Source organism: Rousettus aegyptiacus, unplaced genomic scaffold (genome assembly GCF_014176215.1).
Source record: "Rousettus aegyptiacus isolate mRouAeg1 unplaced genomic scaffold, mRouAeg1.p scaffold_m13_p_11, whole genome shotgun sequence".
Taxonomy (NCBI): Eukaryota; Metazoa; Chordata; class Mammalia; order Chiroptera; family Pteropodidae; genus Rousettus; species Rousettus aegyptiacus.
The window spans coordinates 15,782,436-15,904,331 of record NW_023416286.1 but is presented as its reverse complement, the minus strand read 5'-3'; the positions used below and the strand labels follow the sequence as shown (position 1 = coordinate 15,904,331).

Here is a 121,896-nt window from a genome sequence, read left to right as displayed (position 1 = left end):
AGCCCTCCATGGAACTAAGGCCCTGTTGGGTTGCCACTCAGCAGAAAGCCTCTCTATCTTAAAAAGGACCCCTCTGACTATCTTAAAAATAGGAACCTCAGACCCTGTAAATATGCTCGCAATGCCAGGGGCTAACTGCACCTGCAAACACTATTATATAATTATCTCAGCTGACCCTTAGGACAGGTGGGCATTATCATTCCCATTATTCAGATAAGGAAATTGCCTAGAGGGATAAGGTGCTCTTCTCACCACTTCCCATTGCTGTGTTTTGGGATGGTGAAGGAAAGGGTAGGAAGTATCTGATCTACTAACTGAAGAAGCCCCATGAATTATTGGTTGAGAACAAACGCGCTAGACAAGACTGCCTGTGTTGGTATCCCAGCTCCCACACTTGCTAATTAAGGGACTCAACCACCCTGTGCCTTCATTTCCTCATTTGTAAAAGAGTACCTCTCCTATCCAGTTTTGTGAAAATGAAATGAGTTTATATAGTAACAGTGCTTAAAACCATCACCAACACATAGTAAGTACTAGATATATGTCTTCCTCTAGTAAAGACCATTCTGCTTGTTCATAAACCATGCATGAGCAGATGGATTTGGTTGAGACTTTGGCTCTCAAATTAGTGCTTTATTTGCTTAACTGCTTTTCTGAGTTACGGGCCTTTAGTTCCTCAATGGAATGTTAAAAATCTAACCTAAACTTTGAAAAAACATAACTGATCATTTAGTCAGTGGATTAGTTTGCCAGGGCCGCCATAACAAAATACCACAGACTAGATGGCTTAAACAATAGAAATTAATTTTATCGCAGTTGTGGATGCTAGGAATCCAAGATCAAAGTGTTGGCAAAACTGTTTTTTTTCTGAGACCCCTCTTCTTCGTTGGCAGATGGCCACCTTCTCACTGTGTCTTCACACCATCTTTCTTCTGTATGTTTACTGTCACCCCTGGAATCTCTGTGTCCAAATACCTTCTTCTTATAAGGACACAAGTCAGACTGGATTAAAGCCCACCCTTACAAACAGTTTTAACTTATTCACATCTTTAAAGACCTCTTTTCCAAATACAATTACATTCTCAAGTTCTGGGGGCTTCAATATATGAATTTGGTGGGTGGTGGTGGTGGGGAAACAATTTAGTCCATAAAAGTCAGTTCCCTCAAATACAAAAAAATCTAGGTGCACTCATGTCAATGAAAGAACACAATAGGTATCATTTAAACTTTAAGTTTTCAAGGGAGAAGCCGAGAGCTTGGGAACAGTCTAACCTAAAGTGGATACTAGTGGGAGTGTCATCAGATGACCACAAGTATGTGTGGGCACCAAAGAACGCTCAAGATTTTAAGTTGAGTAGGACATTATGATTTTAAAAGTTCCCTGGTTTCTCTCTCTTGCTGTTCTCTGCTGGCTGAGAGAAGAGGGAAAGTGGTACACGGGCAGTGGAACAAAGGGAGTGTGGGCTGAGGAGAGCTATTTCAGGAACATGGATGTCTCCCAACCTGGGACCAACTCAGGAAAGGCCTGTGAATACCTCTGGGAAACAAGAGAAAGTACTTGAGCCATTATAATCGCTTTAATAATTTTTCCATCATGACCCATTTAAAAATAATATTTCCATTATGACCAGTTTAAGAATTTATCAGCAAAGATAGCTAAGATGGCCCTTGTTAACAGAAAAAACCTTTCACACCTTTAAATGTTTTTTGGTAACAGTTACATTACAAATTCTTACCTTGACTGTGTAATTTTAGCAACTTCTTTTCTTTTCTTTCTTTCTTTTTTTTAATTTTAGGTCCTCCTGATTTCTAATTTAAGAGGTTTCCATGGTTCTCATCATTTTCTGTTTATTAATGTCTAAGTTGTTGTGCATTTTAATTGGGCTGTGAAAATAAGGTGAATTTACGATCTTTTAATAGATTCCTGGTGTGTATGCATAGCAACATGAGGGCATGCGCACGTGAAAACACACACACACACACACACACACACAGACACATAGTTTTACAGTACAACTGCCAAGAATAACTAATCTAGGAATAACTGTAGAATCTGATAATACAGGTGGTGTTTCTTGTTAGAAATAATTTATCTACATGAACAGACATGAATCTTTTTAAATTTTAACAGTGAACATTAAAATTAAGCTACTGCCTCCTTCCGAAACAAGTATTTAATGTTTTTTTTTTTTTTTTTTTAAATCAAACCTAGATAAAAAGATCCAGTACTTAGAAGTCATTATATTCTAATTCCCTTTAAGGAGAATACTTAAGTTTGCTATTATTGTTCTGTATTTTTTTTTTTCTTAAGAGGGTTAATTTTGTAGGACTTTTTGTTTTCTCTTCATGAGAAAGTCACTTGTCTCCAGTTTCTATGTTTCTTCGAGGCAATATCTAATGCTTACAAAACCTGTTGGGGGGTTTGGTTTTTAAGAATTTCACCCCGAGAGAACCACAGAAACCCAAAGACTACATAGCAACAATTCTCTTGTGCAATTATTTTAGAGAAATTTGCTCTATTGTTAAAATTTTGAGCTGCTTTCCATGATAACATTATCTGTTAAGCTGAAGCTGAAGCTGCCAGTACCATCATCAGCTAAACTCCCCAAATGAGTCAGCTAACTTTATTTTTAACTGCTTTTTAATTGCCTGCTTAGACTATCAAGAATAACATAAAAGCATTTTTAAAGTCTTCGTATCAAGGTTTTTGTATATTAGACTACATCAAAAGGTGGATCAAATGTTCAGAATCCTCAAGTCATTTCTCTGTGTTTTTCTTTTAAAACTCAGCTGTAGAACATGGATAGACAGTAAAAATCCCTGAGATTTGAGACTTTTCCTAAATTCTCACTATGACATTCCATGCATATTATACACATTTCTCTGACTTTACAAAGACTCATCTGAATTTTGAAAACCAGTGTTCATAATACTCGAACAGGAAGGAGCCATAGTAGGATTTTGAACAAATATCAGTGATTTAGAAATCAGGTGTTTACCTAAGTTAAAATAATTCATATAGTAACAAAATCTACCCACAAGGTTGTACCAATGTCAGAGAACAAACATTTTATCCTGTTTCAAAGTACTTTAAGACATTATTTTAATCCTTATAATATCCGTTTGAGGTATGTAGGTGGCAAGTCATACCAAGATAAAATTCAAAATGCAGAATAAATTGAACACTACTTAGGGAATAAAAGAGCTTCTAGATGATCATACTTTGTTGATTTTCTGCTTTTCTTGTAAGATCCATTGGTGATTTTGCTTTATCATATTTTGCAGGTAGGGCCCACATCATGGGATACTTATTAAAACGGCTGCCGTGATCTGTAAGAGAGCCACTGTGTTTCCACTGCTTTGTATTCATGTAAGTCTTGGCTGGAGATGACTGAGGGACCAAATGGGTGTGCTTTCATATCCAGGTGGAGGCATTCTGCTCCTTTTCCCACCCCACCCCTTACCACTAGGCCTTGTTAGGCTTCTAATGTGACTGTGTCCACAATGAAAAGTGAAAAATCAAATTAAGCATCAACTATGTAGCTATTAGAGAAAGAACATATTTGGATGATTAACTGATTTTACTTGGTTATCATACTAAAGTTGGCATTAATCTTCAACATCTGCTGATTCATATCAGTTGGACATATTGGCTACTGGTCATTAAAACTAGGACATCTCAGGATCTTCAAAGTACAGTAGATAACAAGTCAATGTTTGCATAACATTCATATATACTCTACATAAATGTTAATTTATAGATAATAAAACAGAAAAATTCTTTTATAACTTTAGAGACAAGTGATAAAAGACTATGGTTTCATTTTCCACATTTCTGTTTAAAGAAATATTATTGCATTAGACGAAATTATCTAATAAAGTTGCAGAGAAAAAAATACAAAAAACAAAAAACTAGGCTATCTCCTGGAAATGGGAAAACTCCAAGGAATGATTTTCCTTTTGTGATTCACTGACAATTTAAACTGTTCCTGGCTGAAAGGAAGATAGGCACAGATAAGTTCTTCTGACGAATACTGGCCTCTAGTCTGTGGTTTGTAGAGGCTGCCTATACTTCTCTGGTTGTGTGAAGCTGAAGACAGGAGAACACAGCCTAAACTCTTAGCTGAAGAATGTTTTATTCATGCTTTTCATAAAACTGGGGGCATTGAGATATGATCTTACCCTATCCCCACAGTAAATTTTTCTAAAGGTGCTTTAAAAATATTTCTGATATTTTATGCTTACGTGGTGGTAAAGGGGGGCGGGGTGGGGGGGCACTTTCCACTTTGAAGTCATCTTCAAAATGGAGACGAACCCATGAGTTTTGTTTGTTTGGCTTTTAATTTTGTTTATTAATAGCTTCCACCAATCCCCAGTAGATTTGGCAACAGAGCTAGATTAAAAGTATTGGAATAAAGCCCTTCGGGTGAACTGTAAAATCGATTTATTTGTTCTAATCTAACTTCGAGCTTCCGAAAGGTGAAGAAAGGCTTTTTTAGATAAAAATCCAATGCTAATCACTTTCTTTGGTGGGGCTAGAGCTCAATATAGCTGTTGAACTTGCTTGGATGTGCCTTTATTCAGGATAAGGAGAGTTTTAGAAAGAGTTCCAGATAAGCAGACCAATCTGGAAGGTAGGTTACTCTTATTGTATTCAGTCTGAGCCTGTTCAAATAAACAAGAAATGCTAATGACTTGAGATCCCCAACATCATTTGTGTGATAGAAATGCAAACATCAGCATTATTATTGTTATTTATATTCTATCTCTAGGCTTCTTTGATTAACCTAAACTGAACTGGTTTCTGGCGGAGCCGATTACTGACAATGATCCAACACCCCACCCCCAAAAAGCCCAAATATTAATCTTCTGGAAAAAAAGTGAATCATCAAATTACATCTGGTTAATTTCTAGTTCTTTAGAAACATCCCCAACATTTTACAGAGGCAGAAAGTATAATATTAAACATGAGATGAGCTCTGGATTTTGATAATAGTAGGTTCATGATGATTATACTTAGATAAGCTTCTAAGATAAGACCTTAGGTAAGTTTCTTAGCTCTTTGTACCTCAGTTTCAATTTCTGTTAAAACGTGAATCATAGTAACTCCTACATTTTTGGGGTGGTTTTGAGGACTGATTTAGGTAATAGCTATAAGTGCTTAGCTTATAGTTACTGCTTAAAAGACATTCTTTTTCTTAACACTGGGGCATAAGGAAAATAACTTTTATGTGAATATTCTGATTCTGGGTAAAAACATATTTATGGGTTAGAACTGAAAACATTTTAAAACAAGAGATATATACTTATATTTACCAATTTATATATTATCTTGTTTCATATGATAGATAAATATGGAAAACAGGAGAAAGGGATCTCACCAAGCCTAGTCTTGGAAGCCAGGCTGGAATCTTCTGGAGTGCAGGCATGCAATATAGTTGTCGTGTGTTCTGTTTTCAGTTTATGTTCAAACACAAGTTGTTTAAAAGTATGAGAAAAATCAATTTTTCCTCCAGCATGATATCAGACATCATCAGCTAATTAGAAAGTCCATTTTTAAATGTTAAATCTTAAACTATAGGCTATTTCAGTGTGTTTCAAAGGCTGTATTTACCACAAAATGGAAACCTGATATCCTGGAGAAATACTCCCTATTTCTCTATGTTTACTCTCTGGCACTGCAGACTTTGCATATGGGTGGGCCCTGTGAGTCAGCCAAATCTGAAATTTGATAAACTCTTACCTCTTGTTTTCATACCATAACTGACACAGTCAGTGACTATCCCTACCATATTAAAGACACATGTATTGTAACTACACAGTCATTACATCTTGTTATTGATTTTTATCAATAAATGACAAGCAACTTGGTTACTATAAAGTGCTAACAGTTTTTTCACTCTTACATTACTGTCATGGACTCACTTAGTGGTTTGTTTACAATCACGTTTGACTCCTTTTCCTTATGTTATGGAAATACGGTAATTTGATTAGAAAAAAACTGATTATTGTAAAACAGCAATTAATTCTTACTGCTTAACTTGAACATTCATACATATTAGTTTTCTAAGTAAATAAGTAAAACGCCTTGTTAAACTTCCTTTCTGCCAAAAAATGTACTACCATCTGTGTTCTACATGGCAGCATTTTCTTATTTAATACATATGTCTCCCCTCCCCCTTCCTTTTTGGAAGCATGTTAGGAACTTTAATATGACACGAAACAGAAATAAAATAGTGAAAACACATTGTGTTTCAAGTGAGCATGAATGCAAAATTCAGATTTGTGACATTCAAAGAATTTGGAATTTCATGTTTTCATCCATTAATTTTGTGGCAATTCTATGAGTACTTAATGTTAGAAAATTTTTTAATTGTAATGTGTATACATTTGGAGTTTGAGAGTTGTTTTATTATATCAAAGAAAGTTAAAACCTAGTGTTTAAAATAGGTTGAATTTCATCAAATAGTCCGAAAACTTCCAGTTAGAAGAGGTAATGTGAAAAGCAATGCAATAGAAAGCAAAAAGTTTTGGCCTGAATGCTAGGAGGCCCAAATTCTGGTCCCAGCACTTCACTAACTGTACAGCCTTGGGCACATTATTTAACTTCTCCGTGTCTCTGCTTTCTTACCTGTACTATGAGGGGTTTGTGTTAGACCAATGACTATTACCTTTAAATCCATCACTCAGATACAGCAACTGCTATCACTCTTAGCTGACAGTAATGCCTTACAACCTTTTAAATAGTGCATCATCAGCACTGTTGCAATGTCATTACAAATTCTTTGTCCACTTTATTTTAAATGACTACATACATTCTACCTTACAAATATGCCGTTATTTATTTAACCATTCTCTATTGTTGGTCATTTAGATTCTTTATAAATATAGTTTAGAATTCTTGTAGAGACCCACAAGTAGTCTCTCACTAACACTCAAAGTGAAGGAAGAGTTTTTCAAAGCTGAGAAACATTGGCTCTTCATAACAGAACTGAAAATATTGAACATCTGGTTCATGACTTGCCCAATGCTTCTCCCCAGTTACAGACTAGTAAGCATCATTTTTATCTGTGAAAGAAAAAAAATAACAAAACCTGATGTAGACTGTATCTTTTTTTCCATTTGGAGCAAGATTATCTAAACACCAAGGCTTTGTGGCCAGAGTTCATACTCCAAATGCCTGTGGATGGTTCATTTATTTAGTTTTTCTACCTCATTTTATTATTTTTCTTCCAAATGCTGCTGACGATATTTCAATTTAGCAGTCCTTGTATCCATTAAATACTTCTTTTATGTGTAATTTCTCTAAAATATTATCAATACACATTGCCAATTATTTAAGAGTAACAAAGTCTTAATTCTGACATCAAATGTCATATAAAGGGAAATAAAATTAACCACTTATAATCTCAAGGAATTTGCCATCAAAACAATGTACTCCAAGATGTATAGCACCTGGCTTACACAGTCTATAAATATTTGTTGAGTGAACAACAAAATCCAAAGGAAATTATCCCTTTAGAAAAATGATTATGTCTAATTACTATAATACCATTTAATATGCCAGCTTTCAGGACATTGGTTTAAGAACCCAAAGCTGTGTTTTTTTCAAATTATTATTTTCTATATGCAAAATGAAGAAAGGCTGTTTTGACAGCAGTACCTCTTAATAAATTTGGACAAAATATTGGAAATGGGCAGTTATGGGTTATTTTAGACTTAAATTACCTATTTTGATTAGTAAGAATTTAAGCCAGAGATCGGTGTGTTGATGGTGAGAAGTAATTGCAGAAGTTTCTGCCCGAGAATTGATCAAAAGAAACCATCCTTCACTTTTCCTGTCAAGGATGATGGCCATATTACTCCAAAAAACAGGCAGAGAAAAGAATGCCACACTAGTTTGTGAGATGCGCTCTGTGAGAAAAAATTTCCTTTTTTATTTTAATTATCATTAAATATGTGCCATTAGAAAAAGCCTTCAAAGCAAACAGCTACCACAAAAAATACTAACAGGGAAATGAACTTTTTCATTTTTTATTTTAAGCAGAACTAGTGCCAACCTAAATACTTTGGCATCCTTCAAAGAGAAAAGGTTTATATTTTTGACTAAAAAACACCACTTTATTGTAATCTTTTAAAAAATCTTTTTTCTTTCATTATCTTATCACCATCGCCTTTTTGTGTCTGCTTTTTAAACCTTTTAAATTAAAACTTCATTCATTTGAGTCCATCTAACTAAAATTACTAAAATCTGTGGGATCGACTGGAGAACACACTACAAAATTTTATAGTGGTTATCTCTATATTGGGATTACAGAGTATTTATAATTTTCCAACTATGCATTGAAATTCTTGATGGGAAAGCAATAGATTGGAGTTCTAGCCCTGGTTTTGGGCCATAGGGCTTTGGGAAAATCAGTCTCTAAGTGCCTCAATTTCCCTATCTATAAATCAGAAGGGGACACCAAGGTGATCTCAAAGTTTATTTTCAACTGTAACATTCTGTGGGGCTAGCTGAAAAGAAAGTTTAACTTGCTACAACCCTTATGAAGGGCAATTTTGGCAGCATGTCTCAAAATTACAAATGCATTTAACTGCTGACCCAGTGATCTCTTTTCCAGAAATTCCTCCTATAGATATACTTGGTACAGATGCAAACTGAGTTATATATGATTATTCATTACAGAATAGTAAGCCAAATGTTTACCAGCACTCTATGCTTTAGTAAATTGACAGTTTAGTAAACTGATGCAATGACATGGTAGGCAGCTATAAGTACCTTTGAACATACATTTTTAATTTTTTTGAGCTATGTGTCAGGGACACTAGCCCTGTAGGTAATTTTCCTGCTTCAAGTCAAATTTTTACAAAAGAGCAAAATAAAGCAAATTATGACATTCAAACAATTAGGCAGGATAGCCCATATTTCAAGGATCTGGGCAAAATCTGTTACAAAATCCCCTTAACTAAATACTCTCCTCTGTTTGAGGCCCTGAAAAACCAGAATTGAAATGAAGGTAAGGCCAAATTTGCAGCTTGCTTCCTTTGCCAAGAATGATCCACTAGGGCACCGCCTATTTATAGGGTGTGACCATCTGGATTGGGGGGTGCCTCTGCATAGTGTAATTGGAAAGGCTGAAGGTAGCAACAAATCGACTTTATGGCCTTCCTTGGAGCTCATCATCTGGGTTACTGAGGTCCCTAGCATCTGGCAAAAGGGGCCAGAATTGTCCAAATTTGATAATAAACACAAGAGACCACACCAGAAGGGGTGGGGGAACTAACCCTATCCTCAATCCACCAAAGCTCCTAACCCGCACCCCACCCACCCCCCGGTATCAGTAGAAAGCTGTTGTGGTAAGTACATTATGAAGAAATTGGGGTCTGGACTAGGAAGATGAGAGTGAGAATGTAAAAGAAAAAATAAATCTCTAAGTCTTCTAACTTTTGTAAAAGAGGCCTACTTTTCTAAAAAATGCCATTTTCCCCCCAGTTGAATAAGTACCTGAAAGAGAGGGTTTTTGTTTGTTTTGTTTTGTTTTTAGAATTGGGAGCTGTCATTTTAGACGAGATATTTAAAACCCTGTCAATCTTCCATCCAAAGTGATCCCATCCCTCTGAAAGGAAATGCCTTCCATATTCCTCCTAAAAAAGCAAAGCAAAGCAAAACAAAACAAAACTTGAAAACTGTTTCTTCTGCTCCCTGAGACACAAGGACCATTGTCTTCCTACCTTTGGTCCCACTGATCTCCACAGGACGTCCTGGATAGGGAGCCCAGATGGAGAAAGGTGGGCCGGGGTGGGTGGGTTGACTGACGCACGCGGCAAGCAGCCTGAAGGAACCTGGAACTGGGGCAGAGTAGTGCCCCAAGGCTCTTGAGTTTTTACTCAGCACCTCATAACTTCCATTCAAAATAGCAAATAAATTACGAGCAGTTGAACTTCATTAGGGATAAGAAATAAAGTGACAAGTGCCTCACTAAATGCTTTCCTCAGACCACTTCCCCGCCGTCTCAGGATTGTCTTGGTAGACAATATGAGGATCTCGCTCAGAAGAGGTTCCCACGGAAGGCATGAGGTTTAGGATGCTTTTGGAACTGTGTGTGCATGTGAAATAGGACTATATTCACCATGCCAAGCCCTTTCCCCTCTTTACTAGTCTTTTGGGTCAAGAATGGAGTGAGTAAACCCGGATGGTGGCTGTACAACTGGCCCTGGGCTAGACCGAACCGCAGAGGCTCAGTTAAGGGGTACAGACAGGTGGGTTCCTGGCGCGTAGGCGGCGGGAGGGTGCTCCACGCGCGGACTTGACCGCAAGGGCCGCTGCGCGCTGGGGAGTGTGTGCGGCCTGCGCGGGGGCCGGGGACTTGACAGATCGCAAAAAAAGAAAACACCAAAACAAAACCCAGTGACTGCTCCACGTTTCTTTGCAAAGAACTCGTGGGTGGAGTCCAGAGCCGGGCGACTGAGTAAAATTCTGTGAGGCCGCCTCCGCCCGCCCACCTAGCGCCCCCAGCACTCTGCGAATCCCCCAGCCTCCTCCTTGCTTCACCCCACTTTGGGCCCGAAGCAGAGGTCGAGGCGAAGCGAGGGACTTGTTCCACTGGTGCTTCCCGAGTACGAGGGTTTGCTCCTCAGTAGTAAACAAAGTGTCGCTGCCGCCTCCACGCTGGTTTGCCTCCTAGCAATCAAACACTGAAAGGGCGAGAGACTCACAAAAACATCGAGAATTACCAGAAAATAATAACAGAGCTCCAAAATAAAAATAAAAAGAGAGCGTGTGAAAGAGAAAAACACCCACTACCCCCACCACCAACCCACTGCCACCTCCCCGTGGAAAATCGGTCCCGGCCCAGGCTGGCGTCCACTGGCTGCCTGGGCGGCGGTGCCGCGCGCTCATTGGCCGCGCGGGCTGTCAGTCAGGGGCGGGCCGGCGCGCGCGCCGCTGCGGGCGGGGGGTGGTGGCAGATCCCGTAAGTCCGGAGGCCGCGTAGTAGCTACAGCCTCCGCCGCCGCCGCCACATTCAACAGGCAGCAGCGCCGCGGCCGCGCCGCCCGTGAGAGCGAGGGGCTCGCGGCGTCCGTCCGTCCTCCAGTCCGCGGGCCCTGTCAGCAGGAGCGCGGCGCCGGCGCCGTCTGGGCCCGGCGACCCTGGCCTGCCGTCCCGTCGGTGCAGTGGACCCGGAGGAACCTGGATGTTGATGGACTCGAGAAGTTAAGTTCTGGGCTCGCGCTTGCACTCCGCCGCGCCTTACTCCCGGTTTCCGTCTGCTGGCAGCAGCGACCTCGCCGCCCCACCCCCCGCCCCAATCTCGGACCGGCTCTTCGCGCCCCCTCTCCCTTGCCCCCCGGTGCTGCGATCTACCCTTTCTTGGCTCTCCTGCGGCTGGGGGAGGGGCAGGGGTCACCATGGCCGAAGCGCCCCAGGTGGTGGAGATCGACCCGGACTTCGAGCCGCTGCCACGGCCGCGGTCATGCACCTGGCCGCTGCCCAGGCCGGAGTTTAGCCAGTCCAACTCGGCCACCTCCAGCCCGGCGCCGTCGGGCGGCGCGGCGGTGAATCCCGACGCCGCCGCGGGCCTGCCTTCGACCTCGGCTGCCGCTGTCAACGCCGACTTCATGAGCAACCTGAGCCTGCTGGAGGAGAGCGGGGACTTCCAGCAGGCGCCCGGCTCTGTGGCGGCGGCTGCGGCGGCAGCTGCGGTGGCGGCGGCAGCGGCCGCGGCAGCTGCCGCTACCGGGGGGCTGTGCAGTGACTTCCAGGGCCCAGAGGCAGGCTGCCTGCACCCGGCGCCACCGCAGCCCCCGCCGCCCGGGTCGCTGTCGCAGCACCCACCCGTGCCCCCAGCGGCCGCGGGGCCGCTCGCAGGTCAGCCGCGCAAGAGCAGTTCATCCCGCCGCAACGCGTGGGGCAACCTGTCCTACGCCGACCTCATCACCAAAGCCATCGAGAGTTCGGCTGAAAAGCGGCTCACGCTGTCGCAGATCTACGAGTGGATGGTCAAGAGCGTGCCCTACTTCAAGGATAAAGGCGATAGCAACAGCTCGGCCGGCTGGAAGGTAAGTGGCCTCGGGGCGGACCAGGAGTTGGGGCGCGGGGACTTTTACCTGACCCTGAAGTCGCACTGGGGCAGTTGAGGGGGCGGCAGTGCAAGTTTGCTTGTCCTGAAAGTGCGGGGCACGCTGGCAGCGCGTGCAGGGAGCAGGAGAGAAGTGGCGGATGTGGGTGGTGGGCTTGTCTGGAAGCGGCTGGGAGACGCGAATAAGTGCGCGCGCTCAAATGAGTAAGAGTGGGACGGGGTACAGGCTCGTTCGGAAACTTAGGCGAGTGAAAAAAGTTCGCCAAGAAGTGGACATTAAAAGCAGACAAAAAATTTCGCCAGTGTAAGGAGGAGATTCACTGGGAACTGCTCCCCACGGCCCAAACGGATACTTGCTGCTGCTCCTTTCCCTGAAGGACTTTGCGGGTGAGGGCGGCCCCTTTCCGCCCCCCGCGGCGCGCGTCCCCTTATCCTTGGGCAGAGCGGGGTAGCAGTTTCCGCTGCGCTTGGCCGGAGTGGTCGCGGCCTGGGCCATCCGAGCTCTGCTAGCTGGGGACGGAGCTGCAGGTGGAGGGGACAGGCAGGGCGTGAGCCAAACTATGGGGATTGGCCGAGACTTTAGGAGGCCGGTGTGCGTTTTGATTTTATCCGAAGTGGTCTTGGGTGCAGGGGACTGACTGGGCGCGCCGAGCCCGAGGTAGCGCATCCGACACGTGCAAAGCGGTAGCCACCGTCTGCAGAGCCGCGGCGCCTGGCGGTGCGGGGCGAGTTAAAGTTCAAGTGTGACCCTCGGCGGAGCGGAGGCGGGAGCTGGCGGCGGTGAGGGAGGGGCCGAGGGTGCAGGAAGCGAGCGCCTTTAAAGGGCCAGCACGTCCTGGCCACGCGCAGCATACGGCTCCGCCGCTTCGTAGCGCGGCTGTCACTTCTCTAAGCTTGGAAGTGCCTCCAAAGTTGGCCAAGCCTGTGGTCCGAGGTCTTTAATTAGGCATGGAGAGGCCCTCCTGGGTGACTGGGGTTTGGATTTGTGTATCTTCTTTCTTGCTTTGCCACCTAGGGTTACCGAAAAAGGAGGTGTACAGATCCGAGGGCCAAAGCCGGGGGCTTTGCGACAAGTGTTTTAGGGGTGTCGGAGTGGAGGTGCGCATCAAGGGGAACCAGCAGGGACCTCCTGCCTTGGTGCAGGACTGCAGAGGAGGTGCTTCTGGTCCTTTTTGACTTTCAGAGAGACCCGGAGAGACTCACGGTGGGGGCAGGTGAAGGGCCAGGGGCACTCAAGACAATGGGGAGGCTTGCCGGGGATCCATCTGCCTTTTGGCCCCCCCCTCCCCCGAAACTGACAATGTCTCACTGTCACAGGTGGAAGAATCAATGCTAACTAAGATTCTCTGGTTGAGCCAAGCTCCTTCCTCACCCCTCATTCTGATTGTATGGCCTAATAAGGATAATCATAGCCTGTATGTATAGCATAGACTTTGCTGCACAGTTGTTACACCATGGTGGTTTTACATACAGTGTCTTCCTTGTGGTTATTGTGTGTCAAAAAGGTTAAGTTATTCACATCTAATTGAATTGAAGTTCCTGGAGAAGGAGCCAGGATTTCATTTTTTCCAAAGTGTGTTTTAGAGTAAAGTTATAACTTATAATCTCATTGCTAGGCATATGTGCAATTTTACGAAGTGTATTTTAGAAAGATAAGTTGGGATTGTCTGCCAAATCCTGTTCTACTTAACATTTGAGTTTAAGTACTTATTTGCTCATCTATTGATCCTACTTGAGCTATGGTAAAGCATTTACCATTAAAAAATTTTTTTGGGGGGGGGGACAAGTGAAAGTACCGGGTGTACTTACACCATTCTTTTATGTCCTTGGAAATGAATACAACCTATTTAAGATTGCTGGAGTGCCTTTCTTTAAAGATAGAGAAAGGCAAAGTTTTGGGGTTATTTTTAGTTTTGCCTCAGATGGTCTTAAATCAGGGTATTCTTAAACTAGGAATATAACTTAACCTTTGAAGATTTAGTGCTTTTTAGAAAGATAGATTCTGAGATCAAGTTATCCCCCCAACCATTTTTATTAAGTTCTTTTTCTTATTTTTTTCCCAAGTGAAATTATAATTTTATTTTTTGGAATTTACTTACTAGAACTAGCAGATTTATTAAGTGTCAGTAAGGATTATGTCCAGACTTGGAGGCTTAGTGGCAGTTCCCAGTAGAAACCAAATGGGGCTATGGGAGGGAGCAGGCTGCCATTCTCAAGTGAGTAAATGTTTCAGGTGTAATCAGAGTCAGTTGGTGCAAGTCAGATTACAGCAAGTGCATTTTCACTTTGAGTAAAAGGGTATTTTAAGAAGAAAAGAAACAAGGTGAAGTGTTCTAACTCATAACTAGTCTTCTGGTTAGAGTTTTCATAAAAATGAGTTACTTGTTAAAACCAAGTTTCACTCAGATCTGTTCTAAAGACTCATAAAAAGTAGAAATTTTACTATGACTTTGAGCTTAAAAAAATATTCAGTTCTAAAAGGCAGATCAACTAAAACTTAACTGTTTTAGGACTGAGGAGAGGCTGCTTTGGAACTAAGTATTTCCTGTTATTTACTACTGGGAATTAGACTAAATCTTTAAGTATAGTTTCTTTTGCTTTATTTCCTGGGGCCTGCCTGAGAATTTGAAAGGTATTTACATAGGACAGAATAATTGAAAATCTATTAAAGAGCTCAAAAGGTCTAATTCCTTAAATGCTGGTTATATTTTTGGCACATGCATTTTGTGTTTGTAGGGATGGTACCTTAAATCTACTTTACACTCATTTTAGTTTTTGCCAAAACTGTCATGAGATTATACGCAAAGTGGAGGCTAAGACTTTTGGAAAACCCGGGATCTTTTAAACCATGTACAGTATTTATAAATAGTGAAACTTCATTTCCATGACCAGTCCTCCTCCCCCCTATCCCCACCTCCCCCCACCACACACAAAGCTTTCTAGAGCTTGGAAAGTAGTATTGTAATCTCTGCTTTTTTTTTTTTAATGGCAGTTTTGAGTTGACTCTTGTTTTTTGTTTTGATATTATTTGAAACACTTAATTTAGGTTAAAAAGAATGCTTCAGCAATGAGGTTCCGTATGTTAAAGAAAAATTTTAATTGTTTTACTGTGTGATAGCTCAGATATTCTTTATTTTGAAATGAAGTTTTTTAAATTTGGTTTGTGAACTGAGAGTGCCTTTTCTATTTTAAAATTCGTATCTGTTTTGTAATTTGGGTTTTTAATATGTAGGTGAGTAATTTAGCTACAGAGATTCCACGGCAGGAAGATGGCTGCTTTCTTACTGCACAGTCACATTTGACTAAAAGAATACCGGTGAGCCTTACTTTACAAGGCTGAAAATTGTGTGGAACTGATGTGGACATGTGTTATGATGAGATATTTTGTTAAGAAATTTTAAAGTAGCTGTCAAAGATGAATATCTTGATTGAAACTCATAAGTTTAATTTTGTTTTACCTATGTTTTTGTGGTACATTCTTGAAAAGATGTGTCAGCAGGGGTGGCTTCTACTTTTGAATGATACTCAGCTTTTTAAAATGAGTGGAAAACTCTTGAAAATTAGAAAGGTTTCAAAATTCTCATGTAAACTTAAAGGCTAAAGTTTGTCGAGACCTTCCCGAAATTACTGAAAGTCTATTACGTACGTTGATTATGTATGTTGGCAGTGGACACAAGAATCGGTCGATATCATGTGCTGCACAGGGAATCCCGGCAGACATTTGAAATGATGATGAGGGTTAGGAATACTCAGTGGTTCATTAGAATCCGTAATAGGCAGGAAGTGGTTCGCCTGTCCTTGTGCTCTAACCTCTTCGTACAAGATCCTAAGCTGTAACTGTGTGACTTTCTTAAGAAAGCAGCTGTCTGTATTTGCCTGGAATTTCTTTGGGAATCCTGAACTGTTTGTATTTTTCTGGAACACTCTGCCCCTTGGAAATTACCCAGTACCCTGGCATCATGGGAATTTACTCGGCCATTTTTTTTTTTTTTTTTTTAATTTTTGGTCTGTGTGTGCTATAACTGAAGCTTCCTAGAATCCTCTTGGAAAGCAGTATAAACCCTATGGTGATTGGAGAGAGCTTTGAAAAGAGTTTACAATTGTGTGGATTATCAGTGAGCACAGAGTGAATTCAGTTGGTTCTCTGCAGTTCAAGATTTGCTTTGGCCTTCATAGGAACAACTTGCAGAGACTTGCTCCAACCCCCTGGGATCTCCACTGGGTCAGATAACCACCTTTTTTCAATGCACACAACAGTCTGAAGTTGGTGTGGTTGTTCTCAATTGTGAAAGAGAGGACCAGATGAACTTGAAAATGTTTATTTTGGTCTCTAAGGGATGCAGGTTTGCATTCCAATGGTTATACTATATACAGTTGTACTAAAGTGTGGAAGAATTCTCCTTTTTGCTAATTCCTGACAAGGATTAACAAAACTCAAGTTAGTGGCACAGAAATTCTTTGCAGAGAATACTCTTTGTTATTTGTCATCTAAGGTATATATGAAACATGTTAGTGTATTTTTGTATGTTGGTAATTTCATGTGGTTCAACCTTTTAAAAATATACTTTTTTCCCACGGGCGTTCCAGTTTATTCTGCTCAGCCTACCTATGGTTTGTCAACTTGTGGATTAAGCACTCTAAAAACTGAGTTGAGTTTTTCTTGCCACATGGAAGGCATTTGGGCCAGCTTCCTTTTTTATTTTTTCAATTTAATTTTTTCGGCTTCCTTTTTTAAGCTCCTTTTTCATCCATCTTCATATAGCTTTGATATATAAGCTAAAGAAAAAAAGAGTAGTTTTGATGTTAAGCCAAATAAAATTATAATGCTAAATCTGCAGCATCTTTGCAGTTTATTAGTGAATTTTCACCTTAATAAATTACTTAAGGGCATAAACCCAACACATATCCTTTACTTAAGGCCATAATCATTACAGAAAAAAAAAAAAAATACAGTGAAACAGGGCTGCTGTGGCCCCCAAATTTGAGTTTTGATGATTGCCAAAGTTGCACTCTTTATGGTCAGCAAATCACTAAGGCTGGAGGTGAGGAGTGTCCAAGTCTTCCCCTTTCCATTTGTCCTTGACACACCCCCTTCTGTAGAAATATTTTCTTATCTTGGACTCTCTTAAATTTTACTATCCTGATCCTCACTCCCATTCTAACTTCTCCAGTCAGTTTACTCGTTATTTTTCCTTCTGTGCTCAGACATGAGCGTACCTTGGGATCAGTAGTGGACTTTTTCTCTGATTCTTTTCTAGATGACACCCCTCTATTGTCCTCTGTCTCCAGTTACCTAAAGGCTGTAAATGTCCCACTTTCCACTCAAATTCATCGTGCCTAAACTCAAAGCATGTTTTATTTCCTTTTCCTCTCAGATGAGGTTCCTGTCTTGAGTTCCCTGATTTGGTTAATAGTCTACTTAGCCCTTTCCTTATTTTGTTTTTAAACCTGGATGTCCTCTTCAGGACTCTTCTTATGGTGTTCGGTGTCTTCAAGTCTGTTAACTCTTTATCAGTGTTTCTTGAGACTTTCACTTCTCAGTCTAAATCTTCCCCTAGGTTAGCTTTTATTTTAGGCCTAGATCATCCTGTTCCCAAGGACTTGGATCATCTTGTGCGTCTACTGGAAATTACACAGGTTTTGCTTAGTCTTAGAGACTCAAGGTAGTTAACTAAGTTCCATTCTTGGCTGGTCCCTGGAGGCATTTTTGCCTTTTCTTGAGTGAATGCCTGGTAATAGCTTAATTCATGCTGCTATGTATTATAATTTAACTTTAATGTCTACATGTTTTAGTGGTTAAGTTATATTGTAAATATATGGTTGGGGGAAAATTTTTCTTGAAACATGGGCCTTTTATATTTCAGCTTCCTGTGTGTTCAACATGATCACAGTCTTATGCGAGAATAATTTTAGTAATAGTATAACCAAAGAACAGTGGTTGTTATTTTTAAGAGATGGTCAGTGTTTTTTTTTTTTCCCCATTTGTTGAATGATTATTGTATAAAATGTACTAAATGCATTTGAATGATAGAAAAATGATTCCTGTAGGGAGATTACATGTGACATATAAAGAACTAGGGTACATGCTAAGAGCTTTTGAGAAAAATGGAGTTCTATGTTGGCCATTGAGGTGGGTCTTAAAAATGAAATGTTATTCTCCTAAGATTTCATTATAATTTTTTTTTAAATGTTTAAGCAGGAATTTCCATATTTATATGCTTGTTTATACACACACACACATATTTATATATTATGGTGACATTGGTTAATGAAATCCACTATAAGTTTTAAGTATACAGTAAGACAGTAAGTCATATTTATGTTCACCGCCCAGTTAGAGTTCTGTCACCACATATATGACCCCTTTTACTCCATTTGCCCTCCTGCCTCATTATAAAAATTTTTACATGTTCAGCAAAGCTGAAAGGGTTCTACATGGAATACCCGTGTACCTACCACCTAATTTTACTACCATTTTGTTATACTTGCCTTATATTTCCATTTTTTTTATTCATCAATCCATCTTATTTTTAAAATTTATTTTGGAATGATGGACTGGTATTTCTAAGGGCATGAAAATAGGGGAAGTGTCAGTTTCTCTGAGTGATGGATGTATGAAATAACAAAACTTGAAAAGTATAGGTGGAGAGCCTTGTCAGACTGAATGCGGACTTCATTATAAAAGTAATATTGTGTTGTAAGACCAAATTTTTTAATGAAATTGTCTTTTTATAAGAGCTTATGAAAATAGGATTATACTTTTAGTATTTTAAGTGTAGCTTCTTAGAAACATGCTCATGTGTAAATATAGAGACCCATGGGATACAGTTTAAAGCCAGTAATGTACTGCATTTGATTTAAAACTGACATAGAATTTTGTAATGCATGTAACAAATTACGTAATTGACTTAATATGAATAGTAGACATTTATTAAATATTTAGCTTTTTGATTGGTCTTTTCTTTAAAATTAACTTTCATACCCAATGTCATGGGAGCAGTGATTCAAAGAAAGATCGTGATTGAACATAATTCTTGTTATTTTGAAAAATGAGAAATTCTGAGGTTGAAGTTAGCAACCTCAAAATATACTTAGGGCATTTGTTACAGAAAGTTATGTTGGCTTAAAAAGATTCTTTAAAATTTAAATATCAGTTTTAAAACAGCATTAGCTAAATATTAGATATCCTTGATAGCTTTTCCATTGTAATCTTTATCCACTAACCCAAGTACAGTGATAAAGAAGGTTATAATGGGTTGCTTCAGTGGATCCTGAGGAGGTCAAATTTAGATACCCTTAACCCCAAATTGATTCCAAGCAGACATATGTAACTGAGCGTATTCAGAGTATTTGGAATGAGTCTGATTAGCTTACAGTGAACTAAAAGGTTTATGCAACAGAAACTATTGTGGTGTATGAAAAGGCAGAAATACAGATTTATTAAACTTCTTAGCCATTTTAGAAATAACAAGTGTTGAAGAAATAAAGAAAGCTATTTTAGTAGTATGTTTATATCTATAGCAGCAGACAGCATTTTATTTAAAAGATACATAGGGAATAGTGAAACAAAAGTAGACTTTAAGTAGCTCACTACTGTGAGGTTTTATTAAATGTGTAAGTTATCTTCCACATGGACAAAATAGTTTTCAAAGCGCACTGGTGTGATTGCCAGTGATGTCAGGGTAAACTATTCAGACTAGGTAGGAAACAATATGGAATTGGTCAATTTAATTTTTTCTATTAATATTTGTAGAACAAACAAAGTTCAGAATTATAGCTCATCTTTGCTCTTTCATTTGAAAAGTAGAGAGATGTAAAGCATTTTCATCCTTAACTTGTGTCTCATCTTCATTCTAATATTGAAGGGGAGAAGTATAGGGTCTTATCTCCTTTTGGGAGGGAGAGGCAAGTCAGTTTATACCTCTGTGGGAGGACAGGTTATTTCTACCAAGGTAGCCTGTCCCTACTGATACCAAGTCACGAGTTCTTTCTTAGGGACAGTAGATGGCACATCTGTCTTCACAAAGAGAATGCCACCTCTAAAGCCTGTGGCTCATTGGCCTGTACTGTGGCATCTGTGACCTGGGATGTGCTGTTACTGCAAACCCTGTTTCTCTTACATACCCTGCCACATACATGGAAATCCCAAGGTTGCCACCTTTTTGAATGTGCCTTGGTTTCAGCATCTCTCTGGATCTTTGAGACTGAAAATTTTTTTTGTGCTATGATTAATTCCACCCTCCCCCATGACATTTGTCTTACAGTGTCTACCTTGTTCTAGGTTATGTTACAGAACTGATCTTAATACTAAACCCTATAATCTTATCAGCTATGAAGATGTTGCCCAGCTCATCTGATTAAAGAAAACCTGTGATGAGAAAGAGGGAAGAGAGAATGGCCTGTTTCCACTTGTTTTCTTTTATTTGATTCAATACATTTCTTGAATAAACAGATTTTTCTCAATTGCCATTCCTCACAAGTCTGGAAAATGGGTCATGGATTTCTGAATCACCACTTTTATTATATTAGATTTGATAAGCATCAGAGTTGAGAAAAAATGTTTTTCTGTTTACAACCATGATCCTGGAATTGTTACAGAGCTGCATTTGCACTGCTGGTGAGGGGCCTCCCTTAGGTTTGCTGACTTAAAACATTTCAAAGTAGCTAAACGAACCTGGCATCAGGAAAGGGGAGGGGACCTCAGTTGATTGCATTTTGTAACTGAAGTAGAAAAGTCTCAAAGAGCATGATGAACCCTCTAAGTCTTATTTGGACTCTAGCCAGGAGAAGCCTAATGAAGGAGGAAGAAGAGAACCAGTTTGGATTATGTGGGAAGATAATGAAGATCTTGTCAGTAGCTTGGTGTCTCCAAAAGTTATCTCTGAGTCCTGGAGGTGATTAGCTTTGCCCCTTGATCCCCACCCCTTTCATGATCAGTTTTCCTTTTAAAATCTGGAAAATAAGGTTTTTTCCTCCTCCAGTACCGTGGCCCAGAAGCCCAAGTGAGGTAACTTGAGGGATGACCCATCTTGTCCAAGAAAGAAATTCCTGCAGACAGAATAGGAGGGTGTCTATCTTTGCAGTAGTGGTGAGGGGAAGAGTGTTAGGCTGACTCTTCATTTTGCATCTGAAAAGAAATGCATTTGGATTTCAAATTCAATTTGAAGAGATAAATTATAACTGGATTACATAATTCCTATACTTGTAAATATTGTGTATCCTTCAAAGCTTGTAAACAAAATAATCACAAATATTTGGGAATGGTCTATGCTAGTAAATATCAAATATCTCAGGCTTGTTTGGTTGCTTGGAAGCACGGTTAAAGAAAATGATTTGCATATGGTTTAGCTAGAGGCTCTTATTTGGGCAGATTCTTGAGGTAGTGACGGCCAAATGTGGATTTTATTGTAATATTTTGACATGAAAGAATTTTTTTTTCAGCTATTCTCATATAACCTTAAGTGTAGGGTTGCATCAAGTTAAATATATCAAGATAGGTACATTCAGTCACCACAATTTTGTATCAGATGATGTAGCTTTTTTGCCCTGTGATGCTTAATTTGTAGAATCATCAATTTGTCACACCAGTGAGTGTTCACTGTCAGGTTTCGGCCATTAAAGTATGATTTGAAGAGCGGAGAAACCCAGCTACCTTAAGGCAAGTATTATTACATTACCTGTCTGCAGCAGGGGACCTCCCTCTCTGCAGGGCCAGCTCTGAAGGGGGCAGGAGGGAGGGAGAGGTAGCAGAATGTAACTTGCAGAACTTGTAACTATCAACTGAGGTTGTTTGTGTCCTCAGTACTAGCTGGGTATATTTCTCTAAACTTTCAAACCTTTTCTCTGGGTGTGTAGATAGGCATGCCAACATGAAATTTGCATACAGTGAATGTGAAAGCTGCCATTGGACCATCTTACTGAGAATTTTATGTAATCTATGTGACTGAATTGGTTTTTCTCCTTCAGTCTTTGATAATTCAACTTTTTTTTAGTGGCCCATTATTACATTTGCATACATTTTGTTTTTTAATTTTATTTTTTATTATGGTGACATTGGTTAACAATCCAGTACATTTGTACGATCTTGCAGTAAGGCATACATACATATTGCATTCACTGCAACATTTGCATATTGTGTTCACTGCAACATTTGCATATATTGAATGTGAAAAATTCCTATACTCTTATTCTCTTGTTACCTGTGTGCCCACAGTGGTTTCTTGAATCCTTTAGAATTCATTTCTATTTTGTATATAAAGTATGTATTACATATTTGTATTAACATTCAGGCTTTGAGATTGCGATACTGACACTGATTTTAAATATAGTATTTGATGGCTTTACATTTTAGAAGAGGCCACCAAAATTATTTTTATTGCTATTTTTGTTTGAAGTTTTTGGGATAATTAAAAACTTAATGCTAAGAAAATTTATTGTAATTAGGCGTGTTTTGATGCTATTTACATTCTTTTTTTTTTGGTCCTGCAATGGATACTTCCCCAGCTGTGACCATGCTGCTCTGTGGTAGTCCTGTAACATAGTCCAGTATTCCTAGGATGTTTAAGGTGTTTTATATTTCTTGTAATGACATTTTAACATCTTTGATAATTGCTGAAAACATACTAAAGGAAATAAAAGGAAAACAGAATTTGGATTATTAAAAATTTTGAAGCATGTTTGTCATAACCTTCAAGAATTACCTTGCCGACACTTAAGTGTTTGAGGACTAGGCCCTCACTATCTGTCACCACCCTTTCAGACTGCCCTTCTTTCTGATCTGAATTTCTCATTGTGGTGCCTAACTCAAAAGTAAATATTTTTAAAGAAGCTGTTTAGTTTAGTTGAATTTCAAGCCATTTGATAAGTAGTTTGAATATTAAAATTGTACCATTTCATTCCTTAGTGTGATTGCTTTATTTTAAGCGGAAGGTGAAGAATGTGTCAGATAAAGAATTAAATGGAGAGAATATTGCATTGATGCACAGATGTCTCCCATCTTTATGGCTGAGTGTTTTTTCTCCACACACTATGGGGTAGTGCTTGTTTGAAGTCAATTTCAGAATTCATTATTATTTGATTGCATGTCTTATAAATTGTATTTCTAAGAAAAAATTTAAAAATGATTATTGTGCCATGTGATCCCATTGAACAACGTAAGTGGTCTTGGGTTATATCAGATGTTGAATGTATTCAGAAAGACCCAACTTAATTTCTTTTGTGATGAAATTGTGGAGACATTTTAACCAAAGACAGGCTGTTAATGGCTATGGCTCTTAGACTAACCCTGACTTCCACCTGTGTTTATATAAAAGGCAAGAACAGAAAAAGGAAAACACATTTGGTCACGGAAGTCATGAGCTGAGATCTATTCTACTTCGATTAACAACCTAGGGCCTCCAATTAAGCCTCATTTACACTCCTCACCCCCATTTGTGTTTCAAATAACCTTCAAAGAGGATTGGAAGGAAGAAGTGATGAAATTAGGTTAAAATGAACACTTAAAACATTTCGGATTCTAAGGTAATTAATACATCTGACATTCCTTTCATGACTAAATTTTTTTGTGATCCTTAACTGTGAATACAGCCCTGGGATTTGAAATGGAGTTTTCCTAACTCCCTTTAGTTTTACGCCTTATTAAGCTTGTTTCTGGGTGGCCTGCTGAGACTGTTTTAGGGACTCACTTAAAAAAATGACGTTGAATTTTAGTAAGCATACTTTCAAGTCCCTGTATGACCTACCTTTTGCACAAAAGCTCACCACTCTTGGTGAGATGTCTTTGGTCCTTCAGGCTGCTTATCTTGTTACTCTGTCCTGAAACAGATTAGTAGCCTCCTTCCTGAAGGACCTGCATGGGGCACATCACATCATGATTTCACTGATAAGAGCATAATGACTTGTTAGACCACATTTATTGTGCAAATGAACTTGAATGTCTCTAGGACAGCAAGTATATGTGCATAGGCTTAAAAACTTTTGAATTTAATGCCTCATCCATCTTTTCATGAGGTTGAAGCTTTTGGATTTATAGTTATTTAGTCTGACTATAAATATATTAATAGTTTTTTTGTTTGGCTAAATACGGGGCATAACCTTTGACATTCTGTTTGGGTATACCTGGGAATTTGATATCCTTCAATTTAAATGGAATTCCTTTCTTCGGTGAGGAATATACATTTGACTTTCAACCAGAGGTGGAAGAAGACAGGAAAAAAGTAAAATTGGAATGCATGAAAAGGGTATTAATTATTTTTGCTGGGTGTGGTTTAATTGACATGCCTTTTATAGGAGTCAGCCTACAAAAGTAGTACAGAATACTAAGAAAAAGTTATAGTGTTTAGTTTTATTTTCTTTGATTTGGACTTAGTTTTTGACCTGCTTGACATTTTAGGGTCTTTGAACTGTTCTGCGTTTAAGTACACTTAGAAAGAACTAAACAGCCTGTCCTGTCTTTTTGTGATACCTTTACCAGTCCTAAGTATGCCATCAGCAACAGAGAAAGCTGCAAAAGGGACATTTATAATTCTCCCATGAGGGAGGGGAGGGTTTTGCTGCTACTGACCAAATGTTTACAAGGGTGATTCTGTTTCCCGAATGCAGTCAGAAGCACTATCAAAAATTATCCCCTTTGAATTGTCATGAAATTCAAATATGTAAAATTTGATGAACATAGAAATCGTTAAGCCAGAGCTTTACAATATTTCCTTTTTATAAGTCACAAAAGTCTACTCTTTTAACTGCTTTGAACAGAAAATCATGCCCTACCTCATAACATTAATAGATTTGCTTTTTTGTTCATTAGTTTTCTCATGTCTTATCTAAGGCTAATATCCAGGTTAGATTAGTTAAAAATGTAGATTGTAGTCTCTGTTCTGTTCTCTATTATCCACTAAATGAAGAATGCCACATGCAGCTTTCTGAGCGTTTGAGGGTACACATTTAAATGGCTTATATTAAAAGGACACTTATTTTTGATCATCTCTTATGTCCCCCCCCCCCAATTTTTCATCTCTTCCTTTGCTTTTTCCTTCTCATTTTCAGCCCCCTCATTTAAAATGTTTGATTTGCATAAATTTCTCCAGCCTATTAATGTAAATTAGGTGAAAAGTTCCTTTAAAGGTCATTGCTGGTTATCGATATGTTCTACTTCATCACAACAGCCCTGTTGTATTTACTGCTGCTGTTGGGAATGGTCACTGAATTACTAGTAGGTCTAATCCCATTCAGAAGTATTTACAAGTAGAAGATTTACTGTCTGACAAGTTATCTATAGGAGTTATCTTTAAGAGGTGGCAGATCCCCTTTATTTCCTAGTTCCTGTGTTTTGGCCCAAGGGCTGTTTATTGACTTTGTGTAACAGAAGGTATGAGTCTTAGTTTGAATAAATATTAAAAGTACCAGTTGATACAGGAGGCTCTGCATGGCTATTTGGAGGTTTTGAGAATCTTCTACTCCCACTGCTAAGTTTTGTTTCCGTTTTGAGCCTGTGTGTTCACCTGTAATTCCTTCCCTCCCACACTCCCAACTTGCTTCTAGTTCTGGGAGCTACATTGAATTAGCTTAATTTATTTCCCCTTCAGGTACATGAACCCAGTTCCCATCATTATTCTTTTCCAAGATCACCAGTCTTAACTCTTCAGAGCCCTTCAGAAGACTTAGATTTCTGTACATTGTCAAAACTCAGAACCCCAGATCAAGTATTCTGCTGTAGATGGGGGTGAGGGTCGGGAGGGGGCAATAGCCAGTGAAATACGCAGCTAATTGGTGGTGTGGCCTCTTCTAGGGGCACCATGATGCTGTGTATTCTGGGCTTTTAAGCTAAAAATCTGTAAGTATCTGTCTTGAAAGATATTTTTACTAACTTCAGTTTATATATTGGTAAATAGGCAGGAAGGAAATAGTTTTTCCAGTGTCAGGTTGTCTGGATATATAGATGTAAATTTCCATTGAATCTGTACTCCAAAATCGATCCCATTTGTGATGTGCAGTTAACTTATATTTGACTTTATGGGGAGGAGAGAACCACACCAAGGTGCAAGATGAGTAATCATAGCCAGATCAGCATTATTGTAGGAGCATGTTGTCATCAGCTGTTTGCATTGAGCTAAAAAATTAGTGTGTTCGTGCTTTTCAGTAGTGAATCTTGAATTGTCTTTAGCCATAGTTTAGTTTAGCAAATTGTGTAGCCTTCCTTCTCTATCTGTGTGAAATGCAGAAATTATTAACTTTGAGATGGGTGATGTTGGCTAACTTCATGTTTCAAAGTTTTAAATTTTAATTTCTGCCCTAGAGAGTGTGATACCATTGATTGGAGATGTCTCCACATTAGTAAAAGGAGGTAAAAGTGAAGAGTTGTATGGTTTTTGTACTTTAACAGAGATGAGAGAGAATGCTGCCCCATAGATGAATATTGGGTGAATAATTCCCATAGATGTTTTATCTGTTGATTACATAGATTTGAACCAGTCAAACCAGGCTTTATGGAATTGAGATCTCCCATATTAAGGGCTATAAGTTTCTATAAACCTCTTGGGAAATGCCTAGGCCAACGCCGAATGTGTAAGCTGGCACATCCCTCTGGACGCTTGTGAGGATCTTATATCATGAGCATTTCTCCCGTTCCATTGGTTTTGGCTCTGACCCTATGTCTGGTTTCTAATTGGTCGTCCTTTTATCTTCCCATCTCATCCCCCTCCCAGAAACTTTTGTCTTCCTGTTGGAGGCAGTAAAGTCTCCATTCTCCTTGTCATTTCACATGGAAGCTTTATCTACTTAGTTTTGCATGGAGTAGGCTGAGGTGGGAGAGGAAGACTAGTTTGTGTTAATCACAAATTGTTGGGGATGTATGTTTCAATTTCCTTCTGTCTCAGTTTCTCCACCTGTAATTTTGGATAGTGATAGTTGGCCAGCCAGTGCCAGTGTCTATAAAACATGCCTGGAGATCCTTGGTTAAATGTATGTTCTCTTTTAAGTGGATGCCCTTAGATAACTAGGATGTTCCAGAACTGAAGTTGGGGTCTTTTCAGAACTAGCAGACTTCCCTCTAATATCTATAATTTTGCAGAGAGATGATTATCTTTGGAATCTGGGAGAAAACAGTAGGACTTTAAGCTGGAAATACAAAGGTAAAATAAAATCAACAAACATATAATCAATTAATTAATAGAATCTAAATAATGTACATACCCACAATCCTAAGACAGAAGTTTTGCTGACTTGTCCAGCTGGTTAACTAGACTCTTAGAGATGAAAAACTATGATGGTGAGCCTTTGGGTTAGTAAATTTTCTTGTCCTCTGAGGAGTACATTTGTGATGATGATTAATGAGCAGTTGGGAGAAGCTGACCAAATGACCTAGTTATGGCTGACAGTGTGGCAAAAGGGAGTTGCCCCATGTTTTCCTCACCAGGTAAATGGGTGGCTCTAGTCTGTTTCACTCTGGGCTATGTCACCCCTCCACATACTGCATAGGAGGAGGAAAAGTGCTTGCTTTCACAGGTAGATGGCCTGTTGATGCTCTAGGGGTTGACAAGTAGAACAGATAACTGGCCCCATTTGGACAGAAAGGATTTTGTTCTTGGGGTGAGATTAAGCTTCAAGAAGGCTACTGAGCCCTCATTTAAGGGACAGGGATCACCTCATTTAAGGTGAAGTTCTTAAGCTGTCATCCAAACTTTACGAAGTGCTGGTCAGTCTTTACCCTTTGGAAGTATCTCCACTGCATGGATAGGAAACTGAGGCAGAGGGAGACCGTGCGGCTTGCTCTCGACTGCCCTCCTGGAATCTATGGGAGTTGTGGGGTGCCAAAGTTGCCTTTCTTGCTAGACCATCACTTGGCCTGTGTAACTACCAGGATTCTGCTTGCTAAGAGAAAGGCTTTGGTTTTGCTTTGAAAAAAGCCTGAAAAGAGTAGTGTGATTCAGAGGCAGTGATAGCCTGGGCTTCAGAGGCAGGTATTGCTTGACTTTGGATCTTGCTTGCAACTTTCGTTCATTTTCCCTGCCTTCTCATGTAGCCCTTAAAAATTCATGTCATTCTACAGTGGGATTATTTCAGCTGCTTTTGCATATGTTTCTTGTATGAAGTGGTGGCATGTTAGATTTTTTTCTGAACAAGTAGTTGCTAATGGAGAGGATTTGTGCCATTTGAGCATAGGATTATGTAGAGGGTTATCAATATTTGTTTTCTTGAAGTAATGGACTTTTTTCATTTACTTAAGAGGGCTCCTTGGGACATTAGTGGTTAGAACCTTGAGTATTGTTACCAAATGCATTCAAGCTGTTGAGTTCAGCAGAAGTTTCGACAAGTTAACACTGAGTATAGGTTTCATCATCTGTAAAAAGAAAACAATCCTTCTGGAATGGTTGTGGGACCAAGAGATTGGGGGGCCAAGAGATTGGGGTTGCCACAAAAGAAGACAAAACTGTCTCCCCTGTCCTGGGTCTGTTTTATCTGCAGAAATTTTTTTCAGATAGATGGGGAAAAGAAAAAAATTCTAAGTATTTCTCCATTTTTCCTGTATAAAAGACTAGGCTGCTGATTTTCAACTGAGGACGAGTCCCCCCCCCCCCCCCGCCCCGCTCCCGGGCTTTTGACAATTTTGGAAACATTTTTAAGTGTCAAAATTTGGGGGAATTGCTACTGGTATTTTGAGAGGAAAGACCAGGATTACTGTTAAACATCCTGCAATGCTCAAAAATAGATGTGCCCCCCACTCCGCAAAAAAAACAAAAACAAAAACAAAAACAAAAAAAACCCCTGGCCTCAAATGTCAGAATTACTGAGGTTGAGAAACCCTGCTCTATGTAAAGTTACCCTATATTTTTTTCTTTAAAATGAAAATAATTTAGATTTAATAAACATTAAAATCCCTTTAAGTTTTACTAAGTGATTTAAAAAAACTTCCAGAACTTTCTTAGGCTCTCTGGCCTCAGCATAGCATGAATGTAAAGTTTGCTTCAGTTCTTCTCATCATTGTCAGGAGGGCATGAGTTTTCTTAGGACAGCTGCTGCCTTCTGAAACCCTGAGCTCCTGGGGTGTGTGTTAGCAAAATGCTCAGCCCATGCATGGCCAGGTCTGGTCCTCACAGCTTCATCCATGGGCGTTGGTCCCGCCCCATTCCTGCGATGCTTCCTTCCTCCTCTCTAGACCTCTTTTGCCACCTCCTTTATGAAACTTTCTTGATTTCCTCCCAGATCAATGAGATCTCTGCCTTTCTTCTGATCCTCACAAAAGTTGAGCTTTCTCCTGGTTTTGTTTCTCACTTTGTCTCTCCTCGGACTGCAAGCTTTTCAGGGCATGATTCTTCTCTTTCCTGGTCTCTGGAAACACCTGAGTGTGGTTCCTCATGCATAATAACATTTAGAAAATAACTTGTGACATTTTTCTTGATGAGGACGCAAAATCTATTCTTTCGTGTTGTCTTCCTTACATCACTTTTAATAATTCTCTGTAAATGGTGGTGATGGTGAAGTTTTCTTTTGGCTTGATAGGGTTTTTTAGAGCAACCTTTTAAATTACCAGGTCCTTAAATAATCTAGTTCACTTTTACCATTGTACTAACCTAATCTAAACCAATCTATGATGTTACAATTTAGAAAGGAAGAGCATCCTCCACAGTATTCTACTCTGCTCTATTACTAAACTATGCTGGCAGAAAAACAAATTTTAAGAATGAAAAAGAAGAAAAGTGGGCAGACCTAACACTGTAAAGTAATGGCCTTGGTAAAAATGTGTTATTGCAACTTGGAAATGTCCCTAATGTGTGGTGCTGCAAAAATTTGACTCTCATTTATAGTTAATTGACAGGTAAACATAAAAGTTTTCTGAAATTCTGTAGTTTAGGTTATCTGAGCCATAGATTTGATAGTCTCATACAGTTAATAGTGGCTGAGGAAGTCAGTATCCTAGAGTAGGTTAAGAGCTTGGGTTTTGCTAGTCAACACTGTGTGGGTCGAATTCTCCCTTAGCAGCTTTGTCACTTGAGTGATTGACCTCACTATGCTGTACTTTTTCTCATCTAGAAAATATAGATAGCAACTCTCTTATAAGCTATGAGAATTTAGTAAAATATGAGATGTTGTAGTGCAGTATTTGGCATGTAGGAAGTGTTTTATAAATGGTAGCTATAATCATTACTGTAGCATGGAACAGAGTATATAAAAAGCAGAAAATAGGAGACTGGCACTTTTAGAGTTGGTTAAAATTTGACAGATAGGAAGACTTAGGTCAAAGAGTGAAATCCCAACTTGGAACTGTTGTGAGATTGTATGCTAGGACCAATAGCTACTGCCTACTGCCTCTACTACTAGAAGTGCTGCTACCTGTCCAGTTGGGAATCTGTCTGATTTTTGAATGTAGACTTTCACTTGTGAGTGAAATTCTTAATCTCTACCTCAGTTTCCTTGTCTATAGATTGGGGCAATAATGATTGAAGGTTGCTGTGAGAAATGTACGAGTTAATATACGTAAAGTGCTTAAAGAACAGTGTCTGGCATGTAGTCAATGTTGAAGAAGTGTCATTGTTTATAATTACTATCACTTATTCAGCTCATACTTGGGTGCCAGGTACTATGCAAGGCGTACTGTAGATTTTGTTTCATTCTCGCAGCAACTTTTTAAAGTAAGTATTATCAGGAGATCCAGAGTTAGAAGAACTTGCCCAGGAATGTACAGCTTGTTGTGACACTTCTAAGTGGCAGAGGTTTAACTGACCCCACTGCATTTTCCAAGGATGTTTGCTACAGTGGGCCTGTGAGATGCAAACACACACTACATTTTGTTTATTCATTCATCAGTGGAGACTTGAGTTGCTTCCAGATTTTGGCTACTGTGACTACTGCTGCTATGAACATGGTTGTAGAAATGGTGGTGGTATTCTTTGAAATACAAAAGTTTTTCATTTTGATGAGGTCCAACCTACCTATTGTTTCCTTTTGTTGCATGTGCTTTTGTTATCATGTCTAGGAAACCATTTCCTAATCTAAGGTCATGATTTACACTTAACTTTTCTTTTAAGAGTCTACTAGTATTAGTTCTTACATTTAGGTCTTTGATCCTTTTGAGTTAATTTTGACACATAGTGTGAGGCCACATTCCTATTTTTGAAATAGTGGCTCTAACCTTATCTTCTAGTTCTTAGGTCTCCTTTGTTAGGCTGCTTTGTTACGCTGTGAAGTTTGAGCATAAGACCTTTTTGGCGGTGAGCTCTTCCCCAGCACAGCGCTGCCACTCCCACCTTCTGAAGGACCCCAAGCCCGGCCTCCTTCAGCCTCACAGGATTGCGAACTCTGGAGCGAAGACTGGCAATAATTTTTTGTATCCTCTTCATTTTTCTTTATTAATCATAATGGCTTATTCTTTTTTTTACTTAATTACCCCCTCAACATAATTTATGTAAGGCAGAAATTTTCCCTGTACCTCAGTAAGCTTCTTTGGGATGGGAAGTTAATACCTGTGTGGCGCGTTGCCCTTTTCTGTTCTCATTCTGAACCACATTCCAGCAGAGTGGTGCCAGGAGGGCATCTTGGTGCTGTTACCTCAAGGCAACTTTTCTCCCCTTTCAGAAATTTAAAAGATTTAAAGAAAGAAAATGGCGGTGTTGTTGCCAAAGCCGTAGCCTTCACAGTACTTTAAAGGGAGTTGGGAGAAGGGAAATAGATAGTTTTTAGTCCTTTTTCTTGTTTACCAGACCAATCATTAAATGGCAAGCCTTTCCTGGTTTTCCCAGTATTGTCAGATATTTTTCTGCTCTTTTAGCAGGAACTAAAACAAAAACAGCTTAGACTGTTTCAAAGGATTCCCCCAGCATGCATGTGTTTAAACTACACACAGGTTTTCTATATAATCAGAGATTTTGGGGGTTTCAGTTCCCCTTGCTGTTTAACAGTAGTTGAATTCTTAGAACAAAATGCCTAGCATTTTGGCAGCTCTGGGGTTACTGGTTTAGCTAATTACATTTTAAACCTCCTTTCCTTGTTTTTTAGAGGTAGAAAGGTAGAAGATACTCTTTTTTAAAAAGCAGTGAGCATTATTTAGTATGTTAAAAATACTAAATGTGATGTAACAAAGTTCTTATCACACCATATGTCGATGGGCTTGAGTGCTGAGCCTGAGAAAAGCTCACACTCAGCTACTTGTTCTTTCCGGAGCCTTCTTGACTGCCAGTTCCCATCTGTCTTCTAGGTCCTCTGGTTTCAGAATGATGTACACTAACTCCCCTAGCACTCACACTGAATCCTATCTGTAGCTTCCTCTTAGAGAACCCAGTGCGCCAGAAGGGCTGCTTGGAGCCAAAAGCCTCACAGGGAAACTCGGTCTCCCAGTGGTTTCCTCCCAGGTTTTAGCTAAGGCCCACAACCAAGTTTGTGAAAGGAGGGCCTTTATATATTCACAAGTTGTGAATGAAGTTATAGGCTGTTCAGAACATATTGTTACAACTTCTTGTTGCTACTTAACTGGCTGGGCCTGTTTAACGATTGGGGTCTAATTGTAATTCAATACACATTTGAATTCAAATATTGAGCTTTTACATATGTGCAAGCTGGCACATAAAGATGAGGCTGTTACACTTGGGGACATAGCGAAACATAGGTGATTTTATTCACAAGGTAGACTTGTGCTGAACATGGTTGACCGGAGGTGGACTCACAAAGAAATAGTACTGTGGAATTCAGGGGAGAGGCGAGTCTATTTTAGAGAAGGTGCTATTTCAGAGAAGGTTCCTGGGGGAAAACTTTGGGAATAAGGCTGAAACTAAAGGGCTCTTTAGACGTATAGAGGTAATGACACTCAACACTGTTTTGTAGTCTTTTGGTTTACAAAGTACTCTCACACTTTCCACCTCAGTTAACTTGGATCTCAGTCACCTGCCAGTTCCCATGAACATCTTTTCAGTAGGTGGCCGAAATCCCCATTTCACAGATGAGGAACTGGGCTTCCAACTGAGCAGTGACTAGACACAGCTGAAATTTGAGTCTAAATTCCATTTATCACTTTTCCAGGATGTAGTAGAATGAACAAAACAGAAGAAAGACAAGCTCGGATAGTACAGTGAGTTCTTTAGGATTATGGGAGGGGCGGGTGAAGAGTGTAGAACAGGGATGAGAAGGCCAGAGGGTTACAAGGTGTGTTGAGAAAGGTTGTGGGAGAGCCCGCGAAGACTGAAATTCTCATAAGAACTTTGAATTTTATATATATATATATATATGGAATGCTTCACGAATTTTCATGTCATCCTTGCACAGGAGCCATGTTAATCTTCTCTGTATCATTCCAATTTTAGTATGTGATGCTGAAGTGAGATCTGAATGTGTTTTTTTAAAGAAATTGCTTTATTGAGATATAACTGATATACATAAATGGTGCATATCTAAAGTGTATAATTTGATATGTTTTGACATATGTATGCACTCGTGAGACATTACTATAATGAAAATGATTAACATATCACCATGAAAAGTTTACTTGTACCCCTCAAAGGGTTTTAAAAATTATTTTGAAATAGTTTCAAAAAATAAACTTAAAGAATAATATGAAGAACTTCTCTACACTCTTTACCCAGATTCACCAGTTTTTTAAAATTCATTTATCTATTTATGTGGGTGACACTGGTTAATGATATATAAATTTCAAGTGAACAATATTATACATTATCTGTATATTGCATTGTGTGCTCATCAAAGTCTGTCACCATGTATTTGATCCCCTTTACCCTCTTTGGGCTTACTTCCACCCCCCTCAGATTCACCAGTTTTTAACAATGCCATATTTGCTAGCATTCTTATGTAAATATGTATGCTTGTGTAAATTTATATGGACATAAAATTAATACACACATATTTTCCTCCAACCCATTCAAGAGTAGCTGATATAAGTGGTGTTGCTTTATTCTTTAATGTTTCAGTGTATATTTCCAAAGAACGAAAGTCATCTCTTATGTATCCATAGTACAGCTATCACATTCAGGAAATTTATCATTCATATAGCATTTTTCATCCCATTTTTTTTTTTTATTCCATGTTACAATCTTGTCAGCTTCTCAACAAATGTCCTTAAGGGCAACTTTCTTTTTTTCCTGGTACAGGATCCAGTGCAGGGTCACACAGTGCTTTTAAGCTTTACCTTTTTTAGTCATCTTTGAACAGTTCAAGTTTTCATCTTTTATGCAATTGACAATTTGGAAGAATACACACAAGCTATTTTATAGAATATTAAAGGTTTTTCAGCAGGTGAGTGAATATGATCCATCTGGGCTTGGGGAAAATGGATGGAGGTGGTAGGGAGAGTTGGGGGCATTGACCTTGTTGCTCAGATTACAAGAAGGCCTAGGTTTGGGAAGGAAATTCTGACAAAATTGCTTGACTGTGGATGGAACTGGAGAAGAGCAGAGGTGATTGCAGGGTTCTGATGCTCATGATCTAGGAAATTAACAAAAGAGGGAGGAGTAAAGAAAAATTGGCAAAAGGAAGTTTTATGTCCCCAAGTCATATATATACATTTCTTAATTCTTACTGGACATCATAACACCTCTGGTACTAGCTGTTTAGAAAGAAGTTGTGAAATTTTAGGAGTTTTGGGCCCTGAGGCCAGATTGAAGTTTGTTGCACAAAGGGCAGTTGCTAGTGTCATCACCCTTGGGATCAAGTGAATAGCTGGGGCCTTCAGCATTAGGGGGAGTGAAGTTTGTATTCTGGCTTTAAGGAATCAAGGCTGATGTCAGCTTGGGCAGTCTGGTGTACCTAGTTTTAGGGAAGTTCAGCAATCATTGTCTGCAAGTGAAACTAGGCATCTTTCCCCAAGTGAGAGCACACGGAGAGCTTCACACTGAGGTTGGGTTTTGAAGGGGGAGAGGCACAAGTAGAGTTTCCTACGTTGTTAATAACCCAGTTATCATTTCTGTGGGTGTTTAACAGTTCACTAGTGCACAGAGTTACCTCTGGATCTTCTATCTAGTAGTTTCAAGAAAATTGGGAATCTTAACTGACCTGGAATTAACCCTCCTGACACAGAGACCATTGCAAGGTGTGGGACAAGAGATCTCTCATTGATAGTACAGCTTCAGAAAACAGTGTTAGGTTTTCAGTTTTGTGAAATGTTTATCACTTACGTTAAACCATTGTAATGGCTTAGGATCTTACTTGGTTCTTTTGTCAGGAAACTTGGGGATTTTATAATGTTTTAAGTGGTGGAGTTAGTTAAAAATATATGTCCCATTACCAAAATGTCTGCTAGCTAGGATTTTTTTAAAAATCCTATCTCAATAATATGTATCATAGAACAGAGACTTTCTGAAATAGTCTTAAGCTTTAAAATTAAGAGTAGTAAAGCTGAAAAAGATTTTCACCATCTCTGGTCTCTGGTTGGGTGTGTTATTAACCTCTCTTGTTTCAGTTTCAGCATCTGTAAAATAGAGATGATAATCTCTATTGTCCTCCTGTATTGCTTTTGACATGTGCACATGCTAAGGCGTGTCTTCAAATGGTAATAGGAAGGTAGTTGTTTCTATAATGTACCTAATACAAGCCTTGTTTTCCTTTAATTTGCACCTAAAATATCTTAAAGAGGCAGTTGCCTTAATATAGAATTACCACAAGGTCATATAACCACTTTCTCCCTCTTTGTGAAAAATTAGACTGTTTTTAATTGAGTTTAAGCTAATGGAAATTTAAGTATTATAAACTCTGAAATTTTCTATTGGGCCACCTGTGGATTTTTTGCTCTTCTTCAGTGTTCATGGTGGGAAATTATGGACACTTACTGAACAGTATTCAGAATTTGCTGTATTTGTTGGAAAAGTAATCTGTTAATTAACTTTGGGGATGACAAGTAGTATAAGTTGTTGATACCATATTTTATTTACTGAGGAGATCCTGTAAGAGTTTTTAGACACTCTGTTTAATACTTAATCATTAGTATGTTCGTACCATGTCAAATTAGTTTTAGGTCATAATAAACAGTTTTATCAAATGCCACTTGTATGGTAGTCATAGTAATGCTTTTATTCCCTTTTTTTGGCTTGAATCTAGATTAATTTACTATATTTTACATTTCAATTCTGTGTGGTAATGCATTGCATTAAAGTTTTAAGCAGCTTTGTCTTTAATAATCCACTTATAAATAGTACTTTCATGATCTTACTCGAATTTATCCAATTAAAACTTTACATAGCACTAGACTTTTTGTTACTTTTCAATAACATTTGAAACTATTTTATAATTGGTTGGCAAAGACCTTTTGAAAATGCACACAAATCTTTAATGCGGAAATGTATATTGTTTTTAAGTATATAAAAAACTATAATTCTCTATGAGATAGTTATTTTAATTAGTGAAATAATCTCATTAGAAGTTATAAACATGTTCGTTCATATGTTTACAAAAAAGATAATAGATTGAGAAAGTGGATAATTACATATACTTGGAAAATTTCCAAAAAATAATTCAGAATGGAGCTGATAAACTTTAAAAGTATTAAACTCATATACGGTGTTGCCCTGCAATTCCTCTAGATAACCACCATTTAATTTATGGTGAGATGGTTACTCTGGCCTATGATTCCCACCCCCATTCTTTAATTGGCATTACCTTTCTTACTACACAATATGTACTAGAATTTTATAAGTGGTAGGATAAGAGTGGGCAATACCTGGTAAATGATATTGGGTTATTGTTCTTTTATGGTACAACTTTTAGATGTGCTAAAGCAAAGCATTTTTGTGGGTTCTGGTAAATTTTTATGAAAACTCCTGTAGTACAGTATTTCTGTATCATCTTAGGAAGTTCATGAGTGACATTTTTGCAGTAATGTTAGTCACTGACAGCTTTGATCACACTACTGACCTGTTTTCTGTGAATGGCACTACCATGCTATGACAAGAACATAATCTTAAGGTGCATAAAATTTAGAATTGAGACTAGGTCATATCTTCTTTCAGCATTTCTTGCAGAGGGTTACCTAGTCCCTGTTTATCTCCGCAGATAGGGAACTTCTTTGACTAGTTTGCAGAACTGGCCTCTATTCTCTTTATGAGATGCACTGTCTTTTATCAGTGTCCTTCTTAAAGTATGCTACTAAAAAGCTCAGCTATTTCTTTAGCTATGATGTGGCTATAATTTCCTGCGATCTAGAAATTATACTTTGGTTAATGCAGGCTAGGACCCTAACAGTTTGATCAGTGTCTGTGTCACTCTGATGGTTCATGTAAAGCTTGCGGTCAGCAAACATTTTTGTGATTACCTTCAAACATATTTCCCTCAGTTTTTCATATTTTTAAAAAATTACTGTCGAACTTGGAATTTTATCTCGATTTTTTTTTTTTTAACCGAGCATTCTAACTTGTCAGTGTAATTTAATTCTGTCGTTGATTTTCTTGCTTTTCTCATTTTGCTTTTTGTCATTGGAAGGTTTGCTGGTCGGACTTTTGGGTATTCTTGGGATACACAGATATACATACAGAGAAAAAAAAGGTTTATTAATAACAGTTAGCAACTATCACTTAAAAAAGCCTGTGTACATGGCGTAGCCTACCAATGAATGGATTAATGTCTTGTGGTCACATTTTTGATAGTTGGAGGAATGTATTTCAATATAATGGTTGTGTTATTTTTCAGAAACTAGTTCTCTTTTACCTGTATTTTATTTTTTAACTTTTCCTTTAGATGGTAAGAGGAAAGATGAATAAATTGAAATTACATTATTTTATTTTGATTTAGCAATACTCTTGATAAAAGATTATTCTTTCAGCTGAGGATTTAACTGTATAACTGTTAACCGTTAGCATACCTAAAACCATGTAAAATGACTGGCATAGGCTTAAATCTTTGATTTTAACCTTAGAAGCAGATAATGCCCTGGGGAGTCTTCTCCTATCTGGAGAAGTTGTTTCTCCTCCATGCTTGCTTATAGCTCTAGTAAATTGTTGGGGAATGGGCAAAATTGGAGGAAACTGGAAAATAAGTTTGAAAGGATTGAAATTTATCAGTAACGATAGTAACAAAGAGCTAACTTTTTGTTTTCTATCACTTTGTATGCTTGACATAGAGCTATATACTTTTTGTGTATTGTCTTTTCACCATCACAACAATCCTGAAATAACTACCTGCTAAGCCCAGTTTTACAGTTGTGGAAGTGGGCTCAGGAAATAGAGGAATTGACAAAAGGCATGGCTACTTTTGTTTAGATATCTTTGACTTGGGAAAGGCAGATTTGTCTTTGCCAGAAAAGAAAGAAGCTGCCTGAGTGAGCTGGCACTGGGGCAATGATATCTCAGAGTGTCATGTGGAGACTCCACCAGTTTAATCATATATATATATATATATATATATTTTAAATAAACACCTCTTCTGTACTTCTAGCTCTTTCCACAGTTATGAAATTTGAGATTTTTTATTTTAGAATGAAGGATAAGTCTTTAACAGAATATAAGGAAACTGTCAAACTCATTACTTAGGTGAGATTGTACAGATCTGATGTAATACTGCATACAAATAATTATGTAATGCCAAAGAATAACAATCCATCAGATAATCTTCCGAGCAGCCTCAAACATTTGTAGACAACCACTAGTTCACAGGTTTTTTTGAGAGGTAGGAACAGCCATATTTTTATACTGCTTTTTACTACTAGAATGCCAGTGGAAATAAAAATTGAGACAAGCTTATGAGATAACTACCTTTTATTGAGTACTTATTTTGTGCTGTATGGTAAGGGCATAGCTAGTTCTAATTCTTATTCCATCCATATGAAGTAGATAATGTTCCTGTTCCCTTTCTTCGAAGTAGAAATCAGGACTTAGATATTTTAGGTAGATAACGTAGTTAAAAATATCAACCTGGAATCAAATTCATGTCTATTTGTCTTTCAGGCTCTTAGATTTAACTATTCTGCCTTCAATTAAATGACATTTACTCTTCTTCCTGCCTTCATCACCAAAACGTAATCCTATAATGTGGAACAGAGGTCTTAGGAGTTTGGAAGAATGAGGAGTGTTTATTTTATTTTATTATGAATTAGTGTTTTTATATGTGCATTTAAAGTTCTTACATCTTAAACTACTCTGGAAAGAATACTTAAAAATGCAGATGCTGTAATTTTGACAGGTGTGTCACATGTTGGTTTCTGTTTTGCAAATGAAAAAATGAGTCTGAAGTGGTTATTATTTGTTCAGTGGCCTAAAGTGTGTGTGAGAACTAGACCTCTTCATTTCTTGTTCATTGTAATCTTAGGCTTACACTCTAGAGCTTTTCATTCTCTCTAGAGAATTTCACATATAATAAATCTCATTTGTTGTGCCTGTGTATGGCATAGAATGCCCATGCTTTAATAGCTTAGGAACTCTGAAATTAATTAAATACTGTTAATGTTTTTGCTTTCCTCTTATTCTTCAGCATTGTTACTTGACCTTTTTTCTCCAGTTTTCAGACCCCGATCTCCCTCCACCCTCCCAACTCATTTGTTATTCTTTTTATTTTTCCTTTACTCGGATAGATACCTTAGGACAGCAGTGGTGTTGGCCTATTGAGGCCTGTGTACTGTGGCTCTGCTCCATTGACTGGGACTGAATTCCCCATCAGGCCCCTGGATACCAGGCATGTTATCGGTCTTCCCCTTTTCTGTCAAAAGAATCTGAGCTCTGCAGAGATAAGCCACCTTTCTCTTTTCAGTGGCAAATGTTCTTGATAACCATTTACCTTTTTTATTTCCTTATTCATTAGAGATAAATTGTGCCCTAAAATATTATTTTTCTTCCTCTCATTCCATTTGGATTCCATGTAGAGATTAATACTTTTGTTGTACATTTTAAAGGTCTGTTTAGTTATTTATTTTTAAAGTGGCTTGAATTCAGGAAGGTGGGTGGGGACTTTGTATATGCTTACATGCTAAAGTAGGAGGTCTGGAGCAGAAAGGATTTCATTTCAAAAGAGAACACCTGAAAAACTCAGAATTTGTTAGTATTTCCTCTAAGACTCTACAACCACTACCTATGAATTGCATATGGCACTTGAAGTTAGTTGCTACTTATCTCCCCCTGTCCCTGGCCCCTCTTTCCGTTGAGACTACCTTGTAGTGCCAGTTCATTGTTTTTCATTCCTTGGGAATCCTTTAAGTCTTATTTTAATTGTGTTTCTTTCCCCTTGCATCTACCCCAACTCAGCACAGAAACAAAGCTTCATCTTCCCTCTGTATGTCAGTCTGGTTCTGTCTCTGTCTAGCTTCTAACATTTACCTCCTGTAATACATAACATTCCTCTTCATAGCCTTTTTGTGCAGCCAAGTGACTCCCCATTATGAAATCCCTTTCTGCCGCTCCTATCTGTGATTTTATTGATAGACTTCTTGTCCTTCCCTGTGTGCATTTTGCCCTTTGCTGAATAAGCCTCTTCATCTGAAATCTTTTCCCCCAAACACTTCATGAGATCTACATTGTCTCATCCTCAAGACTCATTTCCTCTGCAGAACTTTGTAGAGGTGCCTGTTTTGTTTCTTGTCTTTTTATCAATATTTCCGTCTCTCTTTTTCATATTTCTTGAAACATTAGCCCCTCTGTAGAGATCCTTAACTTTGGTTGTGTGTGCAATATTCTTTTCTCAGAATGTTCTACTAAGATATTTGTGTTCCATTTAAGTAAATAGTACAAATAACTTTAAGACACTTGAATTCAGAAAGGCCTTTTTTCTTCCTTTCCCACCCAACATACAATTTAATCAGAAAATTCTGTCATCTCTATCTTCAAAAATAGCCCAATTTCCTTCCACTTCTCACCTCTTCTGCTGATGCCCCCTGTCCAAGCCATATAATTTCTCACTCTTTTTTTTTTTTTTTTTGCCACACCTCCTACCTGGTTTCCTGCTTGGGCCTTCACTTCCCTTCAGCCTGCTGCCTGTAGGGCCAGAGCAAGTCTCTCTCTGCTAGAAACCCTCCCCTGCTGCCTGGCTCCCTCCATGTAAAAGTTGAGGTTCCTCCAACAGCCTGTGAGGCTTCTCTGGCCTAATTTCCTAGTCATTTCTCCGACCTTTTCCCCCTCCTTTTCATACCTTCTGGTCCCATTGACCTTCTCGCAGGCCAGGCATCCTTCTTCCTCAAGGCTTTGGCACCATCCTTTGCCCCTGACCGCTTTTCTTCAGGTATCTGAATGGCTGACTTCCTTGATGTCGCCTCCCTTACTCAGATGTTACCTTTTCTACGTGCCGTTCTCTGACAGCTCTGTTGATAATAGTAGCCTCCCCCATCGCTAGTACATCCCTTCTACTCCCCTCTCTGCTTAATTTTTTTTCATAGCATTTATCGCCACCTGACCCTACCACATGAGTTCTGCCTGTCAGTCTCCTCTCTAGAGCATGGGCTACACAAGGACAAACATTTTCTGTCTGTTTTCTTCATTCCTTTGAACCCAGGACATAGTAGATGCCCAGCAAGTGCTTGTTCCACAAATGTACCTTCTAGTTCACCATATGCTTTCTACCTTACTAGGGCGACTGGGGGTGGGCACTGGGAGCATCCCCTTTTCTGGCTCCTCATGCCTTCTAGAGGTATTGAAATATCTCTTCTGAACTATATTTTGATTGGTCTCCTAGCTACTTAAAAATGGTCTCCAAACTAGGAGGGCCTCTCAGGAGGCCTGTATAATGGAGTGTATGTTAAATAAGCGACCTTATTTTATATAAATCCAGCAGGCTCTGGATGAGGGTCTAAGACTGGGCATGGGGAGGGTGTGCTCTGTGCCCTATGGATCTGCACTCTACTTTCATCACTTTCTTTCTGCTCTTTCTGGTTCTTGTTTGTTCAAATAGTCTTTTCTGAACAGCGGAGGTTGAAAGGCTGGCCGCCAGGTGAGAGGGGTATTGCTACACGTGTACGTTTTCTCTGGAGGGCCCAGGGCCTTGGCCTTCCACCGACTGTGCAGCACTGAAATTTTTCATTATTTAGCATCATTCTCAGTGACAAAACCCTTTATAAGAAAACTTGTCCCTCTGTTCCTTAGCTTTTCTTTTTGCGAAATGAGATGGACTGACTATATTTTCAGGTCTTTTATCATTTCAGTGACATTGAGTCATGTAGGCTACTTTCTGGGTAGCATTTTCAGATGAATTAAATGTGATGCCATCATATCGCAGGATTGTACTTTGAAAGAGAGGGTCACATTCTCAGCGGTGCTCTTGCTTGTCTAAAGTGGATCCAGCTCCTGGTCAGCACATCTCTTGATGGTTGTAGGGATCTAGCCTCAAAAATTTCAGGCACAGGAGGAGATGGGATAGTGGGGACCAAGCAGGCAGCAGACAGTTTGGCTTTTAGAAGCACGGCTGGTGAACTTGCACATAACCACTGACGCCAAGTTAGTTCCTTGGGACTTTTCCAACATCTGTCTCTATTGAATTTTGTTCTTATTCCTGAAATAGAGTGGCCACTGAAACTAGGAACTAGAACTGCTGGAAAATACCTTTGGAAACCACTATGGTAGAGAAAAGGTAACCGCCACTAGTTGAAATGCTGAGTTGGATGCTAGTTTATTTCTCTGTTTTTTTTTTTTTTTCTCTTTAGGGGAGGGGCTTGATTTACTTTCTCTGTCTGTTAAAGCTCTTCACGGGCTCTTAGAAAAATGAGCCATTTCATGGTACGAGCCGTGAGTGTCCAACTTTAAATTTTGTAAGAGTTGTCCTGACAGTCCTGGTTCCAGGATCCTGATTGAAGACTATAAAACCGAATAAACGGGGCTGCCAGGCAATCAGTCAGATGATTCCGTTGAGGCCCGAGTTCATGTTTGTTCAAGTGACCTTAATGTGCTTCCTCTTTGGGGACCTGTTTTAAATGCAGATGATAACGCCCCACTAAACTCAACCAAGTTAGGAAATTCAAATTCATAGTGCCTGTGACTTGGTCACACTGCCCCCACACACATCAAGCAGGGTCTTAAATCAGAGAGACTACCTTACACAGTAACACTCAAATTGCATATGGGAGCCAAGTTGCTGTTGCCGTGGAACTGTAACTTTGAAGTTCTAGACTTTGATGTGATTAAAGTCTCAGACTTAAAGACCCTCTGTGTGTGGTAACTTTTTTTAAAACACCAAACTGAAAATAAAGATTGATTTAGATTGGGGAAGGGTTGGAGAAACAGATCAAGAGAGGAGGCCTCTTGTAAACCACATGTAACTGTGTCACATCCTTCTGTGCCTAAGGAAGAGAGAGATGACAGGCTACTGACCTTTCTTTTCACTCTCTTCCTACTTGTAGCTTTTCTTCACACACACACCCTGCCTCTAGCACACATACCACCTTTCAAAAGAGGATACTTTGACTTTGCTGTGTTTCATTGACTTAGTGATAATCCTTATGGAGAAATAAGAGTTTATGTGTGTTAGTTATTCTTTTTAACCAAGATCTCAAGGTTCAAATACTTAGGAGCATCTAACAGATATCTTAAAATTGTGGCAGGTAAAAGTTTAGTTCTTTTCCTGCATATTGCTCATCAAAAAAGTATGGAAAAAGGGAAAATAAAATTTGTGAATCACTTCCTCTTTTTAAAAGTTGACATTAAAATTTGAGATCAATTGATAAACCACCAGTGAAATTGACTTAAAAAAAACCAAGAAATTTTGTTCCTAGGACTTTAAAATTTCTGAGCCATAGAAATTGTAGGGTCAGCTTACCTTTTTAAAGAAATCTTAGGTATAATTGCAGTTTTGTATGTATATGTATTTGTGTGTGTATATATGTGTGTGTGTGTGTGTAACACACATCATAACACACATCAAGAATCCTTTCTGTTTTTTTCCTAAGTTTGAAAACCTGAGGTGTCATCCTGATACTTAATTTTACAGATTCATGGAGACCGTATAATTTCCCCCTCACCCCCATACTCTATCCCATTTCAGCTTGATAGAACCTGATGGGAAAGGTGGTAAAGCCCAGATTTTTTGTCCACGAGACTTTAGGTCTCCATGGTGCGACAACTAATAAATGGAAAATAGAGAACTGGAACTTCCAAGTACAGCGACTTCTCTGACAGGTCTCTAAGAGCCTACTGACCCTGTTCTTGGTGATTTCTGCAGAAGGCAGGGCAAAGCCATGCCCACTAGCTCTTAGGTTTTTTGTTTGTTTGTTATTTTAACTGTCAATAATGCTGTATCTGTGATGGCAGGAGAGAGAAAATGGCTCGAGAGTGTAGAGTTTAAAATTCGTTAATACTGGAAAATAAGAACACCACTACACTGAAATACAGTTTCTTCTGTTTGCCTTTATATGTGTCCTTTCCCTATTTCCCCATTTGTGTTTAGGGGGCATGAGAAGAGTCAGGTGAGAAGGGAATGGGCAGATAAGTCAGTGGGAACTCCTAGCAACTTGTGTTACCGCCCAGCACTATGTCATGGAGATGGGATGGAATGATTGCTTCACTCTCTCAATGTAATAAATTGGCAGAGCTATGGATTCTTTTGTCTTCAGATGTATTATTCACTGAGAAGCTTATATATAATTCTAAACTAATAGGTCATACCCTGAAATATGTACTATACTTACCTGATATTGGCTACAGTGATTATGTCTTGTTAGAAAAGGTTTTCTTTTTTTTAATGTACTGAACCCACTTTAGCACAATTTTGGTAATAAACAAGATTATATTCTAAAGTGGTGTCATCAGTGGTCTTCAGAACCCGTAAGGTCATGTAGAATATGTTTAAATAGCAGAACAAAACAAACTCATTGTTCTCAGGATATGCTGCTTGCTCATTCTAGTAATTTTATCTGCAGACATGATGGATTTTACAGTCTATATGCAGTATAGATGTCATTGAATAGGCATCCATTTGTGTTGAAGATGTCACGTTCCCCTTAACTTTTAACTGAGAGCTTGTAATAACTAAGACTTGGGGTACTGAAATGTATGTATATGTTTGTGTATAAATAAATGTAGTTTTATAAAATCTGGCAACCTTAAATGGTGGTGAAAGAGTTTGGCTGTCATTAACAACATTATCATGTGGTTAGCAGTTTCAATAAGCAGCACTTTTTTATCTTGATGAAATGCATGCATTTAATTGGTTATCTTGTCCCACCAGGTATTTGTTGGTCAAAAACTTAATTTTCTTACTGTTTATATTATTTTTCCTTCTAGGTATTTATGAAGTATTTCTTTCATAGCTTATATTGAAAACATGCCTTTTTAAAGTGAATTATAGTATAGAGCTTTGTTTATAAAAAAAATTAAAATGCTAAGGCGGGATGACTTATTTATTTTTATATTTTCCTGTAAAAACAGCCTCAGTTAAGTGAGCCACAATGAGCCATGATGTATTTCCTCCATCAGGATGGAAAATAAGCCATTTATTATTTCAGGTCTGACTCACAGTGAACCTGCTGACACTGGGATGTTTTAAAATCATAATCATAGGAACAGGTTAGGGCAGAAACTTGGACGTTGGATTGCCTGCTTATTAGAATGTTTTACAACTTGGATGCTTTAGGTTTCCTGGCACAGTGTCCTAAACCTCACACACTAAACACTCCTTGTTGTACAATTATTTCTTGCTGGTTTTAGATGGTGCCAAATAGACAGATGCCTCATCATAATCACCATTTTTTAATTTCACTGTTACAGACATATATGTTGTTCTCTCTTCTCTCCTTTTCCGCTGTGCTCGTCTTCCTCCCTGCTCTGGGCATCCTTAGTTATGAACAGCACGTAGGGTTGCGAAGAAAACCAGTGACAATGAATACAGTTATCAGAATGGTCATATGATAACAGATGTGCTTCTTTATCACTACATTAAAATAACAGGATTTAGTGGCCAGTCACCGTAATTTTGAGGTAATTACTCATCAAAAGTAAATAATATTTTGAATTTTTGTCAGCAACTATAATATAAAAGTATCAAAGTTCCATTGGTGTCAAAGTCACAGGTACTGCTAATACATTGTCGGTTTTCATAAAGGAAAGAAATGCTATGTTTCAGCGAAAGGTTAGAAAAAATAAAAATGTGTGTTTTTTCTACCTTGTTACCTAAGTTTCCTAAATCCTTTGAATTCTATCCATAGGCTCCATGTTAAGAACCTTTGGCCTTGAGGGATTTTCTTTTCCCCCTGTAGAATATTTTCGGACACCAATTTGAACATATGCAAACCCAGTCTTTCTTAAAGACAGTGCTATTCTACTGTTCTTAGTTTAAAAACCAGGAGGAATGTTTCACTTTGTTTTCCTGGTCAAATGCTGGTTAACTATCTATAGTGTACAATGGACAAATTGGTTTTTATTTTTCTAAGAAGATCACCAGCTGTTTTGACATCAAAAGATAGGCTCCTTCAAACTTGTATTTTCCGTGTCATTGCATAAATGGACTCACACTAACAGGTATTCATGCATAATTCTTTACATACACCAGGCATATAATACTGTGTATACTGATACATAAAACATGGAAATTACATCCTTTCAAAAGGAAGTACAAATTAACCTTGGCATGGCAAGTAGAAGGAGAAATAAGCAGTAGGCTCCCGGTGTTGTATTCTATCCTCCAGATGACTTTATTGCATGTGTTTTATTATCTAAATGTAATTTTATTTCAAGTCTACTGAGCTTCAAAAATTATAAACAATAAAGATAATTAAGTTGGAATAGTTTTAATAACATCGACCTATGTTCTGGAATAAGAAAGTGGCTAAATCGAAGGACATTTACATTGAGTGTTATTGTTTAATGTTGCCCCTATTTGGGAACCTTTAAAGCTATAAAAAATTAGTGTATTTTAATATTTATTTCAGCTGAGGGTTTTAAAGCAATTTTTGAAAAATCTTTAGTACCTGAACTGTAAGATACATGTATTCCTTTCCCACCTGTCTGTAGGATCCATCGTCTAAGATGAAAATTATCTTTTAATAAGAACTATGATCGTGACAAATCTTACTGCTTTGAAGGGAGGAGGCATTTCATGAGGTGATACTGAAAGGATACATTTTTTCCCCCTTACATAATAACCTACCGTCAGAATCAGTAAAGCACTTGGATGACATTTTAATTTGGAGACATGTTCTTCTCTGAAGATAATTCAAATAAAAGATGGCCTCAAGAATTTAGTAAAATGGAGATAAAAAAAATGAGGTGGTTGCTATTTTGTTTAACAAGGCACTTATATATACTCTGAGGGGATACAATGGTGATAATGAGAAGTATGCATTTTTGACTTGAAGTGTAAGACATTTTATCAGCCAGCTTTTGCTGCATAATAACCTCAAAATCTCAGTGGCTTATCCACCAATAAGCATATATTTTTTGCTCACGTGTATGAAGTTGCCTGGGGCAGCTTACTCTGTTTCTCACTTTGAGGCCCAGGCTGGAAGGTAAGTGACATTCTGTAATGATGATGTCTGATGCTCAAGTTGCTTTTAAGCCTCTATTTGTATCAGTTTCATTAACATCTCATTGGCCAAAATAAGTAACATGGCCAAGCCTGAATTTAAGGAGTAAGTAGGGAAATGCACTCCATCTTGCCAGGGGCCATGGAAATAACTACATGGGGAACAATTGGGACCAACAATTTTATTTACCACAAATGCTATAAGTGTTAGCAGCTGAAGGAAGCATTTGGTTATAAGATTATATGCTGTACTACGTTGCTGCCTTTGGCTTTTTTCATTTCCTCTTCCCCAAGAAACACCAGTTCAGCTTTTCATATGACTTTGGACTGATTTGAACATATCACAGGGGGACACAGGTTAGGGGCAAGAGAATGGAGCTGAGATATAGAAGATCTGGATTTTAAATCTGGTTCAGCTGGAGACCTGTTGGCAGACCCCAGGCAGTTCGTGTAATTTGCCTCTGTCTTGGGCCACTTGTTCTATAAAATAAAAATATTGGGCTAGTCTATCACCATCGTTCTTCTACCACTAGAATTGAGATTTTATTCCCTATCTGTATATGCAGGTTTTATTTATTGGCACCTCCAGTCCACCTTTATGTTGCCAGGTATCAGAACGGGTGTAAAACTTGGGGAACACCGAAGGGCAAAAGAAATGACTTCAGTGGCCAAAGGAAGTCAAATAGTGGATGAGAATAAAAAAGCATTGAATGTATAGGGTCTTACTATCTAATTGTATTGTATTAAGTAATGTGGAATAATGACTACTGAATGCTGTATTTAGGGTTATAGGCTCTTCCAGTAGGCTCTGAATTCCCTGAGAGCATAGACAGTACCTAACTTTATCTTTTCCCTCTTCCTCTAGCTCACTCATGGGAAATTAGCGAGAGTACACAGCTAGAAGTGTCTCCAAGAAGAATGTGGGTTTTCTGGAGCTCATACTTAGTGACCGTGATGGATAGTTGCCTCTGGGGATTTGGAATGTTACTGTAGTCCAAGGATTGCAACTTTTATGTCGACATTACATACTCTCTTTGCTATGTCTCCAGTATTTTGTTAGGCTTTCAGTGCAGTACAAGGAAATAATGGTCATTGTCCTCCAGTTTTCCAGTTCTTGCAGTTGTAGCTCCATGTGTCTCCTGTCACTGAAGCCTGGACAAGGAACACAGGAGACATGCAGGAGGCAACAGTGCTCTCTAGCTGGGAGGGACAGGGGACCCTTGTAAGAAATTTGAGGGTTTTAGGGAGCCTCTGGGAGCACAAAATGGCACAGTATGTTTTGGGAGCCTGAATACAAAGTCTGAAGGGAGAGGGAGGGTGAGGCAAGGCTTTAGAGGCAGGCATGTTGGATCTGAGAGCCTTGGCATAATGTTTACCTGAAGGAAAAAGGAAGCCACCAAGGAGTTTTAAGCAGGGTCGGGATGTGATCAGATGTGCTTTTTTAGAAAATGGGTAACAGGAATGGCAATGAGGAAGTTGGATGGGTGAGGATGCAGTGCCCTAAGATGGAAGTATGGCTTGGGAAGGATAGAAAGATAGGGGGACAGTGGCAAGTAGAGTGTAGCATAGACACCCACTTCCACAGCCCTCTTCAGTCCCTCTTGTCACCTTGCCTCTCTCTCACCCTTCCAGAAAATAGAGAACGTGATGTGTGGTCATTTGAAACTCCCTTTTCATAAGTGATATCACTTTTGAAATGTTGCTAGTGTTTGAAAGTGTGTTTTTAGGCTAGATAGCTTCAGGTAACAGGATGGGTGTGGTATAGTTTTGGTGTTGAAAGATGATGTAACCTCAGTTTGGTAGTCAACTTGGTATGCTTGAAACCACCTTGATCACTAAAGTAATGGATGTTATTTTGATCTTCAGTTTTTATAGTTGCTTCATTTTGCTATCTAACGTTTGGAAAAATTGTCTTTACAGTGTTTTGGTTGAGTAGACCAGGACTTTGAGTAAATTCCACTGCATTATTATGTCAGGATATCTTTCCTGTTGTCTTTGGTTTGTTAATACTTTTATTATCGCATAGCCCAAGTACATCTTCTAGATGATTAGGTTCACAGTTTCTAGCTTTACACACTTGTCAGCTGATATTAGTGGTTAGTGTTGGCAGCACTTTTGGTGCATTTGTGGCATTCTTTTACACACTAGTTGCTTGTTTTTGCTGGCCCTGCATCTCCAGGGATTACCCGTGATACCGTTCCTTCATTTTGTGCAGTCGATGATGACACAACGCAGCCTCCGCTTTAAGAGGCTAACAAGTGAACTTAAGTATAATGGGCAAGTGAGTAGAGAAATGTAAAAGGGTTTCTAGGAGCTAGAAAGGTCACATTGGGTTGAAAGCACCAGGAAAAATATGGCCCGCAGTTACAATGAGTGCTGAAATGTGAGGAGAATTACAATGGGCTGAGGCTGTGTTTTGGGCTGGAAGGGAAGAGATACAGGGTGATAGGGGCAGTCTGAACAAAGGGATGGTCCTGGGAGGGGGCGGCATGTAGAGGGAATTGAGAAGTGTGGTTAGAGTTGGATTACTGGCAGGGAAAGTATGGGCCCATCATTTCTTCTTGAGAGTTGGGAGCTATTGAGCAGAGAATTTCTCATGTGTATGCTTCTAACAGTAATACTGTTAAAGTTTTAAGCACCAATTATGACACTCTGGACTGCTTACAGAATTGTAACAGCATCTGCAAACAGATTGAACTCATCCTCAAAATATCCTGGAAATATCCACTTGTTCCTTGATCAGGGAATAAAATGATAGCATCAAGTAATACATTTTGAGTTATTTTTCTGTGTAGTTATCTATTCTTGTTGACATGTACTACTAACTGACTTTTAGTGTTGACTTTTTTCTACAGTTTGTGGTTTTGCTGGCTAAAAATAAGGATTTGATGATAAATATGTAATATGTAATATGCATATATTATATATATAGATAATTGGAAAATTTGAATAATCAATTTTGTCTACCTAAAGCATGTTAAAAGGAATTATAACTTTACTGAGACTAGAACCTTTTCCTGGGGAATCCTGTTCCTTTATTATTACAGACTCAGAGTGTTCACGTGAGGGTTTTAAAAAATGTTAAATCATGTTTTTGTGAATAAAATAACATTACTACCCAGTTTTATTTATTTGATTTTTAGTAATTCTAGAACTATGGACCAGCTTTTAACTTCTGTGAACAGATTTCAGGTTTCTATGGCATTTAACAAATGTGATTATTCATAGTAAAATCTGCATTCCTTGAAGCAGTTTCAGAACCAGAGAAAAGAGTTTGTATCAAACAGAAACCAGTTGGATTTTAGGAGGAAGTTAACATACAGCTGTGTTGCTCGGTGTAATGTTAAATAAATACACTTTTGGTTTCTGTCTGGAAAAAGATAACACCTTAACCTAGTGGGTTGTGCTCTGTTCTACATAAAGATGTTTTTAGGGATGACAGTAATATTTACAAATATGTGAGCAAATGGAGAGCTGTCTGGTGTAGAGTAAGTATTGCCTGTTAGGACATTTCAAAGAGGAAATCTTCCAGCACAGAAAGCCTTGTGGTGATTAAGTAGTGTAACCTTTTTAGTCATCTGTAGTATGGATTGTGTATCTGTCTGCCTTTTCATCAATACTGGGCTGAAGGCATCAATTCTAATGTAGGTGTAAAGAACGAAAAGTAAGATAAACGTGCTAAGAGAACTACATACAGACTATATGATGTATTCCAAAGTCTAGGAGAATTTTTTTAAAAATCTAGTATCAAGCCAAGTATTTGAGAGTTACGTGAGGTTGATATGTGCACCTTATAATTAGCTTGTAAATACATGCATACATATACAATATCACTGTACAGATTTTCCAGAAGATGGGCTTGTAGGAACAAGTAACATTCAAGTCTTACACATTTAAAGTGTTAATATAGTGCTTCTTGGGTAGAACGTCATTATTTTTTAATTTTTTAGTGGAAGTTGAAACCATTCAGGTTTATTTTATCACACATTCAACATAAATCAGACATTTGTAAAAAACCGTCCTGGGTGTAGTCTTCCCTGTCTTTACCCCTATTTGGCATACAGATGTTTAGTTCAGTGTAGTCTTGGTAGTAACTCTAGCATTTACTATAGCAGCTGTCTCAGCCCAGTCATACATTATCCCTTGCTTCTCCATTCCCACATTAAACAGCCTTCTGGTTGAATGTGGCACTCTGACTGCCTGAGCTACGCGCCAGTACACCAGTTCAATTGTGTTTCTCTTGGAACTCAGCTATGCATTTTCAGACCTGTTTGTGCAGTCTTACTTGTTTTCCCAATTAATAAAAAATCATTAAATATTAAATGCATCCATTAAATCCGAATGAAATAATTGTCTTTAGGAAAACTAAATCAAACACTTTGGAAAGACTTAAATCATTGATAAATTAGGTGTGGTCGGACCCTATACAAGATTGGGATAAAGCGTGAAAGATTTTGTGGTTGGATTGCTATGCACTGGGTACGGAGATTCCTCTCCTCCACTCTAAAATCACAGTTGTAAATCTTCAGTGACAATGCATTGTGGGTTTATAAGAAAGACCAGAAATTCAGCCAGAGGACCTTGCCTCAAAGGACATTTACATGTAAATTTTTAAGGTAAATGTTTAAGGCTTGCATATTATTTATAAATATTCTGCCCTTTTAACTCCTCCCTTTTTTGATGACTTGACCAGTTAGGGTTTTAGTCTGGTCTGGTCTGGATTGCATTGAATAGCAGACATGTTTTGACCTAATGGTGATTAAGAATGTCGATTGCCAAAAGGCACATCTTAATCTACTTTATTTATGATATAGTTTTTCTTCATTACCTTGTATTGAAATAATAGATTTATCTTAAAAGTGTGCTGGGAGAAGTCTAAAATGAAAATAAAGGCATGGGCCTAGTAAGTTGAAAGAGATTTGAAGGTTTATTGCCAGTGCCTTCAATTAAAAACCAAGGAAATGTCCTAAGAGTGGCATAGCTGTTGAATGACTGAGGAGGCAGTGAGTGGATGAGCTGAGTGAGTGAGTGAGTGAGTGAGTGAGTGAGTGAGAGTGTGTGTTTTTGTGTGTTTTCACATTTGTTTCTTAACCATCCCACACAAAGTTACCTCTAGATTGGGGCCTTGAACTCTGAACCAATTTTATGCTAGTGTGAATAACATACAGAAACTTTTGTTTATCAAGTAGCTTCATAGTTTGGCATTTTTGTTTATTTTGCATTTGGGACCATCTTTACATGTGTCAACTTAAAAAGGATATGTTGTTAATCTACTCTCAAATGTCTGGCACAAATCCTGGAAAATAAAGCCTTAAAATGATTGGCATTCAGTGGCCAAGGTGGCATGTTAGGGGCTGTGTAAATCATCTCTGCTGATAGAATGTTATGTTAGGATGAAATTAAAACTTTTTAAAAAACTAAATGATTTTATAGAGAAAAACATGAGCACTAAAAAAAGCTGTATTAGCAATTGAAGATAAGTATCTCTCCATGGGTGTTTGAAATAATCTTTTATATTGTTTATATGATTTTCATTGTCTTTTACATTGTGCATTTCCCCCCATCCTCCACAGTTAATCCTCAAGGGATCAGTATTAATGAGTTTCATGCTTTGAACTTAAATTTTTTCTTGTTCTCAAAAATGAGACCAAAGAGAGAAAAGGAAAGCTTTTCAAATTTCCTTTGAAAGCTTTTATCTCCTATACCTATTTGTTTTGAAATTTTCTCTATACAGCAGGCTTAGTTTTTTTGCAAATGACTAAATTCCAGAGAATATGTTCAAATTCAATGTTCCTTGGTGGTTCACATCTCTGTTTCTTTGCTCAGATTCACCTTTAGAGAGTTAGGGAGAGGAAGCATAACCTACTTACAGTTAAGGTGTAGATTGGTTATTTAAATTGTAGTTAGCAAAAACAGTTTTAAAATTTTTATTTCAGTTGTTCCTACCATGATGGAACTGAAAATAAAATGAAAACTAGAATGCTTGTCTTTTTGCTAAGGTTTTTGAGAAGTTTTCTGTATGTGATTTCAGCCAACGCCTCTTGGCTCCAAAAGCTGTGGATATATAATTCAGTGATATATGTACCTCCATAGAGTTCCAGTTATCTTATTTTTTAATCCGTAATATTTGAAAATGTAGATGGATCTTCTGGTATTTTTTTAGATAACAGGTTTGAACTGAGGATCTTTGGTGATATTTCCATTTCAAATGAAGATGTTAATTATAAAATTATGCTTGTATAAAGATATGCCTAATTATTGCGCCTTTTCAAAAGAATAGCAAAGTAACATCTTTGAAAACAAGTGCCAAAAAGTGCATTCTGACCAAATAGCCATTTAAGCAGTGAGAATTTTAATAGGAATTCCAAAATCATATTATACTGAAGTATTGGTGCTTAGTGCATTGGGCAGTTCGGAAGATTCGTTTGTTCAGATTTGAAAAATAGGGGAAAAAGTCAATTATTTTTTCTTTTTAGTTTTATTGAGAAATAACTGACATCACTGTATAAGTTTAAGATGCACAACATGATGGTTTGATTTACACATATTATGAAATGGCTACCACAGGAGGTTCAGCCAACATCCATCTTTTCAGCCATCTTTCTTTAATGAAACAGAACTCAATGTTTTTGCAATGCTTCTGTTTTCTTTTCAATGCATCATCTTTTAAAAATCACCACTTAATGCAATGTATAGAACTTGACAACTTGCTTTTTCTTAAGAGTAAGTTTAATCAGGGAATAATGTAAATTGGAATAATGATCAGACGGCATAACTGGAAGTGACTAGAACCAATAAAAGTTAGCTTCAAGTCAAAAAAAGCTAAATTCTTTTCATATTTTCATCATCATTTTGAGAAAACAAACATACTTCATCTTAAGGATTCTCATTTAATATCTCCGAAAGACTGGGTTTTAACAGATTTATCAGTTGTCATGTGGTGAAAGTTATAGTCTGGTGAAAGGGGAAAATGAATGCAACGAAGGAAGGTAAACAAAGGGGGATTGAGTTATAATCTCAGCCTTTGGGATAATTTTATGCACAGACTGGACCCACCTCAGGCTCATGTTTCCAAACACCGTTATTGTGTAGGCTTTGATTTCACATTTTCTGATTTTCTGTCTCTTTTCAGCTTTTTTATTTGTAAAAACTTCTTGAAGAAGAACTACTGTTGATGGGTTGTTAATTATCTAGAATTTCTGATGATTAGAAGTCTAAGTAAAAATCTATTAGATCCAATTTGGACAGAAATTTGAATGCCCAGTTTAGTGGATTACCTTTAAATCATCATTGATGATAGGCAAATTGAGTTAGAGTCTTGAATATGGAAAGCACTTTAAGAGTAAATTACAGACAGTTTGGAAAGCTACGTTAACTCTTTCAGACTACTAGGCTACTCTATAGTCTACCCAAACAATAATTTACTAAGTGTAGACTACCCAGACAGGAATTTGAACTTAAAAAAGATGATATCAGAAAGAGTTAATGAAGCTTCTGAAGTACCTTGTATTTTCTTAGAGAATCTAATTTACAATAGTTGTACCTGAGAAAAAGTGTCTTTAAATTGAATGCCTGTTGCAGGAGTTGTTGCTACATTTATGCTAACATCTTTTGGTTTCTATCCTACTCTTATTCTAGTCCTATTTCTTTCTTTTCTTTTTTTTTGCATACTCCTTTTTCTTATTTTATGTGAGCAATCATCAAAGTTCATTCCTGTACTTTATGCTTTTTCCTGATGGTCTCACTGGTTTCAGCTAGTTGCCTGGATACAAACACATGGTTTCTGGAATCTCATTTAGTTCTTGCTGTTTTCACCTCTTGAGCAAGGCATTCCCTTTCTACACTGATCCCATATCTACAAGTCTACATCTTTTCTCCTGAGCTTTAGTCTAATTTGTCGACTAGCTGGTAACCAAGCAACTGCCTCACTGTTGCCTTAAATGTATCTTCCACCTTACAACTGGTCTTCCCTCCTGACTTCGTTATTTTTTGAATAGCATTGCCACCATTTTTTCAGTAGTCTCATCCTGGAGCTTTGGAAAACATTCCGTTCCTCAACTCCAGCTTCCACAGGGGAGCATCAAGTTGAGGATCCCTCAGAGTCTTGGCTCTCCTCACTTCCCTATGACCCTTACCATCTCACACCTGGATCACTACCCGAGTTTACGTCCAGTTTCCTTCTTCATTCTACTCTGGGAAAGCTGTGATGTCAAATTCCTTGACATACCACTTTATATCATTCATCTCCTCAAAACACCTTCAGACATTCTCTACTGGCATTCAAGGCCACCCATCATCTCAAAGGCCTATCTTTCCAGCTTCCTTTCCTGCAACATCCTCTACCAGTCCACTTCCATACTTTAGGGCATTCTCCTCCCTCCTCCCTCCTTGCTATTTTACTCATCCTGTTCCCCTAGCAAAGTATTCCCCTGCTACACCAATCCTTCTAAAACTGAGAGAAGCCAGACGCAGATAGGTACATTCTACACAATTTCATTTGTACAAATTTCAGTAAACAAGCCAAACTAGTGTATGTGCTAGAAGTCAATAGTGGTTACCTGTGAGGAAGAGGCTGCTGACTGGGTAGGACCTCTTGCTGGGGTACTGGAAATGACCTGGGTGATATTTATGTGCGGGTATACAGATGTGATGAATCATCGAGCTGTCCACAGCAGATTTCAGTAATATGTAAGTTAAACTTCAGTTGGATGTGTGTGTGTGTGTCAATCAAGTTGAACTTCAGTAAAATGTAGACTAAAACTGTCCACCTATAGGTTTGTGGTAAGGCTTAAATGTGATAACATTTAAAATGCTGAGCATATGTGGGGGGAAATCCCATTTATTTCAGTTAGACAAAAGTAGTCATTCTCACTTTGAATTGTATATGTTTCCCACCAAGAGTAATATTTTGCAAATAATTTGGCCTCAGACTTTTTTTTTAACACCTACAAGCATCTGGTTTTCCTAGGTGGTCTCCCATCCAAGTACTAACCAGGCCCGACCCTGCTTAGTTTCCAAGATCAGATGAACAGGGATTGGGCACGTTCAGGGTGACATGGCTGTAGACCAGAGACATTTTTTGTATTATAGTTTTCACTTGTTTCATGCTGTGTTTATTGCTCAGTTGCTAATGTTGACTTAATATGGGTATCTGCTTTTATTTTTCTTTGTAGCATATATTTTTGATTATCAGTAGAAATAGCGGCAGTGTGGAGGGTCATGGAAAGCTTGTAATGGATTTAAAGATTTCCCCCCTTCTCCAAACATGGCACACATCAAAAAAAAAAAAAAAAAGAACTTTGAGTTTATTTTAAAAGTATTTTCACAACAAGCTTAAGGTTGAAGTTATTTCTATGAATATTCTAATTACCAGAGAAGCATCCATAAATGGGACCTAGGGATGGCACATCACAACTCAGTAAAAGGAAGGCTTCCTTAGAAGAGCTTGCTGTTAAAATGGGCTTAAATGATTTCTAAATAATAAAACATCTTAAAAGATGGTGGTTAGCAGACTTTAATGTATATATGAATCACCTAGGGATCTTGTACCAAATATAAGTTCTAACTCAGTAGGCCTGGAGTGTATCCTGAGGTTCTGCATTTGTAAGCAGACCCCAGGTGGTAGTGCTGGTCCCTGAACTTTGAGTAGCACAGAGTTAAGGGTATATTCAGGTTTAGAGATGTGACATTATGAAGGGTGAAACAAGAACAGCTTAGGCTACAAAATCCACTCCACAAATTTGGGTGGATAGTGACCATGTGAGCCACATTTGCTTAAATATTCCTGAAGAATCCATTCAAGAGAGAATGAACTCTTTAAGTGTTGGAGTTGTGTGATTTATTTTGTATGCTTGTGAGCAAGCCTAGTTGATATCATTAGTTAATATATTGGTGGAAATGGTCCTGAGTTCAATCAGAAATTTCAGAGAAAGAACTTTAGGAATAATCATTTGTGAGTGCCCCTCCTAAAAACAAATAGACCATCGAAAGTGAAAAACACCACCAGCAAGATACCACTGTTCCTTATTTGTCACTGTATTCCGTGAACAAAACAATATAACCACTACTGTTCTTTGTGTCATTTGAAGAGCTAATTTCACTACTCCTGTTCTCTCACTGAGGCTAGATTTCCATTCCCCTTCTCTGAACTGCAACTTTTTATTCTGTTCTTCCTTTTGCTTGTCACGTCCTGGACTTGGTAGGATGATTTTATACCCTGTCGATCTTTAACCTCTGTCAGCCTATGATTTGAAACTGAGAAAAATCCAAGTTACAAATTGAAGACCGTTTGATGTTGAGAAAGCAGTGCTGTCAGAGAAAGGACTTACCCTGAGCAGAGCCCGCCAGCTTGCCTGCCTCACAGGTAACAGGAAGATGGGGCTCTGCCTGCTGGCTCCCCAGAGCATTCCTTTCTGTTTGGGTTTGGAGTTCCAGATGCACACATTATTAAATTACTTAATGAAGATTTTGTAGCTCACCTCTAATCCCTTTGAAAAGACCCATTCAGCCCGAGAAGGGTGTGTGGGCAGAGAGAGAGGAGCCATCACAAGGGTGAACAGGGGCCTCAGCTACTCCTCGGGATGCGTGCTCCAAGGCTGGCTGCTTCTAGTCTGCCCTGAATTGACAGGAGAGATGTAAGCAAACTCAAGGGAAGGGTCTTCACAGGGAAAGAGCCTTCATGTGGGAAAATGTAGGGTTTCAGCTTCAGCCTTGACTCAGTGTTGCCATTTACATTCTGACACAGGAGACCTTTTTAAAGCTATGATTAAGGGTCTCAGATGGTGGGCTGTGGTTTACAGATCCTAGTAACTTAGATGGATGCAGCTCAGACTGACAAAAATGGGCTCTAGTGATCTCTGTCAGAAACATGTGTGTAGTGGAATTGCGTAAATGGTTCCAGTGACAAACATGTTCTCACATCCTTATCACCCTCTCACTGGGGAGATCTTTGCCTTAGAGAATAAGTGCAAAGGCTGGGTGGCCATGATTTTTTTTTTTTTAATTTTATTTTTTAGGCAAGACAACCCTTGTCAGTTTATAATCCCTTATTTAAAATTTTTTCTTTTTTTTACTCTTGCAGCACTTGGTCTTTTTAGGTGGTCTCCCATCCAAGTACTAACCAAGCCCGACCCTGTGTAGCTTCCTAGATCAGATGGGCTTGTTCAGGGTAGCATGGCCATAGACCATGAATTTTTATATCAAACTTTGAGACTGCCTGGAATGATAATAAGAATAGGAGTCCTAAATACTTCACAGGGTTATTGTTGGTATTGATTATAAGATAAGATAATATATGTGGAAAGCCTATGGACTTTAAAGCATTAATCACATGTACTTATTTGTAAATAATGGTCTTCCTTCCCTGTGTGATCAGTGCTAACTGGCAGAAGGGCAGTCCAAATTGCTGTTGGCTTAGGAAGGGCACATAGTGGGGAGGTGGAACGAGGGGATAGGCTCTCTTCCTACTCATTGGGGTACTGTGCTGTCTTTAGGCAGAATGAGGGTGAGAACATGTGGCGGGAAGGCAGGGGACGATTGATGACTGTGAGATGGTTAACCAATCCCAGTTTGCATGGCACTAAATGCACACGTGTAGGCTCTGTTCTCAGCGAGCTTATGTTGCAAGCTAGCTACACATGCAAGTCACAGCCACTTTTTAAACATCACTGATAATTCTCGATTTCTACATACTTGTCTACACATTGTGGTATTCAGGAAAGAAAGGCTGTAATATGTACAACTATTCACTGGGAGATTGTAGAAGATGGTTGATATAACCCTGCCCTTGAGCCTCACTGGGCCAGCACTGAGCTGCTGGGCACTTGAAGTATGTGACCTCACCTGAACCTCACTAGGTGGCTGTCGTCCTCATTTTATAGTCGAGAGAACAGAAAGCTTAAGTAATTTGCCCAGTCACATAACTGGTTAATGGCAGGGATTTGAGTCAAAATCTTCAAAGCCTCATCACTTCTTAAGGCGGGTTTTTCAAATTTTATAGAATAGCCCATGAAGACTGTAAGGCAGTGTTCAGAAGGCAAATTTTTGCTGAGGCACATGGGACCCCAAGAAGAAATGGTGTCAGATATTACTAACAACAACGTGTCTGGATTAGAGCGACCCTGCTCTATGGATTTGGCCCAGGCTTTCCTGTGGGCTATCAGGAAAAAAGCCTTGGGACTCCTGGAAAACAATACAGTGCCCATTTGAGAGCAAGTTTCCTTTTTGTGTAAAGAAAAATTAACTTTCATGCAAATGCACACTTGGTTCTTTTGGCCATGTGAGGACTTAAATCAGGTTCTGTAACTCTACCAGCCTTTACTGTCCCTTTGTTGTAATGACAAATACATTGGCTGCAATTTTCCTCCCTAAGCCCAGAGCAAATTCAGTTGTATTAAATAACTACCCTGCCATGCACTGACTGCTTTCTACTTTTTTATTGGACTCGACACCCTTCCCCCTCCACAAAAGAAATTATGTTGATATTTCTCCAGAGTCTGTCACTCACCAAAGGAAAGAGACTCACATGTCACTGTTTTGTAGCCAGCAGTCCCAAGTTGTGAAATAAACATACCTTGAAATGTGGCTTTCATACACATGCCTTTTTTATGGCCTCACAACTTAAAAGGCATAGTCCATGGCCCGGGCTGGAGGCATCAGCATGTCCAGAGAGCTGGTTAGAATCTCAGGCCTGCCCCCAGAAACTGCATTTGGACAAGATTCTGGGTGATTTCTGTGCACGTTTAAGTACTGGTTTTTATGGTACTGGTCCCCATCCAAGTTAAAAGGTTAAGCTTACTGAGTGGAGGCTTTTTTCTCCTCTGCAAAACTTGTTTCAAGGATAAAATCTTACATTTTTAGAGCTAGGCCCTGAAGAACAGAAGTCTCAAGTGTAGCTGTTTCGCATCTAGGGGCATTTTGCCATTTCTAGTAAAGTGTGACTTATTAAACCCTTAATTATTTCATCTCAATTTTCTATTTGTACTCTATTTGTAATGCAAAGCTATCTGGCCTCTTAATGAAAATGCAAAAATATAACCAAATTCCAAATATGTACCGTCTCAAGTCGATACCATTGAAGATAGATGCTCATTAACCAGCTGTACTATCCAGAGGGCTCCTCCTGCTTGCACCTTTTCTCCTGCCCTGATCTTGTGCTCTTAGAGGGGGGAGTATGAGGTGAACACATAGAAAGGTGACCACACCACAGCAGTTTGAACCTCTTCATTTATTGACTGTGTGTCCTGCCCTCTCAGCAGCTGGATTTAGGAAACCTGGGCCTGACTCCTGTCACTTACTGGCTTTGTGACCATGGCCTCAGTTTCCTCACTTCCAAAATGAAGGAGTTGGATCTCAGCACTCCAGAGATCCTCACCACCCTGTCCAGCCAGCTTTTCCTGACCCATGGCCACCTCTGCCTGCACTTCCGACACTCCAGCTGCCCTGCCTTCTGCTGGGCTCCTCCTGCATCACGAACCCCTTTACACTCCGGAAGAGCATGGAAGTGATCAATGTGGGTTTTTTTTTGGTGTGCTATCCATTAACGGTTCAAGGAGGAGAGGGAGTCCATGTTCAAGGGACTCAGAGATGAACTTGTGAATTTATTTGAATTTATATTACTGTTCACTTGATGATTGTCCAGTTCTCTTGGAGGTGCTTTAAGAGAAGACAACCTTTTATGAAATATTACCTTTCTTTCCCCCATTTTTAAGGAGGAAGTGTCATTAAATCCTTTTCAAATTCAGAGAAATGGGGAAATCTTGGATCATTTTAGTATTAACTAATTGTGTGTGTGTTTTGGTTTTGTCAAGTTGGCCTGTGTCTAAGGGGATCTCATTAGTCAGCACTCTATAATGGTGACAGGGCAGCTATTTATGTAAATTATCTCAGAGCTTCACTTGAAAGCCAATCTAATTAAGGAGCAGAGGGGAATCCAGAGTCCTGATTTTCTGTTATATGAGGGTAGATTTTATTGGAAGCCAGAGGATTCTGTATATAATAAAGATTTGAAAAAATAGGAAACAACAAAATAAAATTTCCCTATTCTTTTCCTGTGCTATAAATAGAACCAGCACCTAGGTTGGGATGTCCAGTAGTTTGTATTACTTATTACCAGGGTTCAAATTTGAACTTGCAATACTTTCTAAGCACACTATACAGCAGTAATAGTGTTCCTTTGCATGTGTAATTATATTGCTAAGCTTTTAAAACATTACTTAAGTAGAAAACCAGTAGCTTCTTGGAATGACTGTAAACTGCTGCTTGAGACCCTGTGGGTATACTGTGTTCTAATTACTGTATTATATGTGACCCAGGGTTCAGTACAGTCCTCTTTGAGTCTTAGATTTTCAAATAGTCTCGTTCAAAATATTTCCTTCTATTCTTGAGACATAGTTGATATTTTAGCAGTGTCGTTTTATAGATCCAATTGTTAATTAGGCTGTGAAAAGATTGCTTATTAGATTGATAATATAATGTTCCTTTTTATTATATTTAATAATGTGAGACCTAGAAATGCTTTCATATACTCCTTTAATATTTCATGGCAAGACAGTGGGGACCAGCCATCACTGTTAAAGCAGTAAGGTTATTTAAGGGATTGGAAAATGGGAATTAGGATGATTGAGATTCAAACAAGGGGGAGTAATTTAGATTCTTTTCAGCTTTAAAAGTCTGATTTCCCAACTATGTTAAGTATTGCAGAGAGACAAACGAGGGTAAGACAGATTTAGCCCTTCAGGAGCTTTTTCCAAGGCTGGGGTCACTTGATGTTACAGTTCTGGTTGTAGAATTGGAACTATTCAGAAAATTTTCCTGAGGAATGTAGTAATCAGGGCACCCTCTGGTTTAGTGTTTCTTCGTCCCTGCTTTCACTGCTATGCTAAAAGTAAATGTTCTTTGTTCTGTCGATCTTTGAAATTGATCTGTTGCTTTTAAAAATTTAAGGCAATTCCTTAAGATACTGTAGGCCCAGTTCACCAAACAAATTGTGCAGTGTGCAGGAAGCAGCTTTCTCTATGTCCTCAGTTTTTTGTTTTTTTGTTTTTTTAATGGAAGGCAGGTCCACAAATTAGTTTGTTTGGAGTTGGGAGTTAAATGTGATAGGGATTGCAAGCTCTGGTATATCCCAACTTGGAAAAGTGAACATATGTAGTGTTGAGGGATGAGGATGTTAGTTTGAGAATTCAGGAGGCCTAAGGATCTATTTCATTTAATCTACTTGCAAAGCTTTAATTTGAGCTATAGCAATCAAAAATTTCCACTAGTCTTTGCCATAGTGTTCAGTTGTGTGCTATCTCTGGGAGATAACATGCAACCAGCAGCTCATGAGAACGATGTGAGGGGTTAGAGAAGTTAACACCAGCGGATACCACCGCGGTGTGCACAGCCTTCTGTTAATTGAAATTCAAAGATTTTTTTCCAAAGATTTGGTTAAACAATAAATTGATTGGGAAGATGATATGGTCACACTTTGAAATATCTGTAAAATTGCATTGGAACCTCTTATCAGAAGTAGAATTTCACAAATGCCACTGAATGAAAAGGCCTTCTGTCACCTGTTTTCATCTGATGTGCACCAGGGCTTGGTTAAGTGTTTTTGTAGAAAAATCTTTGTGACATTTACAATCCTGGCAGGAGGGAGGGAGAAGTAGCAATTAGATAGTATAATGTGAAGTGTGTCACATTGATAAGTGCTTAGGAAAAAGTTAAGCAAAGAAATGGGGGCATCCTAAGTCTAGGGCGTCCTTATTGGGGTAACGTTTATGCAAATACCTGAAGTGGTGAGTTGCCTTTTAAATCTTTTAAATTTTGTACCATCTACATATATTTCCTCATTAAAAAATAAATATTAAGGAAAAGAACTTATGGTACCAACTCTTGACAGTGCTAACATCACTCTCTTCATCCTGGGTCCTAATGAAGTCTTTAACCCCAAAGATGGAGAAGTAGCTGAATATTGAGTTGGGTGGCGTTGTATTAAGGAAATACAAGTTTCAGTTGTTTAAGTTTTTATACTGAAGGCTTTAATTAAGTGGGTTATTTTTGTTATCAATTGCCGAATGAGAAAGTCTTGTAAACCTTGGTGGTGTGAAATAATACACAATTCGTTCTTATTTCACAGTTTCTGTGCATCAGGAATCCTGGGTCCAGCTTACTTCAGTGGCCAGAGGGGAGGAGAGGACACAGGGCCTGAGTGTCAGGAGGTGATCCTTGGGGGCACCTTAGAGGCTCTCTGCTGTACAGAGTCTTCAGTGACTTAATACCTTTTCGGACTGGCTTTGAGACTGGAAGACCAAAACTACATTTCTTCCCTCTAAGGAAGGAGAAGAAACTGTTTGCAATTAGATATTTAACACTGTCCCAGGAAACGAGGACTGGCAATAACAAAACAAGAATAAGATTACAAAGTGATTGGCCTTTATTAATTTTTTAATTTTTTTATTTAATTAAAAATTTTTGTGCATGACTGGCTTTAATGGTTTTATGCTTTCTCAGTGTGTAGGCCCCGTTGGGTGTTTCTTGTCAGCCTCCACTCTTCTCTGTTTTTCCTAGCGGTCTTGAGTGCTCTGTTTGGCCTACTGGGTAAGGACAGCACTCAGATCCCTGTATGGTGCCTCTGGCTACCTTGCTCCAACCTCCTAATCACCCCCTATACTCCTGGAGATCTCTGGGGGCTTCAGTTGCTCAAAATTTTAGTTTCCCTTTATCGAGTTAGCAGTTCGGCCCAGTTTGACTGAAGTGCACTGTGTTTCTTTTTGGGATGCTTGTTGGCTCTGTCGGGACCATGTCTGGACAGTCGTAGTACCATGTGTTCGGAAGGTGGGAGCCACTAGGAAACTGTTTACATCGCAGCCATCCTTCAGTAGCAAGCTACCAACTTGCCCTCTTCCAAAGTGTATGTTCCCCCTTCCTCCTTTTTACTTGTGGGCACTAAGGCCTCTTTGTTTCTCAGTTGATTTGCAGAGCAGAAATGATGGACTGTTTATGAACTCCTTGAGTGATCGATCATCTCTCTGCTTGAGACTGCCAATCCTGTCCTCTTCACCTTACTAATTTAATTCTACATCCATCAGTCCTGTTCCATCCCTCCAGAGGTCTTCCAGAAGCTATGCACTGTGTTTTTTTTTTTTTTTTTTTTTTTTGTGGTAGCTAATACCTTAAAAACTAGAAGGGATTAAAAGGAAGAGGAGAGTAGTCATTAGTAGAGGAGAATTTTGCTGGTTAACTTAAGAAGTGGAATATTAAATGAAAAATTGTCATGTGGCAAATGAAATGTTTAGTTAAGGCACCCAAAATTTTTTAAGAAAATCAAACAACTTGATTTTCTTAAAAAAGAAAGATGCACAGAAGGCATTACTGCTGTTCTTGGTACGTTCTTGCTATTTAAACTGTAATGGATTTTAGCGTATCTCCACATCCTCATCGCGCTTCTACTCAGAACAAATCTGAGCCAACATAATGTGTTCTGCGCTTTGAGATGGCTGGGATGACCTGTGCTGTGGAGAGAGAAGACTAAAGTTAATCTGTGGGATTTTGGGGGGGGGGGGGTGCTTTTGTTGTTTTTGGTTTATCTTTAGATTTCCCTAGTTCTGGTTTTATGTTTCCACATTTTAGTTCTTACTCAGGTACCACTTGGAATAGTATGTATCCTGAAGAGTATTCTTAGGTCCCTCTGTTTTTTCAAACTTGGTTGGATAACTAAAATGGGATCTTGTTTTCTTAGACTCACAAACTTTTACATGCGTTGAGGGGTCTTTGAAAGCCATCAGTTTACTAGAGGAGTCTGAGTAACAAAGAGGTTAAGACTGTGTCTGAGGTCACCAGGCTGATAAGGGACACCAAGAAGAGCAGTGTTTCTTGGCTGCCTACTGGCACCCTTTTCTACACACGGTGCCTCTAACCAGCTGTGCTGCCTTCAGAGCAAACTGAAGGCAATCTGGCTTCATTCTGCACTTTGACAGATGAATGTTTCTCTCAAACTTGAGTTACTTTAACTGTGGAAGGGGTGGGCATTTGGGTATTGGTCATTTTGGAAAGAAAACTATTTTAGGGACAGTAAGTGCCAGGAGTCATTATGGAAGAAGGGACCCAAGAGCCTCAGCCAGGAGAGGGTTTCCTTGTTTGTGGTTTTTAGGCCACATGGTGTTTTGTTTGCATCATATGGCTTAGATGTTATTAGATGTTACTAGTCTAATCCAATTCCTTGTTTTGTGAAAATAGGTTTTTTTGTTTATCCAAGTGGGCTTCTCTTTGTTACTGTGTTGGAATAGTCATTTTTGGACTGAAATAATAGCTTTCGAATTTCTCTACATTTTCAGACTTGCTGTAGAGGTTGTAAAATAATACTGTTGTTACTGGGAAGAATGGGGTAGGGGCCATAAGCAGAAGGGAGAGAGAAGAGAGAGGCTGTCACAGGGAAAAACTGCAGACTTTTGGTAAAACTTATTTCTTGATTGCCAGTCATGGCATGAGAGTAAGACCATTGCAACTCTTCAAGTTACTAGTATCTGTGTCTTCACGTTGTTGTTTCCAAGCACCCCTCAAACATCGGCCTCAGGTCCTATCCAGTTATGCTGTGGTTACCCACTCCAGAAATCTCACAGCTCTTCCTGACTTGACTCCTGCCAATTCAGAACAGCTGAGCTCCTGCACGCGGGAACAGTGGGACTCCTGAAAACTGTCTACGATTGACATACAGAAGCGCATTTCCTCTTTCTTCCAGACAGAGTTACCGTGATGGCTTTGAGATTTGTTCTGAAATGAAATAAATTCAGAAGATTCTGTTAATCTATTCTGATTTATTTAGGAGGCAACAGCATTCATCATTTGACTTATGTTAGTGGTTAATTAACCAAATTAGACCATATTTCCTTTTTACAAATTGAATGCTGAGAGTGTAACAAAGACCAAATATTTTACAACACAAATCCTTGAGTTTGTGTCTGAAACTACTGCGTTTTATTTTGCAGCGACTTCCGGTTTTAGTGACACTTAAATACTGTTTCTATTATTAGCAAGTTTTGAATTTTAAGTAAATTAAAATGGAAATGAAAGTTGTTTCTAAAGATAATACTGACTGTGTGCTCATGTGAAATTTTTTTAAAAATTCTCTGTCATTGTTGGTGAGAAAGGCCTTGCTTGGTGAGAAAATGTATATTTCATGCCAGTCTCTTGTTTGGATTGAAACGCTTATGAGAATATGGGAGTGCTTGAGGTTTTTGTTTTTGTTTTTGTTTAAGTGTAGAATCCTCTTGCAGTCATTTGTTGATGATCTACCTTGAGTCTGCCCTATGAGCAGTTTGCAATCAGTGACACTGCTAATTACTGTCTTGTCGTCTCAGTTTATGTTGATTTTGTGAGGGACTTGCCCTTCATTCTGCCGCACAAGGTTCTCTTGTTGCATATTCTGAACTCTCTAGAGATTTGGTCGACAACTGCTCTGATGAGTCTGATACCTTCTTAGCAATGTGGGTTGAGAAGATTAGGTGGATAACTGGGAAAAAACCATATTGCTTCCCAGCCCATTTTTAAGTGAGGTTTTCTTAAGATGACTTTTTGGCTTGGAGTAAATTTCCTCCAAATCTTATACACTCTTCAAATATAAAGATGAAGATGCATTCCAAATTCAAATATAAAGATGACGATGCATTCCAAAGCTTAAAAATATTTTTTTCAAGACTTTGGGATTGCTTCTATTAGTGGTGATTGTGGAGAGCTTAAAACCCTCATTTTCACCAGTCTTTTAGCTAACTCAGTGGGAAATGAAAAGGTAGAAGGGAATTTTATTTCACTTATGACATCATTTGGCTTATTCAGATCCAGGTATACTGTGGTGTGGTAATGAAAGTCAAGGTCTGTTTTTCACATACACCTGACCTTCCTGAGAAGTATAGTTCAGGGAATTTTAATCAGCCTGTCCTAGGAACATATTAATCATTTGAAGAGGAAGGGTAGGAGATTAGTCCTCCTGTAGTCCTCCACTATTGGTTTCTTTAAGATAAAATTAACATTTATTTAAATGTAGGATTCTATTTGCCTGAACCCCTAACCTTTTGTTGATTGCCTCTGGTATCATAGGAGATCTGGGGATATGGAGCATAATGCAGTATTTTGTACCTTGCATTATGTAATTTGAAGGTTATTTGAAAAGGACTAGTGTATCCTGAAAAAGTTGGTATGTTGATTCTCTTTTGTGTGGAAGACCCGCATGGTTTACTTAGAGGTCAGTCTAGGTAGGTAGCACAGAGGGAGAGACCCATTTCTACGACCACATCCTGGCCATTTCAGCGGCAGGGAAAGGATATTGTGAATGTTGAAGACAGTACTTTAATTAGATGGGTTTCATAATTAATGTCTCCCTAAGTGAAGGCTTCTGTTTAATTTGCCGTTCTAGAGCATTTGGTAGAAATCAGAGGAGAACAGAGGAAGAACAGCATATCTTGATTGGCAGTCAGTAAAATCAGATGTGGAAGTTCCCGCTCCTGTGTGTAAGGGTAGCTGTTTCCTTCAGGCACTTGAGGGAAATTTGGTTTCTGTCTGGTGAGCTGCGCCATGGGTGCGGGACTGCCCCTGGAACCATTGTAGTCATTATTGCACTTAGTACCATTTCTCCCTCCATTCTTGCGTCTTTTAACAAAAATGGCGTTTTATTTGACCAAGGTACTCACCCTTTGAGAGGAGATAAAATTTGGATAAATCTTTATTATTATCTTTTAATGTGAAGGGGGAGATTAAAACTTTATGTAAATAACGGGCTTACCCATTGATTTTTGTGTTCCTGCCTCTTGTGGATAACTGCCCATTCACTACCTGTCAATGCTTGGGGAACTTCCCACTCCGGTCTGCTCTCCCTCTCTTTTTCTTCTTTATTCTGAGCCTATCTCAGGCAGAGGAGGTCAGGCAGGTACACGTGCTGCTTTGGGGGAAGTGGTGGAAAAATATGGAATAACGAGCCCTTCTGACTTTGGATTAAGCAGTGTAGTGTTGGGGGAGTAGGCGGAGTTATTCTTAGAGCCCCAGTTAGAAGAGTGCTCTGCAGAAACCCATCTGTGCTGCTGGGTGCCAACATTTCTGGTACAAATATTGTCATTTGCTCTTGAGGCAATCTGCTATTTCAGTCCTAGATGCAGTTTTGTAATATGCTGGGCAAAATAGTAGAGAAAAAATATCTTAAGTGGTGGTATAATCTTCAGTTTAAAAACACTTTAGCAATGTTTCTAGTAGAGGCTTGTTCAACGTGTCTCCTTTCCTTGGCTGTCAACATAATCTAAATTCGTTTTTTCTTACTTGCCCGAGCCATGGTTTCCTTGGGCTGACTCTGTACCCACCCAAAGGAAAGACGGAGGGAAAATTGTTAGAAGGTTCAAGTAATAATATTTCTTTAAAATTGCATCCTGTGAAGGTTTAGCACACTAGGCTCCATCTTCTCATAAGAAAGTAACTTGCACTTGGTTAAAAAAAGTTGTCAAACATGGTGCTGCACAGAGCTCTCTCATCCGGCATCTTTCCCTGACCCAGGTGGCGAGAGTCACCTCTGCCATGTAGGGCACTGAGAAGAAGGCGCCTGTGTTGCCTGTGTAGAGTGGGAGCTCCCCGAAAGCTATGAGGTACCTCCAGAAACCCAGGGGACGCAGCTGTGCCACTGTTCTGTTGGGCTTTGTCATGAAGCCTTTCCTAGAGAGGGAATGCTTGTCCTCTAGGAAGTAGTACATTTCTTTCTGTTTCTGCAGCTTTCTCATTTTTTCCCAGCCCGATGCAGAGTAAGAAATCCATTTTACAATATGACTCACTGTACATGTGCACACATGATACAAGAGTTTTACAAAATGGTACTGTACTTTTATGTGAGACATGCTCTATTTTATTTTTTAAAAAGCTGGTCTCAACTCTCTAGACTGACTCACTACTTTATGGATTGTGATCCAGAATTTTTGGCCTGCGGGCTTTCCCACATTTATTCTTGTTAGACCTTGGCGTCATAGTAACAGCCTTGGAGTTAGGAGAGGAGAGGTGGGTGCATCCATGTATGGAAGACAGGCCCACAGGCATGAAAGAAAGTAGTCCACAGTTCACCTGGACACACACACTGAAGCATTTGGGCTTAACTAAGAATGAGAAGGAGCCCCTCTTTGGATTGGTCTCCAACATGGAAATAGTTAAAAGCTGTGTACTAAATTAAACATCTCCAAAAGATGTTGGATGTGATGTGAGCACAAAGTGATAGACTAGCCAGGATAGTTTTGCACTTATTGAGGCATCTTTGTCATTTAAATTTTGCTTTCAACCCCTTAAAACTGGCAGCTGCTTGCCTCCACTTGGCTGGATGTGGCTTCATGCTCCCTTCCTTCTGCATTAACCTGAATTGTGCTCACCTGATCGCCTTCGTTCAGCTGTCTGCAGAACCTTTGATCCCATGAAAGTACATTCCACTATTCATTTCCAGAGCAACTGTGAAGTCCACCTGGAGTCAGATGGGTTGTCAGAAATGTAAAGAAACTTGAAGTCCTACCAGTGTTTGAAATTGTTACCCTTTCTCTGCAAAGCAGGAGCAGCTGCAGCACTTGTCATCGGGCTGCAGTAGTGTTCCTCCCACTTAGTCCCTGACTGGCCTATTGGTATCTGGAGCAGTGATCTTGTAAAGGGTCCATTGTGAAGTTGGCTGTGTGTGTGTCCAAAGGAAATACTACATACTAAAGGGGAAAGCGGGGGAGGAAAATTCCAGGAAATTGAAATGTGAGGTTGACACGTCCTCATTCATTAACGATGCTTTTGTTTTTCTTTCTGAAAAACAATGATGATTTAAAAATTAATCTCAGAATGAACTGGCTTTTCTCCATAAGCTTCTATTTGAAACATTCTTTCTTAACCATTTATTAAATAACATCATACTAATAAGTTGCCTTTTATTATATGGTGTCAGTGACCCAGAGTACCGCTAACACAGCATTTCTCAAACTTGCCTGTCATTTGAGATACTTGTTAGACTATTATGGGACTTCACCCTCCTGTTGAAACAGAAGCTATATGGAATAACAGTGTTGAGATATTTCCTTAGAATATTAGAACAGAAGGGAATGTTGGACATGAAGCTATTCCAGGTGTTCTCAGATACAGTGACTGTTTTGTACAGATACATGGGCCCCACTCCACAGATACCTGGGCCCCACGTGTTGACTCTGACCTCTGAGCCAAGGGCTTTAGTGTTTGTTTTCAACAAGCTCCCTAGAAGATTCATTAGTCTAGACTAGTAACCATTCATCTATTCAAACTCCTTCAGGAAATAAAGTTGATTTAATGTGCTTGATTATTTAGCTGGGTAACAGCAGATCAAGAAGTCCTCTTCTGATAGGTATTGATTCATTCAGATAATATTTATGTCTTGGGTACTGACTAGGTAAGTGAGCGTGGGCAGTTTCGAGATGAGTGAACAGGGTCACTGCCCTTGAGGAGCATGAATTGTTACTCAGCCTTTCTCAAAGGATGAGTTTGAGGGGTTGGCATGAGAATCATTTGGGGAGCTTTTTAAAGTTATATACCAGTGCTGCCCTAGCTATCAGATGGGCATGTGCCTGTGTTGTGGATCAGAAAGTACAGGATACCAGCTCTCCTTCCCTGTTGGCTGCTGGCTGTCCTTCTTTTGTTTTTCTTTTACAATTTTATGAAATATTCCAAACACCTAGAAAAGCACAGAGGCGATTTTAATTAGCACCCACATGCCACCGCCCAGTTTTAACAAGTATTACCCAGCTTGCTGTAATCCAGGAGTAGTTACTAATTCCAGAGTTTGTGTGTAGGAGGGGTCCTTTCCTGCGAGAAGTCTGGCCCCTGGCTGGGCTGAGGTGTGTGGGAAAGTAAACCCTACATAGTAACTCCTCCCTTTAAAAATTTACATAAATGTTGTCAATTAATGTAGGTATCGTTCTGCAATGTCTTTTTAAGTCAGCATTATGTTTTTCAGATTTACCCATTGTTGTTACATGACCTGATACGGCCCCATATTTTAACAGTTAAATCAGGAAATTGAAGCCAGACAGCTTGAAAACCTTAATGGAAAAAATGCAAGAAGATGTGGGTGGGAGAGAGTTTCTGTTGAATTTTTAATATAGAACATTGTCATTTATGGGAAAAATAACTGATTTGAATTAGGCATTATTTTGACTAGCCCAATATCAGCTTAATGAGAATTAATTGCATGTTGAATGAAAAGTTAATTGTTTTTATTTACTATGGGTATAGTTATTGCAGTTTGGTTCAAACAGGTGAAAGTTAAGATTCGTGGCATAAAACAGGAAGCAGATGGGGGCTAATTAAAGTTCTGTTGATGATAAAAGGATGACTGATCAAGGAGCAGCTGGTTTCCCAATTTAAACACAATTTATACTATTGTATGAGGGCAGCCTTGTGCAGGTTTTCATGATTATCTTTGAAAGATGAAGCAATGTGTTTCAGCAACAAGTGTGAAGGCTGTTGTGCTCTATTGTTTGTTCACCTTTTTGTCTTCAAGCGGTGTCTTTTCAAGATTCATCCAAGATGAGGGAAGGCGTCACAGACCCAACTAAGATTTTCAGTGGTGCTCCATCCACTGGAAAAGCCTAAGTCTCTTTCTGTATTCTCCAGGAAATTGCCCAAGCCTTTGATTTTAGTTGTATTTTTTCTTAGTTCTCCCAAAACCCTCTCCTGATGGATTTTAAAATGTTGGTGCTCAGGCCATAACCCAAGAAGACCCATGACCAAAGTGCTAGGAGGTGTTTTGGAAACTGCCCTGAACTGAATGAAGTGTTTTTGAGCTTCTGGCTGGACTTCATTTGCTTGATTGTGCCCTGGATGACTTTCACCTTCAAATGACAGCATCATTTGTTGCTACTGCTAATAATGGTTGGACAAACATTAAGACCAAGTGCCCTGGATGTGTTTTTCCTAAAGGACATACCATGGGTTCTGTTCGAATTTGTGTGGGGAAGTATAACATGAGGTTTGCCTTGCCTGCAGTCAGAGGCGAGACATTTGCTTGACATTTTATGTTTTAAGGGCTTTGTGTGATTATCTCATTTTATCTTTGTAAAAGCTCTTTGAGGTGGCAACTATTACTCCTATTTTGCAGATGAAGCAATTGAGGCTTGGGGAAATTAAGTGACTCAGGCAGTGTCCCACATTTGCGTAATGTTAGGACTGAGTTAGAATCCAGGTTTGTCTGACAATAACCCCATTTTCCTGGGTCGCTATACTCTACTCATTTGTGTAAAACTATTATAAAACTATTGTTTTTTCCACTTCCTGCTTAAGGAAAGAGCTGTCGTTTCCTGGAAAAACAAAAATCTTAGGATATAGTTTGTGAACTTCATCTTATTTGATTATGTAAATATTTATATGTGTGTCTGTGTGTATAAATGTGTGTATGTATATCATGTGGTACAGGTCCTGGCACTTAGAAAATGAATTTTGTTATTATCTTTAATGAATGCAAGAGGAACAGGCATAGGTTTTTTGTTTGTTCCCCCCAAAGGAAGTACTTTATTCTGATTATAAAAGTTATATATGCTTTTTCTTTTAACAACAGCAAAAAAGACAGCATGCAAAGGTGAACCAGAAAGTGAAAATCCCCACAACCTTCGCCACCCAGAGACAACATCATTATATTCATTAGCATTGTCTTGTAAAAGAAATAACTGACCATATGCACCTCGTGTAACTAGTAATAAAGGACACCAATCATGTGAGGAACAAATAGTATGCACTAGAGGTTTCAGGGACATCATAACTGACGTTCATTGTCAGATATTGTATAGAAACTTGCCAATCCTAGATGCTGTTTTTGCTTAATCTTTTTCTGCACTAGTTCTGCTACTCATTCTGCTAATGGGGAGAAATGTGTGCAGGTCCCTATCTCCCAGGCTCTATTTCCACGACCCTGGAACCTGTCCCCCTACTCGCATTGTGGTTCTTAACAGTGTCTGGAGTGGTGTCACAGCCAAAACTCGAGTGTTTTTCTGACCTAGGAGAAGTCTCAGGATTCGTTGTCATTTTCTGTTCTGTCTTCTAAACAGATCAACCTACTGCACTCTTCTCCTGTCTTCTATTCTCCTTCCTGTACCTTGCTTGTCTTCCTTCCTCTCAGAAACATTTAGGGTAGTGGTAGGGATTTGGAGATGAAATTAGAGTAGGTGTATTCTTTTACCCTGACAGCTCTGCATTTTCGAAGATATCGGTCTTGACTTGTGATGTTTGGGATGGGGCCTGAGTATGACCTGCTTCATACTAAGCAGTCTGACCTGGTTTGGACAGTCTGCATCTCCTTCGTCCTTCAGAGAATAAGCAGCATAGTTCACAGACCACCTGGGCTTTTCAGGGTACCTGGAACAGGTGTGTTTTTTGGTAGGAAGCTTGGGGGCAACTCTAGAGCTTTCAGGTTCCACCACATTCTACCCTGGGCATAATCATAAAATCTCACAAATGCATAGTACTTTATTTATGCTTTTCTAAGCAGTCGTATTCATTACAGTTTCTGTGAGGCATATAGGCATTTTTCCCCCTTTATAGACAAGAAAACAGACATACAGGATGTAAAATTTGCCCAAAGGCATACATACAAAGTTAGAGCCACAGTTAGTTCTTTTCCCTCTTGACCATCGTCTCGCCCAATAGGCCGGCCTTTTCCAAAGTGTGTGCCACTAAATATTGGTTTCATAGTAGAGTCTGTCAAGAAATGTCAGAAAACTGTGGGAGGGTGCATGTGATCATATTACCAAAACAAAATGTTTAAGTTAATGGAAGGTGTTTTGTTTTGCTTTGTGTATTAACGTGAAGTTAGTATGTGTATAAAGGCTCTAAAAATTCTGTGGTCAGGAATCCTGTTTAAGTCAGTGTGACCACATTGTCCCAATTGTATTTCCTCAGTGAACTCTCACCCTAAGAGGGACCATTATTCCGTGGAGTACACGTTGAAAGGTGCTTTACTAGGTGATAAAATGCAGCTTTGTTCTGGATTTACTTTGGAGGTGCTCCAGGAACCGCAGTGGTTAGGGGAAAATCTAGTTTTTGAAAGCCTGGAGGGAGAGTCCAGGGGATTCTGTTCCATGAGCAGTGATTGGAGATATTTTAGGAATAAGGACTACCCCTCGGGGTGGGGTGGGAGGCTGTCCATGGGGAATCCTTGTCTTCATGTCATTGTTAGTAATTCAACAGGCACTTTATGGGGTAAGATTTTTATCTAGAAAACAAGGTTCTCAATTGATAGAATCAGCATTCTAGGACCAATTGTCAGTGTTGTTAGTAGCTAAAGATCCATGAACAGTTCTGCTTGTGTGACAGCTGCACTGTTTGGCAAGAGCGAGCTTAAGAAATTTGGACCCAAAAGAGCATGCTGTTGCATCTTTGCAGGCCTTTGACAAGGCACATTCCTTGAGTGAGGCTGTCTGTATCAACACCCCTCCCACCCAGTTTTTCTTTAATAGTCAGCTTCGCTGCATTTTTTGCTCTTATTAGATTGGCTGATAAAGGGAGTAGGGTGGGGAGATGGTGGTAAAGAAAGGCTCAATTGGCAGATTCTAAATTCATCGCATTAAACAGTTTTCCTATTTACTTTTAGCAGAAACAGAACTTACTAACAAAACTCTTATTTTGAAGTAAATGGTTACACCCAGGCAGAAACGATAGATTATTTTGCATTGAAATCTCAAACTAGAGAAGCAGGTTCAACTTAAAACTGATATTGTTTGTTACACCAGATGATTTTTCTTTTTTCTTCCTTTTCCTTTTCCCTCCCTCCATCCCTCCCTTCTTTCTGCAAAGGACCTACCTGCTTTCATACTTACCTAAACTAAGCTGTTCCAAGAGTTGAATGTAGGTCTAAAGTTCACGTACTGTACTTTAAAATCCAGAAGATAGAAACTGAGTTAATGGAAGTGCTTTGTTTGAATTTGTGTGTTTTGGTGAGGAGAATAGAATGATCCTAGTAAGAGGAATGGATTTGGAGAAATTCCATGAAATAGACAGGAAAGTTAATGACCTAAGGCGTGATTCCTCTCGGCAGGTGTTCCTTAGCTGTCCTCCAGAAAAGTGATCCAAGTATTAGACTGTGTGGCCTACCTTTTATAAAATGTTTGAACTATCTGGTTTTGTTTCTTTATTTGTGTGTAACTTTCTGAATTTTAAACTTGGTTGTAATTCTCATGGCACTAACTTATTTTGGGACAGAATGCAAAGAAGGTAGATAGAGGTCAGGGCATCTGTGGAAGAAGAAAGGTTGAGGGTAGGGTTTATACCCAACAATCATTTGCTTTTTTATGCTCAAATTCTGATGGGATAATCACCCATGAAATATTAAGTTCCCAAGATTTAGACCTCTTTTCTTTGTGTATATGTGTGGTGCCTTTCACAACAATGTGTGTGTGTGTGCGCGCGCGCACTCACCCGCACACGTGCATGTGGGTGGGTGTGGCAGGGGATGTTGTATGTGAGATTGTGGGGGAACCACAGAAGGTCCAGGGCCTTCTTGGCTGGGGGGTTGGGAGAGCCAAATGCCATCTCAGTTTAGCCTCACGCCAGTGCAGTCCAGCCATGGGTCAGTCTTGGCCCTGGATCTCATAAGCATCTAGCAGGGTACTGACTAACTGGTGAGTAATTTGTTGTAGCTTTGTTCTTGTTTATGTTGAGCAGTGCACAGTGAACGGCATTGCAGGGCATTTATTTCCTTTAATAACCCTTTAGCTGTTTTAAAAAATAACCCGAAAGATGTTATGGTTGAGCCTAGACAATGACCTCAAGAAACAAAAACAAACATTTCAAAAAAGTAAGAACTGAATTTGTATGCCAAATGTTGTGAATGATGGATAAAGTAGGAAAAAACACTAGGCTTCATGAAGAGAGTTTTAAAATTTGTTTTTGAAACAAATGGTCCCTGCTTCAGTATCCTTCCCTCCTCTAACTATGAAAAAGTCAGAGATTATGCCATGAGTTTCAAAACAACCAAGTAGCAGTCAAGTCACAAGACAAAAGCAAACAGCTACTAGAAACCCCCATGATATTCAGAGGTAGATAGACTTGTTTCTTGAGGCCACCCTCTCTACATCAAGCTTTTCACAAAAGCTGCAGTGTCATCCTGTTGAGGAGATGGGACCAAGGACTCCTTTCAAGGTGGGAAGAACCAAAAGATGGCACCTCCCTCCGATACTAAAGCTTATCAACAAAAATCCATCTGCACAAAAATACAGAAGCCCACACATTTAAATTTCTGAATAATCAAAAATATCCGCTTCCTAAGCAGAGCACAACTCTCCTTCTCACTCACTGTCTCGTGGGAAGACAGATTGGCACTTTCCCCTGGGTTCCATGTTCTAACTTTATTCTGATCTTTCAATTGCTCTCCTGTGCATTGCATGTGGGATAAAATGCAAGCTTTCCTAGCTTATTTTTTTCAAGTCCCCTCCCACCTTCTTTCCTCCTCTTTATATGTCTGAACTCAAATACAGCCACATTCACCCCTTCTTTCTTCTCCAGACATATCCTGTTAGTGCTTTTAAATTCCATTTTTCTCCTCAAAAATCCTAATGGCTAATCTTTATTGGCACTTTTTACACACTGAGAATTTAGTACAGTGATTCAATAAGATAAATATTCTAAAATTGGATGCTACTCCAGCTTAATTTATAGCTACTTTGAGGACTAAAATGATTATCCAGTATATCTAATATATTGTCTTTATGAATCGTTTGATGGAAATATATCATGGACTTTAAAAATGGTTAAAATATAAAACATCTTATCTTTTTGGAGTAGGATTCCACGAGAAGTGATTGTTTCAAACTTTATTCAACTACTAACAATTCTAAACTCATTACAATCTTTTACAGGTTGTCAATTCAACTAAATTACTTTTCTCAATAATAAAAAAATAAAGTAAATTAAAACCAAAGAGACTAGGAGAGAAAAAGTGATCTTTGAGGAGAGTCGAAATGCTGAAGTGGTGGAATAGATGAATCTCACTGCTCATAGTCGTTTAAGTATCTTCAATAATGAGGCTAACAACTTCTAGATAACTTTGCTTTTGTTCTAAAATATCAAGAATTTCTAGAAGAATTCTCTACTATTCTTGAAATTGTTATCATCTTTTACATTTTTAATATGCTGTGCATCTTCCAAACCTGTCCTCACTTAGTCTTCACAGTACTCCTTGGGTTACACAGTAGTGAGGCCCCAGGGCACCATCCAGCTCACTCACATGTGGAATAAATGACCTAGCTTGGACAGAATACAAGTCCTTGACTTCTGGGAAGACCTTTAATACTGAGCCATATTGGCAAATGTGTAATTTTAAGAAAGTAGAGAAAAGTCACCCCTGAATATACTAATGCACATATTATGGTAGAAATTGTAGCTGTGGGTCAGAGTATCCTTGAATGCAAGAGCTTGGTAGGGATAGAAAACATTTGTACTATGTGCAAGAATCCAGCCACAGTGGTTGCTAGTCACAGTTCCCTTTTGGAGGAAATTCAGAGTGATAACACTGAAAACAGCACGGAAGTTCCAAAGGAATTTAACATGAACCACCAGTAACTTGTGGGCTTGCGTGAGAAGCTGTAACTTTCCATTGGTTTGAATCATCCTAAGAAATGATTCCTTTAATTTATTCATTTTTCCTTTACTAGTTCCCTCTAAATATTTAAGATAGAACTAACTGTACACAATTTTCTTTGTTTTCTCAACCCAATACATGTGGATTGTATGCAGCCAGTACATTTTAAAATTATATTACTATCACAAATATCTGTGAAGTTATTTTCTTTGGAGATATATAAGCATAATCTTGTATTTTTAATTCTTGGCCATAATATTGTCAATGTTTCCAGAGAGGACATGAGTTCAAACAATAGCATTAGAGTTTTAAAGTTTAATACAAGGAAAACTTTCCAGATGGCAAGGTTTGCTTAAACGCTCAAGTGAGGATCCTTTTTGTCCTTACTTCTGTCTCTTCTCACTGGAATATGTACTAGCCTAGCCCTGGGGCTGAGCATAAAAAGAATGGAACCCAAAGGATTCCGTTGTAGTAAGATGTCTCCAGGTCATCTAAGTCTGGTTCCAGGGCCAACACTACTTGTAGCCTTTCAGCATCTTCTGGGCCCAGGAACAATCTTGGTGTGAACCACACTCTCCCATGGTGGCCTTAGTCTTGACCGGAGTCCTGGTGTAAGCTGCCATGTCCTGTGGACGTCACTAACATAAATGTGCTCACCCCCAGTAGGTTGTCAGTGACAGCGCGCCAGTGAGTGGGCCGCTGCTCAGGCTTCTTTTCTATTTGGTTGATGCAGTCTTCAAACAGGTAAAAGTGCTGCTCAGAGCATAGACACTTACATTGGGGAGGAAAATTGGTCTTATTGTCATGAGAGTCCATGGACAGATGCCTGCTACTTGTAAGGAGGTGTGGTTTCAGGGTGGACACGTTGTGGAAGGCCTTGAGGGTCATGATGTTTATAGACTTTTAGGTAACTTAATTAAAGCTACATTGTGAAATATTTGTTTGAGGTTCTTTTGGAGTCCCTGAACTGGTGTCTCCAGGTCATCTAAGTCTGGTTCCAGGGCCAACACTGGTGGTGCTGAAGGAGCCTTAGTTTGGAAGGAAGATGTGGTTACTAGGGCTCTTGAAGGCATACCCCATTTCGTTGTACTTTGTTTTACTGCGTTTTGCAGGTATTGTGTTTTTTTATAGATTGAAGGTTTGTGCTAACCCTGAATTGAGCAAGTCTTGTGGTGCCATTTTTTCCAACAGGCTCAGATGATGGTTATCATTTTTTAGTAAGAAAGTATTTTAAATTATAGTATGTACATTTTTTAAAAAACATAATGCTATTGCCCACTTGACAGACTATAGTATAGTGTAAACACAACTTTTATATACATTGGTAAACCAAAAACTTGGTGTGCCTCACTTTATTGTGATATTTGCTTTATTTTGGTGGTCTGGAACCAAACCCACAATGTCTCTGAGATATGTCTTACACAGCAGACCTACTTTATCTGAGCTCTGTTCACTGGGGTAGGTCCCTGATGTATGCAGGATGTTTGGGAACAGCTCTGGCTTGGGCCCAGGTATTACATGGTGAGTGGGGTGGTAGCAGATTTTGCTTTATTATAAAGTAAATGCGCCCAAATGGTCTTGTTAGAATTGGATCAGCTAGTGAATTTTTATAGCTATTTGACAGGGGACAAGCTCTTAGAATTTTTAGGAGGTAGCCCCCAAACAAGGCATAGTTAACCGTCACAAATCATTATTGCATTAGGCTCCTTAGCTAGAATAATGGGGCAAGCAAACCGATGTCAAGATTCTGTATAGTAAAGAAAACTCTACATTGCAAGTAATATGTAGTTTATTGCAATTTGCTGTTGTTTTTGTAATCTGGATTTATTGTATTTGAGTTCCAAAATAGGAAAAATAAAACACATAATCCTAGATTTCGTACTTTATAACTCTATTTACTAAGAGTAGCAGTTCTTGGTAAACAGATAATGCATTCAGTGGATTTATTTTTCCCTAGATTTTCCAGACAGCATGTTTACGATAAAAAAAACAATTTTAGATAGGATATCCTATGCGCAGAATATTATCTTGGAGGTTTTAATCTGTCAGAGTTTCAGTATTTTTGACTTTTGAATTTATATTAATGAAAACTTTTCATTGGCTCTTTTAAATAGTTTGGGCATACATCTTGAGTAAACAACTAACATGAACAGGTTTCATGGGCTTATCACTAACCCTGAGAACATACTTTAAAATTCACATTAGAAGACTAATAACTTTACAATTAGTCCTGTAATAACTTTACAGTTGATCAAACTATTGATAAGCCGTGTTTCATTTTATGCCTAATGTAAGTTTTTCATCATAAGAGAATAAATCTTAATGTGTTTGTTGTTTTTGGCTTTTATTTTGTTTTGGCGCATTCTTCTGATAGCCAAATACATAATGTAGTAGATTGTATTGTAAAGCAGTGTATTTATAGAGCCATTGATGACCAGAGATGTGGTATGGCCTGGAAAATAGACCAAGATTTCCATTAGGAAATTGCTTCAGCAACAAATGGGTTTCCTCTTAACAGTCTGCTTTCGTGGGGCCCTGTGTGTCTGAGACTGTCTCATTAGGCAAGCACAGCAAAAAAGAGTCCGTATTTTGGACAGTTAATAAAATAGGAGTTTAAAGGATCAACTCCTTTAGGTCACAGTGGGCAGGGCAGGGAGTTGTGGCTTTCTGCTATGGACTTGATAGTGCCTGGTCTCTGCACATCCCTGAGGAAGGAGGTGAGGAGGGCGGGCGGTGTTAAAGGGTTGCCAGGGATGCCTGCATGTCACACTAAAGCTAAATTAATCCCAGGAGAAGCAAGCTCCACTTTGAAATCCTTAGTGGCCTACACTACCCTTGAAAAAAAAAAAAAAAGACATTTAAAAGAATTTTAGCTAAATGAAATTTTGTCTCTGTATCCACCACTGGGACCTTATTAGCCAGGGTTGACAGTGCTCATTTGACAGTTGGTCTTGTTGGCTTGTATGGCAATATCAGGCCTAAGTATATGACAGTGTGAGGTAGTTCCTGTTTTCTAGACTTAAGCAGGGGTCCATCTGCATTAGCAACACTTACAGAGGTTATAGAAGGAAAAAGGTTAAGATCAATGCCTCATGATCTGGAACAGAAGGGAAGATGCTTATATCTAAGATTTCAGCCTCAGCTGGATTGTTGTGGGGTTTTGTCTTTTTGGGGTTCCAAGTTTCTGATAGTATGTAAAGTACATGGCATTAAATGGTAAAGGAAAAACTTCCATTTTCACATTCTGAAAATCGAGGGCTTTGCTCTTCCTTTCCATAAAATGGTGGCTTTCTTTGATGTGGGATTTTCCAGTGGGACACAGTAAGGGAAAGCACTGTGCTTCTTTTTAGTTATGGCCTTCTGAGAAGCAGAAGCTTGAGATAGTTTGGATATCATTAAGTAAATTTTCTCTTCTATCTCTGGAGATTTTTTCTTCAATCCTAAGTGTATGAGGTTAACAGCTGAAATGTTTCTCTGAAGTATTTAGACTGTGGGCTAATATGAGGGCTTACCAAAGAAGAGTCAGCCATGGAGCATTGTCTGCCTTCTCTGTCGTGTGGTTTCCTCCTTACCCCTTCTGGACTGGGCTGCCTCTGTCCCCTCTGTTCCCAGATAGCTCTTACTTGTAACTTCTCGTTAACGAACATTTGTCCTACACTATGTTCTTGACATTCCCCACCTCTTGGGGTTTGTTCTTTGTGAAGTAAATGGTGGTGGGTAACTAGCATGTGAGAAGAAATGAAAGAGAACATTGTTCCAATACTTGCCATCCCAGATGTAACCTGTCATCAGTCAGTCGGTGTGCCTCTCTCTCCCTGAATAACTTACTAGACACACACATGGGTCACCCAAAAAGTTAATAGGACATACTAGTTAAATGATCAAATTTTTTAATTTAGAATCTTCTTAAGGAGAAAACAATTTTTATGTAAAAGAAGGATTGCAGCTCAGTTGTGAGGAAATGGAAATAAGCCTGAGGAAGGTTTGGCTGTCTTTTAAACAGGAAGTTTGTGATGAATGGTTTTTAATCAAGTTGTAACCATTCACGATGGCTTAAAAATTCCTGTTTCTATGTCCCTTTATTTCCAATCGCAGAATGACCAATCTTTATTTCCTCATCTTTGTGCCCAGTGATGCACTAAGCACTTTCCATGTATATTATGCCTGTCAGCTCTTAACAGTCCTATGTATAATACTCATTACTGTTTAACAGATGTCAAGACTGTGGCTGAGTGAGATCAGGTGACTCACTCAGAGTAGCCCTGCCTCAGTCTGACCTTGGGTTCCACCCCCCAAAACACAAAACTTCTCATGGCACTTAGAAGTTCTTACATTTGTCTTCTTGGTACTGTTGTGCATGAGTATATAATCTCCCAAATGCTGGGTGTTTTTGTTTTTGTTTTTCTTTTAGTAGAAGCTGCTTTAATGTGATCCTGTTTTCCTTCCTTTGGAATGATCTGAGTCAGAGATAAAGCCGTTTAGAGCTAAATGTATATCTGTAGCCCTTTGAAACTCCATAGCTAAGAATTGGTTTGGTAGGGGCAGGGACATCACATGTCCTTGCATCTTGTTTTACATTTCTTTAAGGACTAAAGCCTCATGTGGTTCTACTTTTTGTAAATGAACACACATAAGTTTTCCATGTGCATTTTAATCTTTTTGAACTCTGTCTTCCTTAATATAAAATGAGAGTGTTAGGCCAGGTGACCTTCCCAGTGCCTTCCAGCTCAACAGTTTTATGAGGTTGCAAGTCCTCTGTCTACAGCCCTGGGGTTATTAGGGTTACTGGAGAAGCCTGAGTCCTCAGTGTGGCTGGGGGGTGAGAATGACTTTTGGGATCACTGATGTTCAGGCAGAAGGACAGGTTTCTGGGAAATGAAAACAAATCAGCCATTTGGAAGGAGAGCTGAATGCTAGGGCCTAATGTGTAAGCTTGTGGATTAGCCATTCACAGCAGATCACAGCAGACCTGGTACAACATTTCTTAAATTTATATGCTGTGTGTTGATAACATGTCTATTGGCATTACTTGTAAAAAGAGTTTTTGGCAAAAGATCATATTTTCCTTCTGTTTGTGAACAAAATGGATCACTTTGCAAAGTTGTTGTTTTATTAGCAACTCTAATGGAAACTCTGTTCTGAATAGTGATTATTTCTACTTTCTCCTTAGTTTGTTTTCACTGCTAGACGTGCCGGAAGACATGATATAAAAGAGAGGAAGCAGGAGGAGGGAATAAAGGCCACACTGGGAATCTGCGAAACAATCGCATACACTGACAAAGTTCACAGAAATTAGATAAAATGCTTTTAGGAAAATCTAGTTTGTCTAGCATTTTGAAAGAATTTTTAGAGTTTCCAGACAAGTTCCTTTAGTCTTGTATTCCAGTGTCTTGGAAGTTCTTTTTGTTTGACTTGGTGACTTGTTCATACCCACCCTCTCCCTGGGCGATGGGCATTTCTAGGCTTTGGGGGCCTCTGGAGCCCTTTCCATTTTCCTTGTGGGTCCCACAGCCTCTTTACATGGGATTTCCCCCCCGGGGTGATGTTCGTTCACATTTAAAATCACACCTCAGCTGCTATGGTATCCTGCCACAAAGAGTAACCATTAGAATTAAAAGCAAATCATGTTTTGTAAATTTATTACCCATTGAGGCAGAAAGTGAATTTTGTAAACTAGTATTTGTAAACAGAATTATTTCTGCTTATTCAAGATGCACACATGTAACCTCAGTCTTCTTAATGCTGGTGAAGCCAAGGAGCTGGTTTTCCAGCTGCAGTGGAGTTGTAATGCAGAGTCGTAAAAGCTTAGTCTGAGTCCTAGCTGGGCTCGTTTTGGGAGCCTTAGTTTTCCTGTTTCTGATACAGGGGTCAATAATACCTGCCTTATAGGGCTCACCCAAGGATGGAATGAGGTGGTATATTAAAAGCAGTTTGTAAACTATAAAGTAATACAGATATAAAGTATGAAGGCTAGGAGTTCATGAGCAGGATATATTCAGCTTAAGTTGCTGGTTTTGTTTTCTTTTGGTTAAACACAAAGACCAGGGTATTCTTAGAACTGCTAAGCAGAGAGAAAAGTGGAGCGTAGCAGTGATGGGAAGACTCATGGCCGAGAGGTGGCGATGTCCATGCACAGCAAGGAGAGAGCTAGATGGAGCCTGGGCGCAGCTCAGGTCAGAAGGTGGGGCGTCTGGGGAAGCCCAGGGTAAAGAGAAGGGTCATGAAAGAGCCTGGGCAGGGCAGGGCAGGGGTGGAGAGGTGCAAACCCAGTGTTGGACAAGACCCTTTCTTCAAACCAGGCCTCATGGGGCTGAAGAGTTTGCTAGACTTGACTCTAGGGCTGGTTCTGCCCCCTTGGTTTCTTTGTTGGGGCCTTTAGTCCACTCCAAGTCTACTGTAATAGACTAGTGCTCTTTAAATGTTTTTGTAAAAATCACACACCCTATTGATATTACATTTATTTGTTTTTATGATACCAATTTATTTGTTTTTACTATACCAGTATATTGTGTATATTATATAACACATTTGCAAATATACATTTTTGAAAAATGAGATAAAAAATTTAAAGTAAATGAAAAGTATAAAGATTTCTTCCTGCACTTTAATGGCTGTCTGATTATTGCTTTAGAGAGTGGTGCTAGGAGTATAGTGGGGAAGGGGCAGTTCCTGTCCTGTGTCCTCAAGGTCTCTAGGTGCCAGCCTTGGAGCCCAGCTCCTTCTAGCCAGGCAGGCAGTGGGCCAGCAGAGCTCAGTCATAATCATCTGCCACAGAGATGCCAGATGGTGGCCTGTTGAAGTGGCCCTGCTCCATAACCTACTTCCCTGTCTCACACTGGCTGTGTCCAGAGCCCACAGCTGTGTGGGATGCCCACACAAGGCTCGGCAGTAACACCTTGAAAACTTGACTACGAGATTCTGATGACAGTGACCAGCAAGTATGTTCACAGATCAGTTTTCGCATCTGAGGCACTATCTAGTGCAGAGAGAAAATATCTTAACTCTTACCCCAAAACTGGTTTGTTTTTCCAGTAACTAACCTGTAAAAGCTTTATGTTAGTGGCAACAGTACAAGGTATATTTATAAAGAAATGAGACTAATGTTTATATACCTTAAGTCTCTAAAACGTAGATACTCTATTTTATAGATACATTATCCTAATAATAACATCAGGTAATATTCATTGAGATAAGCACTTTACATGTGTTACCTCATTTAGTCTTCTCAACAGCCCTGTAAATGTAGGTGGGACCTGCTAACCGTTCAGCAGATGCTTGATACCTTCTTGGTGGTGGAGCTGTGAGGGTGCAGCGTACAAGAAGACAGATCAGGTCTCTGAGCTTATGTGGCTTGCAGTGGAGTGGGGCGCCAGACACACCCCAAGGGACCAGACAGCAGAATCATAATTATGACGAGTAAACAAGGCTCTGCATTAGAGAGCTGCGGGGCACGATAGGGTTAGGAGGAAATGCCTCTGCAAGGGACACTTGTGGTGGGGGGGGGTGAGGCCTTTGATGGAAATAAGTCTATGCTCCTGGACAGTCCTTTGTGCATCAATTTCTGTCATGAGTGTGTATTTAGGTGGACTTGTTCTTTTCCTAGGTAGGCAGATCATAAAGCACCTAGAGGGCATAGTCTGTGTCTAATTCCTTCTTTTGTTCTTCACTGCATGTAGCAGAAAATAGGTCCCAATAAATGTTACTTGGCATGAATTGGTATATAGATGGATGGATAAAAGATGTGTAAGGCATTACAGAACTTCCTGTTATGTTTTTGAGATGTCAGACAACAAACATGGACAAGTCTTGTGTGTAGAGCATATTTTAGAGGATTTGAGGTTAGGAAATAGAAACAAACTTTAGCCACTTGCCCTTTAAAGAGTTCGGAATCCAGTCTGTAGAGCACATAGAACACCTAAGAGTTAGAAAAAGGCAACAGGGCGGGTTGAACAAGCAAGTGCATATCATGCCCAGGTTACCCCTTCACCCACATGAACCATGGAGTTTGTTGGGTCAGGTTTCCCAAGAACGTGCTCCTGCACTGCTTAGGGTGGCTAGGCATGCAGATGGCGGGGGAGTCAGGGAGCAGGTTGCAGAGGGAGGTATGTGCAGAAAAAGCCAGCTTGGCATTAGCAGAAAGCTGGGCTGCAGAGAAATACAGCTAGTGGAGAGGAAATTCGCTAACTTATCTTTTTCTCTAATGGCATCACGTAAAAACTCGGGATTTGGGTAAGTGGTTTGCAGTGCATGAGACTTCTGTCCTCATATCCTGCTTCTTTCCTCACATAATAGCTGTCATAGTTCAAGAACCATCTCAGAGCACTGACAGTGTGTGGCTCAGCTGCATGGTTCCATGGATGAACCATACTTTCCTCTGGCCTTGGCTATGTCTGGTAGAGACTTGCAGACATAACATCATTAAATAGCAACATGTATTTTTACAAGATTTACCTATTCATCACCCCTACCCCCACCCCCTGGAAGTCACAGCTTCTTTAATGTCCTGCTGGCCATGTGAAAAACAGGACTTTATGTAATAAGCCCTGCACAGAAAATCTTTTCCTGTTCGGAAAAAATTTTTTTTTAATTGTTGGCAAAGTTAGGAGACAGTTCTGCTACTCCAAGAGAGACCTGAAATGTCCTCTTAGAAAAATATGTAGCATAATGTTTTGGTATGTAAAAGATTGCTGTGAGACCTTTTTTTTTTTTTTTTGGTAAGTCTAAGTAGTGAGTTAGTGAATGCTTCCTGAATTTTTTGAAGATTTTATCATGTCTTCTGCAGTCTTGTTAAAAATGTCCCCCAATTGCAAATGATCTGATCTAATTATAAATGTCGTAGAGCTGTACCACCCCTTCCTCCAGCTCGTGTAGACAGCCAGGAAGCTACTGTCTAGGAAGATCATCCCCTTTATCATTAACTAAATGTGACAGGGACAGGAGTCAGGCTTCCTTTCCTCTAGAGATTTCTTCATGTAGCTTATCTGTGTCCATTGTGTTTGAAGAACAAGGGATATTGTGCAAATACCCAGACTTTCTGCATATAGAACATGTTGTAGGGTCAGAGTACTCTCCTCCATTCCCATCTACTCCAGGGGCAGGCCTGCTTCTTTCAGGAGGAATTTAGGATGTGCTTTGCTGGTGTTGGTGGGCCCTGTAGATGAAGCTGTGGCCCTAGGAGCGAATGTGTTAAACCTTCCTATAGTGTTTGGGGATTGTCGTGGGAATAAAGTGTAGAACATTAGGGAAATGCAATACTCAGACTCTTTTAAGGGAGTCTTGTATGTATGTAAAGTCTTTCTTAAACCCTGTCTTGAGTTTGGGACAGATCCATAGGTGGGAAGGAAGAGGAAAGTCTTGGGAATAAGAGAAACGTCATCCACTTGACACACCTGCCAAGCATCCAGCCTGATGCACCCGCATTCAGGTCCATGTCTGACCTGTACTTTCTGTGTGCCCTGGCAGAAGAGCTTGTCACATAGCTGCTGTGTTGCAATTCTTGGGTGGAATGTAGTACAGAGGGTCAGAGGGCATTCCGAAGTGTGGATTTCTCAGCATCAGCTGTCCAGCCCCACTCTGACTTTTGCATCTCTTTTTTGAAAGTAAGATTCCCACCCCGCCCCCGACCCCCCCGTTCTGTTTTCTACTTCCTTTTCATGAGAAAAAACTTGAGTTTATGGTTTATGTTGGAGCCCTGGCTTTGTCCTGCTATGCAATGGCTTTGTTCTGAGGCAGCGATTGGCATTCAAACATCTGTGTCCCACATCGATGACATGAGGATGTGGGCATTGTGGCTGCATCCCTCGGTGACCACAAATCCAGCCAGAGCCTTTCCGTGGTCAGGGAGAAGGGGCCACAGGGCTCAGGGGGGCTTTGTCATCAGAGCCTTGCAAGCAGTTGGCTGAGAAAGCCAGGGAAGTCTGGGGTCCATGCGCTCAGCCCTGTTCCTAGGGTTCTAGGACACCCAGAATCCTGCTCCTGGACCTGGGATGGAGGGAGCCCTGATGACAGATGCTGCTCAGTGAGCAGTGAGGGAGGGTATCCTGTGTGCCCTGTTCTGTGCTGGGAACAAAAAGTTGTAAGATAGGGTCCCTCTGCCCTAAGAACCCACTTTCCTTTTCTATATGTCACAGAGGCGCTCCGGATTTTGGCAGCCTTGCTGTGTGTCCAGTGGGGGAGTCAAACTGGCACTTCCTTGTTCGCAGCCCAGCTTCACCGCTTCTGCTGGAGCTTGAAACTGTCTTGGCCCCTTTCACTGAGTGTTTAGAGTTGTGGGTTTGCAAATAATACCTATAAGCTCCTACCCACACCCCGGTGAATAGGAGGGGAGTGGGGCTTAGAATGATGATATCTTGGGCCCCCAAAGTCGGGATCTGATACCTTCTTCCCAGTGACTTACCATGTACCAGACACCACTGAGCATTTTATATACCGTATCTCATTTTGTCTGCATAACAGACCCCAGAGACTATTTCTCTGTTTTACACATAAGGAAACCTAAGATACATAGGGGCCAAGCAGTTTCATGAGGTTATATAACCAGCGAGTAGCAGAACCACCTAAATGCTCAAAAAACAGTGACTTTTCTCTACTAATTAATTGTCCTATGGGTATACGTGGCACAGTTCAGTCATGGAGCTGTACTTAGAGGGTGGAAGCCTCGAGCCAAGCGCTTTGTACTCTCTACCTCTCTAACCCTCCTCTCAGGTTGTATTTTTGGGCGGACAGTAACCTTTGATGCAGTGTCCTTGGGTTAGTTGGTGCATAATACTATTGGTTATTTTGGGGGGGAGGGAGTGGCAAATAATACTTGCATTTAAGTTTTTCTTCCTTTTTTCAGGGGTAGGGGCAGTTCAACTTTCTAAAATTTAAAAAAAAATGACCAGTTTTTCTAATATTCACCTCTATTTGCCTAATGGACTTTAAGGGTCCAAATGAATCTAAGTTTTACTAGTTTCCAGGCTTTTAATTCTTGACTAAGAATATGCTGTTTCATTTCTTTCTTTTCCATGATCAGGTGGGCCCAGTAATATAAAACTTCTCATGCATGTAAATCTAAAGAGAATTGGCAGTTGTTTTGGGGGTGGTAGAATGGAAAGGGTTTTTGATAGCACTTTGTTACAGAGTACTATTTGCATAGCACTGTAACTAAACAAAATTTAAGTGGTTTTAAAACCAGTTCCTGTAATTTCCCTATGAAATATAGCTACGTAAAAGGAGATGTTTGTAATAATGCGTATTTAATTTTGTCCCCTCATTAAATTAAGGTTATTTTTAAGATAAGATATTATTTTTCTAGTACTGGTTTGAGCTCTTTTGTATCGGGATTCAGAAACTACTGTGACTTCTGGTCGAAATCTGTACTTCCATGTAATGCATATCTCTATTGATTAGTAAGTTTTCCAATTAGAGAATTACTGTATTTCTGACATGATGTTTTGTTTTACAGAATTCAATTCGTCATAATCTGTCTCTACATAGCAAGTTCATTCGTGTGCAGAATGAAGGAACTGGAAAAAGTTCTTGGTGGATGCTTAATCCAGAGGGAGGCAAGAGCGGAAAATCCCCCAGGAGAAGAGCTGCGTCCATGGACAACAACAGTAAATTTTCTAAGAGCCGAGGCCGCGCTGCCAAGAAAAAAGCATCCCTCCAGTCTGGGCAGGAAGGTGCAGGGGACAGCCCGGGGTCTCAGTTCTCTAAATGGCCTGCCAGCCCTGGTTCTCACAGCAATGATGACTTTGATAACTGGAGTACTTTTCGCCCTCGAACTAGCTCAAATGCTAGTACTATTAGTGGGAGACTCTCTCCCATTATGACCGAACAGGATGATCTAGGAGACGGGGATGTGCACTCTATGGTGTACCCACCATCCGCTGCAAAGATGGCTTCTACTCTCCCCAGTCTGTCTGAGATAAGCAATCCTGAAAACATGGAAAACCTTTTGGATAATCTCAACCTTCTCTCATCACCAACGTCATTAACTGTTTCAACCCAGTCTTCACCTGGCACCATGATGCAGCAGACACCATGCTACTCGTTTGCGCCGCCAAACACCAGTCTGAATTCACCCAGTCCGAATTACCAAAAATATACCTACGGCCAATCCAGCATGAGTCCTTTGCCCCAGATGTCAATGCAAACGCTTCAGGACAACAAATCGAGTTATGGAGGTATGAATCAGTATAACTGTGCACCAGGACTCTTGAAGGAGTTACTTACATCTGACTCTCCTCCCCACAATGACATTATGACGCCAGTTGATCCTGGGGTGGCCCAACCCAACAGCCGGGTCCTTGGCCAGAATGTGTTGATGGGCCCTAATTCGGTCATGTCAACCTATGGCAGCCAGGCATCTCATAACAAAATGATGAGTCCTAGCTCCCACACCCACCCTGGACACGCTCAGCCCGCATCTGCAGTTAATGGGCGTGCCCTGCCCCACGCGGTAAGCACCATGCCCCACAGCGCGGGTATGAACCGCTTGGCCCCCGGGAAGACAACTGTACAAGTGCCTCTGCCCCACCCCATGCAGATGAACACCCTCGGGGGCTACTCCTCAGTCAGCAGCTGCAATGGCTATGGCAGGGTGGGCATCCACCAGGAGAAGCTCCCCAGTGACTTGGACGGCATGTTTATCGAGCGCCTGGACTGCGACATGGAGTCCATCATTCGGAACGACCTCATGGATGGAGATACATTGGATTTTAATTTTGACAATGTGTTGCCCAACCAAAGCTTCCCGCACAGTGTCAAGACAACGACACATAGCTGGGTGTCAGGCTAAGAGTAAGTTAGTGAGCAGGTAAGATCACCCCAATATCAAAAAGGCCTTCTGAGAACTGAACTTAAAAGAGAGAAACACTGAAACTTGCCATTTATCTTCCATGGTTAGGACTTTTTTGATGTCAGCTAGTTGCCCCTTGCAGAGAGGCATCTTTTATCATTCCTTCTTCACCCTTTTTACAGTTTATAACGTTTCTTTTTGAGCTTAACACGGAGGCTTTCTCCAACTGCTTTAAATATTTTCTTTTGACAATTATATGGCTGCATCTTTTTAGTAGCTCTTCAATAAATGAATTATTTGATACAAATCAAATGCTGAAGGGCTTTTTAAAGTGTAATTTTCCCCCATCAGTGATTTCAGAACTGTTGGAGAAAGCTCTAGTTCTCCCCTCCCCCCAGCTATGTCTGTCACTCTAATGTGTTAAGATGAATTGATTTTAATTTGTCTATATTTTTATTTTGTGTATTTTTTTTTCTAGGCTATACTTAAGAGTACTTCAGATTGTCTGATAGCAGGAACTGAGAGAAGTCCAAAGATGTCCTTCACCCCACCTTTTCATTTTCTTGATTTAAAAAAAAAAAAAAAAAAAAACCATAATGAAAAAAATGTTTCTTTTTTCCTTTCGTCAGACTTGGCAGCGAAGACACTTTTCCTGTACAGGATGTTTGCTCTATGTTTGCAGGTTATGTGCTGCTGTAGATAAGGACTGTGCCATTGGAAATTTCATTACAATCAAGTGCCAAACTCACTACACCATATAACTGCAGAAAAGACTTTCAGATCCTGGTGTGCTTTCAAGTTTTGTATATAAGCAGTAGCTACAGAATTGTATTTGTGTGTGTTTTGTTTTTTTTAAATATCCATTTGGTCAAAGGAAAGTTTATACTCTTTTTGTAATACTGTGATGGTCTCATGTCCTTGATAAGTTAAACTTTCGTTTGTACTACCTGTGTTCTGCTGAACTGACGAATTACCAAGAACCAAGCTCTCCATTCTGAACCTCCATTGAACAGCTGTGGACCTGTTCATGTTGCCACATAATTCACATGAGAACCAATAGCCTGTTATCAATCTGCTGAATTAATGGACTTGTCAAACTCTTGGGGGAAAAAAAAGATTAAACGCCAGCCTTGTACAGGTCTTTTCTATTTTTTTGTTTGTTTATTTTATTATTTGCAAATTTGTACAAACATATAAATGGTTCTAATTTCCAGATAAATGATTTTTGATGTTATTGATGGGACTTGATCTTTTTGGAATAGATACTGAACTGTAATGTTTTCTGAAAACTAGAGTCTACTTTGTTACAGTACGCTTGTAAATTTGTGGAATCCCAGATATTTGAGGCAGCATCCATAATTAGCATTTTGTATTCTAACTGGATTAGTACTAATTTTGTATGTGTTTAACTGGTTTGTACACTTTGGGATGCTACTTGGTAATGTTTCTGACTAATCTTAAAATCTTTGTAATTAGTACTTACATATTCAACGTTTTTGGCCCTACTGTGGCAGGAGAGTGATGTATAGTTATAGACATTTTGCGTTTCATGTTTAAGAGAACTTGATATGTTTTCATGTGTTTTAAAGAAATTTTATCTGCTTCTGTTACCCTGTGAGCCAAGCATAATGCACAGCGTTAAGTCTTCTGATAGATGCCTGTCCACTCATCATGGCTTTTGGTCCTGGTTGGCCTTGCAGTGTTCGTAGATCAGGAAGGAAGGTCCGCGTCTACAACAGTGCTCATTTTCAAACTGGGGGTTTTGATCAGCAACCATTCTGAGTTGAGCTTCAGCAAAAGTTTTCCTTCATAATTCTGTGCTCTTATTTTGGTCTATGTGGAGGTTGGTTTTGTAGTTCTGCCTTGAAGGATTATGTCAACATTCACACTTTATCCCTCTTTCCTTTTTGTTCTGCAGATTACTTAGCACACTATGGAAAGTAAGTCAAAGTGGGGGGAGTTTTAAAATGGGACTTAGTGATTTGTAGAATGCTTTGTGTTCACTAGTACAGATGGCTACCAAATAGAGCAGAACTTGTTTAAAAATTGGAGCAATTAATTTGAAAATCAACAAACCAGGTGTAAGTTGTGTATTTGACTTTGTTTTGAATGCCTTTGCATAAGTTAGGATTTCTTTAGCTTTTAGCAAACTAAACTGTAATTCAGATCATTGTGTTTTAATATTTTCCAATTACCTATCACTGACAGACCAAGTTAATTGACTTTGTGTCCCACTAATGCATTGGTATTTTCAAGTAGTGGAATGCCAGAAGTCAGCACAATAAAAGGAACAGGTGCACAAAAATGTTCCTTGTGCCTTCTTAACAAGGCTCTGATTTCTATGTATGTAGCTCAGATCATGTTTGCTTCATCTTGCCTGCAAATCGCAGTGCTCTTGGTTTGGTTTTTCCTACATGTTTTATAAGAACCCAGGTGTTCTTGACAGATGTTTTACAGGAGGCCAGCTCTATGGTAAGTTGCCCACTGTAACTTCCATGTTTTAAAAATTTTTTAAACAACCACTTCTCTAACCATCTTCATTGTTGGCCACTCCAGAATCTGTCTGGTTTTAGAAATCCCAGTCGCTGTAAGCAGTGCCTCCTGCTTGTGGACTGGAGCTTACTGGCGCAGAGTTCTCGACCCCCGTTGCCACGGACCGCCACGTGCCAGTGCACGCGAGCCTCAGAGCCCCCATTTGTTTGTCAGAGACAGCTTAGCTGAAATCACTGTTAAAATCTTACTACTTCATAGAGTGACTTTTAAAAAAATGTTTCTTCCTTGAGTCTGTGTAAATATCTTTTTTCCTGTCAAATTTTTCTGTGTTGAAATTCTACCATGGATCCCTGGGTAGCTAGCTCTCTGGGGTACAGTGAACTCCAGTGAAAGGCACCTTGTCTATTTTGAAAACATTATGTGACCTCTGGTAATTATTTCTCTGTACGAATACTGACTTTCTGAAGTAATTAGTGTATCAGTTATTGTACATGATTGCTTTGTGAAATGTGCAAATGATATCACCTATGCAGCCTTGTTTGATTTGTTTCCTCTGGTTTGTACTTTTATTAAAAGCATATTGTATTATAGAGCTATTCAGATATTTTAAGTATAAAGTATTGTTTCTGTAATATAGACGTATGGAATATATTTAGGTAATAGACGCATTACTTGGCAAGTTCTGCTTTCACAGACTGACAGAAGTCTGAAATAATTAGCAAATGTTATATCGCAGCGAGCAGTAAAGCAATGGAACATCCCAAGAAGAGAAGGACACTTGAAATAGAAACAGTTCTCTGAAGGTATACAGTTTGGATGTGTTCAACTGCTGGACATATGTGTCTGTTTCTCCCTGGTCCCATCCCCCCGAAATTCTTATATTCAGCCTTTAAGAGTTCTTAATTTATAACTGACTTTGAAGTAAGAAGTTCCTCTTGTGATTTTAGTTTGGGAGTGATCATTCAGTAAAAAATGCAGTGTGGTTTATGCAAACAAAACCACGGCATGACTCTTGGCCCCCTCCTTGATGCGGTGTGCAGCCTGGCAGTGTGGCCAGCTGTGGCCACTTGAGTCTTGTGAGGACATAGTCACACACCCTCCCGCATTTTGCTACTCGAGTTTAGTAACAGTGCAGATTCCATGTTCGTGTTCCAATACTCTGAGAAGTGCCTGATGATGCCGATGTACTTACAGACACATGAACAATTTTTGCTATTATTGTATAAAGCCATAAATGTACATAAATTATGTTTAAATGGTTTGGTGTCTTTCTTTTCTCATCATGCAGAATAAGGTTTTTATTAGGTCGTTTGTTTGTTTAGCTATCACTTCAGTTAGACGTTGTTAGCCATATTGCCATCCTTTATTCAAATCTGGTATTTCCTTTGGGGGGTGGTGGGGTGAACAGTCTCTCTGACCAGACCCGTAGCTTCCTAGAGTTAAAAACAAGTAAAAAATCTCCTGACAACAAACAATCCTGGAGTGTAGCTTCTTCATCTTTGGAATGTCTGAAACCACAGTCCTGTACAGTAATTCCTTGGCATTTTAGTCTCAGGTCAGAGCAGATCGGGCCGAAGGTAAAAGCAGCTGAGGGGCAGGTTAGGACAGTCCCAGCTAGGAGGAGGTCAAGGCCGTATGTGCTCCTGTCACCACTGCCCACACTTTGCTGAAAGAGGAGCATTGCATCCTCTAAGTGGCTGCAGACTGGAGGTTTATATGTTTGTGTTATTCACAAAATGCCCTGAGGAATGGGCTAGGATTGGGTTAATGATGATTAAAATGCATTTTTAAACCAGAATGAAGGCTAGTCTCCTTCCTTCTGATTCTTTTACCAGGCAAGTCAATGTCCAAATGAGTCAGAGTAACAACAGGGAAATAGGTTATTCTGATGTTTATCTATTTAGCTACCAGTAGGTCAGTCCAGCTTTCAGGTGGTTTTTTTTTTTTTTTTTTTCTCTTCCTTCCTTCTAGCAATGGAATCCTTTATTTAAAAGACATGATAGTCAGCAACCCAGAGTTTAGAACCATCTTCTCCCAGACCCGGGGATTCATTCCCAAATCATTTTGAAAACTGCTGATCTAGTCCAAATGCAGAAAAACACCTTGATTGTACCAACAGAACTGTAACCAGTAGGCCCCTTTTACACCTTCTGCAGGTACAAAAATGACACATCTAATATTTAATGAAACCAGTCCCCAAGTTTTATATCACAGTAAGAGAAGCAACACAGCAAGAAGATTTCCCTGGTAGGGCCCATGGGTGGAGCTTGGGAGGGAGAGACTGACTTCATTAGACAGTATGTAGGCCCCTGCGTTGGCCAGAGAGCCAGAGGTTAGAATACAGATGTGTACCCAGGGTTGTGTTTGTGACCTGTGAACCAGCCACACTGAAGGACTGCCTTGACCATTGTTTCTCCATGTTTGAGCTGACCTCTAGCAGTGATGTTGCCAAGTAGACTGGTTGGCATGGCCAAGAGAGTGGAAGGCTGTTCCAAGAGATACATCACACTAAGGGGCAGTTGAAGTCACTGTCACTTGCACATTGAACTTTTATCATGTTCGTGTTCCTTACAGGGCCATGAGCCTGCAGCCTGGCAGAGCCTCTTAGATGAGATGTGTTTCCAGTCAGTTTCCTTATTCTAATTTGCTGTTTCATTATTGGTGTAAAAAAATTAGATTGGCCATTACTTAAACACGTGGACTCTAGGATATTTTCCAGTTTAAGTAACTGGCGAATGAGTGATGTTTCTGTGGAATGGAAAGGGAGGTGTATGCTGGCATGGAGGAAGGAGGAAGGCAGGCAGCCCTGGATGGTGATAGGAAGCCAGAGGTGAAGTGGAGGCAGCTGAGGTGTGAGCTGAAGGTCTTTGAGTCCTTTGACTAGAGGAAGCTACAGAGTGGCATGGGCATATAGAAGTTAAAAATAGAACTTAGAAGTTTTTACAGGTGGCTGGGAGAGCCGGCTCTCTGAGCAGACCCGTCACTTTGGCAATGTGGCTCTGAGAGGAGAATGTGCCATACTGAGAAGGCATTCACCTGTTACAGGAAAAAGGAAAAAATGGTTAGGGGCCAAGCTTAGGTCGACTTTTCTTAGCTTGACTGGTGGCATGAGACTGCCTTCCTCCTAACCCCTCTACTCCCATGAACTAAAAGGCTAAATAAAATTTCTTGGCATTAGTACCTTTATCATGTTCACATCTTCCAAAAGTGAAGGTCTTATTTGTGCTGGATGCCACTGGTGGAAAGTAGAGATTTACATCCTCAAGGAAAAAAGAGGGCTTGTTTTTTATTGTATACATCTCATTCCTTCCACGAGCTCCAATCCCTGACAAGCAACTTTCACAATTCCTGTAAAACTTAAAAGTTGCCTAGGATAGTAGCCTAGGATCCATGTGAGATTCTCATACACTAGAGTTTCTGCAAACATTCTTGGGGTTGTAACATTACTAAATTAGTAACATTACTAAAAGTGCTGCTTTAGATGATCGTAGGTGAAAGAGCCGCTTAGAACAGGGCTCTCAGTGGGCCATTTTAAACCAGATTTTTCTGTCTGATGAATTGGGATAAAGGGGAGGCCCATTTTGCCTTTTAGTGCTTTTTTCCAGAACAAGCCAGAGCTGCCCACTGCTTTGTTCATACTGGTGGCAGGGGCACTTGGGGTGTTGGTGGAGTGAGTAGTAAGCTGTTCTGATGTTTGGCAGTGGTTTCCACCACAGACAAGGGGAGTTGAGGATACCTTCTGCTACCTGCCTCACAGGTTTGATGTGAGGATTAGAGGATGAGGTCATGTCTGCAAATAGTGTCCCGTGTACAGCTGAGTTGGCGTCAGCATAGGTAACAGAAGCGCTTGAGGATTTGTTTCCTTTGTGGGGCTTCTGGACAGTCAGTATTGCTCTGCAGGTTAAGTGAAAGAGCTGTTTGGTTTCCTTGCATTGTTGTTCTGCATTCCCACGTATAGACCTCCATCTCAAGCCTGGGAGCATGTAGACAGCTTACCAGACCCAAACTCCAGGAGAGTTGGTAGGCCTCTCTTTTCTTAGTAACTCTAAGAGGACTTTAGTAAATCGGAAAATTACGTGCCCAATACAAACTAGTTGTGATATTTGTTTCCCAAGAAGTTTTCCGTGGACTCATACTAAGAAAATTAGAGACATTTTAGACTACTGGACCATATCCTAGTCATGTTTATTGGGCAAACCCTGGAGGCCACCAACTCCATGTACCAGGCTGACCTGTAAAGTAGGGGAGGGGAGAGGAGAGGAAACTAACAGGCAGGGGCTGCAGTGATGTGCTGGAGCCTGATGGTCCAGGTCATTAGACCTGACTGTTAAATTTGCAGGAATTTTGTGGGCCAATTTTAAATGCCACCATTATTTACAATTAGATAAACTTACTGTTAAATAAGTTATGTCAAAAAACAAAGGTAGTAAATACAACTGATCACATCCAAATGTGCTATGGTTTACTTTTATCCACTCTCAAGGTATTTATGTCATTTGTATCTCTGTCCTGGGACAGCTGTACAGGAAGTCCTCACTGTACAGGAAGTCCTCACTTAATATCGTTGATAGGTTCTGCAACTTTAAGCAAAACAATGTAAATAACAATTTTACCATAGGCTAATTGATACAAAGGAGTGAAGTTCCTGAGCCATCTCAACATCATGTTACTCGAGAACCTGCTATAAACAGTGTGCTACTGTTCATCCCGAAGCTGAGCAGTTTTCATTTTATGTAGTTTTTACAAGGGTCAGAAATAGCTTAACAGGAAGTCACAGTTAAATTTATTGAGGAAAAAAAATATATTGAGAAAGGAGTGGATTGGGATGCAAATCCATTTGTCAAATCCTGGCTAAATTGTCACCAGCACCATATGTTGGCCACAGATAAAAGTTTGGCAAAAATCATTGAAAGCATTCTGTGAGAATCAGTTGGCCTGGTGGCATTCACAAAGAAATGTGTATTTTATTATTTGCAAGTTGTATGTCACACATCCTTTCTATCGGTAAATTTCTAATAAATGTCTGTATGTGTATACAGGCATACATTTCTTCCCCAGAGAACAGGTCAGACATTTGCCAGCACACTACCGATTGGGTGTCATCAAAGGACTGGTGGTTCTGGTGATGTAGAAGAACAGGTATACTGGGAATGCCCAGAGGGAGAGAACAGGAAGTTGTTGCAAGGTCCAGGGTATGGTCACATTGGGTGCCTGGGAAGCAGTGAGGTTGGGGGTCCTAGAATGGAAGAGGTTGGGGAAGATGAGGTCTGGGGATTGTGTGGTGTGGGCTATCAAATTACATTTCAGACAACACAAGGGACAATAAGACCTGGGGTGGAGAGGAAGTCTCAAATTTAAGTTTCAAAGCCTTAATCTGGGGAGAGATCGGAGGCGGAGGCGGTTTGCAGGTGGTGACTAGGAAGGGTACACAGTGAAGCAGCTGGATGCCCTACGCATGAACAGAGGGTTTTTAAACATGAGAGTAGAAGAGGGAGATTCCGAAATTGGAAAAGGATTGCAGAAGGATGTCAGTTCTACTTTTGAGACTCATGATGGTTGGTTAAATGGAAATACTGGAGTTTCTGGATCAATTAAGTGGCTCAAGTTAAGACTCTCTCAATGTCTGGCACATAGAAAGGGCTCAAAAAATAGGGGTGACCAAACATTCTGGTTTGCCCAATACAGGCTTAGGCAAATGGTGTCCGGCATAGTTATTAATAGTTGCTCTTACCACTCCGAAGTGTTTGGGTTTGGGTGGTTAATTTCATGTTCACCCTATCAGCAAATGACTGCTTTTCAATTAATTACTTCCTAGAGCCCTTAATGGACATACCAAGAACCCCCAGTGGGTGATTACTTGGGCCCCCCTGGAAGAAGTCTCTTGCCACAGGGTTATTCTTGTTAGCCCAAAGTCTATCATAGATTGAAGTTTTATCTATAGCACGGGAGGTCCTTCCCACCCTTCTTTTGCATTCTCTATCTCCTCCACCTCATAACACCAGTCACACCCGACAGCTATTCCCTTTTATGCTCCCGGCCTTTTAACATACTGTGACTTTTGTTTATCTGGAATGCCTTTCTTCTTTCCTTACCAACAAGGTATAGCTCAAAATTTTCCTTTACCCTTCAAGCTTGTACCAGACCCTCGTAGCAGAGTATTTACTTGCAAAAGGTGGCTAGATGAATCTCAGGCTGCCTTTTTAAAATAAAGGCGTGTGACTTTAGCGCTAAGAATTATCGATAGTCCACCCAGGGCAGCCCTATGGCCCTCCTACCTGAGAAGTTCAGAGTCAGGCCTGACTAATTTGGGTCATCACCAAACTTCAGTGAGCCTAAAGCAACTGGCCAGCACACTTGACAACTGGCCACAACCGAAGGCATTCCTCTTTGGTGATCCAGTCTGTGCCTGCCAGCATTCCAACAAATTAAAAGCAGACCAAGAAGCCCAAGGTATTTTGACAAGTCTAGTGCTCCTATTCACTTTCTTCAAACAAGGAAAGTTCAAAGGCAAGAGAGGGGTTATGGCCAATGATAAAATGCTGAAAAGGGATCTTTGGCTTTCCTTCTAGCTAGTCATCCCCACAGGCTGCAGAATCCTCTTTCCATATAGCTTTCCTCTGGGCTCAGGCCAGAATCTGTTCCTTTGACTTAGCTCCCACCTCCCAATTAACAAGACTAAAATGCCAGTTTATTAGCTTGTCTCCCAGAAGGCTTGCATGGCGATAGAAACAGGTTGTGCCAATCTGTAAACCTTCATAGTCTCTGCAAAACAAACAAACAAACAAACAAACAGCTGGTCACTCTTAGATAATTGCTGATTTGTTTTCTCAGAATCTCACCTAAGAAAGACATAAACTGTCCTTTGTAATTTTTGACTTAATGTTGTATCATTGAGTCGTCTCTCCTTCTTCCCCACTGAATGAAATTGATTAAAAAATGAGGACCTCACATTCTGCTTTTTAAACATGATTTTGACATTAATCTGAAATATTCAAATTGTTGAAATATTAAAAAGATAATTTTTCTCCTTTATGAGACAATTTTTTTTTTTTTCCGTGTTAATGCACTAAAACAATGACTTGGTGAAAAGGAGACTTTTTCTGATGTCAGGCAATTCAGCTTAGAAATTCTTGTGATAAAACACGCCCTGAATAGAAATTTTCATTTATTCTTGTAAATGTATCTTAGCATATCTCAAAAGTTCTCAGAGCCCTATGGGCTATATTTTAAATTAGTATTATCTTTAAGTTTCTAGTTCCCTCTTGACTCCCTTTTGCTGTCTTAATTGGTATTCCATTAGAAGCGTGAATAATTTTAAAAACCCTGGATGGCTGAAAGCATTTGACAGCTGTATGGAATCTCATGTAACCATCATGTGCCTTTTTTGGGGATACAATTGTTCTTGTATTTTGTAAGAAAATCACATGATTAAAAAAATAGATGACTAGCAATAATTCTGTTGTCACTTGGTTACTGGCAGGAGTAGGGATAGGGAGAAAGACATAAGAAAAATGCATTCTTGGATCCCTCAGCTAGACCAATCTGTAAACCTTCCTGGAGTAAATAATTTCCTTTGTCGTTTCTGGGTAACTAAAAAAAGACTTCAGAATGTTTCCAGGACTGGGCATTCTGTTGTGTAATACTTTGGAGTCTGGGTTACCTTTCTTTGCTCAAAGAGTTGGCTGGTAACCCAGCCATCTTCTCTCTGCTGGATCTGAGTGTTGGAGAAACTGATATGAATTGAATGAACGAAACTTCAGTCTTTAATATGGACAATAATATTCCCTCTGGGATTAGAATTTTTAAATATGCTTGACAGCAAAAAGAAGTCTGCATCAGCTTTGGATCTCAAAGCTCTAAGCTTGAAATGAAGCTCACCTCTGTCCCAGATTGTCCCCACCCAGGAGGAAAGCCACAGGCTTGCCATGGAGGGTGAGCTTGCTGATGTGGATGAAGAGATAGGCCTCCCATCACTTTTAGAGTCCAGCGTAAATGTCCCATATATGAAATGTTTGAAAGCAGTGGGGCTGGTCCACTTACCAGCACAAAAAGGTAGCGTTGGAATTGAGTATTTCTCTGTGAAATGAGCCGATGCTTTTTCCAGGGTAGTTCTAAGACTTGTGAAGGAAAAACTATAATTAAAAAAACTGGACGGCTTATTAGGAAAGGTTTTTTATTTAAAAGGTTTTGTGATTTTAGTAATCTTTGCATGTGTGATACCTTCTGTTAAAGATACCAAGCATTTGCCAATGCTAGTTCCTCAACTTCCCTTTGAATTAAAAAGAACAGAGCAGACAGACCCCACTCTCTATGAACCCCAGATAAGGGAAAATGTCCCCTGGACAGAAGATCACTTCCTGGAGGCTCTGAGGAACCTGCCGAAGGGCAACAGTGTTTCTCAAAGTGTGAGCTACTGATGTAGGCAACAGAATTATTTGGGAAAATTTGTAAAAATGCGAATTCCATGTCTCCTGCCCAGACCTACAGGTTCAGAATCTGGGGTTGGATGGGAGGCAGGGTGATGACTGAGAAATCTGCATTTTATCTATTCCAGGTGATTTTTATGAACACAAATTTGAGAACCACTTGAGTCTGTGGAGATGCTGGAACGTTTACTGCTATTCATTCACCCAGCCATTCATTCATTCAACAATTAAGTATCTACTGAGCATCTCTGCAGAGTGCTAGGGATTCCCTGTGTGGTGAACAGGAAAGACACATCATCTGCCCTTGCCCTCATGAGGCTTTAATCTCCTACTCTCTTCATATGTGTAGTGAGGTTTACCAGAAAGACACCATGAAGTGTTCTTTAAAATAGGCTACTTGGATCAGATAAACTCCGGGCTGATAACTGGCTCTGAAACTAAAATCTCCATCATCCATTGAAGGCTCTTACCTGCTGTGATGGCCGAGTAAACTGGTCAAACAGATCAGTCTTATGTCCTCCAAGTGCTTACAAATTGAAGCCTGTTTGGCTTCTCGCCAGGTCAGTCCCCAAAACACACTGTGGAACTAACTGCATTAAAGCAGATTGGGCCAAGGGGCAGACCTGGAAACACAGTTGGTTTCATCCATAGTGACCAAATGGCTGAGCTAAATGCAAACAGGTCTGAGGGAAATAACTCAGTCTGTGAAGGGTCTGTTTTCCATTGGAAATGAGGCCTTTTTTTTTTTTTTTTTTTTTTTTTTTTGAAATAGCTGTGGGAGAGAAGCAGCTCATTTTGCAAGATCTTTGAGGAAACATAAGCTGGACCCAGTTGTTCCAGTGAGATGAACTTACCATGTGGAGCTCTGTGGTCCTGGCTGGGCAGCAGTGCCTCGCCCCTGGGCCAAGCCTGCTGTGACTCCAGGATAGGGAGCCTTCCTTTTGACCCTGCTGAGAAGCTGCAGCCAGTCTGAGCTGAATGCCCTTGGGTGGAGTCAGACACTCCGTGGTGATAATGCACTGACACTTCATTTGGATGTCTTCGTGCTGAGCTCTGTCCCACACTCAGAAACTTTCTGGATTGTTGGAAGTCCCCGCCCTTGTGGCTGCCTGAATTTTTCCTATTTTGTTTGATAAGTGTCCCCAAAAGTAGGACATAAACTCCTTGCAAAAAACCATATCCAGTTCCACCTGACTTTTTCTCATGACTCCAGGCCATCACAGGAATACCTGTGATTGAGCCACGTTGGTGCCCAGAGGTGTCCTCAGAGCTGCTGAGATGGGTCTTGTTATTGGATATGTCAGTCATCTCTTTCTCTTCTTCCTTCCCTCCCTGTCTTCTTTCTTCCCTCCTTCCCTTCTCTCTCTCTCTCACCCTCCCTCCGTCCCTCCTTCCCGTCCCCCCCCCTTTTATTATAGAAAATTTTAGGTGTAAGCAAAAGTAAGAAGAACAAAAAGTATAATGGGTCTCTACATACTCATCACCAGGGTTAAATAACTATCAACTCATGGCCAACCTCAGTTTATATATATTCACCCTTAACACTGGCTTATTTGAAGAAAACCCCAGCTATCATATAATTGCACCTGTTAAAAAATATGTACATATACATATATATGTGTGTACATGTAAAATTATGTAGGTAAGAATTTTTTTAAGTTTAAAATATTCATTGACATAGCTTACATACATTCAGGTCCTCAGAATTTAAGTGTACCTTTCAATCAGTTTGACAGCTACCTATCAAGATTCATCATGTTTTGTTTGTTTTTTAATTTTTATTTTTCAATTAGTGTTGACATTCAGTATTATTTTATATTAGTTTCAGGTGAAAATAACAGCATGTTTGGTCGTCTCATCCTTTTGTGCCTCTTCTTAGTTCCTTGCATTGAGAAGCAACCATTGATCTGATTTCTATTGCTACTGGTTATTTTTGCCTATTCTAGAAGTCGTGTAAATGGGATCATATACTATACATTTTTTGCTCTTGGCTTCTTTCACTCAGTATTATTTTTGAGATTTATCCATGTTATTGTTCGTATCAGTAGTTTGGTCCCTTTTATTTTTGAGAAATATTCCATTGTATGGATATGCCAGTTTGTTGATCTGTTATTTTGTTGATGGGCATCTTGACTGTTTCCAGTTTTTGATAAGTATGAGTAAAACTGCTATAAATATTTTTGTACAAGGGTTTTGTGTGTATGTGTGTGTGTATGTGTGTGTATGTGTACACATATTTTTATTTCTGGTAAACATCTAGATGTAGGATTGCAGGATCTTGGTACATTTAACTTTTTAAAGAAATGCCAAATGGTTTTCCAACGTGACTGTCCCATTTTACACTCCTATCAACAATGTTTGAGACTTTTGGTTGTTCCACATTCTCTTCAAAACTTTCATATTTTTAAGTTCAGACATTCTAGTGTGTGTAGTGGTATTTCATTTTGACTTTAATTTGCATTTCTCTGATGATTAATGACGGTGAACCCTTTTTCATGTGCTTATCAGACATTTGTACTGCTGCTTTTGTGAAGTGTCTATTCAAGTATTTTATCTATTTTTTAATTGGATTGTTTGTTATTGAGTTGTAGGAAGTCTTTATATGTTCTGAATACAAGATATAGGTATTGCCCTGTCTGTCTGTCTGTGTATGTATGTATGTATGTATGCATGCATGCATGTACCTATCTATTTATCTATCTATCTATCTATCTATCTATCTATCTATCTATCTATCTATAATCTATCACCTATCTCTATCATTTGTCTATCTGTCTGTCTATCCAGCCATCCAAATAGAGCTGTTTCACATATTTTTTTTCTAATCTGCTACCTATTTTTTGACAGTGCCTTTTTGTGACTAGTACACTTAAATTTTGATGAAGGGTAATTTATTAATTTTCCTTTTATGGTTTGTGCTTTCTATGTCTTCACCTATAAATCTTTACCTATCCCTGTATTCTCCTATGTTTTCTTCAAGTTACTTTGTTGTTTACACATTGGATCAACAACTACAACAAAAACAATACCCTTATCACACATAAAGAATGAAAAAATTTTTAATATTATCAAATACAATGTTCAAATTTTCTCAATTATGTTCTCATTTTATTTTTTATTCAAATCAGAACCCAAATTACATTCATATTTTGCAGTATATTGCTATTTTTAATATGTCTCTAAGAATCTTTCTTTGTACTCTTTTAAAGAAACTGTGTCATTTGTCTTGTAGTCCCATGGTTTGAATTGTGTAGATTGCAGCATCTTGGTGTCATTTGGTATATTTCTCATACCCTGTGTATCCTGAAAACTAGTGGTCAGATCTAGAGGTGTGATCATATTTAGGTTCAACTTTTGTCAAGTATTCTTTGTAATATTCTGTGGAAATATAGGGTGGGAAGTACATAATGTTCAATTGTTTCTGTTTTGTATAATGTTAGCAGCCATTAATGATCATTATCATTATTTTATTAGAGTGATAAAATGGTGATATTCTAATTGTATCATCTAAATTCCTTAGTTGAAAACTTATATGAAGCATCTTCCCTGAAACAATTATTGGGATACCTTGTGAACTCTATCTTGAACAGGAATGCCGATATTTTTAGTTATTAATTTGCTTTGTACCACTACTTTTAGTTGTCCTCACAGCGTTGGGCCGAAGTTTGTTGCTCATTCATTTACAATAGCAACAACCATGATCACTGCATGCTGAGCACTTTGGGGGCAGGTTCTAACCTACACACTCAACATATTTCCCTCATCATGTACTCTGAGGTAGAAATTATTACTCATAATATCTCATGGCTTCCAACATAAGATAATATATTTATCTAATGATCTCTGATTTTCTGTATTGGTTACTTTTGGGCATTGTCTCTTCTATGGATATGTGGAAGACTTTCCTCTTTTAACTTTTTAGGTTTGGAAGAATTTATACCACTAAATGCCTTTCCCAGTGTGAAAACTGTGAACTCAAGGTAAACACTAATATAATAAGATGTTGACTATTCTCATTAAAGATGAAAGAGAAGGGCTCAGTTTTCCCAGGATTGCCTCAATTTATACTTGTTTCCCGTTGTACTTATTATTGTATAATTAATAATTATTAATAATTTACTTTCAAAAGTGCTATAGTTTGGATGATAAACCATGTGGTCACCCTACTTATACACAAGAGCTACATGTTACCTTTCTTCAGCCCCTAGGCATGAAATGGTGGAAATGTGCTCCAGGGAGAATGAAGACAGAGTCAGCAGGTTGAGTGAAAGGCCTCCTGGCTCCTCCTGAGTAAAATAATCACTGGTGTTTCATGACTGTCCCCCTCTGGTATTGGCCAATGAGACTGAAAATCTCACCCTGTTATTTTTCAAACTCATTACTTTTGATAACTAGGAAATATTGTTTTTCTTCTGAAGCCACTCTAAGTCAACCGTGATACAGCGCATCACAAGCCATTTTAGCAAAATGTGAGTAATGCCAACTCTGAGTGCTTACTGATTCACGACAGAAATTTAAACAGATCTTTTGCCCCTTATAAAGGCTCCATTTCCTCCCTGGTAGAATGGGAAAAAATACTACTGGATCATGACTTGTTGCCAAAGAGGTGTTTTCCACCACAGACCAACTGGAGACAGCCTGGGTAGATGGTGGGGTCTGTAACATCTCCCAAATAAACATAAGGGAAGAACATCCCAGAGAACACACCCTTCCTGGTGGGAGTCCCCATTTTTTCTTCTTCATGGCTTCATGTCTTTTAAGAGGAAATGATCTAAGCGACTGGATGTTTGAAGGAAATTATTAAGCAGAATACTTAAAACTGGCTTTGACCTGAAAGAAGAAAGTTTAAGGGTTGAAAGAGGAGCTCATGAACCTTCCCTTTGCAGGGAAGCACACCATGCAGCAGGCTCAGAGGCAGAGAGGTTTGCCTTCTTTTTCTTAATTGGAGGAGGGGAATTATTTTTTGTGACTCCTCCTGTCCCTTGATTCCATTCCACACAGATATCTTACACACGCCCAGGAGCTTCTGTCCCTTTGCACATTTAACTCAGCTGTAAGACATTTTCCCTCAAAACCTTACCGAGCATTGCTGTTGGCTTTTCTGAAGGTACAGATATATTTAGGAAAAGTTGATTGCTCTCCATTGTTTTAAGTTGGGAATTCTGTTTTACATGAAATGATTATATATATCCCAGTTTTCCTAGGACGGCTTCAGTTTATATTTGTTGCCCATTGTACTTGTTATTGTATAAATAGTAAGTACAAAATACTTGTATAAAATAAACAAGTATTTTGTCAAATAGTGGCTCTAGAATCAAATAAGGAGAGCTGAGTTCCTAAGTGAGTTCAACTTAGGTACCTCTTTTGAATACATATAAAAATTATTCATAAGCTATTCTGGTCATTATTCATTCATGCATTCCTCTTGACCTAAGAATCAAGGTAATTGATCTGAAAACATTTTTAAAAATAAAATGTTTATAAATAGTATTATTATTGAGAATCAACTACATTCATGACATAGTGTTAGAGGCTTTGGGAACAAAAAGACCAGGATGACATGATTCTTATCTTTAAAAAACTTAAAATCTAGTAAAGCAAAACACTGTACCCTGAATGCGCCAAAGTAACAAAATAATGGTAGTACTTATATATATTTATATTTAATATAATTTATATCTAATACATTATACATAATTTATAACAATATAATTTAATATAATTATATGTTTATATAATATAATTATATATCATTATATTTAATATTAACTTTTATATAAAATAAATACCCTTGAGTTCATACCGATGAGGGAAATAAAGATCGTGATTAGAATGTCATAGTGATAATTGCTGCAGGAAGATCCACCCATGAACAGACAGCAAAAGTTTAAGGAGAAACAATATTTGCATAGCCTCAAAGTATCTCCCTTCAAATATTTTCTAACCTGCAAAGGGGAAATAATGAGATTAAAGTGGCGGTTCCTGGCAGATACTGCTTTAGCCGAATGACTGAGGTTGACAGCACTGGTGATGAGACACACCGACATCATGTGCTTGTTGAGTACTTGTTGGCATGAAGTGCTGAGAAGTGTGCACCCCGTCTGTGACAGCCTTGCTGGAAATGAATAACTTCAATTTAATGGGGAGAAAGCATTTGACGAACCCAAGGTAAGGGGCGCTTTACAAATTACATGATCAATTCTCTTCAAAAGTGTCAGCGTCCTAGAAGACAAGGAAGAAGAACTGTCACAGATATGAGGAGACTGAAGAGATGTGATGAGTAAACGCAATGAGGGACCCTGGGCTGGATCTTGTAACAGGAAAAAGGGACATTGGTGGAAAAACTGATGAAATCCAACTAAAGCCGATGGTTTAAGTAACAGTGTCATACCAGTGTTAATTTCCTGGTTTTGATTATTGTTACAGTGGTTATCTAAATAGTTAGCATTAGGGGAAGTCGAGAAAGCATTTTCAAAAACTTTGTATTATTTATACAACTCTCTTATATACCTAAATTATTTCAAAATACGAAAAAAAAAAAAGTTAAAATCGTGTATGTGCCCAAGAGCTAAGAGTGAAAAATTAGTGCCGCAAGAAGTTTGAAAGTGAAGTTGATTCACAGTTCATCTCCCCTGGGCTGGTGGGATGGAATTAACTGGCCCTGCGGTGTGAGGTGTGCACCTAGAGTGGAGGACGTGGACACGGACCAGGAGCCAGGGGTGCCATCTTGGGCAGGGGAGCATTTGGCTGGGCCTCAATGGCTGCGGGAATTTTTACATACTGATTTGGGCAGGGTAGGTGAGGTTGTAAGGCGGAATGTCTTGTAAAGGTCTAGACTAAAGCACAAGGGCAGAAAAGGGCAGGAAAAGAGGCTGGGGGTCAATAGCCTCAAAGAGGGATGATGGAGGCCAAGCTCCTCATTGCAGCAAGAACGTAGAAACTTAAGCCATGCCTTTCATTGAGAACACTCCTCGGCTGAGCATCCATGGGGAATTTCACCCGCCAAAGGAATCGGGGACACAGAGGATGAATAACTAAAGGTGTGTGGGAGCAAGTAGCGTATTTTGTTAAAGCCTGTGTGAAGTTTGAGGCCCCAGTGAGGGAATGACCAGGAGGCCAGCACGTGCAGAGAGGCGGGCAAGGATTCCCAGCCGATAGGGGTATTTATTCTGTGCACACAGGTTGCTTTGGAAGCAGGTCTGACCTCAGATCTCCGTCCTTGGCTGGCGTGTGTCCTGTGCCTCTCTTGCAGTATAAAGATTCTTTTTGTGACATGGAACCTTACCTGCTGAGAGAGAAAATAGTCTTCTTGTCAGACTCTTTCACTTTCTGGGAACCAGCTTCTTGGTTCAACAGGGTCACTGGGCCCAGGGTGGTCAGGAAGCTTCTGTGAGAACACTGAACATCTGGAGCATCCCACATGGGTATGTGGTACTTGGCCCAATTCCTGTCACTCCCAGTGGAAATGTCTCTGAAGTGCCCCCCGCCCCCGGTGTCTATGAAGCAGCCTGAGATTTGGGCATGAGTGCTCCTCTAAAGTAATGTGCCGGATTCTTATGTCATGGCTAGACAGGCCCCGCTGGGCCTGTTCACTGTTTTTCTCCTTTGCTCCCAAGTGGTATGAGGAGATTTGGGGAACTTCTGACTCAGCAAGTGTCTGTGGCCATTCTGCTGAGAAGCTGTATCCCAAGGGAAGAGACAAGGGTAACTCAGTCTCATGGCTCCTTGGGATGGCAAGCTCAAGCAGGACTTTACGGCTAAGCGTGATGGAAACCATAGCACATGATTCTGGGGCTCAGGGCAGTGCTGTCTGGGAGGGTGTTTGGCTTTGCTTGTGTTTGAACAGTCTGAGAACAGCTAAACAGCTTAGCAGCTGTGAGGTTTATCAGGCACTGCGGGGCTTTTGGACTTAGGTTAACCATGAGGTCTCTAGACTAGTGCTTCAGCTTTAAAGAATTCAAGCAATGAGACAGCACCTACTTAGCAAAGTAAACTTCTGAAGCTCTCTGCATATTCAATTCTGGAGACCCTGCTGAGAACAGCCCTTCCATTAATGAATTTTCTGAAGAAATGGACTTTAGTTGTATTGCCATATTTCTCTTTCCAAAGATGCCAAATAAGCATCCCTTTGATCTTTTGGGAGCCTGATGTTTTTTTCTTGGGCCCATTGTGTACAACAGAGCAAAAGCCTTGATGGTATCAAGAGTTGGTAGCAAGATTAGGGTGGCAGATTAGTAGAGCCCCTGCTCTTCTGCCTCTTTGTAACTGTGAAAGGGATTCATGAAATCATGGGGATGGGAGAGACCAAAGAAATTGTGTCCTGATACAAACGCAGTCTCGGCCGTTCCATGTCTGGTGAGAGGTAGGCAAAAGGAGTGGTTGGAAGGCTGGAATCTGTTCTCAGACTCAGCGTCAAATGCTGGCTTCTCCACACAGCAGTTATGTAACCGTGGGCAAGTGCCTTCACCGAGCTGAGCCTTTCTTTCCTCCCTGACAAAATGGGATAGTAACGCCTCCTTTTCCAAATGGCCATGAGGCCTAAACAACACCCTGACTATAAACTCCATGCACAGGCGGGGCCCAGTTAGCATTAGCTCCCCTGTTCCTCCCCTGTTCCTGGGCTTTCTTTTAACCTTCATGTGACCATCTTCATTTTCAAAGGAGGAGGCTGAAGTGAAGCAGCTCGGCCAAGGATGCAGAGGCAAGGTCTGTCTGCCTCTCTGCCTGGGCTCCTTGCATTGCACCAGGCCCGCTCTAGAGGCGGACAGGGCAGCTGCGTGGGCTCCCAAGAGGCTGCGGCAGACCTTTGAAGCTCTTTTAAACATCTTCACCATTGCAGAAGCATCGCTGGAAAAATCTGTTCATCAGATGTGTGCCTTGCCAGGTCATCCAGCAGCCCAAGTGTTTTATTTTTTATTTTTTATTTTTTATTTTTTTGCCAGTGAAACAGGCTGTAAGGCCCATCTCCATTTCCACCACCCTCAAGTCTCGGTATTAGGACCAATAGTTACGGCTGTTTTTGTTTAAAATGTCTTATGTGCCAGACAGTGTGCTATAAATGTTACCTGCATTATCTCATTTAATCCCTGCATCAATCCTGAGAGGAAGGTGTTTTTACTCCTATTTCTCTAATGGTTAGAAAACGTATTTATTCCAACTTGTTGAGCCAAGCCTGTCTAACTCTGAGGGCCACATTCTTTACCACCAGGCCGTGTTGCCTAACTCAGACAAGTCCAGAAGAGATGTCAGTCTTTCTTTTATCTGAGGGTCCAGGGCAAGTGACTGACTGGATGGTCATTTTCAAATGTGGAAAAAAACATTACACACCTGCCAAGTGTAATCCAACACAGGCCGTGCCTTATGCAGCTCCTCAGAGGTGAAGATGATTTAACAAACTAACACTTATGGATTGAACTGCATCTCCCAAACTCTTTTTTGGAATGGATGACTCTAGAACAGATAATCCAGGATTCAAGATAAAAATAGGGTTGGAATGGAACAAATTGTATAAGCCAATGAACAACCATTATGTAGAGCTGTGGTAAGAACTTTAGTCTTCACAGGGCTATTTTACCAAATTTTGTGGGAAAAGCTCACTTCTACTCAGAATCTTCCTGTTGTAACATTGCTAATGGATGAGTGAACTCTGACTTTCATTAAATAAAGGTAATACATTTTCAAAAGAAGCCATTTAATGGGTCTGGGGATCTTACTTTGCCAGCTTGAAGTAAATGATGTGATTTCTGTGTGTGGCACTGGGACATGGGTAAACCATGACTAAAGCATACTCAAATCATTGCTCAGCAGTTCAGTTCTTATTTGTGGGGTCAAGTCCATGTATTGGTGGCTGGTTTCCATTTTTACTGCAACATCCCTGGAGTGGGAGGCAGCAGTTCTATACTTTATATCATTCAAAGACATGGGACCTGAGTTATAGTGTTCTTATTTACATGGCATCTATTCCCACAAAGCATCTGCATTAATATCTAAGGTGACAAGATAAGAACTAAATAATTAAGGGAGAGAGAACTGATCCATGACCTTTGCCTTTACTGTTTCTTTTTCTTTTTGTTTTTCAAGTCATCTTTTTATACCTCACTTTTTGTTATAGAAAATTTCTAACAGGCACAAATGTAGAATAGGATAATGACCTTATGGGCTCATTATCCAGCTTTAGCACCTGTAACCCTTATTTATCCTATGCCAGAGTATTTTGAAGCAAATACTTTGAATTATCTGTATCTGTAAATACTTCAGTATTAATCTTTAAAGAACTCTTTTTAAAAAACAATATGATTATCATGCTTTAACAAAAAACCAATAATTCTTTATTTTCCATTAGTGTTCATATTTCCCTCATAGTCTGACACATTTTTTCACTTTTATTGAGGTATAATTTACTAACTAAACTTCACCCATTGTAAATGTGCAGTTTGATTTTTAGTAAATTTATATAGTTGTGCAAACATCGACACAATCTACTCTAAAAGTAGTCATACATTTTTAATGGTTTGTTGGATCAGAATTTTATAAGGGTCAATACATTGTGATTAGTTGATGTGTTTTTAAAATTAATTAATTAGTTAAAATTTATTTACTTTTTACGGTGGCATTGGTTAACGAAATCCAATAAGTTTCAGCTGTATGTTTTAACCAGTAAGGCACATATATGTTTATACTGTATGTTCACCTCCCATAGTTAGATTTCTTTCTGTCACCACATATTTGACCCCCTTTACCTGGTCTACCTCCCCGGTCTCATGTCCATGAGTCTCTAATTGTTTGTCCTGTTCATTTGTTGCTTTTAGGTTTATATCCCACATATAAGTTGTCTTTTAAGTCTCTTTTATATATAAGTGTGCCCTCTGTATCAGTTTTTCCTGCTTTTTTTAAAGTTAAGAAATGGGTCTTTGTCTTTAAAATTTCCAAAGTCTAGATTCCTCTGTACTTCCTATAACTTAGGTTTAGAGACTTATTCAAATTGAGGGTCTATTTTTTTTTTTTTAGCAAAGTTACACATAGATAGTATAGTGTACTTCCCATGGGGTATCATGGTGTGAGATCATCTCTCTTTTCCTGATGTTAAAAACCTTTGATAATTATTGCCTAAACCCATTATTTCATTAGAATTGCATAATGGTGGATTTTTAATTTCATTTTCCTTCTTCCTTTATTACCTTGAATACCTCTGTAAATAAACTTGTCCTCTTAAACCATTTAATATGCTAAGGTTGAATTTGAATATAAAAAGCAAGATGAATGCTTAATTTTTTGCTTAGTTACCATTTTTCGAAATAATGAGTTGCATTCTCCAAACGCAACCTCCAAAGGCAACTATTGAGTTTTGTTCTATTTTTTAGTGTCATTATAAAGTTAGAGATTCAAACATACTAGAAGTGTTTCAATTTATTGTGGTTATCGTTGAATCCTCTTTGATTCTCAATTATTCAATTTTAGCCAATTGGAATCTAATCAACTTGGCACCTCCATTCTTTTGGACATGATTCTAGTAGTTTTTGGTAGCTTCTTTTCTTTGTGGTATGATAAAAAATTTCCAGGTTTATCTGGTACATTTTATGCCACAGATCTGGAATCAGTCATTTCCTCAAGGAGTACTTGTTCTTTTCAGTGGAAAATTGTACTCAGAGACCATAGTCTGGGTGCTTAGTCCTGAATAGGTCATTTCTCACTATAATTTTTAGTGGACGAAGCTACCAAAAAAATAAAAAAAGATAAAATATATCATTAATTTATTCCATTAATTCCAATTCAAACTCAGAACCATTAATTTTTTATTTAATCTGATTGACTATACATGTGTATCTCTTTCCCCATACTGAAAATTATCTCTTTCAACAATACCAATATAATTACATATTTGCTTTACCAATACACATAGCAATCTTAGAACAACTATACCAGCACTAACACAAATAATATGCTTACTGAAAACAATTGAAGCGTTTTAGAAGTTTTTTTTCCCCCTTTTTAGGAATATTGTAGTAAGGAATGTTATTCTACTAATGTTACTGAGTTTTAAAGCCACTTGGATATAATCTCTGTTTATTCCACCAAATCATACAAGTTTATATGTTTTATTTCACTTTCAATTTTTAGGAAGTGCTTTCTTTTTTTTTTGTTTAACAGCTTTGTTGAAGTATAATATACATATAATAAATTCACCTATTTTAAATGTACAATTAATTAATTTTAGTAAATTTATAGAATTGTACAACCAACACCAGAATCTAATTTTGAACATTTCTGTCACCCCCAAAAGATTCTTCATACCAGTTTGTAGTCAATCCCCAGGCCCAAGCAAACAACAACAAAAAAATCTGTAGATTTCTTTTACCAAGATATTTTATATAAATGAAACCATCAATAATTAGTCTTTTGCATCTCTTTCCTTCTACTTAGCATAATGTTTTTGAGGTCCATCCATGTTGTAGCACTTATCAGTAGTTCATTTCTTTTTTTTTTTTGCTGAACAATATTCTGTTGTATGGAAATAAATCATTTTGCATATTTGCTAGCTAAGACATGTGGATTGTTTTTAGATTTTGGCTAATATGAATAATGCTGTTATGAACATTATCATGTAAGTCTTTATATGTACATGTGTTTTAATTTCTCTTAGGCAGATACCCAGGGGTGAAATTTCCTTGTAATATGATAAATTTGTATTGAACTTTTTAAGAAAGCATTTTAACAAACTGTCAAACTATTTTCCAAAATAGTTGAACCATTTCACACTCCCACCAGCAATATAAGCAGGTTGCAGTTTCTCTACATCCTTGCCAACTCTGGCTTTGTCTTGTTCCCAATCTGTCTTTTTGATTACAGCCATTTTATTGGGTGTAAAGTACATTCTCATTTTAATTTTAATTTGCATTATTCAAATGTTGAACATCTTTTCAAGTATTTATTGGCCATTTGTATATTTTCTTTGATGAAATGTCTATGTAAATCTTTTGCCAACTTTTAGAAATTGCGTTTCTGTATCATTGAGTTGCCTAAGTTCTTTATATATTCTGTATAAAAATCTTTTGTCAGATATGATTTGCAAATATTTTCTCCCAGACTGGAATTTATCTTTTCATTTTTTTAACTGGTATATTTTGAAGTATTAAAGGTTTTAATTTCAATAAAGTCAGATTTAATAATTCTTTTGTGGATCATATTTTTGGTGTGATTTCTAACTCTTGGCTCACACCAGCATCATGTAGATTTCCTCTTATGTTTTCTTCTCTAAGTTTTACAGTTTTAGCTCTTATATTTAGTTCTTGGATACATTTTTTAGTTCATTTTTGTGTATGGTGTGAGGTAGTGTCTAAATTAAGTCCCTATTACCATTTTTTGAAAAGTCTGTCTTTCCCTATTGAATTGCCTTGATATTTTTGTTAAAAATCAATTGACCATGAGCATAAAAATTTATTCCTTAACTCTTAATTCTCCTTCACACATCTATATACCTGTCTCTATATTAGTACTTTATTGTTTGAACTAGTGTCACGCTTCGGTATTATAGCTTTATAGTAAGTATTTAAATCAGAAGATGTAAATATTCAACTTTGTTCTTTTTCAAAATTGTTTTGGCCACTTTAGGTCCTTTGCATTTTCATTTACAGATAAATTTTAGAATAAGTTTGTTGATTTCTGCAAAAATGTTGAGATTTTTGCTAGGGTTTGTACTGAATTTAAAATGGAAAACATTCTTTTCAAGTGTATATGAAACATTCTACAGGATAAGTCATATATCAGACAACAAAACATATCTTAATAAATTTAAGAAGACTGAAATCATCAAGCCTCTTTTCTGACCACAATGATATGAAACTTAAAATCAATTATAAGAAGAAAACTGGAAAATCCACAATATGCGGAGATTAAACAACATGCTTCTGAACAACCAATGGGTCAAAGAAAAATCAAAAGAGAAAAAAAGATATATTGAGACAACTGGAATGGAGACACAACACACCCAAACTTATGGGATATAGCAAAAACAGTTCTAATAGGGCAGTTTATAGTGATAAATGCCTACATTAAGAAAAAAAGAAAGATCTCAAATAAACAACCCACTTTTGCACCTCAAGGAACTGGGAGAAAAAACTAAACTAGTTTAGAAGGAAGGAAATAAAATAGGAAATAAATGAAATAGAAAATATGAAGGAAACTGGTACTTTGAAAAGATAAGCGAAACAGACAAACCTTTAGCTAGACTTGCCAAAAAAAAAAGAGAAAAGATTCAAATAATCAGAAATGAAAAAGGAGATATTACAACTGATACCACAATAAATACAAAGGACCATAAGGGGTTATTATAAACTACATACCGCAAATTGGGCAACCTGTAAAAAATAGGTAAATTCTTAGAAATATACAAACTACAAAGTTGAAGTAATGAAGAAAAAAAAGAAAAAGAAAAAAAGAGAAAATCTGAACAGATTGATTTCTAGTAAGGAGACTGAATTAGTAATCAAAAATTTTCCAATAAAGAAAGGTCCAGGACCAGATGGCTTTACCAGAGAATTCTATCAAACATTTAAAGAAGTACTAATATTAATGCCTCTTAAACTCTTTCAAAAAATAGAACAAGGAACTCTTCCAAACTCATTTTATGAGGCTAATATTACCTTGATAGTAAAGCCAGAGAAAGACCACAAGAAAAAAAGTGCAAATTCCCCCCCGTCCAAAAAAATTAGTGTACTGAGTTCAACAATATATTAAAAGGATTATACACTGTGATCAAGTGGGATTTATTGCAGAGATGCAAGGATGGATCAACACCCACAAATCAATAAATGTCATATACATTTTTGCCTCTTCTATTTGACATAGTACTAAAGTTCTACCTAGAGCAATTAATCAAGGGGCAGGGAGTGGGGGAAAGCATTCAAATTGGAAAACAAGAAGTAAAATGGTCTATCTTTGCAGATGACATGATATTGTATATAGAAAACCCTAAAATTCTACCAAAAATCTGTGAGAACTAATAAATTCAGTAAAGTTCCAAGAAACAGAATCAATATACAAAAAATCAATTGCATTTCTATATACCAACAATGAACTATAAGAGAAATTAAGAAAACAATCCCATTTACAATAGCCTCAAAAAGAATAAAATACTTTGGAATAATTTTAACCTAGGAGATAAAAAATCCTGTATATTGAAAACTATAAGATGTTGAGGAAAGAAATTGAAGAAGACACAAATAAATGGAAAGTTATTTTGTGTTTGTGGGTTGGAAGAATTGGTTGTTAAAATGTCCATACTACCAAAAGTTATCTACAGATTTAATGCAATCCTATTCAAAATTTCAGTGGTATTTTTCACAGAAATAGAAAAACACTCATAATTTGTATGTATGGAATCACAAAAGACCCCAATTAGTCAAAGCAATCTTGAGAAAGAGAAACAAAGCTGGAGGCACCACAATTTCTTATTTCAAACAGTATTATAAATCTGTAATAATTAAGATAGTTTGGTATTGGCATAAAAAGAGACACATCGATAAATGGAACAGAATAAAGAGCCCAGTAACGAATCTACACATAATGCAATCAATTAATTTACAACAGAGAAACAAGAATATACAATGGGAAAAAGATAGTTTCTTCAATAAATTGTATTGGAAAAACTAGATTGCCAAAAAAGAATGATACTGGACCTCTATTTTACACCATATACAAAAATCAACTCAAACTGGATTAAAGCCTTGAATGTAAGACCTGAAGCCATAAAACTCCTAGAAGAAAATATAGAGGATAAGCCCCTTGACTTTGATCTTGGCAAAGGCAACACAAACAAATATAAACCAGTGGGATTACATCAATAAAATACTGTACAGCAAAAGAAACCATCAACAAAATGAAAGGCAACCTATGGAATGGGAGAAAATATTTGCAAACCACATATGCTATAAGGGATTAATATCCAAAATATACAAGCAAGTCATACTCAATAGCAAAATATCAATAACCCAATTTAAAAATGGGCAGAAGACCTAAATAGACATTTTTTTTTTTCCCAAAGAAAACATGCAAATGGCCGATGGGAACATGAAAAGGTGTTTAACATTACTAGTCATCAGGGAAATGGAAATGAGAACCACTATGAGTTATCACCTCACGCCTGTTAGATGTCTATTATCAAGAAGATGAGCAAGTGTGCCCTGTTGGTAGGAATGTAAACTAGTGCAGCCGCTATGGAATACAGTATGGAGGTTCCTCAAAAAATTAAAAATAGAACTACTATATGATACAGAAATTCCACTACTGGGTATATAGCCAAAGGAAATGAATTCATTATCTCAAAGAGGTGTCTTCACTCCCAGGTTCACTGCAGCATTATTCACAATAGCCGATGTATGGGAATAAGTGTCTGTTGAAGGATGAATAGATAAAGAAATTGTGATAATACATACAATGGAATGTTATTCAGACTTAAAAACTAAGGAAATCCTGCCATTTGTGACAATATGGATGGATCTGGAGGACATTCTGTGAAGTGAAATAAGCCAGACAAAGAAAGACAACTACCGACATAATGCATGGTATCTCTTACATGTGGAATCTACCCTCCCTCTCGACCTTTCCACCACCCCCCCCCCCAAAAAAAAAAATCAGTTGCACTCATAGAAACAGTAGAAAAGTAGTTGCCAGGGGCTGGGGGGTGGGTGAAATAAGGACAGGTTAGTAAAAGGGCACAAATCTTCGATTATAATTCAGATGACAAAGCAAGGAAATATATGTGTGTGCACTAACCAGTATATAGAAATATACCAATGAACAATTCTATATGTAACCATATGTGTCCACATTAAACTAAGATGTGTTGATACTGATGTTTCCGGTTCTAATTCATTACCACCTGGCTCATCCCAGCCCCCTCCCCTCACTTGTATGTAATCTCGCACTATAACAGTGAAACACCTGACTTCCCATCCACCATCCATTCACTTAAATTGTTCAATTCTAGCATGTGTAGCAGAATCACTTAGGTTACAGTGCTTATATGCAATTTATTTTGCCTTTAGTCTTACAGATTCCACTCATTTCTAATATTACTTATAACAATAACTTTTCCCCACAAATCCTTCAAAGAGGTTGTTTTATCACATTCTGAATTCTATCCTGGTATCCCCCAATCTCCTAAATTATGTTTTTAAAGTTTGCGCACATTAAGACTCACCCTTTGTGCTGTTAAGTTCTATGGGTTTTGATAAATCCAAAGCATGTGTCCACAATTACAGTATCATGCAGAATAGTTTCATTTCCTAAAAAAAAAAAATCCTCTGTGCATCACCTATTAATCTTTCCTCTCTTACCTTGCACTCCTGGCCGCCACTGATCTTTTACTATTATACTTTCGCCTTTTCCAGACTGGCTTTTTTTATACAGCAATATGCATTTAAGACTCATCTACATCTTTTCATGGTTTGATAGCTCATTCTTCTGAATCACTGAATAATATTCCATTGTATGTATACACAAAAGTTTTTTATACACTCATCCAGTGAAGGACATCCTGGTTGCTTCCAGTTTTTCATTTTTTATGAATAAGGCTGCTATAAATATTCACATGCACATTTTTGTGTGAATTTGTTTTCAAAGCAGGTTGGTAAATATCTAAGAGTGTGATTTCTAGATTGTTTGGTAAGACTAAGTTTGGTTTTGTGAGAAAGTGCCACTCTGCTTTTCAAAAAGACTATACCATGTTGGATTTCTAGTATCAATAAATGAGAGTTTATGTTGCTCTATGTCTTTATCAGCAATCGTTTTAGATTAAAATTTTTTTTAGCCATTCTAATAAATATGTAGTTATATCTTGTTTTAACTTGTAATTCCCTAATGACAAGTGTTGTTTAGCATATTTTGTTTGCTTATTCGTCATCTCTATATATTCTTGATAAGGTAGCTGTTCAATTTTTTTTTGTCTATTTTTAATTGTTTTCTTATTGTTCGGTTTTAAGAATTATTTGTGTATTTGCATGTAAATCTTTTATCAGATATACATTTTGTAAATATTTTCTCCCAGTCTGTGGTTTGTCTTCTGATATTCTTAACGGCGAATTTCACAGAAATTTTTTACTTTAATAAAGCTCAATTTATTATTTTTTCTTCCACGTTTTTGTTACTGTATCTAAAATCTCTTTCCCAAATTTAAGATCCCTTAGATTTTCTCCTATGTTTTCTTCCAGCGGTTTTCCACTTTTGCATATTACATGTGAGTCTAAAATTTATTTCGAGTTACTTTTTGTGAAAGGTATAAAGTCTTTGTCTAGGCTCATGTTTTGCACATGGATGTCCAATTTTTTGAGCACCATTTGTTGAAAAGACTGTTCTTTCTCCATTGAATTACTGTTACTTCGTCAAAGATCAGTTAATTTTGTGTTGGTTTATTTCTGAGCTCTCTATTATAAGCCATTGATGTACGTGTCTTTTTTTCTCCCCAATACCATGCTGTCTATTTCAGTAGCTTAATCACAAACCTTGAAATAAGATAGTGTGAGTCTTCTACATTTGTTCTGTAGTGAGGTAGCTATTTCCAAGTCTTTGCTTTTCCATATAAACTTTAGAAACATTTTGTCAGTATCTACGAAAAATCTTACCGGGGTTTTTGATTCAGATTTCATTGATATCTTAACAATATTAAGTCTTCAAATTCAGAAATGCAGGATATCTCTTCATTATTTTTATCTTCTTTGATTTCTTTTATCACAGTTTTGTAATTTCCTACATAAAGATCATGTACATTTTGTTAGATTTATACCTATGTGTTTCATTTCTTTTTGGTGCTTTTGTAGATAGTATATTTTTAAACTTTAAATTCTAGTTGTTAATTGCTGAAGTAAGAAAACAGTTGACTTTCCTATATTAAGCTTGTATCCTCCAAACTTGCTATGTTCGATTATTAGTTCTAAAAGATTTTTGGTGATTCTTTAGGATTTTCTACATAGACAACCATGTTATCTGTGAACAAACACGGTTTTTATTTCTTCCTTTGTGATCTATATAACTTTTATTTCCTTTTCCTATTTTATTACACTAGTTAAGACTTCTAGAATGATGCTGATTATGACTGGTGAGAGGAAACATTCTTAACCTTGTTCCTGATATTAGGGGGAAATTGACTAGTGGGACTTTCTCACTTTAAATACAACAGCTACAGGATTTTTGAAGATGCTCTTTATCAAGTTGAAAATTATACATTTCTTCTTTAGCCTTTGATATGGTGAATTACACTGATTGATTTTTGAATGCTGCATATCTAGAAGAAATCCTGCTTAGTAGTGGTGTATAATTCTTTTTATACATTGTTGGTTTCAATTTGCTAATGTTTTGTTGGGATTTTTGTGGCTATGTTCATGATACATATCAGTCTGTAGTTTTCTTTTCTTGTAATATCTTTATCTGGTTTTGATATTAAGGTAATCCTGGACTCATGGAATGAGTTAGGAAGCATTCCCTATGTTAGATTTTCTGGAAGAGATTGTGGAAAATTGATATAATTTCATTCTTAAATGTTTAGTAGAATTGAATGTGAAATCATTTGGATCTGATGCTTTCTTTTTAAGAACATTATTTATTGTTTATTCAATTTTTTTATAGGTATAGGCCTATTCAGATTATCTCTTTCTCCTTGTGTATTTGTTTAATTTGTTTGTATAGTCCAAGAAATTGGTCCTTTTCATCTAAGTTATCAAATTGATGGGCAGAGAATTTTATATAATCTTCTTTTATCTCTTTTAACGTCCATGGAATCAGTAGTGTTGATTCTCACCATTTAAAAAATTAATTTCTTTTTAAATTATAGTTGCCATACAATATTATATTAGTTTCAGGTGTACAAGATAGTGATTAGATAGCTATATACCTTACAAAATAATCACCTTAAATCGAGTACCCATCCACGTGGTACATAATTATTACAATATTTCTGACTATATTCTCTGTGCTGTACTTTACATCACTCCGATTATTTTTATTACTGGCAATTTGTATTTCCTAATCTCTTCACCTTTTTAATCCAGCCCCACAATCCTCCTGTCATTTGGCAACCATCAATTTTTTCTCTGCATCTATGCATTTGTTTATGTTTTGTTTATTTTGTTTTTTAGATCCACATATAAGTGAAAGAATATGGTTTTGTCTTTCTATCTCTGACTTGTTTCACTTAGCATAAAATCCTCATGA

At 38.9% G+C, this 121,896-nt stretch overlaps 1 protein-coding gene, 1 non-coding gene and 1 pseudogene across 3 annotated transcripts; 1 reads left to right on the top strand and 2 right to left on the bottom strand.

Moving 5' to 3' along the window:
- The first annotated feature begins 10,983 nt into the window (after positions 1–10,983).
- FOXO1 (forkhead box O1) lies at positions 10,984–94,528 on the top strand. 2 transcript variants are annotated; one of them, XM_036228516.1, is made up of 3 exons: positions 10,984–12,060; positions 89,441–90,777; positions 91,254–94,528. In XM_036228516.1, the coding sequence occupies exons 1-2, from the start codon at positions 11,410–11,412 to the stop codon at positions 90,773–90,775; spliced, it is 1,986 nt and encodes a 661-aa protein (XP_036084409.1). In that variant the 5' UTR covers positions 10,984–11,409; the 3' UTR covers positions 90,776–90,777; positions 91,254–94,528. The 2 variants fall into 2 exon arrangements, with proteins under 2 accessions (XP_036084409.1, XP_015975490.1); XM_016120004.2 differs by having other exon boundaries at positions 11,022–12,060; positions 89,441–90,793.
- On the bottom strand, positions 33,282–33,386 carry LOC118609459. The gene has a single exon (XR_004953441.1). It is a non-coding gene; the product is annotated as a U6 spliceosomal RNA (small nuclear RNA).
- LOC118609718 lies at positions 56,369–56,493 on the bottom strand (annotated as a pseudogene).
- Positions 94,529–121,896: the final 27,368 nt, after the last annotated feature.

What these genes read in the sequence shown, in the direction of transcription:
- FOXO1 (XM_036228516.1), top strand. Translation starts at nt 11,410, where the DNA reads ATGGCCGAAGCGCCCCAGGTGGTGGAGATCGACCCGGACTTCGAGCCG. An exon ending in ACAGCTCGGCCGGCTGGAAG is followed by an intron (nt 12,061 to 89,440) that starts GTAAGTGGCCTC and finishes TTTGTTTTACAG; the next exon opens with AATTCAATTCGTCATAATCT.